The sequence below is a fragment of the Vidua chalybeata genome, chromosome 3 (assembly GCF_026979565.1).
Source record: "Vidua chalybeata isolate OUT-0048 chromosome 3, bVidCha1 merged haplotype, whole genome shotgun sequence".
Lineage (NCBI taxonomy): Eukaryota > Metazoa > Chordata > Aves > Passeriformes > Viduidae > Vidua > Vidua chalybeata.
Genome location: NC_071532.1, coordinates 93,832,002 through 93,953,606, shown reverse-complemented (window position 1 = coordinate 93,953,606; position 121,605 = coordinate 93,832,002). Strand labels below are relative to the sequence as shown.

The window sequence follows — 121,605 nt, the reverse complement described above, 5'->3', positions numbered from 1 at the left end:
TTGTGGAATGTGTTTAGAGAATTGTTTACCCAGCGTGAGCGCTTAGTTGGACCATAGTAGATTGTTTAGGCCTGATGGCCAATCAGATCCACCTGTGTCTAGACTCTAGAGAACAGGGTCATGAGTTGTGAGTTGGTAAAATATGATAGTTAGAGAAAGTAGCATGTAGTATTTAGTATCCTCTTTTATATAGCATATTAATATATTATAACATAATTATAATAAAAAAATCATTCAGCCTTCTGAAATAGAGTTAAACATCATCATTCTTCCTATCAGGTTCGCCGACATCTACAACAGACTTAGTCCCCAAAACATCCTTCTCTCTAAATTAGAGAGAAATGGGTTTGATGGATGGACTCATAGATAAATAAGGAAGTGATTGGACAGTCACATCCAGAGGATAGTGATCAAAGGCTCAGAATGCAAGTGCACATCAGTGAAAACTGTTGTCCCTCAGGGGTCCATATTTGAACCAATATTTTTATTTAATATCTTCATTGATGATGTAGACAAAGGGATTGGGTGCACCTTCATGAAATTTGCAGATGACACCAACCTGTGGTGCAGTGACACTCCTGAATGACAGGATGCCATCCAGAGGGGCCTGGACAGGCTGGAGAAGTGGCCCATGGGAATCTCTTGAGGTTTAACAAAACCAAGTGCAAGATGCTGCACCTGGGTCGGGGCATTTCCCGGTATCAACATAGCCTGGGAATGAGCAGATCCAGAGCAGCCCTGCTGAGAAGGACTTGGGGATGTGGCGGGGGTGGGGGGGTGAAGGCTGGACATGACCCAGCCATGTGCCCTCGCAGCCTGGAGAGCCAAACGTGCCCTGGGCTGCATCAGAGGCAGCGTGGGGAGGGGATTCTGCCCCTCTGCTCTGCTCTGGTGAGACCCCACCTGCAGTGCTGCACCCAGCCCTGGGGTCCCCAGCACAGAAAGGACATGGACCTGTTGGAGCAAGGCCAGAGGAGGCCACGAAGATGATCAGAGGCATGGGACACCTCTGCTGTGAGGAAAGGCTGAGAGAATTGGCTTTATTCAGCCTGGAAAAGAGATGGTTTAGAGGTGACCTAATTGCAGCCTTCCAGCATCTGAAGGGAGCCTGCGAGAAAAATGGAGTGGGACTTTTCACAAGGATGTGTTGTGGAAGGACAATGGGGAATAATTATTCAAAATAATAGCGAGGAGGTTTAATTTAGATATTAGGAAAATACTCTTTATTTTGAGGGTGGTGAGACATTGGAACAGGTTGCCCAGAGAAGCTGTGAATGCCCCATCCCTGGAGGTGTTAAAGGCCAGGTTGGATGGAGCTCTGAATAATCTGATGTAGTGGAAGGTGTCCCTCCTCAAGGCAGAGGGATTGGGGTTGGAACTCGATGATCTTTAAAGTTCCTTCCAGCTGAGGACATGGTTTGATGGATGGGAGTGTATCTATTGCACTGAGGTACCCAACCCTCTGTACATTACTAGCCCATCTCAAATGTTTTTAAAGTGCAGTAGATTAAACTTCTTTCTCTGAAACTTAAAATAATACACGTGTCTTACATCTGTGGTGAACTAAGAGAGTGTAGGTGACAGCATACAACAGATGGTTGACAATGGAGGTCTCTGCAGAGATTCTCTCTACCTGCTACCCAGCCTTGAAGGAATTCAGTTCAGAATTACGAAACCCTATATGTAACTATATACATATTATGTATATATAAATATATACATAATGTATGTAAATATATATATATTATATATATATATATATATATATAGTAAATATAATATATTTACTATATGTAAATATATACATATTATGAAACTATATGTAAAGATGCAGGTCTTTACATATACATGTCTGTAGGTATGCTGTTTCTTAAATTTTCTTTATATTCAATGGACTATTAGTCAACGGAATCAATCAAAATTACAAGTTACTCAGCTCACCATAAACTAGGTAGCTGGTGGTATAATCTGGAGTTTAATTTTGAACACTATCACTAAATATCAACAGTTGAACCACCTCCAAGAGGTGATTGTCTGTTCTGACTGCACAGTTCATAGACCAATAGATTAGCTCAGAAGCCCAATTCTTACACTGACAGAATTAAACAAGATGGTTTTGTGAGATTTCTTTTTCTTCTGTCTCACTCTCATATTCATCCTTTGGCCATAATTTTTGCAAATTTCTCTACTATATTGTGAGTAAACTTCTAACACTGTTAGCAGTGGTTGAAAAAAGAATGGGGACATATCCTGATTGTTTTAATTTATTTTCTCAAGTTTCTGTAGACAATTTTCAAAAGGAAAGAGGTAAACAGGTCTTAGCTTCTCAATGGAAAAACAATCTGATAGTGCTGTCTTCCTAACATGTATTTTTGGTTGCTCAGGACAGTCAGACTAGGGGAAAAAAAGTCTTTGAAAGCAAAATGACTTGCAATGATGAATCACAGCTGAGAAAGGGGATATACCAAATCAACTTCTTGGCTGTATTAATTTCAGTGTACAGACAGCTCAATCTCTGATGTAATGGGAAGCACTGTCCATGGCACTTCCCTAAGGACTAAGAGGCTTTATGCTATTACATGAATGTCTCTTAAATGAGGATGAGGATTAATTTTCAGAACTCTGAAACAAAAACTACAAGCAAGTTTTGCTGTCTCACACTTTGTTGGATCTGTTACATAGTAACTCCCACTACTTTATTCTCCAAATTGCAGTAAATTGGCCCTGACTTTTTGAGAGTTGGTCTTATCTCATGCAACCCATGGATAAACTATTTTATTTTGTATTGTTTTTCTAAATTAAAAGAGCAAATCATATAAATTAAAGTCCTCCCAAAGTGTTCTGTTGAATTATGCATCTAGACATGCCGAGGTGGGAAAAATATGAACTCTTGATCCTTTTCTCAAAATCTGACATAGAGACCTGAAGTCAACAAATTTTATTTTCAAGAGATACAGGGTTTAGGATTGTGTCTTTACTGTTGGAAAGTCATTGATTCAATTAAATACAGCGCAATGTGATATCTAGTCAAATCAAGCACAATACTTTTCCACAAAGAAATTGTAAGAGTACACTATTTCCTTAATGATGTTACTGTTCAAATATATACATACCATGTATAGCACCTTCATGGTAAAATTCACAATATCCATTTCCTGTCTTTGTCTTCCTTCTCATTTGTATATAGTTCAGGGAGTGGAATATAATAATACAATCTGTTGAGAGCACTGAATCTCCAAATAAAATGTTTCAAGCAGCATGATTCTTAGTGGCTAAGTACTACCAGACTCTTGAATTGGATACCCATACAAATGCAGGCAGTTAAATTATAGGTTCATGTTTGATATTGTTAATGGAAATATATTTTTGTGTATGCAAAAATATGGACCGATGGCACACAGAACAAAAGCCGTATGCTACTTAGATTAAGCCCTTATCCGAGTTACAAACATTGTGTTATCCTGAAACTTGATATTTTTTCTTTTGACTGAAACATGGAATTTTTTCTCATTATCGAATGTTTTTTGGTAGGTGTCTTGTTAGAGAGACTGTCAAGGCAGACTCACACAGAGTAAATGAAAAATAAAGAGCAGTTTTCATTTTAACAGACACAGATATTTTTAAATGAGATACCAACAGAGCTACATTACTCTGAGTCTCTCATTAATAGTGTGTGAGTTGTCTTTCAGTATTACAGAAAATACAGCTGAAATTCATTCAACATGCAACAACAGCCTGATGCTTTTATCACTCCACAGGAACCATGATACAGGTTCAGAATTACATACAGCTTCATATAATTATGTTACTGAATCATTCTTCTAAGACAGAAGTTTAATCTTGATACCCATCTTCGTGCTTAAACAGGCTGGCAAATTAAAATGAATGCTCTTTGGAGAACAGCTGAAGACTACACTAGGAAATCCCAGGTGAGTTTCTGATCATGCATGAGATACTGCATGACTGACAGGCTTGTTCTTCCTTCATGTATGATGCATATAAAAGATCATGTTGGGTGACTTCAAACAGTAGGTAAAAATCATTCAGAAGCTAGGAGACACAAATCTCTAAGAGTTTATGTATTTATGGCACTGTAATAAGACCACAATTAACCATGCTTGATATAAGCATGGAATTTATATTCTGATTAAAAATCTACCATATTAAAAATATACAATTAAGAAAATATATCTTAGTAAAGTTGCAGACTGGTAAACACCTGACAGTTGCCATTTAAACCTTAAATTGTGCCCATAACTGTCACTTTGCATACATATCACATAGGATGGAGAGATAGTGACATTCCTGTCTGACTACTGTTTAAAAATTATCTAACAAAATTCATCTTGAAATCTGGCATGGAAGACCAGATATTTACAGCAGCATGAGACCTTTTCTCCCCACATTCAGTGTGTTATGCACTTGTACTTAAAGACAGTCATAAATGCTTGCAAGGAAGTTGCTTCTTACATAAATTTTCTTAGAAAATTTAAGATAGTTACAAAAAAGGAAGGGATTCTATAGGAAGGGATGCTATTACATTCATTTTACCTTCATTTGAATGCCACAGGAATCCAGTATTACTACTTAGATTGATTTGTCTCTTAGGTACTTTGTCTTCTGCACCATCACAAAGACAAAAACTTCCAAACCTCTCTGGGCAACCTGTTGCAGTGTTTGACTCTCACTATAAAAAGTTCTTTTCTTATATTTAAACATCTTTTTTTCTGTGTGTAAAAAATAGTCTTCCGGGGGTTCCCTGGGTTCCCAGCCAGTCCGGGGAGTGATCCTCAGCTGACTGGTCCGCAGGGAGGGGTAGATGAAACCTGGATAACTCCACCAGACAAAGACGAGACGTCTCCCGAGCAGTAGGATCCGAGAGGTTTATTGTAGGAGAAAGAAGGAGCAGGAGGAGAAGGCAAGGAGCAGCAACACTCTCGGAGGGAAAACTGACTCTGGGAGCCCAGAACAAAGGCGGGACCGAGAATATAAGGGAGAGGGATAGGAGTGGCTAGGGTACAAATCAACCAATGGGTAAAGGGTAGAGGGGAGGAGACGGGATGGGGTGACATACAATGAACCAATCGGGATACAGGAGAGGAGTGGCATTCTAACAGGGTCCAATGGGATTAACAGAACAGAAGAACTTTCTAGAACCGGGGAGTGTGTTAACCTTTGACGGGCAGCCTCAACTGGGGAGGGGAGCAACATGTGATTGACAACTCTTGTCTATATTGAAGCTGCCTCCCAAGGGAGGGCGGGGACCCCTCCCACATCTGTGTTTCAAGCTGTGCCCGTTATTTCTTGTCCAGCCGGCAGGTGCCAATGAGAACGGTGTACTTCCCCTTTTCTCCATTTCCTCACATTGATAAGCTCCCCCTGAGCCTTCTTTTCCCCAAGCTGAGGAGTTCTAGTTCTCTTACACTCTTCTGTCCATCTGACAATACTCCAAGCCCTAAATCATCTTTATGGCCCTTTGCTGGGCTCTCTCTGGTATGTCTGTGTTTTCTCTTGTATTAGGGGTACCACAACTGGACACAGTACTCCAGTATGGCCTCAGCACTCAGACTCACTCATGACATTCTGCCAGGCCCATTTCTCCAGCCTGCTGAGGTCTATCTGAAGGGCAGTACAACCAGCTGGTGGAACCAACCACTCTTCTCAGTTTTGTATTGCCTGTGGACTTGCAGAGTGCAGTTTGTTACACCATTTAAATAATAAAACTAAATGTCACACAGAAGTGGGCCCAGTATCAATCTGTGGGGTATACTGCTAGTGACTGGTGTCCAGCCCAACTTTGTGTTGCTAGTCACAAGCCCTTTGAGTCCAGCAATGCAGTTTTAAGTCCTCCTTACTATCTATTTCTTTAGCCTATGTCTCATAATTTTCTGTTAGGATGTGATGGATATAGTGTCAACATCCTCATAAAGTCAAAACAGGCACCAGTCACTGCCCTCCCTTTATCTACAGACACAGTCATTTCACTCTGGAAGACTATAAGGTTGGAAAGGTATTATTTCCCCTTTGAAAATCCATGTTGACTACTCCAATTTATATTTCTGTCCTTCATATGTTTGGGAATGGTTTCCAGGATGTTTACTCCATCACCTTCTGAGGCACTGAAGAGAAACTTCCTGTCCTGAAATTCTGTGTATACTCGCTCTTGCACTTCTTGAAGATAGGAGTATTTGCTGTCCCTCAGTTGTCGTGAGCCTGCCCCACTTACCATGACCCTTTAAAGATAATTAAAAGTGGCCTACATGAGCATTGGCCAGCTCTCTTGACACTTGTAGGAATATGCCATCAGATCCAGTGGACTTGTGCATTTCCCATTTTTTGGAAAGTTGGGAGGAGACACAGCCTGGACAGCTGACCCCACCTGACCAAAGGGATATCCCACACCATGTGGCATCATGCTCAATTTATAAAGCTGGGGGAACAAGGAGGAAGGGGGTATATTTGGAGTGATGATGTTTCCCCAGTCACCATTATGCATGATGAAGCTTGGCTTTCCTTGGGATTGCTAAGCATCCACTGGTTGATGGGAAGTGATGAATTAGTTCTTCCTTTTGCTTAACCTATGTGGTGCCTGGTTGCCAGCTGGGCTTAAACCAAGATAGTGCTACTGCAATTATGTATCTTTTCCTTTGACCATTTGGAGGTAGAATTTCTAGTGACTTCTTCCCACGAGGCCATAAATATTATGTCTCAAGCCCCCTGAAGAAAACTGAGAAAGTAAACAACACTGTGTGGTTACTCAGTACTTAGTATTTCCTTATTTGAAAAAAAAATAGATTTCTTTGTTTGAATGGGCAAAATAACTAATCTCTCTATATAACTGTTAGAATATTTCCTAGATCTGTTTTGTAGTCTATGATGGAGAAGTCCAGCTGCTGGAAAGTTTTATCCCTTGCCCCCATCATGATGTCACCACCATCATCACCACTTTACTTCTATACTTACCACCTTACACTTCTGCCCATTTTTTCCAGCAAATGCAGCAGGGTTTCCTTGCAGAGGAACCTGAGGGGCTTGACTAAATTCTTAACATGACAAGGAAAAGAAATTGCGGTCTCCTTCACATTTTCTTAATTTTAGTCTTTTAGAACTTGATCCTGTCACAGGCTGCAGCATTTATGGGCCACAAAAACAACTGGCAGAGCTTCCAAAAAAAGGCAGAAACAAATATACCCAACTCAGCAACTGTGCTGAAATCAGCTCCAACTGGGTAAAAGGTAATTCTGGCAAGGGGAGATCTGCAACCACCGACTCAGGGGCCACTGACACAAGGAACCCACTGACCCAAAAGAAGAGAAACACTGAACATGGGGACTAATTAGCATGAGAGGCAAGAGAATAATTAACCAACAGAAGACAGAATACTAATTAATAAGAGAACTAAGTAACTTGTAGCCAATGAACACCAATTCCTTTGCTTGATAAAATGTATAAGTAGTAAAATGTTTTGATAGTTGGTGTACTTGATTTGAGGAAATCCACAAGCACCCAGGCTTGCACAACTCTGAAATAAATGATCAATGTCTCACATAAATGTGAATTATTGGCTTGTTGCACACCAGCTAACAAATCTAGTTTTTGCAGACAACACGTGAACTGAGATCTCTTGCCACAGGTTTACAATCTGAATAAAAATTCAACCATGAAAACATATTGGAATGTTAAAAATGCCTCAAATCCTTACATAACTTCCTTGCAACTGGGGATTAGCAGTTACCTTTACTTGCCAGCAGATGCTGGCAGAACACTTTTTCCCTGGGGAGGTTTCTCTCCATCTGCAATTTTAAATAACTTTGGATTCCTCTTTTGATCCATTTATCAACAAAGGTCAAAAGCAAAGTTTTGTTTAATGTTTCAAACCAGCATCCTAGTAGGCAAAAGGGCCATTATCACTGGGTAGTAGATATGTGTGCTTACATACCCTTACTGGTTTTTTTATACTATATTTTTGTTGCTTTTGTACAGTCATTGGCATACCTGCGGGAAGAATGAGTAAGGTTCTTACATCTGCTCAGTCTTATGGCTGGTCAATCAGGATATTCTACTAGGAAACTGATATAAGATTTTCAGTTCCCAGTAAAAATGCTGGAAGTACAGAACGTGAGTAATTCAAATTCTACAAGTGTGCACATACCTCTAAATCCTTAAGTTGTAACCTTTAGCCTAGGAAGTCTTGTGCACTTATGAGTAACTTATGTGTTACTCATAAGTAACACATGAATGGATCTCTTCCCCTCCTCACTGAGTTATCTTCCTGAAGGACAAACACTAGCAGTGTGAGTTCTGTGTTCAACTCTGGGCTGGGGATACATGCTAAATGTGAATCTTTCCCTACTGTGGAGCTAAAGACAGCCAGCCCTAGAGGATGGTTCAATTGTGTCAAGACAGAACAAGCAAGAACACTACTGTAAAAGTATTCTTCCTTTTACCTTTTAGCTGTCCACTACTTCCTCATTTAGAAGCATTGTAAATTTCCAATAAACATCAAGGTAAATTTACAGCTCTGGCATCTGTTAAATCATTTACATGTATACACTACAATGTCAGTTATGTTGTGCTTGTGATGATTGATTGTATGCTTATAACATTCCAGCTGACAGATAATACAGTTGAACAGATTGGAAAGATATTGTGCCCTTAACAGTCTGGCTTCTGTGATAAAATAATACATTAGATAAATAATATATTATATTTTGCATTGATGTCTCAGCACAGTTTTATATTTTCAGTATTACCATTAGGTAAGCAGCCTTCACAGTATGCCATTATTTACACTCAGGCAGTATCTTCAAGAGTAGCATCCAAGAGCAGATATCAGACATTCTAGCCTTGCAACAAAAGCCTCCAGCATATGATAAACATATAAAAGGAAATGTTCTTAAGAATGCTGTCAGGTCCCTGCCTTTCTGGAGCCTATGAACCACATGGCACCCAGTGGAGTCAATAGAAACCTTTCTATTAACTTCAGTGAGCTTTGGATTAGTACTTTCAGTTTCTGTAGTAGTCCTTATCTGCCACTACACAAATGTTAATGAGATTAACTGAACAACGTCCTTAGAAGCTGCGAAGACAGAAGATATTGTTTCATCCATCCATTTCTGACAAGGTGATGGAGGAATGTAAGGAGATACTACACAATATCTCAACAAGGGAAATGAAATTGCTCGTTATACTCTTTAAAAATCCTAGGAGATTTAGATGTATGAGTTTCTATTGGCTCCCTAATAATTCCTCTTAAAGATAAATCCATAAGAGGAATTAGAATGGCGATAATGACTGAGACTGATATATATTTGCTGAAATTTCTTTCCTGTCAGGAGCATGACTATAGGCTTTTGAACATTTTAGTACCACTCCTGAAGTGGAAAATAACAAATGAATACTTGGAAGTAAGTGAAGTGATCACAGATGATCACTATGAATTCTGAAAAAAAACCCTGTTTTCTCACAATGCTAACTCATTGCTACAGGAAAGTCTGGATAATAAAGAAATAAAAATTAGTTCAAATTTTTGGCATATTTTTAGAAAAAATGTTCTTCTAACAGTATTGAAAATAATGGTATGGATACTGAGCCTTGTGAAGTTTCTACAAAAAAATGTTCATGTCAGGTCATACTTCGGAATACTATTTCCTAAGCACCCACTCTTGGCTTCTTATCACAGAGTGGCTTAGAAAAACTGGATGTCTTGATTTGCAGTGCAAACCCTAAACTGTCTGCTACTGGGTCAAACAGCACATCTTAAATGTAATTTTTCAGGCAGCAAGACAGAAAATAAGGAAGATAGAACAAAGACACTTAAAGACATAAACAGAATAGTTGTGCATTAGGTGGAGATGTCTCCCTGATATACATAGTTCATGTTACTCTTTTGCAAGAAGAAAACACCATGAAAACATAGCAAAAAAAGCAGCATACTGAAAGCAATACAACTTGAATAGAATTAACATTAAGCTTAACATTAACTCATGAATAGGTAAATAGTCCCATATGTCTATACTTGGTAAGATTTCGCCCATTAGGTTGTCATTTGCCAAGATCACATATCTTGAAATAGATATATTGTTTATATCTTGGAAAACTTACAAATTGCTGTGTCCTTCCTTCAAGCAGGAAAGCCTCAGTGGAAGAAGTTTCTCACTGTTCTCATGTTAAAACTTCCTGTGTAAAAATAGAAAAATGTTATGATACCTATTAATTTTGTGAACCCTCAGATCATGTCCTAATATGAAAAGAGAGGACATTTCAGAAAACAAAAACCTTCAGACTTCAGCATTGGTAACATCATGTTTATTTATTATTGATTTCATGTGGTTTTTTGTACACTTCCAAACTGATTTTATTACAATATGTAGTATATATATTTTTAGTATACAAACAATTAAGCTATTGGAACAATCTCTGTCAAAATTGGGAGAAAGTGAAAAAATACATACATACAAGATATGATTAAAAAAATCTCTATTTAACACAGGAATGACTGGATGAAATTCTGCTATAATTACACTGAATACTAGACTGAATTAATTCTGTAATTTTGTTGGAATATGACAGATAACATACAGGAAAATTAATTTGGAAATTTTAAACATACAGAGGTTGACATGCCCTGTTGAAAGAATTAATAAAGTCATATGAAAAATTTAAGAGAACTGTTTGAGTATCAACTACTCCCTTCAGTCTTTGACAACTAGAAAGAAAAGAAATTCTTACTAAATGGAAAACTGCTAGCTTTGATGTAGCCAGAATCACACTTTATCTACACTGCAAGCCCATAAGTGAAATATTTTCACAAGAAGTTAGTATCAGCACTGAAATACATATTTTCCAAAGAAATTTCATTAAGAAATACATTATTTTTCTCCATAATAATTTATTGCCCATCTTAATATGCTTATGACCATAATTAAAAACATAACAGCTTGATAATGATGTCAGCATTTTATTTAATCTTTTATCTCTTTATGTATTAATCTTTCCTTCTTTTGTGACTTAGCATCAAGGGTTTTCCCATAATTTCAAATGAAATAATTTTCAGAGCCATATAATTTGCTCTTGGTCTTCTAGTGGACCTCAGAATAAATTGTCCTTTATGTTATTGATACCAAGTCAGACATCTCTTTGGAATGCTTTCCTCATATATCTAATCAGAGTTTCTGGTGGCCATTTGTTTACTTATTTCACTCAGAACAGCAAGAGAAAAAGGATATACTGGACCTCAAATCTACTTTAACACTGAAATGCTGCAACCTGTTGATCATCTGTCCAGGGATGACAGCTAAGTCAGCATAATCATATCATAGGAGTGTCTCTTCTCTATCCTACAACTTTATGATCATCTATCAATGACAGATAGCAAAGCCTGACAAGAAATCCTGTCTTAATCCAAGACAGAAATTCTTCCTTAGGAATGACCTTCCTATTAAAAATTTGAAGTAGCAGTAACACATCAATGCAATCAATGCAACAGTAAAATTAAAATGGTGGTTTGTTCATGTAACACATATGGTTATTTGGAAATTTTATAGGAAGTTAAGTTTTGGAAATAAATAATTTGTCCTATGTGGACAACTTTGTTTATACGTGCATCTTGCAGGAAGACAAAAGATTGTGGTGTTTTGACTTAGGCCAGCAGAGAGACCCCCACCCAGCTGCTCATTCATTCTCCCTCTTCAACTGGATGAGGGGAGAAAATAAGGTGGCAAACTCATGCATCAAAGGAAGGACATTGAGATCATTTAACAATTAACATCACAGGCAAAAGAGACTCAGCTTAGGCATAATTAATTTAATTTACTGCAAATTCAAAATATAGTGGGATGGTGAGAAGCAAAGACCTCACCACACCACAACTGAGCCTTTTCCCCAGCTCAATTTCACTACTTCATTCCCAATTCCTTTATGTCCTTCTCCCAACCCCAAGTGACATGGGAATGGAGAACGGGCACTGTGATCAGTCCATATGAGCTCCTCTCTGTCGTTCCTTTCCTCTCCCATTTTTCCTCTCTGCCAGTCTTTCAAGGTTAATATGCTCCAGCATGGTGTCCCCACTGGCTACAGGTCCTTTAAGGAGTCTGCTCCAGCATGGAACAGCATATATCCACTGCTACAGCTTCCTGCAGAACACATCCACCTGCTCCCTGTGGTGTCTTCCATGGACAGACAGCACGGTCCCCTCCACGGGCTGCAGGGGCACCACCTGTATAACCTCAGGCTCCTCCACAGGTTGCAGGGGAATCTCTGCTCCGGGGCCTGGAGCAGCTCCTCCACCTCCCTTGGGTCTCAGCTTGGTGCTCATCTGGTTTTTCCTCACCACCTTTTGTGCAGTGTTTTTGCTCTTCCTCACACACGCAGTCCCCGCGGTGCTCCCGCCCAGCCATGGCTGAACTGTGCCCTGTGGTGAGCGGCTGGATCCAGCCGGAACCGGCTGTGTCCGGCTGAAACCGGCTGTGTCCGGCTGGAACCGGCTGTGTCTGGCTAGAACTGGCTGTGTCCAGCTGGGGCAGCACCAGCCCCCCTCACGGAGCCGCCACAGTTCCCGCTGCTGCCAGGGCCTCGGTGGGGAAATTCCAAGCTTCTCTGGAGAACACGGAACCGGCAGCTCTGAGCACAGACACCCTCTTCAGACTGGCAAAGGCCATTTCATTGACTAGCAGAGCTTCTCTAAAGTATGCCTTTGAGGGTCACGTATCTTCTAGACATCTTTCTGTCGCTATGGATACAGTCTGCCTACAACTCAGTGTGGATGCAGTGTGCCCAGAGATGTGAGGCTCTGCAGTAGAAATGAGGATGGTTTTTTTGTAAGTGCACTGCCCACTGTAAGATGGAGCTTGGGATCCAAGAAGGATGTTGTCAGGAGACTGTCATGGCTTGTCCAGCCCTCAGACTGTTCCCCTGATTGCTCCATTGGCATGGACATGGTGGTCAGTAATGGCATTACCAGGGAAGATGCGGAGTGTACCAAGTATGACTACAAGACTCTCGTGGCGATGAGAAAGGGCATGATGGCTCTGAGTTCTTTCTCGGTAATCCTCCAGGGTCAGAGGGAAGAGCTCAAGGATGATTGGAAGGATCCTGTGGGCAAACAACTGTTTGCAGACCTGGTAGCATCATCAAGAATTAAGCTTTCATTACTATTTCTGAGGATTTGAGAACTCCTAGGAAGATAGAGAACCACCTCAGCAAGTGGGAAAAAATTGTCTCTGCCAGCTGGCCAACCTGCTAAGGAGGGATTTCAGCTAGAAAATATGAAGAAAAGGAGGAAATGAAATTTTCTCAACCATCAGATGAGAAAATCAGAGATGGTTGGCAAGCAAAGGATGCAGGGTGATATGGTCAGGACAGATACAGTAATCAAATCAAAATCATCATGGTAATCATGATGGCAATCATTGAAATAGGGTTGAAGACACTAATTATCATGCCATATATAAGGGAATGATGAGAGGGCTGCATTATGGAGAAGATTTCCCACTTCTAGGAAATCAGCAGAACTATGGGCTGTACACTAATTCATGTAAGCATGGGGAACAAGCAGGAGGAAATAGAGGACTGTGTGCAGTCTCTAGGCCTCTACAATGCCCATTAAAAGAAAGGCTCATTCTGATGATTCAGTTGTACTTTACAACTTTGTCTCATCCACAATACTGTTGTTTTGAAGATATATCAATGAAGTGGTGCTAAACTGAACTGTTGCAAATTCTTAGGCTCTGAACCAGCTTCTTTTGTTCTCTGATGTTTTGAATGACTTCTCTGTGGCTACAGTTAAGGATGAGCTGTATGAGTATTGTTAAGTTGGGTGGAAAAAAGAGATAGTGGGAAAGAACAGATGTCCTTAGAGACAGCATCCTTTTAAAGTTAGGAGGACTATAACTGACACAATAGAAAAGGCTTAAGTCACAAGAACCTTTCTTGTGATTTAAACTAGAATCTTTAATCAAAATGACCTCATCCCATTTGCACTGTCAAATATGTCTAAAGCTACACAAAGTTCAGTTTTAAAGACAGAGATCACATCTATAAAATATAGGGCTTTTGCAGATTAGTCCAGATTTTGAGGCAGCTTTTTAAACGAAGTTCATTCTTTATCAGTGTACAAGGAAAAAGAGATTTGTGTATTTTGTAATGAGGATATATATACATCTATGATAAGGACATAAATATAAGAAAACTCCTATTTCTCACTTTTTTTTTTTTTTTCTTAAATAGATTCCAAATGGGAGGGAACCTCACGATGCACTTCAGAAGTAAACTTACCATAGGCCACATATCAGGCAAGTCCTGTGGCTGAGAGCAGGCTTAGTGCTGCACTCCCTGGAGTAGCACTGGCAAACTCCTGACACTGATGCCAGGTTTGGTACCAGCAGAGATTTATGCTAGCACCAAAAATGCTTAAAGTGCATTTAAAATAAATTTTTCATTAGACATGAAAAAACTCTACTATTACACATTTCCAGGTCCTAGAGAGAAGAATCTGAAAAGCTAATTTATTTGCATTTGCAAGGCCTATAAAGTTGGTACAACAGTGAAGGCCAACAATAATTCTAGCTAGTTCCTTATCTTTTTGAGATATTTGCCTAAATTTGGAGTTACAGTTATAGTTGGACTGAAGATCTAGTTTTATTTTTGGATTCTGAACACAGATACCAGAGAACATGAGAAAATAGCATTAAATGAATTAGAGAAAGGAATTCAGCCTCTTAGTAAGGCTAAGGCTGGATTAGAAAGAGATTTAGCATCTCAGAAGAGAAGACTGAAGATCTAGGTTAATTTCTGGATTCTTCACTGCCTAGAGAACTAATCCAGGGGTATATAAACAGACAATGGCTTTTGCTTACTGGGGAGGCAGATGTGAACTGCTAGTTTAAGAAAAGCTGTAAGATCATCCCAGGAGGAATGCAGGAGCATAGTGTTATTGGCAGTGCTTGAAAAGCACAAGGGCTGTGAAAGACTTGGTGCTAGAGCAGCAAATTGGTTTTGGTTAATTGTCTAGATGTTACTGGGTTCTGGGTTCAGTTATCAAAAAGATAAAATTTATCTTTGAGAATATGAGCAGAATTCACCAGCATGTGAAGGGTTTATCAGTAATGCTATGTGTGAAAAGTATGAATTAAGTATATCTGAAGAAAGCTTTGATTCAACGTTGAGAACATGAGAAAGTGAAAAAGATCTTGTTTTCAGGTTTCTGCAGTTCTGCACTCCAGAATGCACAGTATCAGAGGCTTGAAGTGGGTCATGTACACAATATAGTATAGTGCACAACTGTAGAGTACAAATAAAATTTATTTTGTGTGGCAGTTTAACTTTGAAAGCAGAAACTAAATTTTTTTGTTTGTTATGTGTGACTTACAATGATATGTTAGCGAGTCAAATAGGTCAGAATGAGATGGACCGGGCTAACAAGTCTATTTTTTGGTTTATATTTCATTTCAGTTCAGAGATTCAGACCAAGACAAACTGAAAATGTGGGCTACATGTAACCCCTAAGGCTCACAGAGTCAGGGACAGAAGGGTTAAATTGCTAAGATGATTTTTGGAAGAAGCACAAAGGCAGAAAACAAGATCTGAAATCTGTAAAAACAAATTTCTTTTGATTGTCCTCCTGTCTTTAAAAATTCTAACTGCAATAAATAACCTCCTTTTTCCAACGATCAATGCCTACATCAGTATTACACAGGCTTTCCAAGGCCATCCCTCATCTTGCTTTAGAAGATCCTGAACTATATTGTTACCAGCTTAGGTCTAGAGCATCTGCTTTATAGCACCATGAAACAAGCAGAAATATAGCTTTAAATAATATATGCAACCTAAATATGCTTCAAACCTAAAGAAAACTCACCCCTATTGCTAAACATTTATTCCAGATCTAGTATAGTTCCAGTATAAACACAGATTTTGGGTATCATATCTTCTAGTTCCTGAGACATTCACCCTTACTCTAGCCTTAAAGACAGTTTTCTTTGAACACAGCTGTTTTAGTCTATACAGACTGGGCTAAATAACTTTTTCCAGCTGATGATGATCTATTATACTCCCTTACAATGATACACCCACCCTAAATTATGCAAAGCACATTTGAACAAGAAATAAAACCATTTATCCAGGCCACTTGTAGGATCACTCTAATTCTGCAAAAATTAAACCCACAAAATTCCCAAAGATTTTCAGCTCCTCCTGCACAAAAATTACATTTCGCTATGAATTGTAGCCCTTGTCTCAGCTATGCTTTAAGGACCCATAAACTCCTTTACAGAACCTCTTGGTCCTGTGTGCTCTGCTCAGTCTCACAATAGGCTTCATTTCTTTCTCTGATCTTCTCACCTATTTCTATTCCTAAACCTCACTAGAACAGTAAATTCTCCAACACAATCATCATAAAGACTCAAAAGAAATAAATCACAACATTTACCCTCATTCTGCCTCTTCCAGTTACATCTTGAAAGACTTCTGTTCTTAGCACTATCCCATACCATAAAACTAGCCCCAGACTTTACCTTTTACAGAGAACGACGCTGTCTTCCCTTGCAGAACTAAACTTCTCATTCAGACCAAACTCAGTTATAATTTGTCTGGTCCTACAAATTTCTCAGAAAAGATGAAGCCATTATCCCAACTCTGTAGTCATTGTTACTATAACCCTTCTTCTTATTTTTAAACTTGTTAACAGTAGTGTGTTCCATAGGAAGGAGTCTCTAAAGAGTACCTTCTAGGAGATAGCTCTGTGGCTACCCCAGCCTGCTACTGTGCAGTTAAGACAAAGGAAAAGATTGTGGTTATGGCAAAATTCATTCTGTTGTCAAGGAATGCTACTTGGCAAACTGGGACTTGGGCTGGCATGGGCAAGGTCTTGTATCTTACAGTTAATTCCTAGGTTACTGTAAGCTGATGATAAGTGTAAGAATAAGATTTGACTTCGGTGTTGGTAGTACTATTGGGGAGAGGAGATCATAGACATTTCGGGATATACCCACAGTGCTTCCACCTGCTCTCCTGGCACCTCTATGTTCCGCCCCCCCTCTCAGTTTTGAGATTCAATTTAAGCATAGGGGTGATTAATTTCTTGAGGTTATTGCTTGATCTTGATAAACTCACAAAAATTTGATGAAGGCTGGGTCTGAAGGCTATTGTATCCTTTTTCTTCTTAACCTGATATCAAAGTATATATCTACCTTCAACCAATCTTGGGTCTGCCTGGCTTGTAAGATGTCTTCAGCATCAAGTTCTTCAATATCTCTGCTGCCCGCATTAATTGCATCACTGTTCCTAATCTTCGGTCTCACTTTGCATCTATTAGTCATAACTGCCAGAGAATGAGCCATGACTCCCCCACTCCTGTTGGCACCAGATTTTATTCCAAGACTATGAGCCTTTTTTCTAATACTGTATTATTAAATTTTGGTCCCACTTTCTAACACTTCATAATGTGCTGGGCACTATTATCTTACCTAAAGTTTTAGGGGGGAATGAAATCTCCTGGCTAAGTGTCTATGTTTTAGGAAAAGGTGTGAGGTTCTTAAATAAGACACAGTAAAGACTTAACTTTTCTGAGCTCTCAAGGGCCAAAAAAGCAAAACTTGAAATTACAGAGGTGAATAGGTTCCATTTAGTAATTTCCAGTCTATAATTCCCATCTATTGAATTATCAGTGTTATTGATTTATTGAAAAATCTCTTCATGGTTTTAGTAAAGGTTCTGCTTAAAAGCATAACAGATATAAATTCAAAATGTGATGTGCTGGATGTGATACACATAAATGTTTTAGAGCTGTTTATCTACCTACTAGAAGTATCCTTTGGTATGGTAAAGAGGCAAGGGTCTGATAAGGACCAGGGACAAGGGCCAGCTGAGGCCTCCAACATAGCTTCTTGCAGCTCTTTCACAAATGCTTTGGCAGCAATCTGATCCCAGGTTACACAGCTGCACTGTATCAAAGCTGGCCTTAACCACAGGTGGTCAAACATCTTGGAAAGCGGAAAGGAATGAAGGAGCTGCTGTTGGCACTCAGACCCAAGACTGGGTGGGGAACACCTATCCAATTTTTTAGGAATAAACTCTTACCATGAGAACTGAATGAATGAAACGAATGCTAACAGAAAAGAGGCACCTAAGAAACCAGCCTCACAACTAATTTGTCAGTTGTATTTGCTGTCAACATTGTTGCAGTCCACACAAAAGTGAAACCCCCAGGTTAGCCTGCTGATACTATATCTAAGATAAAGACATAAAAAAGTTCCAACATACACAAAAGATAATTGTGGCACAGTCAATACACAGTCAGATCTCCTGTCACACTTTGTAACTGATATGGTTGATCTAATCTATTCCAGATCTAACTCTTCAATGTTCTTAACACCCATCTTTTGCTATTCTTTTACTCCATGCTGTAGGCTTTCTACATTCAGAAGTTCCACTTGCAAACACATGCATAGAAGTATACAAAAACATACCATGTCCTTAATCACAAAACAAATGTCTCTGAAAAATTCTGAGGCAGCTGCTTATCTTTCATCCCAAGGACAGAATCTTCATGTCTGTTAAACTGCCTCATTCCTGAAAATCAGGTGCCAGTTAAAGTATCAACAACTTCCTAATCATAATAGATCCAGGGCCTGTATATTACAGACATCCTTTAAAATAAGCCATAGAATTCTATGAAGATCAACAATTTAATTTCTCTTAAAGAAGTAAAATACATTGTGGTCCATGGATATACTAATAGCTCCTGAGAGTGCTTTTCATGTTCAGATCAAGTAACTAGTAAGATCTAGCCTTCACTTTTAGTCAGTGCTAGACCACATTTGACATGTGACCTTACATTCCCTGCATGAATTCCTGCAGCAGATCTAGGATTTTCCAAACTGTCTTCCACAAATTGGATAGTTTGACAACTTAAAGGTGTCTGGATCACATTAAGCCACTTTAAAGGTCTACAAATGCTTCCAGGTTACCCTCAGGCTGATTTTATTGGGAGACAACCATTCCCTGTGAATTTCAATGTCATTGTACTTACCCTGTGTGCTGGTTTCCTTTTTATTGCGGTCTGCTGATCAGAGCAACACCTTTTAATCCTTTTCTTTAGTTATGGAGCTTCTTGTTCTTACTGTTCCTTCTGTAGCAATTGCTCTTACTATGCCATAAGTTCTTGCAAGTGCCCACAGGTTCTCAAAGCTTCTACTGGGTTTGCTGCTGCTGCCTTTACGTGCACCTGTAGGTACATTTGCTGCAACTGTTGCTGGTGATGTGCTGCTACCTCCTGGTTTTCTTAACAAGGAACTCTGCATTTTCTACTGGAAACAGCCTTGCTGCCGACATTCTTCCTCTCAGGTGGTCTGCTTTTGTCTATGGTCATCACAGGATCACTGGTATCACTCCACTGAACAACTCTTGATCAATGGTTCAACACAAAGCAAATGCAGCAAGGCTACCCAGGGAACAACAACAAAGTCCTTCTTCCTTGACTAGACATTGTTTTTTCACTTATTACAGAAGAATCAGGACACACACAATGGCAGTCCCACACTTTTAAAATCCACAAATACTTGATAAATTGGTATGCAAGCTCTTCTACTCCTTCACCGGGGTAGGAATTGACAAGCATGTGTGTATCATTTTATTATTGAATACAGTCAATTTGCTAGATTAAAAAAAATCCACATGAACTCCATTTGAGGGAACTAACAAAATTAGTTCTTGTGACTCATCACTGTATTGCTGGTAAAGTGAAAGTATTCAGAACAGGAAGAATAGATTGATTAAATTTGAACCCTGCAAAGCTTGCATAGCTAAAGTAAAACGAGGACCAGTAGGCATTATATGGGTTTTAGTTTATTTTCTAGCAAGTATTGATAGATGGTTTATAAAGCTACCAGAACTGAGGAGCAAAGCATAGTGATCTACAAGAATATAATGAAGGTCAGAAATCATAATTGTTATGGCTCTTCAATCTAGAGTAGAATTAGTTATGCTTCCAATAAAGGTTTCTCAACAGAAACAGCTGAATTTTTTTTAAGAGGGATTTTCAAGATCTCCAGGTATGCCTGTAGGTCTGGAGCTATGACCTTTGCTTCTGAAGCAAGTATGATCATATCATATAAAAAATAGAGTTGGTTTTCAACAACTCAAAATAGATTTTAGTGCATGTGATGGCATCCTGGATTACTATTAAGCAAATAGTTTTATCTGGAAATGGGCTTGAGTTTGGGACTTTAAAGATCTCAGACAAGTGCTTTACAATTCAAATATCTGGTTGAACAGGGTAAAAGCTGGATTTAACAAGCATGGGGTTTTGGTCTTTTTTTGGTCAGGACTTCCATATGGAAAAATTGCCCTCATCTATTGGTTGCTCTTTCCAATGAAGGACCCACCATCTGTGATCACCTCATGGTGAAAACAGATCTCCATCACCTATCAAAAGTCCCTGGATCCTCCAGGAAAGACACATACCAGAAGAGAGCAGAGACCAAGAAACTACCTGGTGCAAGGAAGCAGGAGTTGAAAAGGAAAGCCACTGACATTCCTGAGGAGTCCCTTTGAAAGAGGAAGAGAGAAAAGAAGGAGGAGAATGATAGAAAATTAAATCAGAAAAAGAATCAAAATCATTACAGTGTTCAGCTAACAGACTCCAATAAACTGAAATCATCAAAAACTTAATTTGAAACCCAGAAAAAAGACCTGCTTCTCCTGCCACTGTCACATGTCTATTGCAGTCTGCACCAAAGTCAATCAAGGCGGCCCAAAAAGAGACACGTAACTGAGACTGGTAAGCTTCCTCCCATGGATAACACTGCCAGGAACAAGAACAGCCACAAGGATCCTTTGCTCACCACGCAGAGGAAAGTGAAAAGAAACAACACAGAACTGTCAAAGGGTGTCAAAGGATCTGTAGAAGATATCACAAATCATTTCTCAGTGCTTTCTTTACCAAATGGTACCTTCAAGTTAAGAAGGCCTCTAATCATTTCTGAAAAACAGCATTCAAAAAAATGCTATTTAGAAAAGAGCAAGAGGCTGAAGCACAAAGCTAACTAGGCTAACAAGGCTGGAATGTCTTTCAGCATCCAGCAGAGGCTGCCCCTTTATTCACCAAATATGGGATTGCCTTGAAACTGGATGTGCTAGAACCAAAATCAGTTTACAGCACATTTAGCAACACCATAGTTCTCATCAAATTCATTATGACCTTGAAACCATTTGCAGACTCCTCAGTATCTTCACATGGAAAAATCTTTGCCATGTTATGAATGTGCTGCCAGTCCACTTTGCAAATGGTCATGTTTGGTTACCTTATTCCAGGCTCCTGAATGACCACTTCAAGAGTAATCCACAGTAAAACAAGCACCTTCTCCAGATGCTGCAAGAACAGACTTGCCTTCTCCTCTTTATCCAATATCCTCTCCTGCTGGTTCTGTGAGTTGTGAGCTGTGATCAAATATCAACAACAGCATTGGCAAGAATGGCATTATCTAGAATGTCTTCACATCAGAATATATTTACTCTCACCATTTGGATCATCTTGTGTCAGGGTGTTTTGCAGATAACCACAGGTTAAGAAACAGTTCCTATCACCTGTTTGAATCTAAGGTCCCCAAACCTTTCATTGGAAGGCACAAGCATTCCCTGTTTAACTACTCTACCAATAGCACTCTTGATTTCATAAGCCTTTACCACATGCTATCAATCATAATTTCCATGTTGAAAGTCCTAATGCATTTAGCTGTTCCCTGTATAGAAGATATTTCAAGTATCTGATCACTTCTGTCAAACTTTTCAGAGCCTCATCCAGTGCTAATATATTTCTGCAGTGGGTAGGGAGAGGGGAACATAGCTGCAGACAGATCAGCATGCTCCATGGAGAGGGAAGGAGTGGTTTCCACCATGTTTGTCTGTTCTTTCTTAAATAGTTCTTAATATTGACTTGATTTTGAGCAACAGGATGACATTTTTAACAGAACAATCAATTTTAATTCAGAAACAACATTCAGAATAGTAATTAATTCAATCTCCTTTCTCTGTAAAATCTATACTATCTATATTGATTTATATGAATCAACTTATATTAATAATATTAATATACTATTAATAATAATATACTATTAATATTGTTTATATTATCTATATTAACCCCATCTGAACATCAGCTCTATCTGTACTGAGTTTCACCTGCCATTGCAGTGACCATGCAGTCTTACATGGCTCTTTCCTACTTTTTTTCATGGTCAGGCTTTCCTGAATATCTTAATATCAGTAAACACTGCCACATTTCCCAAGAAATGGCTCATTTATTAAAATGCTGGAAATTATCAATCTTAGCACAGATTCCTGAAGGGCTTTATGGGTAATTTTACAGAATCACAGAATTAACAAGATTGGAAAAGACCTTGGAGATCAACAAGTCCAATGTATGACCTAACACCACCTTATCGACTAAAACTATGGCACTAAGTGCCACATCCTGTCTTTTTTAAACACCTCCAGGGATGGTGACTCCACCACCTTTCTGGGCAGCCCGTTCCAGTGCCCAACCACTCTTTCTGTAAAGGATTTTTTTCTAAAGTCTAGCCTAAACTTCCCCTGGCACAGCTTAAGACTGTGTTCTCTCATTCTGTTGCTGATTGTCTGGGAGAGGAGACTGACCCTCACCTGGCTCCTTTCAGGGAGTTGAAGAGAGTAAAAATTTACTGCTCACTACAATTTATTGCACTCTGAAATTTTACTGCTTACTCCAGTTTACATTTTCTTTTGTTGACACGTCTACATGTGCAACACTTGTGTTCTTATTCAGTGGATGCTTTATTTATGTAGGAGGCTTTTGAGATGGCTTGTTGACAATATTAAGTCAGATTTCCCTGAAGTCTGCTTATTTCTCAGACAAAAGCACAATAGGGATTATATAATTTTAAGGTATGACTTTCCTCTGCAAATTTTGTGTTAATAATATTGCAACACAAAACTCACCTGAACTAAAACCACCTGACCACAGGAAAGCTAAAAACAATGGAAAAAAACCATCTGCAGCATAGCTAAGAGTGAGGAATTCTAATGCACTGAAAAAGAAATGAATCATAGCAATGAAACGGCCTTTTAACTAGACATGGATTGTTAAATTATTAATAGTGCAGAAAAGGAACATTTGTTCAATTAATACTTCTGTTCTGTCTTTAAAGGAAAGCCAGATAAGATACATGGGTCATGTAGGAATAAAGGAAAGATTCTTAATTCACTAGCAACTGAGAAAGATATTAGACAACATTACAACCAAATAAGCATCTTACAGGTGCATAAGATGTTTCAAGTAACACTTAATTGTTTGCTGAAGAAATATCTGCCCGCCTAATTTGAATTTTATTTATTTATTACTGTGACAATAAAACTGTAGAAGACTGAAAATACTGATTATTTCACTGATTATATATCCATTCCAGATGAGGAAATGGAGTGTTAATTGATTAGTCTGATTCCCATCAGAAGTAAATTAATCAAAAATTATTTCTGAATCAATAAATAAAGAATTAAAAGACAGAATTCTCATTAATCTCAGTCAACAAATATTTTTTTAAAAAACACATATTTTTCAAACAAGATTGGAATAATGTTTCTTTTCCAAAGTATGCTATGTAAAACTGCTTGCCATTCTTGTGGGATACACTGGTGACAGGGTCATCTCACCTTGAATATAGATTAAGATGAATACAATAAAAATACTGGTTTTTTTTCATGAATGTAAGACCCCAGAACTTTTTCTATTTTTTCTTCATACCTTTCTGTTCAATACATATCTGCTTGCCTACACAACGACTTGCTTGTTCAATACAGTGAGTTTTACCTTGTCTACGCAACAACAACAACAACAACAAAAAAAAAAAAAAAAAAAAAAATAAACAGTGGCAATATTTAGTGTTCTGCTACTAAGAAAAACCCTAAATGGATCATCCTCATTTAATTTTTTTCCTTTACCCAGCTTCTCAGACTGAGAACTTCCTACTACATGAAGAGAGCTAGTAGGAAGTTTTCAAACAGCAATATTTAATTTGAGGAACACTTCTTTGTTAAAGTGCTGCAGAAGTATTTTGCTTTCTATCAATCTCTGATGAATCACAAATGCTGCTTCCTAGTAGGCTGCACTACACACATCGCTTCAGAGTCCGGCAGCTGGGCACTTAACAGATGGAACAGCCAATCTCAAGTTTCTTGGCACAGTCAGGAGTTGCAGAACATTATGCAGCCAAGAACACAGCAGCCTTGGGAAACCTATATTCAAGCTTTAAAAAACCCAGAAACATCTTCAAGGCATCCTGTTCCACATGTTCGTTGTGCTAGTCCTAATTCTGGAGAATTCCCAAGAATGATCCCACTTCTGAATGAGAGGTGTGCACTGTTTAATTTTGGAAAAATCATAGGATATTCTGATTTCCTTGAAATTATTTTAATATTTATTTTCCTCTGTCAATATCTTTGAAGGTTTTTTATTTGTTTGTGAGATTGTGTCAGATCAAAACTAAAATATTTTGAAATGCTGAACTTTTTCAGATGATGGAAGTTCCATATCTTATCTAGCTTCTAATCATTATTACTGTCGTCACGATCCTTTTCCTTTGAGTATTGTCCTTTTGCTCCTCTAATGTGGGAAGAATGGACAAAGAAAAGGTGATAAATAGCTCCATCTGAAACAAGTTTTTTTTTTCTTTATTGTAAATCTCACATTTTCAAATAGAATAATTGCAGAGCTCACAGGTGCATTGGGCAACACTGCCCAGGGAACATTTTCATTCTATGACAGCCTCTAACAGAAACACCTGCCTGGAATTTGTTACTTCACTGACACTAATGAAGTGGTATTTCAACTAAATTAGCACTGCAAAATAAGATGGGCATAAATATTAGATATCTATGTGCAGTACCTGATGGCTGTGACGGAAGTCCATCTGCATTCCTTTAATCACAGAGATAAATTCTTTGGTATATCAGAAGAACATTTTACAAAATTTGCATATAAGAAAATGAATATCTTAACCAGAAGTTAACATTTTAAGACAGAAACCCTTCTCTTGTGGTATTTGCCACTAAATCTTTTTAAAAAAGGGATGAAGACTTCCCCAGATGAGTATACCAACTGGAAAAAAATTGTGCTGCATCTCTTATTCAGGCTGAGCTCAACATAAAATTTAAATCAATTACGTAAAACAGGAAATTGTCAATTCAATTTTTATCTTTTATGTTAACCGTATAGGTAATAATTCAGCAACACAAGATCTCATATCTGTATCTGTTGTTGTTCTTTGCTAAATAGAGTGAAAAGTTTCAAAAATACTTTTATAATGTGATTTTTGAATATGACACTGCAACACCAACAATAAAATAACCCATAAAGATTGGTCCCATTTTGGTATGAATGTCAGATCCAAGCCAATTTCCAGTTTCAGAACCATATGGCATTAATGTTCTGAGACAAATATTCTGGAACACACCTGACATTTAAACTTAGAATAAGATAAAAACAGAAGTGAATACTACTATTAATACTACTCCTACTATTACTACTACTACTACACTAGTACTGCTACAAAATGACCTTTCAAATGAATAAAATGTTTTGACTACCCTCCAAATGGTATTATTCTTTCATATGTGAAAATTTCTCCATTAAAGAATATATGATTAATTTTGGTGGGGACTGAGGAGGGGATGACATTAGGAAAGAGGCTGAAAGGACAGCCATAATAGCAAAACATTCAGCAGACATGTGTCATAGTTTGACATTGGCCCAACACCAGGCACCCATGAAAGCCACTCGCTCACCCTTCCCAGCCACAGCTGAGCAGAGGAGAGAAAAAAAAATTTAAAAAGTGTTCAGGAGTTGAGGTAAGGACCAAGAGAAAACACTTCAAAGGCAAAACAGGCTCAACTAAAAGCTGCAAAGTGAATGAATCACCAACAGAATCAGAGGAGGATAATGAGAAGTAAAATAAGCCCTTAAAAACACCTTTTTCTCCCCAGCCCCTCCCTCCTTCCCAACAACAGCACAGGGTGACTGGGCATGGAGGTTTGGTCAGTTCATCACCAAGATTTTCTTCTGCTGCTCCAGGAGAGGAATCCTTCCCTGTGAGACCATGGGGTTGCTCCCACGAGAGACAGTCCTCTGTGAACTTCTTTAATGTGGGTCGATTTCCATGAGCAGCAGTCCTCCAAAACTTCCGCAACGTGATTTTTCCCCTGGGCACACAGCCCTTCCAAATCTGCTGTGACCTGGGTCACTCTTCCATGGGGTGCAGTCCTCCAAGGACAGGTTGCTTCAGCCTGGAATCTAGGGCCCTCTCCCTCCACTGGGTCTCCCACTGGATCACAGCCTCTTCCAGTCATCCACCTGCTCCAGTGTGGGCACCTCCCCCATGGGCTGGGGGTGGATCTCTGCATTCCCCATGGATCCCCTTGGGCTGCAGGGGCACAGCTGCTTCACCACGGTCATCACCACGGCCTGCAGAGGAATCTCAGCTCCAGCACCTGGAGCACCTCCTCCCCCTCCTTCTCTACTGACCTTGGTGTTTCCATGTTGTTTCCTTCACATGTTCTCATCTCCTCCTCCTCTCTGGGTAGAAAAAACTGTATGGCTTTGTTTTGATTTTCTTGTTTACTGTATTATCCCAGAGGCATTACCAATCTCTCTAATTGGGCCAGCCTTGCCCAGCAGCATGTCCATCCTCAGAGCCATCAGGGATTGGCTCTGACGGACATGGGGGAAGCTTCCAGCAGCTTCTCACAGAAGCCACCTCTGTGCCCCTCCCCCGCTATCAAAAACCAGGCCATGCAAAACCTATACAGTATTTTATAGCTTTTTAAAATAATGTCATGTGAGACAAAGTCATTTTCCATTTTAGGAGAAAGACCAGATTATAATGGTCATATAAAATTATTTTTAATTTTTTTCTTTTTCTTTGGACTAAAACTAAAGATATTGATAATTCTGACCCATTGCCATACAAGATCTAAAAGATCTTGCATTTATAAAAATAGTGGATTGAGGGGGAAAAAATGATTAAGTTGTGTAACTAAGTTGAGTTCACTGTGGTTCTGCCCAACTTGCATTGATCCTTTGCTGCCTCCAGTGGAAGCTGCCTGACCATAAAGACATGGAACTATTTTTTTTAAGTGATTTCAAGTCTTGAGGGTGCTTTTTAAAACTGCTGCAGTTCTCAGATCTGGTGCTTATTTTATTCCCATTTAGGACATGATGCAAAAAAGCTCATGTCAGTTCTACCAACTGACAAGTAAGAGTCCCCAAAGCTTTTGCCTCTACCCATTGCAACACAGGTGGGACCCCACGTTGTGACTATACCAGAAGACAAATGTGAAAACTGCCAGGGAGGTTTCCTGGCACTGAAACCCAGCTGTCAATACTGTTAAATTGTGAGGGCAGTCCCTGGAACGTGGTTAATTTGTGGCAACTCTCCTGATCGATCCCTGCGTACTGTTGGGAAGCAAGGCTGCCCAGGAAGTGTTCCTAATGAGTGGTTTGCATAAGGCTGTCCTCTTGCTGGCAGTAGGATGGATGGGCAGAATGGATGTGCCCTATCCTGTGCCAGCTGGCTTGAGTGCCACAGACTTTATCAGTACTCTTGAGCGCATTATATTTATTCCTGCATATGTATCCTGTGTATTCCAGGTCCTTAGCTTCCCGCAGCTGAGCTGAACCAGGATGTTCTGTCTCCTCTAAAGGACAGCAAATTTCCATACAAGAAGAAACAACATTCACAACCCTCAGCTTGTGGATATGCAATTCAGTATATTGAATATGCAGTTTGCACTTTAATATCTTTGCATCACTTCAAGTGCAGAATCAAGAAAAATTGCAAGCTGGACTCTGAAAACTAGAGACAGCTCTTAATAGTCTTCTGCTGCCGTTGAATAAACTTTCTGCCTTTGCTGTGAAGACACTTAATCCTATTATGAAGCTGGTCACAAGGAGGCTGCCTGGGTACAGTTTGGGACTGCAGTGCTGGTTTCTGGAAGAAAAAAACCTCTGATCATCAGTGAACGTGTAGAGGGGCTCAGTGTTGCACAGTAGTTGTAGAACTGTTTTGGCCTGAAAAATAGCTGCCTAGAAGGGGATTAACCCCCCCCTTCCTTTCTCAGCAGCTTTTGTATGCACATGATCTTCCAAAGGGTCTGCTTGCCTACAAGTTGCCTACAAGAGGTCTCTGGAATACAGTCTGGCCAACGGGCCTGCTCTACATCTGATCTGTAAAAAGTCATCCAGCTCTCCACTGGATAGTCATGAGGCCTGCTCACTAAACCAGCAGTGTGCCTGCCTACTGATGACCTACAAAAGGAAAAAAGTACCTCGGCTTTTTATAGTTCTCAGTATTTGTGCTTAGCATTCATATGCTGATGGTGAGTCATATGGGATATCCTTATGTTGCCTGAGATGGCATTTGTTTTTCAGCATAAATTTTTTAAGAAGTTGAGCAAAGACAATGTGAGATAAAATTCTCAGATTTAGAGTACACTATCAAAACATGTCATCATTTATCAGCCATGGCTCTAAAAAACACATGTGATCCACTTGTCTCTTCAAGCTAAGAACCATGGCCATGATGAAAGACGACGCTACTCTGCTTCTAGAATTACTAAGTTCTTACATACACTAAAGCGATCCTCTTTCCTTTGGCACAGAAAGACCAGAGTAGGCCAGAAAATGTAATGCACTCTATCAGCTAATGAGACATCAGCTAGGGCTTTTACTTGTAATCTTAATTTGATGTAGAAAGAGTTTCTGTGGCTGCAGCTATGTAACTCTAAGTGAACAGATAGGAGTCCACAGTGAACCCACATGTAGCAGGTCCAGAGCTGCACAGTAGCTATGGAAGGTAGTTTCATAGAATGGCATTAACCCCTACCCTCACTTACCTGCTTACAAGTTTGGAGTCTGGTCTATGTTAGTGTATTCCTATAGGCAATAGTCTACAGCTGGAGATGTTTGACTTGCTTCACTGGGGCATTTATCTTTACTGTGTAAAAGAAAGTATCTCTGAAAACCAAAATACAGAATAATTCAGAGGGATGGTCTCTGGAGATTTCAGGAGGTACCCTGAAGACCATGAAAAGCATCTAAAAAAGTGAGACTATCCTCTCTAGACTTAAATTTCCTCCTGCTGGTTCAGTAGGATTCCCAAAAGAGGTTTGTTTTGGTGCAGCACTGTTGCCCTGCTGCAGCACTGCAGAGCTGATTGAATATAACTTTAAAACTGGCTCAATAACTGATGCATTCGCCAACTCAGAGCTGTCTTTAGTCTTGAATTTACAGGCAGAGAAAAGTTCTAGCCAAAAATCTGGTTTGAAATTTTTGTTGTGGTTTCTTTTTTTAACTTACTACCAAACATCAAGCTGGCTCTGGCTGCAGTTCTGATGAAACATTTGGGAACTGTATCAAAGTTCTTCGGTTTTGGTTGCAGTGATGATTAATGGGATTTTAATCTTGTTGGCATTTGCATCAGGTAGGAAGTGGGGAAAGCCCTTAAAATGCTCAATTGGCTTTAATACCCCTAACATCTGTTGAAGTTTTTGTTCTAGTTATATATGTTCTCTGGCTGATTTCAGTGCTATAGGAATTCTTACTACCTCATCTTTAGTCTCCCCAGCAGCTGTCATTGGGCATTGCCTCTGAGACTTGGAGGCTCACAGACATGACTGAGCCAGGTGCATAAATATTATTTTATACTTATGTACAATACATTATATTGAAAACATTCTGCATTTTCATTAACTTGGAACAGAGATTTTGGGAAGTATCATCTGTTGGATAAAGTGTATGCATTTTTCTATACAGATTTTAGAAGTAACTATCACACATGCAGATTCCATGTGTGTGGTCAACATTTTGTGAGTTGAATTGCCATGTCAACCAACTGATACCCACTCAACCCAGCAGAATTGCCAGCCCCATCTCATCCCATAATACTAACCTCTACTGGAATTGGTGTGTAACCTGAAGATTAAATACTGCTTTTCTATTGTGAGGAGTGAAAAGTCTGGTTTTTAAAACAAGAATTTTTTAAGTTGATGTGATGCTTAAGAGAAAAAATGTATTTCAAAATATTTTTTGAGGTTCTGAGGTCAATGAAGAGCAATGCAAAAAGCATTTTCTTAGCCCAGTCATATAAATGTCCATTGGAATTTTCTTCTAAGCGTACACTCAGTTCATGTATTGGTTATGAGCCTGATTTAGACAATCAGCTCTGCTCTGCAATCACTTCAGAAAATGTTGCACTTGCTTTTATTAAATATAGATAGGAACCCTTATGTCTGTTATAATCAGCTGAAACAAGAGCATGCTTAAAACTGTAGGGCTCTTAGCATGAAAATTTCACCAGTCTTAGACAACAGAACCAAAGAGAACACATTTTCTTGTTTTCATGTACACCACGTAAGTAAAGGAAGTCAAGATGTCTTTCCTTTTCTGTCTTAACATGGCATACTAGAATGGAATTGGTAAAAACAGTGACTAATGTGTGTTACTTAACAAAACTAGAAATTCTGCATGGAATTTGTTCTGATTCCCAAATGTAGTGCCTTTGTTTCATAACCAAGGGAACAGGGAACAACACAGTGGCTAAAACTGTCCACCAAATGCTGCATTTGATCTAATTTGTGTATGCTTACTCCATGAGGTCCTTATCCTGAGGATCACAGTGTTTACTTTAAAGACAGCACATTTTTAATACCATTGTAGATCAAGCTACTCACAGATTTTGATTGTGGAAGAGTTAACTAACTTGATGTCCTGTAAAATTAAGACAAAAACCATCCCATCACTTTTAAATGAAAACCACTCCTCCAGGACAAGCCAAAAAAACTAATTGCATAGCATTTACTCTAGGGATCTGCTCTCTCAGATACATGTTGCTTTTTGAGACTGAGTTTCATATGTCCCTCTCCACCTTCTTTCAAGGAAAGCAAGCACGTTTTTGTCCTGGCAGGGAAGGTGTGTTCATCTTTCATCTCTGCCTGAAGGGATTAAAACTTACATCTTGTAATTCCTGGAAGAATGCTTTCTTCACCATCCTGGCTGTTTAGTGTTGACAAAGTCAGGTGCTTCCCAGCAAAGGGAAGAAGTCCAAGAACCTGTGAGCAGCCATGGCAAACAGTGCACCTATTCACTTTAGAAGCCTCAGGAGTCACACTGAGGGTGGATGGAAGGCTTGGGGATTGTAGTTTTGGCAAGATATATGCAGAGCAGGGAGCTTGGTAGCATATAGGCAGTTATTATCTAGATGGCTAGCTTAGATGGAGCCCTAAGAAAATATACTTAATAAAATATAACCTGTTGGAATATTAAATTACCATCCTAAACCTATCAGTGGTAATTTCAATTTATTTCTATTGAAGTCAGGGGAGCTATTATATATCTTTTTATAATTCAATATAAACAAATCAGAATAGATCCTTGCCTCAGAGTCTGCAAGCAGAAAGACACCAAAATCTTCATCTACCTCATATCTCAGTTAATACCTTCATTGTACTGTAAGTCTATGTTTGTATTAGTAAATTTAAAAGGAGTATTCCTGAGCATTGGAATTCAATTGTTTATGACATTAACTTGTCCTTGGTGCGTCTTAGGACAGTTCCAGCTATCCCATTCTCAGAGTCATAGTACAGTTATCTTATAAGAGGGATTAATGCAGTTTCTGCTAATGTCCACTGTCTTTTCAAAAGGAAGACAGCTACATAAACCATATTATCCAACAATTTGCTGGTTGTTCCTTGACAGCTGGTCTCCATGCCAGACATAACAGACATGTCTGGATACATCTAAGATAATAGAAAAGATGCAGCCTAGCATTCCTGACTTGAATTGGTGTGTACTCAAAACACGGGCTGCTCCTTCCTTACACAATGGTGATGGAAATTGGCATGGAAATTGTAGCTGTAAGGAAGGGGAGAACCCATCCATGTGTTTAGCTGAAATCCTCTTCCTGCAGTTTTATCTACCTTCACCTTTCTTTCAGGTGAAGGAATACTTGCAATGTAATCTTAGGAACAGAACACCAGGCTGTTTTCTGCCTGCCTTGTTTTCCATCTTCCCTGTCTCAAATTGGTGACCTCAATGTGTCAATATTTGGAGTGACTAACATGTAAATACAGCCATACCAAGTTATGTCATGCAAAGGGACATTCTTTCTCACTATGGAACTGATTGTTCAATTTCTTTTTTCCCCTGAGTCTTAAGGTGACTGGAAACAAACCATGAAGCCAAGAGGAGGAAGGATTCTGGAAACCTGACAAAGCAGTCTTGCTCAGTCTTGCCTCTGCGCCTCTTCATTATGTGGTGTGTATATTTTTTATATGTTTTTGTACCTTCACTGTGATAGCACAGGCTGAGATTTTTGAAGTTAGAGACACGTGCCATTCATGTATTGTTTTTGAGGATAAATCGATTACAACGACGAAGTAGTTGGGGGATGCGGCCGGTGAACGTGTGCGCGCCCCGCCTCCGTGGGCCCGGCCGGCCCGCAGCGCTCGGGGCGCTCAGCGCCGCCTGGCGGCGGGCGGCGGCAGCGCCGGGCGCGCGCGGGGCGGCGGCCGCCGGGGGTCGCTGTTCCCGCGGCGCGCGGCCCCGGAGAGGCGCCCGCGGGGCTCGGGGAGCGCGCCCGGCGCGGGGGGAGCTCCGCGTCCGCGGCTGCCGAGGCACAGGTTCATGCACACAGGAGAGTAAACACCGAGAGTTCCGCCGGATCGGGTTTCAGCCTCCCCCCGCCGCGCCCCGAGGGGCTACGCGGGGAGGGGCGGCAGCCTGCGTGTAGTCTGGGGAAGGGCGCTCGCTGGAGGGGCTCGGCGCTCTCCGGAGACCGCCCTGCGCTTCCAGTGCCCTTCGCTCAGGCTGTCACTTCTGCCGAGGGCAGCTGTGGGAGTGGATAGGGCGCTCCCGGCGATGGCACGGTCTTCGTCGTCGTCCTCCTCTTCTTCCTCCTCCTCTCCCGGCCCCGCTGGGAGCGATTCCAGGCAGCGGCGCGCCGGGAGCCCAGGAAGCCGCCTCGCCACCCGGGACCGCCCGTGCCAAGAATCGGCGAAAGTGGCGGCACGCCCGCTCCCTCCCTCTACCCAGACCCACTCCAGCCACCTCTCTGCGGGCTTCCCGGCCGGCGGGAGCAGAAATAGCCTTCCCCGTCCCCGGCAGCTCGCCCCCGCCCCAACACCTCCCCTTCCCCGCCGCAGCCGGGCCCGAAGTTCCCGGTAAACAGGCGGCTTCCCCGCCCGCCCCCCGCGGGGCTGCGGCCGCGGGCCGGGGACCCGCCTGACGAGAGCTTGCCAGGGACATCAATATTTCAGTGGCTCCTCAGCGCGGTTCTAATTAAAGGCTCGGGCGATGTGCGCTCCCCCCCGTCCCCATCTTCCCGCCGCCCCCTCCCACTCCAAACGCACACACTTGGGACCGTCTCCTTACGTCGGAGAGCAGCGAAAGAGTGACTGAGCCCTGCCCGGGAGAACCGAGCAGGGGGAGGGACGGGGGGGACCGGGGCGGGAGGGGAGAGAGGGCGGGAAGGGGGGGCTTGTACAAGCAGCGACGCTCCCGAGGTTGCCAAGTGGACTTTTATTGTTTTCCACCCACTTCCAAGTCGATACTATCTGCCGTCTCATGTCCATCCTATAGCCTATATAAGCGGCTGCGCTGGGGCTCGCGGCGATGGAGTAGTTTGTGGATACGGCGGGAGCGCAGGGACGGGAGGGGGGCGGGCGGGCCAGCCGCGGAATACTCGGGCTCCCGGCCGTTCGCGGGCTGCTGCCGTCCGGGGAGCGGCTCCCGGGGGGAAGACACCTCGGCGTCCGGGACGAAGACACAGGTAAAGCGGCCGGCGAGCCCCAGCACCCTCCTTTCCCCTCCGTCTCCCTCCCCACGCCCCCATCCCTTCCGCCCCGCCGGGCCGAAGCGCTGCGTGCTACGAGACCGGTGACAGCCCCCGCGGGCGGGAGCGGCCGCCGCCGGACCCCGCCGGGGCTGGCAGGGCAGAGGCGCCGCACGGAGCGCCCGTGTGTGAGGGGCGGTCAGTCGTCCGAAGGCGAGCGGCTTCGGGTATGATGCTGGCCGCTGCTCCCGCAGGGAAGGGGAGCGGGGAAAGGGACAGAAAAACGGGAGACTGGCGGTGCTGTCCTCTGCCCCGGCCGGTTGCCCCCCAGCCGCGCACCTCCCGTCCCGCCGCTCCTGCCCGCAGCCCGGGCGCGGAGGCCGCAGCGAGACTGGGGACAGCTGTCGCGGCTCTGCGGCAGAAACTTCGGGGAAAGTTGTCGCCCCTCGCCCGTGCTTCTCCGCTCCGCGGCGGGGCGGGGAGAGGCGGGGCGGAACGCCCGTCCCGGCCGGGGATCTGCTCCGCCGGGGCACCCCCAGGCTGGCCCCGCTCCGGGGCTGCGCCCCTGCTCTTCCGCGGGGCCCGGCGGCGGCTGCGGGGAGGCCGTGCCGCGCTGCCCGCGGCGCTGGGCGGCTCTGCCCGCGGTGGGGCGCGGGGGCAGCGGCGGAGCCCCGCGGACCCCCCGCTCCGTCCCTCTCCGACAGCCCCCGCAGCCCGGAGCAGTCTGTGCCCCGCCTTGTGTAACCTGCCAAGCGGTCGCCGCTCTTTCCTCCGCTAGTGTTTCCGATTTCACCCCCACGAGTCTCCCCACTTCCGACCCACCCCCAATTTTCTCTTCCAGTGAAACAGGAGACCTCACATAGCAGCGGGTCCTTCCTCTTCATCCCCTCATGCACTCTTCAGGTCGGACTGCAATGAGTGGACTGAGGTCTTCTGGGCTGCTGGGGCTTGTACTCTTAATGCTCTCAGCAGGATACTGCAAAGAAAAAACAGACTCCAGAGATTTGAAGGACAAGCAAAGTCTCTTAAATCTCATCATGGAGATCATTCAGGAACTGAAAAGGTACCGCCTAGAGAAGGACAGTGGGATGCAGTACTTCTCCAAGCATGACTATAACTTGGATCGAAGGGAAGTGGCTGACTATGAAGGGTACCAGGACGAGCAGAGAGTTGGTAAGTCACAGTCCATTTTTTTTTTTCCTAGGATGCCTCGATGAATGATATAGTGCATCAGGTTACTAATTTTGTATTAAGAATTCACCACTCGAAGTACCTGCAGATTCCCTTCGGTATCAGAAACAGACACAGATGGCAAATTTGGAATAGAAAACCTCCATTCACTTCTCAGAGTCTTTTACTCTCTGGGTAATGAACTCAACTGAAAGTCCAACTTCCTGTGGCTTTGAACAAAACCTAATCATATGGGAAAAGACTTAAATGGGCTGAGATCAAAGAAACAAGGGATGAAAACTTTTCCTGGAAGGTTACCACTTATTATCATGTGCTAGGTTTAAGTGTTTCTTGGAAATGACCCTAACAAGAATTCACCTGCAGGACTGTAGTATGTCCTTAAAGATCTTACATATAGAAAGAAGTCTTCCATGCAGCTTAGCTTCACTGAACTGTTCATCCTGCTTGTTAGTTCCTTTTGTACTCCAGAGGTAGCACCTTTGAAATACTAGGGAACTGAGGCAGTACTCCTCTGTCACTGTGCAGGCTGTGACCAGTTTGGTGCACTCCTGCAATCATCCTTCTGCTCGTTTGATTGGCTCCTCTCTAACCAGCTTAGTTTGGTGATACACTTCTGTGTGCTCAGTTGAAACTTGATTTAGTTTCTCCTGCTGCCATGTCTAATTTAGTGTTCCCTGTCACTCCCAAGCCCCTGCAGCATTACTGCTGCTCATCTGACCCCTCCAACTGAAAGTGACTTTCTGAATATTTTCCAGCAAATATCTACTCAACTTTTCCCAAACTGGCTTTCATTTTGATGATAGTATGCTATTTATTTTGTCTTTGTTGATCTTTTAAAGTTTCATTGTACCTTTTTTTCATTCTCATTCATACTCAAATATCCTCATAATTTGTATTTCATGGTGGTTGTCGTGAAGATGTTGCTTCTCTATTTGGATGATTGATGAATACACAGAGGAAGACAATTCTGTTCTCCTTAAGGTCAACACAGGAGAGAACATTTTGTTTTACAAATGTTGAAGAGTCAAAGAGGCCAGACTAAGTAGGGGAACTGTGATGTGCACAACTCTAAATCTTATCTTGGAATGTGGGCATAGTTTTTGGTCACCCTGTTGGTGCGAAACATCTGGCTTGTGTAGAACAGTTATCTACAAAATTAATAATCCTGCTTCAGAGCAGAGTAGTTGGTAGTGTTGTTACTGATTTCGAAGCCGGATTTCTCATTCTATTATTATGATGGAGTTTTTCCCAGCAACTCTGAAAAGGAACTACTAGTTAGAGTCTTTCATTTCAGTTTTGGCATCACTTTCCTAGTGAGCTTGTCCCATGGGAAGTTTCTGAGTGAAGCATGTGTGTTTTTAATGCTCTTCATGACATAATTAGGTCAAATAGGATAAGGTCAATTTTACTTACACTGACTAAAGTTAGAAGTAAATGAAGAATGACTTTCGAGAAGTGTCTAAATTCACAAGTGAATCAGATCTGGATGGAAATGCTCTCTGCTTTATATCTGATAAGAGGTGCCAGGGGAATGAAAAAGGCTGCTCAGGCATTCATGGTCAAGTAAATAAAGCACCATATAGTGTATCATACACAATCAGCACTAAGCCATCAGCATAGAGTTTGTAACGGAAAGCAATCAAGGTAGCTGTAAATCAGGAAGTCACAAGCAGGGGTTAGGACTAAAATGGATTTCAGTAAACTAGTTTCATTTTGCCATCTGCTGAACACAAAACACAAGGCGGTAAACCACAAACATAGGGAGCCAGAAGAGAGCAATTTGCTTGGAATAATTTCCTGTGAATTTTATTTACTACTGGAGGAGGGAGGGAATATTCCTGTAAGTAGATCAATCAAGTTTCATGATTACAGTAGAACAGTGCTTCTACAGACATACCTGGAACAGAATAGTGGTTACATTTGCATAAGAGAATTAGAAGACACAACCCCAGACTGGAATATATCATTGAGTCTTTGTCACTTGTGTAATAGGAAAGAATTTAAATCTAGGTAAACTTGATAATGTAGTTCATAGAGAGCTGAAATCTGACTCTTAGTTAATAGTCATTGTCATTAATGATTTCTGACCTAACAGACATTGTTCCATCAGTACTGTGTTTCACAGAGCATTTTACAAGGTCTGCCTATGTAAAGTGACTGCTTGCAGTTTGGCCTACTGTATGCAAAGGACTTTCGCCCTCTGTGCACCTGTCAAGACATAGTGGTGATGTTGCTGGACAGAGTATTCCCTGTTCTCATACTTTGCTTGGCAAGCATAGGTCCAGTACAGCAGAGTAACACTATTCTTTTTTCTGTCCCACAGAAATAGTTCCCAGAGATCTGAGGATGAAAGACAAATTCTTGAAGCATTTAACAGGTATGTTTTAATTTTGCATTGGTATCCATATTTCACATACGTACCATAAGCTACACTGCTCTACTTGTGAGCTGTGCTGATTCATAACTTATTTTTTCTTTATCTTTCAGGTCCACTCTACTTTAGCCCAAAATGTAGCAAACACTTTCATCGGCTTTATCACAATACGAGGGACTGTACCATCCCAGCATGTAAGTAACAAAAGCAGGCACTTCCCTAAAACGCGAGGAAACTCTAAAATTTACTAGTTCTATCAAGTATCAGTAGTGATACAATGTCAGAATGCATTCCCTGCAAAGAAAAAATTTGGACTGCTCTAAAATGTACTAAGTATTCTCTACAGCTTTGCTAGAACAGCATCAGCATGACAGAGATGAAAATGGAAATAAAACTTTCTCATTGCAAATACACTGTATGTAAACACTGCACCCTTAGGTACTGATGTATTTGCCTCATGGGTTCCAAACCATGTGTTTGCTTTTCAAGGAACATGAGTAGTCTCACAAATAATCTCATATTTAGTTTTTAGTGCTTTGAATTCAAGACAAGATCATAAATCCATGTGGGGTTATTTACTTTTCATTGATTATTTATGTAGGACACATCTAATAGACATGTTCTATTTTGACTATTCAGCTACCACTCTACCAGTGATGTTGACAATGAATCTTTGCAACACTTGTCTTCAGTGAATTATAAAAGTATAACTTATTAGCTTAGGAAAAAAAAAGTACTGATGGACACAACAAAGCAAAAGTCGCTTATGATACCTCATCACTGTTGGCAGCACAGCAGCACAGAGAATTAAATAAAAATCCAACACTGACATTGATCAGTCAGTAGATGTGACTCCAGATTCATACTGAGATGGACCTGTTGAGTAAGCAGATGCTATTTTAGTACAGCCTTTTCAGAATGGAAGCACACTTTATTTTACTTGTCTGAGGTCAACCAGTTGGGTCAGTAGCAGAGCTGGGAATAGAAACAAGAGTTACAGATTCCAAGTTTCTAGTATTAATAAATATTTCAGCCCAGTGCATTTTAAAGGCATATTTGGTAAGAATTGTGGACATTTTCTCTATTTGTAAGGCTTCAGATCAAGAATTCCTTGGAAAGACAAGGATATCTAGATGACAGGTAAGCAGATCACACTCTGTTTACACAGGTGGAGATGTAAGTTGTTCATAACTTGTCTGTTCTGAACAAGCAATGGTCATACTATCTTTTTCATAAGGATCACAACACAAATGTCATTTGGCTCAGCACTAATGAGTACTCCAAGCTGTGAAGCTAAAAACTAGTTGGCCTTAAAGGCTCTGAATTAGCCTTTACCTCCTGACAGGTGACATATCCACCAACATAATGTCTGGATAATGGAGGATAATTTGTATGAGTGGCAGTTATACCATAACTATGCTGTGAGTTGGGATTGTTAACATTTCATCTCCAGAAAACATTCGATGTAGTTACTCATTAATGAAATAATGCCTAACAGAAGTGAACATCACCTACTGGGCTGGATTGACTAGCATCTCTTTAAAGTAACTTGCTTCTAGGAAAATGAGACAAACAGCCTGCTATAATTCTTAATGCACAGAACGATGTTACTTTTTGGTAATATCCTGACTGCAAATTATACTGTTCCTTGTGTGTAGAAATCTGAAGGCCAAACAGCAAAGAAACTCTCTAAAAGTGTCTCTAATGCTGCAGTGTGGTGGTAGCCAGTACAAAAGCATTGTGTTGGCATACTTTCTAGTACTTCGTACAGTGTGGTAGCATTAGTACCTGAAAAATAATTTACTTTCCTATCTGTCCATAACCAACTTACACAATATTTATTTTCAGTTTTTCATGTAAATGAAAATTAAAAAAACCAAACTTTTGAATAATTTATTTAGTTTTGCATTGGTTCTGTGTCTTGCTATGAATGCATCAGAAAGTTGCAGGTACCTAAAATATGAATAACTAACAACAGGACTTGTGTGGAAAAAAAACATTTTTACTAGTTTTAAGATGAAACTTAATGCTCCTATGAATGTTTATAGTGTAGTCATCTACTTGGGCTGGACTTAAGATTTGTATGAATAGAAAATATTATTTATCTAATTTAAGAGAGTTCCCAGGAAGAAAATTTATTGGAGAGTGGCATTACTTAATTTTAAGTTGACAGACTTGCTCATTGAAGGCTGAATTTCAAAGGTGGATGAGCACTATTTATTCTTTCTCTAAGATGGAAAGACTAGAATCACATGTTTAGATCCTGCACAGAAGCACAGGCACAGATGTATAAATTTTTATACATACACTTGGAGAGCCTCCAAGCACTTTCATACTGTTTGTTTACAGATAGAACACGTGCAGAAGTCAGTTGCACAGTTAGACGTGCCATTAGACATGGCTTTTAGCTATTACCCAATTTTTACACATTCCACTTTTAAGTCAAAGCAGTTGATTTTTATTCTGTTGCAAACTAAGGTATTCATTGAACTTTGCTATGACACTAATTTGCACACTGAAAACAATTTTGATTTTTAAAGGCAAATTTGATTACTTTGGTAATCTAGTCATGCTTGTTTGTTTTTTTTTTTTTTCATACAGACTATAAAAGATGTGCCAGGCTTCTTACTCGATTGGCAGTAAGCCCTATGTGCATGGAAGGATAAAGGTAAGCTTTTTCTTAGCAGAAATGACATTCCACTGCATAGCAAAGCAGCATATGTTGTGTTTCATACATGAAAATTAATGGGAGTATAATAACAGCTGTCCTTTAGATAAGGTGTTCCCCTCCCAGAGGACATGAAGTAATTGGCTTAATCTGGCAAATTTTGGCATTAAGGAAAGGGCACCCCCTACTGGAAGTCATTACATAAACGTCCATGTGCATCATCTGTGAATTATTTATAGCAGCATACAGTTAGCAGATACTGAATTTGTTGTTACAGAACAAAACACAACAGCTGTGGCTTATTTTTCAAGAGTTTACTCAGTACACAATTGCATGTATGGGCAGCAGCAGCCGCCCTTTTATGTGTGCAGCTGTAGATGTGTGCTGTACTCAGTAGTGTGAGTTAATATATACACAGCTCTACACAGCAAAGCTTTATAAATGCAGATAGGCTGCAGGTGCTTTTATAGTAATTCAGTTAAAATGTATTGATAGTAGTATTGATAAACTATCTTCAAGCTATTTGGACTTTTTGGGATTTCCTTGTGTACACCTCTCATGTCTAGAAGTTAATTCCCTCCTTCTTTGCCTAGATGGGCTTCAATTTCCCACAAATACTTGGGGAATTTCGTCATGTACCAAAATAAAAACAAAAGCCAATCAACCAAACCAAAAATGACTCACAAACTATCTTTAGAGAGCTATAACATAAGAATACAGAAGGACTAATTTACATTCTGTCCTCAACCTTTACCTGAGACAAAATATGATCTTGGACCTTTAAAGGGATAAATAATAACCATGTCGATTTGTCAGTAACAAATGCTGTCAAACCAAGATGCTTTAACTCTGTGACAAAATACATATCTTGTGGAAGGAATCAGTGAGAAAAGTAATAAATATTTAGCATTTTATTTTATTTTAAGTGTTGATACTGTTTGGTACTTCACTCTCAAAAGCAAGCTGGGGAAATAGGATCAAGATAAATCTAAAAATTACTGGGAAAAGATCCATAAGTAAGTTTTTAGTGCTTCATTGTCAAAACTGGAAAAATGTACTGGCCAATGTCACACAGCTTCATTATGGGTTTCATATTGTTCAGTATTTTCATTAATAACTTGGGATGAATACTGTATTCATGTATTTCAGTATTATAGGACAAGCAAGCATGATACAGTACAACCTTGAAATTAAAAATAATCCTAGAAAATAAGCCAAGTAGTCTAAAACCAGGATAACAGATAAAGACCAGAATTATGAAGTCCCGTAGGATTATTCAGCTGGAGAAATACATGGAATTTGGTGAACAATTAGATAGTGCTGTTGAAAACAGAGGTTGTTGTGGATTGCAAACTAAGCAAGTCAGCAGTGTTACACTTGAAGAAAAACAATACTGGAATGTATAAGTAGAATCATTGTTTATGAAATTCCTGACACAGTTACTGGAATACTGTATTTAATTAAGGGCACCTCACTTGAAGACATATAGGTCCTTGTATGAGTCCAAAGAAGAGCAACGTGGATGACCAAAGGCTTAGAAAACTCAGTATACAAGAACAGTTACAGGAATTTGGATTATTTAATCTAAAGAAAACATGACTGCAGGAAAATCTGGTGGAGCTATTCAATTTCACAAAAAGTTTCTACAAGTCATTCTCTCTATCCAGTGTGGATAAATGAGACTTAATTTGTGTAACTTTGCAAATAGGCGAATAATATTATTACCAATATTAATAAGCAGATACATCAGAGTGTGAATTTTTTTTTCCCTTTGTTTAGAAAATTTTATCTGCATCTTAACAACCTGCCATGTAAACATGAAATTGTAATATGAAGGAATAGCAACTAAAGTAGCTCACATCTCAGGCTGGGAGTCTATTTAAAAATATCCACCTCTCAAACAACTTTGCTCAACATATTTCCATGTCAGCAACAACTGTCCAATTCTTTTATTCACGTAGACAGAAATCAGTGATGGCAGACTCCTTAAGCAGCCTCACTTAGCAGAAAGGAAAGCCTATCCTCTACCACATACATCTGGAGATGCAAAGGTGTCTCTGTAAGATTAAGCCTCTTTTCTCTTCAAGGCTTTTCCACTGCATCAGTTCAATTTGTGTGAACCAAATTAGGTTTCCTGTTTTGTTCAGTATCTGATTTTTGTTTCATAGCAGGTTTATAAGTGGGCTGTACTATAGATGGACTATTACTTTGGTTAAAATAGTAGTTTTGTTGGATTTTTCAGATCTGTGGACATCAATCGATGTTTAAAGATCAATTTGGAGAGAAGAAAAAATACAAATTTATTTTTATTTGTACTTACAGTGCATTTTGGACTAGCAGAACTTTAAAGCACATTGAAACTCAGAGCTAATATCAAACAGGAAAATAATATGTGAAAACAGGAGTTAGACATATTACTGTCACAACACACACCTGTGTATGTGCCCATACCTGTGTGGGCACATGTGTGTTTATGGTGCGACATGTCTTGTGGAGCCTTAACTTTTTCTCATGTATACTATACATATGTAACTGAGCTCCATCTTCTCTTTTTTTTTTAGAGTGTATGTTCCCTTTCTGCCTGTCCTACAGACATGAGCAATGCAGGGACCCAGTAATAACCCTTCAACTTGTTGAGATTGCATGAGTGAAGCCAGAGCAGCAGATTTGTATTATCACATCTCTCAGTAGTCCTTTCAGTTTGTTTTTTTTTTACCAGTTAGGCTGTATTCCCTGGCTGCCACCAGCACCATCTCTAATTAATTTTATTCTGTAACCCCCTTCTCATGGTCAACACAGCTATACTGGAGTCCTGTCCTTGATGCTTCTTTTTGTTCTGTTCTTCAGCCTCTTTCTTCTGCCAGCTTCCTAGTAGTTCCCATGTTCCATGCTTGCTTTACTCCACTCCATGCAAATACATCCCACAACTGTTACGTTGTCCATATCTGCAGTAGGTAAGAGATGCCAGGAGCACTTGATTCCCAAAGTCTTCACCTAAATAAAGTTCACAATTCAGATCACGAGCAGTTCTGGTGACAGACAGTGATGAATTTGAAAACCCCTTTGACAGTATTTGTCACAGCCACTTTGGCTACAGTCATACACATTCTACTACTTCAGTTTGAAAAGTGCAGGTGCTACTTACTGTTGGTGCTCCATTCCTTTTCCATTACCTGTTCTATACATGTTTGCTAGAGGCCAGCACTGATCTCATAACTTACTTTGAAAACTCCCTGCACTATGACAAGAAGTTCAGGGACTAAGAACTGCATTATCACATCTTATTACATACTTCTGTTTTGAAGATATCTTCTAATTTCTGTACTGACAAATATTAATAGGGTTTTAAAAACTTTGAAAGTATCTACAGTTATTTCAAATAAACAAAGTAAAACTAATTACACACTTCCACACTAATAAATACAAGTAGTTGGAGTCTCAGGCTATGCAGAGAAAATGAGGTTTATATATTATAAAAAGTGTATTAAAGAAATCTACCAGTTGCTTGTTCCCTTAAGATGCAGATGCAAATAATTAATATTTGTACATACAGGTCAAATATTCATTGCAAGATTCATAATAAGCTTAAAACTGAAATTTCATTTGGAACTCCAAAAACCCTGTGTAAACTCCACAAGATGTATTGGTCATACTAGTAATCCATAGGACAAATGCTGAAAATAAAGTTGGAAACTTAAAATTCTCCACTAAATATCCCATTCCTATACACCATATTATATATCAATTTTTTCAAATTATTTTTAAAGCAAGATATTTGGGCACTTGAATTTTGCTTCAAATATTTTGTAACAATGGAAACTACAGCCCTGAATTGCATTTTCCCTTAGACTGCTGCTTTCTCAGAGTAACATCGAGTGCATTGAAATGTCAGACACTTGAATTCCATAAAAGTGAAGGTGAAATTAAGATGAGAGGATTGTGTATTATTCAGTGAAGGCCTGTTTTTTTCTAGAAAGTATAGCGTGATCTGTTTTAGACAGCTGCTCAAGGCATGTTCAAACACCTCTTCATGATGCCAGGAACTGGTTCCCAAGTTAACTAATTTAAGACTTTTCTCAGAACTACTGCTTTGAGTTAAAAAGGCAGCCAGTGTGCATGGTTACTAGTAATGCATCGTCCAGGTTTATTAAAGGGCAGCTCACAGTTTTCCTTGCAGTGAGATGTCTGTGACTAGCACCAGATAGAACATTCAGAGCTTCATAATCTCCAGTGCATGGATCTCTGTGATCACATTACAGCAGAATTCCACCTGGGTGTGCACACTTGGGAAAAGAATTTTTTTTTTATGTAAGCATGAGGAGGTTCTGCTACAAAATCCTACTGGCACAGTATTTTGGAAGTTTATATTGATACTTAAACCACTAAATTTTTCTCATATAGATTAGCTTTTTCTTACAGAGTTTATCATCATGCACAGGTAATAACCAGAATCAAATTTGGAAAGCTGTAATATGCCTTTACAATAGCTTTCATTTGTGCTTTTAAAAATTAGCACAATTGGCTGGGGAGTTGTATAATTACTTATGTTCTCAACAGAGGCTGTTGTCAAATTGCATTCAGGATCTCCACTAAGACTACTCATCATCCTTCAGCTAAGTTCCACCCCAATATTCCTAGACTGATGCATATAACAGACTATATGAAATAAAAAAAATTAAAAAGTAGAACAGATTTATCAATGCTAAAAACCTCTGGTCTATTCAAGGGTTTCTGAAAATGCCAGGGGTTTAGAAAACTGTGAGTTAGCTGATACAAAACTGTCAAGTTACCCATACAAAAGCAGGTGTAGATGAGATGACAAATGAGCATCCTAACCACTCTTTTTCTTCCCCAGTGAGATGCATATTTCCATTAGTAATGAAAAAAGTTCTTATTACATTTTCAGTGTTTAACTTCCAGATTGTACCACACATTGATCAAACCAAAAGCATGTTGATTTCTTCTAAACATCACTTTTTAACATCTTAATTTAAATAGGGTTCAGTAGGAGCATACATACAGAAAATAAGCTAGATGAAAATGCAAGATAAGGAAAATTTACATCAGTTTCCCCCTCTAAGGAAGGATATAAAAAAAAAAGTAATTGTCCTATCTGCAAAGCCAGAAAAAAACCCTAGATTGCATTAAGATTTTCTGTAACATTATTACATTTCCTAATAGCTTTCAAAAATTGCAAAACTAAATGTTTAAATACTACTAACAAGTATTTCTGTATGCACCAATAGCTTGATTTGCAATGGATTATGTCAAGTCCAACTGACTTTGCATACAAATGATTCAATTACAAATTATACTTAAGCAGTAGAAAATGTAGAGAAGCTCAGAGTATAAGAAAATTCACACTGATCATGAGGAAGACAGTTGCCTATGTTCAGACAGACAGTATGGAAGTTTTAACTGTGAAAAATATTATCAGCAGAATTCTAGTATCAGATTATCACTGTTTTTTATTTCTGCCACTGATTTTTGATGGCTGTAAGACACCAAAGCTTCATCTAGGTCTGTTTGCACATAAGAGTCTTTCACTGTGTAGTTCCTGCTGACTGAAAAAAACATTGCACATTTTTTATTTCTAAATAAGAACAACAAGCATAGAAACACTTGAAACTGGGTGGACAGACTTGCAACATTCAGTGCTCACCTGTCTAGAAGAGGATAGACTTCTAGATATGTGTATGTGCAGTTACACTACATTTTTCTTAGAAGCTCTAAAGGTGTGGGGGAGTAAGGCTGTGAAAATCTTCACTGCTCAGCTTTTGAATCAACATTTCTAGAATAGAGACAAAATACATACATAAGCAATGTGGAAACCTGTAATTTTGTATTGGTGATTTTAATATCAGTGTCACAGGCATGACTGTGATTTCATTCCAAGACACTCTTCTGGAAACTTCAGGCAGCAAATTGAACCACTGCAGCTCCTGCTTAGTTTGTGGTGGCTCAGTGTTGACATGTTCCAGGGGCTATAGTTAGACAACCAACTCTTAAAAAGTTACTTCTATTTGTTTCCTTGTTTATATGAATCCAAGTTTCTTCACAAAAGGGCCCAATGAAATATCAAATCCTTCCTAGAGCCTTTAAACTGGACACACCATGAACAGTTCCTGACACCAAGGCATTTAGACAACATTTTGCAATCTGTTAATGCTGTTCCTGAGGTTTATTCATTTCTTGACTTCACAGATGCAGTCATTGGAACAGATTAACTATGAGCACATTTTTGATAGGTAGAACTGGATTTACCTAGTGTCTATCAAAAATGAACCATCAGAAAAAATTATGCTTTCCAGAATTTTAGCATCAACAAAGAAAGCATTAATGTTACAGTGAGGCTGATATGAATTGAGGTTCACTACTGATCTTTCCAAAGTTATTACTGAATTCTCCAGTTTTATTTACTATTCTCACATACATTCTCACATGTATGTGAGTATAAAAATGATGAAAGGCAATTTCTTCTTTCTTTTAATCCACCAGATGTTACTACCACGACAAGGAACACCAAGAACCAAGAGAAGTGCCTTGGAAACCAACAGGGAAACAGAACTTACTACCTTTTAGCAAATTCCATTGTGAACAAGAGATTTATTTTTGCAGATTGACAGACTACTTCCCATAATTCTTTTAACATGCATTTTGTATGGCATCGACAGGTTGCAGATTGACATTCTTTACAGTAGTGTAACTGCCAGTAGTACTTAATGCTTCATACTTAAAAACACACTACAATTGATGTGTAATGCTGCCAAAAATTATGTAAACACAAATATTTCACCAAGAAAATTCATGTTCTGTTGCTTAATTCTACAGTTTTAAGGAATGTTTGTTTGTATATCTAGAACTACTAAAGATCTGCTCCACAGTAGTTGTGGTCACTTGATATCCTTCATGCTTATGCAATTTTTTAAAAGTTTGGTTAAAACAGACTAGTATTGGGGTCACATTGTACCCTGGAGTACAAACTGCATGACAAACAGGAATGTTATTCCAAGTAGACATACTTTTTGGGACAGTGGAGCATGGATTTTGTACACAAACACAAGCTGCCATTAATTTACTTTATATAATAAATGTATAAAACATTCCAGCGAACGTGCAATATGTAAATACTGTAAATAACAAGCATAAGTAAATAAAGTGTTTGGTATTAAGTTGTTCTCAGTTTGCTTTCTGATCACTGAATTCAGGTAAACAAACTACCTTCTGGCAGCTACTATCATTTATCCACACTTAAATCTCTTCCCACAAAGAGTTCACTTGTGCAAGAAGGAAAGGTGCACTCACTTCAGAGTTCAGTAACCTGGACACCCTGGGTTTATGAGGATGGATAGATCTGTGTGTTTCAAACCCACAGAATGCCCAGACTACAAGGCTGCTCAAATTCTCTACAACATTATAAAATGGAATATTTTTTAAGACTAACAGATGATCTGAGGCTTTTGTTTGGGTTTTGGCTTTGGTTTGGGGAGCGGCTTTTTGTTTGGTTTTTAATAATGTGCAGTCTGTTCATGATACTGCAAGGAAATCTAATCAGAAAATATCCAGGAAATAATTTTAGTCTTGTAGAATTTTTAAGGAGTTACTCCAAAAACTTTGACATACATTTCCCTTTCTTCCTTAAATCAGATATTAAATCCAGTTGTCACTAGATGACTCAAACAGGAAGAAAAATTTTATGTGCAACCTATAAATCTGTGTATTGGATTTGCATGGCCAGGGTTTGGTAGTGGAGGGGCTACAGGGGTGGCTTCTGGGAGCAGCTGCCAGAAGCTTCCTTCATGTCCAGCAGAGCCAATGCCAGACAGCTCCAAGATGGATGTGCTGGGCCAATCAGAAATGGCAACACCTATGGGATAACACAGTTGAGAAGGGAAAAGTTACTGCACAGTTGCAATTGCACCCAGAGAAGAGAGGAGTGAGAACATGAGAGGAAGAGCCCTGCAGACACCAAGGTCAGTGCAGAAGGAGAGGCAGGAGATGCTCCAAGCACCAGAGCTGAGATTCCCCTGCAGCCCATGGTGCAGCCCATGGTGAGGCAGCTGTGTCCCTGCAGCCCATGGGGATCCACAGGGATGCAGAGATCCCCCTGCAGCCCATGGGGATCCACAGGGATGCAGAGATCCACCTGCAGCCCATGGAGGGGACCCACACCAGAGCAGGTGGATGCCTGAGAGGAGGCTGTGACCCCGTGGGAGGCCCGTGCTGGAGCAGGGCCCTGGCAGGGACCTGCAGACCTGTGGAAAGAGGAGCCCATGCTGGAGCAGGTTTGCTGGTGGGACTTGTGACCCTGTGGGGGACCCACGCTGGAGCAGCCTGTTCCTGAGGGACTGCACTCTGTGCAAGAGTGATCCACACTGCAGCAGTCTGGGGGGACTGGTGCTTGTGGGATGGACTCACGTTGGAGAAGTTCACAGAGAACTATTTCCAGTGGGGGGACCCTACGTTGGAGTAGGAAAAGGACTCCTCTCCCTAAGCAGCAGCAGAAACAACCTGGGATCGAATGACCATAATCCCCATTCCCATCTCCCTGCACTGCTGGGGGAGGAGGAAGAGCTGGAATGAGGACTGGGGGAAAGGTATTTTTAAGGTCTTATTTTACTTCTCATCGCCCTGCTCTGACTTTGTTAGTAATAATTTCAATAAAAATCCCCAGCTTGATTCTGTTTTGCCCAGGACACTATATGGTGAGTGACCTCTCCCAGTTCTTATCTCAACCCATGAACTCATAATTTTATTTTCTGTACCCTGTCCAGCTGCAGAGGGGTGCAGGAGAGAGGCTCTGGTGCATGCCTGGCATCTAGCCAGGGCTAACCTACTACAATGAACCACTTTTATCTTAATAGTGGCATTTATAGTTTCCATTCTGTCCTCAGTTTGAAACACAAATTGTAAAACCAAAACCAAACATGACCCTCCCCAACCTGAGACCAACAGGATTTGAGATTCTGGAAACTGACACTTCAGAGCCTTCAGCATCCAACTCTTCAGAAGAAAAAACGGCAGAAGTACAAAATCCCATCCTGGAACATGGCTGTATTTAGCAGGGGAGAAGTACATATTTTTATTTGCTTTCAGTGATGACTAAATGCTGAGTTCCATGTCTCAGTGGATGCAATACATGCCTGCAGAAAACATGGTTGTTGAAGGAATCAACTTCTATGAGATTCACTAAAGTGCTCATCTGCAGTAAACGCAGGTGGAACTCTGTGCTTCGCTGTGGTTCCACTGACCAGACCACAGGCTAATACTTAACATGTGAGTTTAACATATTGTGAAGCTTTCTTTTTCTAGTAGGATACCCAAAATCTGGCTAAACAAAAACCTTGTAGAAAATCTCCTTGTAAAAGAAATAGCAACTTATTAATTATTTAATCAATTAATAAATTAATCCCCTAGAAGTTTTCTCTAGATTTAGCAGAAGTCATCATGCTCCGGCAGAAAATACACCTATACTGGACTGTAGCTAACTTTTTTTTTACTCTTAACTTTACCACTTATAACAAGCTGTGGGGGCAGGGAGGGAGAAACAGGAGTCAGTTCTGTATTTTTTCATTCAAAACTACATTTTTCACGAGTGACATTTTGGATGTGTGAGCGCTTAGTCATCTGTATAATACATGATTTGTGTCTTAATCCTATTTTCACTGTTTCTCTTTGAACCCAAAAAATGGTTCTGTGCAACTGTCCTTCCTGAATGCAATCCCTGTTCCGTATGCTGGGCTTCTACAAATTTGTATAAAACACCATAGTGGCTCCTTCCCTCTTCCATTAAAAAAAACTACTGATTATAAAAATAAATCAACCAGCTTATTCGTCCTAGTAGAGGTGGTGAATTATTAAGTCACTAGATTGCTTGCTGAAAAGTTGAAACTTTTAAAATGTGAACTGAATTTAACATGAGTTTCGACTTAGTATCACTTTACAGGAAGATTCCTAAGCCTAGTGAAGGTAAACAACCATATCCTCTTATTTCCTTTGTTACCCCAGCAGCTTAAAGATACAGATTTAAGACCTTTCAATCTCAGCCTCAATATGCAGGAAACTATAGGCTGAATTCCTACATAGCCATGAATGGGAAAGCACAAACCATCATGTTGTCAATCTTATGAGTTATTTTACTTTCACTGGGATATCTGAAATGGTCATTCTGGTGAGGAATAACACTAGATTATGCCTAAATACTTCCACCTTTGACCTTAAAGGTGCATCAAACCACATTTAGGATGTTTTGTCCCTAACTGCCCATCATTTCCCCCCATTTACTTTCTCAAAACATTAATAAAGAAATTGAAAACAATTCTTCCAGAGGCAGTACTTAATTGGATCTGAAATAGTGTATAACTCTTTGTCCCTGAAAAGTGAAACAGCTATTAGCTTGCAATTCCTCGCTTGTGTTTAGAAGTCAAAACTTCTGATGGTAATGCAATAATGCGTAAAGATTCTGATTTCTGTATTTAAGTATACCTTCTACCATCTGCCTTTTCTAAGCAAGTTCTGAAGTTTGATGTCTGATTGAAATTTTAGCACAAAACAGAAACCTCATTAACACAAACACATCTATTCTACAGCAGAAGTCCCAAGAAACTTAATCCCCATTGTGAAGTCTGCAACAAACACAGAGTGACACCAGGATTCCAACCTCCCCAAGAATAACATGATCTTCTGTTGAAATCCATCTCTCTCCCAGAAGGTTGAGCAGGTGACAAGTACAGACTACAAGTTTGGAAGACAGCAAAAGACAAAAACAAGGCTAAATAAGAAAACAAATTTTATAGAGCCAGTTTTACAGATAACATGCTAATGCTAGTTCATACCAATGCTGAGAATATTCAAAACAGAAAATCATCACAGTATCACTTATATTACTGATCTCAGTACATTTACATGTCTAAGGCAGACAGGAAGGGTGATGTTCAGAAAAGCAGGCATAGACTTTTACAAAGCATTCAAATTTTGTCCAAGAGCAGAACTGTCTACTTACTGGCCTTCTGCAAACTTAGTATTGTATTACAGATGGACTGTCTTTACACTGCACTATACTCTCAAAGAACACTTGTGATAGGCTGTACGTCCTCCTGAGTAAATCTGGAAATACTGTCTGACCCTCATGTAGGAACTGGGATTACAGCAAATTTCTCATCCATTGTATTGCATGGACTTGAGTATTTTACTATTGTGAGATAAATGTGATTTCACATTTCAGCTTTAAAGTTGGTATGTTTTCTCCTCAAAGTAAATGCTGTGTTACATGTGCTTGTGTGTCACTGTGCTAGGAACTGACCAGAAGACTAAAGGAAGACTTAGCCAGTTCTATTAGGCAGCAGATCTTTTAGTCTAGCAGGCTCCACGTGAAACAGCTTCCATCCAAAGGCTGCCTAATGATACTGGGATGACATAACCTAAGTTACAGATCAATTATTATCTCACAGACTAGCATTGAAAGTTGACTAAAATCAACTCATTGAGGACAAGAGCTCAGTTCAGTCAGCATTATATATAAAGAAGCAAGGTGTTACTTTTCCAGTGCTTGTGAGAAAGCACTGGAAGAGTTTACAGAAAAATTTATACTGAATTATATATATACTTTATAACTGCATTGATGTGTGACAAAATGGTTGATCATGCAATCCAATTAAAACCTTTCTATATTTTCTCATTAGGTGATAGAACAGCTAAAATACAAAATTAAACTGAGTAAGTATTGAATGTAGAGGCATAATTTTACAATTTAAATACATCAATCAGGTAAACTTTACATATTTCAGAAGAAGCTAATTATTTTTTTTTAGAAATTATATCATGAAGCATTAATGAGACTTCTCCAAAAATGCTTTACAGCATCTAAGACACTGCTCGTAAACAGTTTCAAAGTCCTTTTCGTTCCCCTAGAAAAGAAGAGAGGAAAAAGACTGTAAGAATAACAATACTGGCTAAAGAGCAAATACAAATTGCAGACTGGTTTGTCTGCTGTCAGTCATAGCAAACAACAGACGTTAGGAAAAAATAAAAACAGTGTAAATACTTGGTGATAGCTTTGGCATATTTCTCTCTAAATTGAGCTCAGGAATTTCCAAAGACAAACTCTGTGACTTTGTATTCAACAGTCATGCATGACTTTCCTTCATGTATTTCTTCCACTCACTTTTGAGCCTTTTAAGTCTTTTCCTTTTTTAGGTTCACACTAAACTGTCATGTTGAATTTCACAGTTTAATGAAGCACTGTGTGGAAACAAAAAGCCCAAAACAAACTCCTTTTTGTTTTGAGCCTGCTTCCCACTAATTCCATTTGCTTACCACTATACCATATTCTCTACTTCCTGGGTAATGAATAGCAATTTCTTAGTCAGCTTTCCCCATGATATCAAGATTTTAGAGAAACCTACCTCATCTTCATCCACTTCTGTTTCCTAAACTGAAGAATATTAGTCTAATTGTTTGCTCTTGGCTGGCATTATCCAACTTTTTTGACCACCTGTGTCAATGGCTATGTCTCTAACTTTCCTGATCACATCCTTTTTGTAACGAGGCTGATCAAACAGGGTTTCACCCAATATTGAAAATGTAGGTGCACTGCATTATTTTAATTTAAATACATGTTATAAGCATAGTAACATTTTCTTTTCCTATCCCAGTAATATATAGTTTTCTTAAGTCATTAAAAAACAGTTTACACTTTGTGTAACATCAGATTATATATCATATGCCAACTGATGTCTCATATCCCCATTATGATCTGGGAAGATTATACTACACACACACAATTTTTAATCAAGCCACCCAAAGAATTTCTTATACATACATAGTATGGATCTTCAATGATAAGCTGTTTCTGTGGATCATAAGTTCCAAGTAGCTCAATTTTGGCCTTGCAGTCCTTAACTTGGTTGCTTTTCCTGTTCAAATCTCTGTAGAAGAGAAAATAAAATTTTCCCCTGAATTTTCCTTCAGAATTTTGGCATCTGTATGAGATGCTCACAACCATTTCTAGACAATGCAGGAAAATAACGTGTCTGGACTTCATCAATCCTGTGGACTTTATGCTGCTCCTTATTTTTGTTTTTCTTGTTATGTGGGGTCTTTTTTAACTGAGTATGGAAGACATAAACTGAATTCAAAGCATAAAGAAGCAGTCAGGCACTTTACCCACAGCTTAAAAAAACTTTTTAACAGTAAGTTCATCAAGTTCGTCCTCAAATCAATCATTAGCGCTTTCAACACTTACCCTTAGCTTGTATTGAACAAAAAACAATTTAAATTATCCAGGTATTTTTCCAGAAGTATGAGTAAGATTCTCCTATCTGCTCAAAACCACTGTTTTAGGCTGGTATGCTCTAGCTCATGTGAAATCCTACCACATTCAGTTAACAGAAAATGGTAAATCAGTGAGCTACACCTGTTTTCCTTTTGATATACGGTAGCATTTCACCAGCTGTCACATCCTCTTCCTTCTACATTGCCTCTCATTGATAGAACATTCTAGTTTTGAAATGGCATTTTCCTTAATTGCTTAAAAATGGCCATCTGTTATCCCAAAAACGGTCATCTGTTATCCATTCTTAAAATGGACCTTTCATCATCTTCAGATTAAAGACAGCTCAGTACTATCATCTTCACAATGAACTCCCAAAACATACTAAATTATTTTAATATTACACATCTCCATACCAAATCATCATTTTACTTACTCACCATTACAAAAGGCAAAGAAATCCCTTGTGAATACTTAGTCATAACCATATCAGTTTTAAGACATTAAATTAAAATTATTAATTCTGATTAAGAAATTAATTTCACATAGTTTAGAAATAGCAGTGAGACCACAGTACTGGTTTTGCTTCAAGGAAAATCAGAGATCTTCTATCAAGCTGTTGCTTGAATTTACAGATTTTTCAATAAATTCTCTAGCTTTCTGTTATTAAAAAAATGTCAGACCATCTTCTTAAAGGTTTTTGGCATACCACTTAATGAACAGGAGAGGGTCAGATGGCTCTAGTACTAAAGAAAAGACATGTCCCAAATCTTCCCTTTCTGATATGACAGTCATTCCATCAACACCTGGAATCAGCTTGCCCTCCTTGAGCTACAAGTAAGCATTCCTAGGCAATACAGTGCAAGCTGAAGGGAAAGCTTTAGCACAGCAGCAGCAATATCCCTGTTATAGTTCTGACATTTCTTCTTCTCTAGAGCTCATATCAAATAAATTGTTAATTCAAATTTCTGTTTAAGAACTCAAGTGAAAATAGAAGGAAGCCTTGTCATGTCATTGCCTGAGACACTGCAATCAAGCCAACATACCCTTTGGTCATGAAGGCTGTGGAAGAGAGCTTATTCAAGACATTCTAGAAAATTCAACAATATCATACTTATTTCAGTTAAGTGGTGCTGCTTCTAGAAGACTTTATGTGCTACTAATAAGGTCTTCATTTAGGTTTTGTTGTTGGTTGTGGTGGTTTGGGCCTTTTTAAACTAACTTGACAAGCACTTTGTCAAGTGCTTACAAGCCCTTTGACACTTGTAGTTTATTAAATTCAGCTCCTTAATCCTCAATATGCATGTAATTGAACAGAAATTTTGCTAGTGATACCCAAAATTTTACACTAGGCAGCTACTTAACCAGATCTTTCTTAAGTACGCTTAGCTACAGCACAGCTAACAATAAGACTTCCCCAAGCTAATAACCTTGCTAATTTCAGAGTTCCCTCTCTTTTTCTATATAAAAAAGTAAAAAAAAAAAAAATCATTTAATCCCTTCCAAGTTCCCAGTTTGTCTTTTAGCTGCCATGCAATTAGAAAAAACGGATCACTTCAATCAAGACAGTAAGTACATCCTCATTCTTAATTATACAGGCATCAGCTGTATAGAGCACAAAGTAAGTAAATTTCTATGTCCTTCATCCTTGAGTGGCATGTATCACACAAATAAACCATTGAGTTCTGGCTCAATAAACTTATTAGAAGTGAAGAATCTATCCATTAGCACATCATTCACATACATGTAAAAAAAAAAAATCCAAACAAAGAAACCTCAACATAAGCTAAGCAGTAAAATGTGACACCTGTCTTCAAAGTGACTTATGAGACATAACTACAAGTAATCCATATGAATTGTTCCATTTCTTCATACATTACCTTAGATTGCTCTCATCCATACAAAGTATATGATCAAAGGTCTGGAAATCCTCTTTAGTAATCTAGAAGTAAAAATAGGTGCTTTAGCCTACAAACTGCATTTGATTAATGAAAGGGGGGGAAAAGTGTTTTCAAATTCTGCAGCTCTGATTTATTAAAAAAAGACACAGGTGGAAAGAATAGAACTGCAACTTCATTCAATTTTATAATAACTTACAAGATTTTAAATATATTCCCATGATTATTTATCCATTTCTGCAAATATTCCACAAAAAAAAAAAAAAAAAACAAACCCAAATCAGCTATTTAACAAACCTTTTCTATTTTTTCCTTTTACATTTCATGCATCAACTTCGAACATCATTAAAAACAACATTTCTAGTACTTTTCAACTACTAAAACTAAAGCAATTTCCAATTATGGGAACCATGCAATAAAATGGTTACAAATAAAATAGAAAAATTACTTTCTTGATAGGACAACAAAAATATAAGTAACCTGGAATCAATTGCAATACTTCCAATCTAGAAATCTACTACAGCACAAGAATATATACCAAGTGAAACTTAAAGCTGAAGTATGATGGTATGAGTTACAATCTCTTAAAAACAAATGCATCCACTTTAAACCATGTAAATTCACAAAATTTGTAGTATGATGTGAAAAAATCTGGGATCTATTGTACATCTTCCTACCATTATACCATCTGTTCTTTTTCTTTCTTGTAATTTATTGACTCCTGAACATGGGTATCAATTTTGTTCAGAGATCTGAGTTCAAGTCATGCAGGCAAACACAGCAGATAAACCACTAACTTAAATACTAATGTCATCTTCTTGTTTTAAGGATGGCTGCAGATGTTTGCCAGTTGTAATTTTATTTCAGTTTACATTTAAGCTTTAGTTGGGTAAAATCTTCCCAGACCATGTCCCCAACACTGGTACAGTATATCTGAACCAGGTGTCCATAAAGAGGATGAAGAAATGGAATAAAATTTTTAATATTAGAGTTCACTTGAAGATTTCTTTCATGCACAGGGCTGTGTGAAGCATCATAACCAAGAAACTTGGGAAGGTTGTTCAGAATAGGTTTTCTGGCAGGCATCCCTACAAAGGATGGTCTAGAGAAGTGAGTAAGCAAGTACACAGCCAAAAGGCAAAATACATTATCCTGTAAGCCAGTGTTTTAACTTGTAGAAAATATTTATGTATTAAAAAAAAAGGTTTAAATGGCAAAACAGCCACATTTTTTTGTGCAAACGGCAAATAGATACTGATTAAGCTTCTGTAACAGGGAGCAAGAAAAGACAGACAGAAATTAGTATCAGAATAAAGCCATAAATGAAACATTACACACAAAGAGAACTGAAGAGGAAAGGTCAGGCATGCACATGAAAAGAAAGGGTTAATGATGAAAACTAATGCAGACTTGTTTATTTTCACTGTAAAAACATTTGCTGTATTCATGCAGTGCCTCTGACCTAAGAAAATATTTTTGCAGTGGAAATAGCTCTATTTTCCTGGCAAATCTAATCAGGACTTCTACAATCTGCTTCTGATTGTTCTACACAGCTGAACACTTGCCCCTGTGAAAATAAGAGGGCACTGATTTCTTTGTACAGACAAATGGGAGAATAAACTAAGAACACCTGACAATGTGACAGTTATTACCCTATGACCAGCACTAATACAGTTGCAAATGCAGCCCTAAAATCAAGGCCACCATTTGGCTTGTGCTTTTAAGCCATAACACAGAGTCAGATTTAAAACAAAAAAAAAGTTTTAATTGAGAAAACTCCATTGAACTGAAGGTACTCCTCAAAACTACTAGACCTAGTAATTTGGGGGATGAAATTGAGGACATAAAAATTTAGATACATTTTGAGAAGTGTAGTGGAGAGTTCAAGTAGGCAACTTTGGATGAAACTACACAGATAACAATAACTTTAAATTTAAAAAATGTATGTAACAATTATTAAATTATTAGTGAAACATTTCCTTTTATTTACAGAAGGGAAATCTCTTTTTCTCTGTCTGAAACCCACAGAGAGGTAGTAATCCTCAAATTTACCCAGTTGTGAAACATATTTAATACAACCTTCTTCTAATCTCAATTTCATATTTAAGGCAAATGCATGGTATGAGTCATACCAAAATCAACTTTTGCCTCAGCATGAATAAAAGTGAAAATGATTAAAACCTTTCTGGTTTGTGCATGAAGAATAAGAGCTTAAAGAATTTCATACAGCAACCTGCGATTAACTAAAATGATAACTTTATTTTATATATAAATATATACATTTGTTTTTGTACTTCACTTTTAACTTAGAATATCACTGTACATGATGGTAGGACATGACCAATTTAATATTCTCTTTTACATAAGCCATTCTTGTAGTACTGAATTAAAAAAAAAAAAAGCTAAAATCCATGATTATCATAATTATGCAAAAAATTACATGAGAGAAGGTGCCTTTCACTGGGTGGGTAACAGTTTTCCACAGGACTGAAGAGGATAATTGTACAGTACTTCGAAGGCAACAGAAGATAAATCCCTACTCTCTATTTCTGCAGCCTCTATTATAAAATCTTCCTTAATCTGTTCTGAAACAAGTGTCACACAAAATTCTATCCTTAAGTTTGTCTCTAAAAGTGAAGCAAATACACTTCCACTTGTACCAACCTGACCACTCTGAACAGTCCTATTCTCCACTGTCAAGTACCTCTTTTTTCAGAAGTACCACAAGACCATATCAGGTCTGCAGTTCAGAGAATCAGCAGAGACCATCTGACAGAAGTTTAGGGAAAAAAAAAAATTGGAGTTACATTGTTAACATCAGTGCAAAATAAACTGTTATCTGTAGTTCAGGGATTTGAAGATTTTCTTTATAAAATAAACTATGTGTACTGGAATGATTTAGACAAATTTTCATCCTCTTAGTCTTTCATTTTATTGCCTCATTTTTTTATTTTCTCTCCCTGAATATGTAGCATTTTAAGGTCTTCTGACTGAAAAATCTCTTCATTTGCCAGAATGTATAAGCAAATGTCTTCATTTTCATTTTTTCTCTGCCAAAGGAAGATATAAAGATTTGCTTCAAGACAGAGGATCAACATGTTTTGGGTCCTTTGCTTTATTTAACTGCTCATGAACCACTCTAGGAACACCTAGAAGAACAGTTCTCAAGTTTCCAAGGTTTATCTTCTAGGAAGACAAATATGTCACACTACTGTGATGACTGAAACACTGACTGAATAACTTCAGTACTATTTAGCTTGTATATTGACAAATAATGATGTTTGTAAGAACTGATGAACAGTAAATCCAGATGTTGTAACAGGAAAAGATCACAACAGACTTTTGTAGTTATTATTCTAATAGTAAATTATTGAAAAATCTGAAATGGTGCTGTGCTTAATTCTGTTTCATATAAACAGAGATTAACATCAGGAGAGGTCAGCAGAGGGCAATTGACTAATTGAGAAAATTTATTTTTGGAAGTCAAAAAACTAAACATTTAGTCTTTGAAAAGTGAAGAAAGTAAATATGACCTCAGTGAGGTCTAGAAAAATTCTGAAGGGAACCGAAATGTACGATAATAACAAGACTACTTGATCTTTTTGTCAATATAAAAACTGGTGGCGTAAACTCAAACTAAGTAAAGGTCAAGCCCTAAAGGAATATCTTATATCCAGAGAATAGTTAACTGAAATAAATTATGTGCATTTATATGAGTGTCTGAATGATTTAAATAGATGCAGACACATTTACTTCCAATCTCTCTGGAATTCAGTATGGAAATGCATGTTCTTTTGTTAATGAAAACAGATACGAGTTTAGGTTAAACTTAGAGGATTTCACTAAGTGGCAAACCTGTCTTTGACTTAAGAATGCTTCAAGGGTATGTCTTCCTCTGAAGTTACCACCAACTGTGCTGCTAATCTTGGGTTTGAGTGCTTTCATTCTAATTTAGCACTCCAGATATTTTTAAAATATCTACATGCAAGCGCAAAAGCTTTTTGTGATGGATGAAGAGGTATTCTACTTCTTTTTGCTAAATAAATATACAATTCCTTGCTGAAGGATCCATCACACATTACTAGAGTAAGTCCATTTTTAAAAAGTATTTTAAAAATGCTCAGAATACTAAACATTTGGAGGCAGGAGTTTTCTATATTGCAGAAACTAGTTCAATGCTTTCCAGTTATACTTCCAATGAACCTTAATAACAAAAAACTCATTAAGCTCAACTAGAAGAGTTAAGCCACTCTTGAGTCCTTTAAAAAACTGCACAGAGTATTTATTTACTACTTGATGCTTAACCACGCATTGGTCCAATGACTTCTGTGATTGCAATGGTTAGGGCATGGGTATGAATAAGGAAGAAAATATACTCTCTTCTACCTGTCGTGCTTTATGTGCTGTCTCAATGCCATGATTTCTTAGACAACTTAAAGCCCTTGTATCTGGGAAGCGCCCCACATTCCAGTCTGACACAGCGGCACTGTCTGTCCTCCACTGTAACAACAAAACAAATACATACAGAGATTTTAAGAAAATTAAGGTACAGTACCTGCCTGGCAATATGATTCATGGTAATGCCATGCTTCTTCATGCAATTCTGTCCTCGATAGTCAGGAGGGCTTCCTATTTCATAGGCAGATGTTGCTGCACTGTCTATCCTCCACTACAAAAAAACAAATTCATATTTTTATGTTTCTTTCCTCACTGCTTATATTCTGACTGGCTATGAGACAGTTATTACTTGGAACAGAAATCAATAGCTTACCTTATGTTCAAGCTTCTCATCAGCTACAAGTTTTCTGAAAACTGCTTCAGCTATTGGAGAGCGACAGATGTTTCCTATGGAAACAAGAGATTCAAGTGAATTTTCAGACTCTTGAAAACAAAAAAACAGTAATTATGTGGATTTTTCAGCCCAGATCAGATTAATGATTTTTATTTACTCAGATAGAATGCAAACTGTGTATATGAGAACCCTGAGTCCTGTGCCTGGGTTGGGGCAATCTCCAATATCAGTACAGACTGTGGCATGAAGGGATTGAGAGGAGCCCTGTGGAGGACTTGGGGACACTGGTGGGTGAAAAACTGGATACGAGTCAGCAGAATGCACCTGCAGCCCAGAAAGCAAATCATATCCTTGGCTGTATCACAAGCAGCATGGCCAGCAGGTCGAGGGAGGGGATTCTGCCCCTCTGCTCAGCTCTCACGAGACCCCACCCAAACTAATGCATCCAGTTCTGGGGCAACCAGCACAAGAAAGACATGGAGCTGTTGGAATGGGTCCAAAGGAGGACCACAAAGATGATCTGAGGGCTGAGCACCTCTGAGTGACAACTGAAGTTGTGCAGTCTGAAGAAGAACAGGAGTGGGGAGATCAGATCTTACTGCAACCTTTCTATATATAAAGGGGGCTCTAGTGATAGGACAAGGGACAACGGTTTTAAACAGAAATGGAGAAGACTTGTATTGGACATAAACAAGATTTTTTTTTTTTTTTTTTTTACAGTGAGGGTAGTGAGACATTGGAACAGGTTGCCCAGAGAAACTGTGGTGCTCCATCCCTGGAAATGCTCAAGACCAGGCTGGATGGGGCTTTGAGCAACCGGTTCTAGTGAAAGGCATCTCTGCTTATGGCAAGACATTGCAATTAGATGAGATGAACCAGCTGATGGTCCCCTCCCACCCAAATCATTCTAGGATTCTGTACTATCCACTGGTCTCTTGAACAAGTCCAAAACACAGACACCACTATTGTGAAAATGTACTGAAATGGCTGAACAGCCTGTAGTAAAAACACTCTTGGTAACTGAAGTCAAGTCACTACAGGTCAAACTGAGCCCACATCAAGAGCAGCATCCAGAAACCAATTCTAACCCCCAAAAATTGAATTCAAGTACAAAAGCTTTAAAAACATCACAGGAAAAAAAATCTGAACTTTTTCTGCCCAAAATACAGAGGATTAGGAACAAAATCTAACACATGGCAAAGCTTAAATGCTGTCAACCAGCCAACAAACAGTTAAGATATTTATGCAAAAACATAAACAATCTTCCTTTCCAATGGCCTCCAATTTCCCTAGCCACTTGATCTGACCGAAAGAACCTATTTCAACAATGAATTACAGCTCCATTAAAAACTAAAAATAATGGAACTACAGCATATTTGTTCTGAAACTGTAGCTATAACTGTAACAATCTATGGCAGATCTCTTAAAAATGCATGCAAAAATTCATATTTGAAAAGAATGAAGTGTCTCAACAAAAAGAAAAAGCCTTTTCAACTATTAATTTAGCTCTTTCATCCTTAAGCAATTTTCAGTAACTAGATGGATATTCACAATATTTGATTTGTAATGCAGATTGCAGTAACTCATACACACAAATCTTCCTTTCCCGTCAAATGTAATGTGTAACTTTGCTCATCTCTGATTTTTGAGCAGATAAGTATAAAATACCAGAAATGGCAAAACTCATCTTTGTACCCTTAAATAAATCACTCTCCTACTACTGATTAAATTCTTTCCACATCTCAAACGGTAAAAAGAAAAAAATGCCAATGAACAAAGCTAAATTCCCAACAGCAAAAAGAAATTTTCACATGAGGCACTTAATCTCATTTTTAAACAAAACACCAAAGTAGATACTTCATTGCTAGAGAGCAGCTGCTATGACCTGGGCATTCAATAACTTGCTGTCACACATCAACTATAAAAATCACAAAGAAGGAAGTGAAGGTCTGAAGCAACATAAATTAGAAAAGATTTAGAAAACATCAAATCAAACTAAATGGCAAAAGGAACAGGCTAAGCACTGAAAAACTGATCTTGCCAAAACATTAAGTGAGTTCTGATGTCAGCAGATATTCCAGGAGAAAACATACTATAATTCCATTGTTTGAATTAGTTTATTTAATGCATAGAAATGAACTCAGTCTTGGAAGAAAGATAAAACAGGAAAATTTTGGGGCTATGTGGTTAAGTGAGAAAATAAATTAGTATTATTAATTATGTAAATGCTTAAAATAAAGTAAAAAAATAATCTCAGTTTTTGAGTGAGTTAATCATTAAACAGTAAAACTTCAAAGTATGGTAACATACAGCACAAGACAGAAAATAACCTTCATATCTATGAACTCAGTTCTTTGATATTGCAAGCCTATACAGCATCATTCTTCCTACAAACACATCAAGCTCCACTTTAAAAACCATCATCTACCTTAAAAGGCTATTCCACATACTAATTTCCTGTGGTAGCATAAGACCTTCCAGTTTCAACTTAGTATTTATTCCTGAAAGTCTCTGCTCATCTGATGTTGGTTAACCCCAGTCTCTGTCTTTCCTTCAACAGATAAAGAACCCTTGCCAAGCATAGCTGTGCTAAACTAAACAAACTAAGCTCTCAATCTCTTCATGAAATTAACTGACCTTATCTAATCACTCCAGTTAAGTCAGATCTGCACTTCTTCTAATATGTCAGTATTCAAGAAAAGTAAATTCAAACAAAACGACAGATTACACTACAGGAAAAGTTTGTTCCCATTTGGTTTTTAAATAAATAAAAAAAAAAAGTCTGTAATAGGGACTTAGTGTTTTTGAAAATAACCTGAGAACTTCTACAATCACCTTTGACTCATTCACGAGTATCAGATTTATAAGTTCCTACTCCTAATTTGTCCATTCCCTCTCTTTCTTTGTTACTTCAAATAGGTGATCTTTAAGTCTTTTTTCTAAACTATTACATTCTTCCATTACACCAGCTGTGGAGGCCATCCATTTCTTCCTGAACAAAATTTTTTCTCTGTATGAATGATCCCACACAACTGTGCGTGAACAGTAACTTTCATCACTACACTCAACACTTCAGTATAAAACAATGATTAATATTCTTGGATCTAGTGATTCATTAACAAGCTCAAAATTGTGGTTTTTAAATAAATCCCTCATGGCTTTTTCCATTTGTTTAGCCTTCTGCTTCACATGGATTGAACATGTTCCAAATTTTCACTCTTCTACAGTTTGCTCACTTCTTAAAATAAATGCCATAAATATAATCTTTAATGATACCATATAAAATACCATAATGAACAGCACCATGATCACCCTTGATTAAACATATTAACTACCACTTCAAGCAGTAACTAGAAACTTCAGTTGTATCATTTTTGAAACCAACACTTAACCCAGTTTGTGACTTAAAAATTCATGTCTTCCCTGATGACACACTCCAGATATTAGCAGAAGTATTAACACTGTTAGGGAACTTCAAGCAGCATTTAAATCTATTCTTGGGAACTATGGACAGAATCACAGAACTGACTTAAAAGAAGCTCTTTTCCGCACATACTCTGCAATATTATTTTCATCTTATACAATTTTTACCCATGCTACTCCTTGCAACTGTTAGCACTCATCTCAAGATTGATGTAAAGCTCTATCTTATCCCGCTAACATATGCAAACTTAATCCTTGTTTTCCAGTCACTTTCCTCACTAATTTTCTATCCATTTCAGATACAGTTTAACATCCCACATTGGTCTTTTCAGGCTGTGCATCCTCACAGATGTACAGTATTTCCTAAGTTATGGATTGACAGATGTATTTGGAGAATGGAGAAACTTCACAAAAAGAATCATAGGGCAATTACCTTCCTCCTTGGACTTGAACCATTCTTTTCCTTAAATGTTATCTACATATTATCTTCGTTACCTATCCTACTCTAGCATTCCCTTTTGCTTTGTTGTACATCCAACTGATCTGATCATGCTGGCTTGATGTAGAAGGCAGCAGTATTAAAATTCTCAAAATCTCCATCTTCTCCCTTTATTTTTTTTTTTTTTTTTTGCATATCAAGTTCTTTAAGTTGTAGTGACATTTTCAATCATAGAAAACTAGTGCCCAAGGTAGCTGGAGTCCACCTACTGAAATTAATCCTACTAACATCTCCGAATACAATGATTCAAGGACAAGAGATTTAAATCACAGAATCAGTACTGGAACCATTTGTCAATCACTTTTAAGAAGTCATATTTTCACATTAATTTTCTAAGCACAAGGCACCTAATCTTTGGAGTTCTTACTCCTATCTCTGCACTTATCCTTGACCCACTCCAGAGAGAAACTGAAGCTCTGCTTCTACTGGCAGAAGAGAGAACCTGAATCCATTTCATGCTCAGTTCCATTGCCCATCTCTGAGTATGTTGATCCAATCACTTAGTCTCTCAAATGGTTTTGGATCTTAATTGTTCCTTATTCAGCTCCCTACTTCTTTCAGAGCTTGCCCAAATGCAAACAAATGCTTTCCTCTTGTTCCCTTCTTTTGTTGTCTGCTGTTAGCAACAAAAGTTTTACTAGTTTTCACCCTCTCACAAGCAAAAACCTGATTTTTATTCTACTTATGTTTCCATGAATGGTCACTTCATCCAAGTGACTGGAGCAATACTTTCCATCATTTGCACCATTCATCAGGTCCCCTTCACGAGTGTTTAAAACTGAGCAGTCACTTTATTATGTTCTGTACTCAAATTCTTGTCAGAACTTCATCACAAGTCCTAGTTCTTTCCATCTTGTCACACTCAGCATTCAATTACTTTTGTGAGGAACCATTCAAGGCACAGATTTTAGTTCAGATTCCCCAGTCTTTGCATTTATGTGTGTGTGTCTCAAAAAACTTTCCTTGCAGTGAGAATAATTATCCTGAATTATTCAACTGCTAGTACATCAGGCTTTTCTAATAAACCTAAAGGTTCACCAGGAAAACACAAGTTTTCAACACATAAGCACCTAGATACAACAATCAGACCCTTAACATATTTTAAGCATAGATCTTGTTTTTCAATTCCAAGATTACTTTTACAACCATGCTTTCAACTCTCTAGTAATTCTGCATCATTTTGAAACAGAGATTAAATAAGACACTGTATTCTTACAGCTGTATTACCAATACTGCATAAAATAAAGGTAATTTTCCTTACATTCTTTTTATAAAAAAAAAGACATTCAACCTGCCAAGAATCATCATTACAGCAACTGTTTTTCATGACTTCTTCAATGTCTTACCCAACCTATTGCTTTCCCATTCTGCTATAAACAGCATTTTGTTCCATGAAACCTAGTATTTGGCTATATCTAAACACATACAATGAATTGTGACAACTGAATCAGGAAACTCAAATCTCTCTGTAACTGTCATCTAATGTCCTCACACCCACTAAGTTAGATGCCATTTCAGAAATTATTTTATGCAGTCTAGATCCCTGGAGACAGTACTCATTCTCAGTGATGCACAACAAGCATTAATAATCTGAAGATCTAGCCAAACCCACTTTGCTCAACAGTATACCCATCTTACAACCACTCCTCCATCTCTGGAGGAGATCAGAAAGCCAGTACCTGGTCTAAGATGCCCAGTCAGCTTGTTGTGTTATAGTGGAGAAATCATCAGAGAGAGGCAGACTTATATAATACAACATCATATTAAGCCCATTTCTGGAGCTCAACTATTAATTACATGAGCTATGTAAGTGTAAAATGAGCAAATTGCATTTTAATTCACCTTCACTTTTAATTCTTTCTCTGCTTAAATGAAAAAAAATATTTTCTGGTGCCTTTTCATATCTGTAATCAGATATGTTGCTGGATATTTCAATTATTTCTCAGTGATGAGGAACCCTTATCATTAATGTAGTTATGCACATTAACTAGATTGTATTTTGTTGTGTAATGACTATCTGCTTATTTCATTATAAACAAAGAACACAACAGATATTTCAGTAATAGGTTTCTTTCAAAACAATGTAGAAAGAAAATGTAGCTTTTCATGAAGAAGTGTCCTTTCTGGAATCCGCTCTCATTAGACGTGGCAAACTTTAGAATTAATGTACTGCATTATCCAATGCTGCAGTTAAATGCAGTTCTAGAAATCTGTTTAGTACTCTTTTCAGCAATAATCTCAGCTATTATTCCTAATAAAATTTAGGAGTAAAAAAAGGTATCACTCTTGAAGAATAACAAAAAAAATAAGCAATCTTAAAGCAGGAACAAGAAACAAGTTGCCTACAAAATTTCACTGAGAAGAGTGTATTTCACTGAAAAAAAAAGTGCTTATCATGTCAATTAGCTTTTCACACCACATATCACTAAAAAAAACTAAGGGTTTTTTTCATAACCCAGTAACACAGAAGAGGAAATTTAAAGGCTATTTACAACATCTGATTAAGACCATCCATCCTATTATCATTGGTACTGATTGGTACTTGTGCACCCTTTCCTCAGGCTTAATAATTAATTAATATCAACTATTATGTTACACTAGAGAGCTCCTGCATTAGAACCTTGTTATAGTGCAAATCACCACTGTGGGCTTACACACCCACACATATGAATTGTTTCACAAAACATAGAATAGTTTAGGTTGGAAAAGACCCTGAAGATCACATCTGACTGTTCACCTGGCACTGCCAAGTCCCCCACTAATTCATGTTCTTAAACACCATGTCTACGTGTCTATTAAATACACATGGAGCCTCAACTATTCCTCTGGGCAGCCCCTTCCAGTGCTTGACAACCCCTTTGTGATTAAATTTTTCCTAATACCCAATTTAAACCTCCCCTGGTGCAACTTAGGGCCATTTCCTCTCATCTTGTCTCTGTTAACTTAGTTCAGGTATTGTAGAGTGGTAAGGTCCCTCCTGAAGGTCCCAGCCTTCTCTCAAGGCTGAACAACCCCAGCTCCCATAGCTGCCCTTCAGACTTGTGCTCCAGACCCTTCACCAGCCTTGCTGCCCTTCTCTGGACACACTCCAGCATTTCAATGTCCTTCTTGACTGAGGGGCTCAGAACTGGACACAGCACTTGAGATGCAGCCTCACCAATGCCACGTGCAGGGGGACAATCCCTGCCCTGGTCCTGCTGCCACACTATTGATGATTCGGGCAAGGATGCCATTGGCCTTCTTGGCCACCTGGGCACACACTAGCTCATGTTCAGCTGTGGTCAATGAGCACCTTCAGCTCTTTTTCCACGGGGCAGCTTTCCAGCCACTCTGCTGTCAGCCTGCAGCCCTGCAGAGGGTGGTGTGATCCAAGGGCAAGACCCAGCACTTGGTCTTGCTGAACCTCTTATTGTTGGATTTGACACAGCTTGTAAAGCTCACTCTGCAGATCCTTTCTATTCTGCAGCAGATCAACACTCCCACCCAACTTGGTGTTGCCTGTGACCTGACTACAGCAGCCCTCAATCCCCTTGTCCAGATTACTGAATAAGATATTAAACAGGACTGATCCCAACACTGAGCTCTGGGGAACCACTACTCATGACCAGCTGTCAGCTGGCTGTAAATCCATTCATCGCAACTTTCGGCCCACGCATCCAGTGTTTTACCCAGGAAACAGTACACCCTTTTTTCCAGGAGAATGCTGTGGGAAATGGTGTTAAAGGTTGTAGTGAAGTCCGGGTAGACAACATGCCTCTTTTTCTCATCCACGAGGCAGGTCACATGGTCACAGAAGATCAGGTCGTTCAAGCAAGACCTGCCTTTCCTAAACCCATCCTGGTTGGGCCTGATGCCCTGGTTGTCCTGTGCCACATGATGGCACTCACGATCATCTGCTCTATGACCTTCCGTGGCACCAATATCAGGCTGGCAGGCCTGCAGTTCACCAGGTCATTCTTTCAAACCTTCTTGTAGATGAGTGTCACATTTGCCAACCTCCAGTCAACCACAACCTCCCAGCTGACCAGGATTGATGGCAAATGATTGAAAGTGGCTCAGTGCGCACTTCCAGCAGCTCCCTCAGTGCAGGAAACATGGGTGGAAAGCAGCCTGGCAGAAAAGGACCTGGAGGTGCTGGCTGACACCCAGATGACAGCAGTGGGCCCATGTGGCCAAGCAGGCCAGTGACATCCTAGCCTGTATCAGCAATAATGTGGCCAGCAAGACCAGAGATTGACCAATGACTGTCCCCCTGTACTCAGTACTGGTGAGGATACACCTCAAATTTTACCTTCAGCTCTGGCCCCTCACTACAAGACATTGAGGTGCTGCAGTGTGTCCAGAGAAGGACACCAAGGCTGATGAAGGGTCTGGAACACAAATCCTGTGAGAAGCAGCTGAGGGAGGTGGGGTTGTTTAAGCTGGAGGAAAGGAGGCTCAGGGAGACCTTATTGCTCTCTACAATACCTGAAAGGAGACTGCAGACAGTGGCCTCTTCCCAGGCCACTTGTAATAGAAAAAACAGACTCAAGCTGTACCAAGAGAGGTTCAGTTTGAATAGGAGGAGGAAATTTTTCACTGAAAGGGTGGTTAAGAATTGAAAGGAACTGCCCAGCAGGGTGAGGGATTCCTTGTCCCTGAAGTGCTCAAGAACCAACTGGATGTGGTACTTAGTGCTATGGTTTAGTTGGCAGATTGATGTTTGGTCAAAGGTTGGACTTGGTGATCTTGGATGTCTTTTCCAACTTTAGTGAATCTGTGATTCTATTCTGTGAATGTGTGATACTACTCCACATCTCTGTTTTCCAGCTCAGGGAGCTGGTACACAGAGACAAACTGGTCTGAGTGTTCAAGACTGAGGCAAAGAAGGCATTAAACACCTCAGCCTTCTCCTCCTCATCCTTTGTCATTGTTTCCTCCTGCATCCAATAAAGACAGAGATTCTACTTAGCCCTCATTTTGCTGCTGATGTATTTACAGAAATATTTTCTTTTGTCTTTTATGGCAGTAAACACTTTAAGTTCTAGCTGGGTTTTGGACCTTCTAATTTTTCTCCCTGCGTAACTTCATGACACCCTTTAGTCCCCTTGAGCTGTCTGCCCCTTCTTCCAAAGGTCATAATCTCTCCTTTCTTTCTTCAGTTCCAGCCAGAACTCCCTGTTTAGCCAGACCAGTCTTCTTCCCCATTGGCTCACCCTTCAGCACACAGGGATGGTGATTACCACTGTCCTTAGAACATCATGTTTGGGAAGGAAGATTCCTATTAATTAAGATGTTTTATATATAGCTGATGTTTTACAGATATCTGTTTTATCTATCAGATGTTTATATATATATCTGTATAGACCACTAGCTTCTAAACACACAGCAACTGATAATCCCTTACTAAAGGATGTTTTCTCTGGATTATTATTAGTGGTTGATTTTACTCAAAGGTAAACATCATATTTCAGAAAACTAAATTCATATTTTGTTATTCAACTAATCTGGATGTCTCCTATTACAACAACAAAAAAAGCAGATAGTGAGAAGCCAAACATCAACTAACGGTTTTGCAACAAACCTGCCACACTGCCAGGGGCTCATAGCACATAGGTAAGATTATATGGGCAAGGAAGCAGATAATGTTAACAGCCCTCCTAGATCAGAGCAGAGGGCCATCCAGCTTGTTATGCCCTGAAGAAAGCAGATGTTTAGAGAAAGCATGCACAAAATGGGGCATGGCTCTGTAATCTATATAGTCAAGTTAGCTATTTGCTGGTTGTGATTATTTTGTTTACCAGTAATTGACTGTCCTAAACTCCAGAAAAGCATTCGGGTGATTTCTGATCACGTCAAAATTCTGTTTTCTGTGACTTTGCATGACAAAATTTAAAACTTAAGCATAGAAAATATAAGTAAAAGAAAGTTTCCTATTTCTTCATTTTGGTAGCCTTTCAAGAATGTCTTATTCTTTTCACTCATTCTCATACCAGATCAAGAATTTCATTATTAGATCATAATAGATGAGCCTCTACCAAGTTCCTTTTTTTTACCTAAAATCCTACCCTTCTTTCCCGCTTTTTCCAGCAGCTCTTACATTAACTTCAGTGGCTCTTGTGGTTTTCTCTCTCTTTCCCACGTCAGGTGCTCCCAACAGCAAACCTGCAGGCAGGCTCCCCGTTCCCATCCCGCTGTTCCAGAAGCCAAGTGCTGCACAGCCCATATCAGAACGCTGCTCAAAGCCACAACCGTGCTGCCCCCAAGCAGCAGCCTTAGCTCAGAGCTGGTTTATGCCTGTTTAGGTGTTGCACTTTCCCACACACGAGTTTCGCGTTTGTCAACAGTGCATTTCACCTTCTTCACTACTTCCTACAGACTTCACAGATTCACAGAACCATTACGGTTGGACGGGACTTCTGGCAATTATCTAGTGCGATACCCCTGTCGAGGCAGGGTCACTTAGAGCAGGTTACACAGGAACGCGTCCAGGTGGGATGGGAACGTCTCCAGAGAGGGAGACTCCCCGACCATCCCGGGCAACCTGTGGCGGTGCTCTGCCGCCCTCAACGCTAAGCCCTTCCTCGTTGTTCCGATCACGAAAAGGGCGCAGGTGTATTCCGCCTTCCATCTCACTTCCTGGCTACTACTTTGGCCCTCCCGACACGGCAAACCCGCGGAACCGCCCGACGGCGGCACGCCTGCGGCACCGCGGCGGGTGCCGCACTTCCCCCGCTCCCGGCCCTCGCTTCTCCGCGCTCCCGCCCCACCGCGCCGGTGCCCCGGGCCGAGGAGCGGCGGGCGCAGAGCGGGAGCGGCGGGGGCAGAACGGGAGCGGCGCGGGAGCGGCCGTCCCTCGCCCCGCTCACCCAGGCACACGAACAGCACCGACTTCGTCTCCCCCGCCGCCATCTTCGCTCAGAGGACCTCGCGGCTGTCGCACCGCTCGCGCCTCGCTTTACGGCACCGGCTGTTATAGGCGGCTTGGGACTTGCCTGTTTTGAGGGGGGAAAAAAGGAGCGAAGTATGGAACGCGCCCGGGACAGCGGGAAGGGAGGGACGGGACAGGACAGGACGGAACCGGGCAGTACCGGTACCGCCGAGGAGCCGCTGCCGGGAAGGGGAGCGGGCGCTTCGCAATCGCCCCTGCCCCGCCCGCCTCACCTGCGGCAGGTGCGCGGCTCGGCGGGGCCGCCTCGGCGCCGCCCAGTGAGGCTGCGGCGGCAGCGGCGGCAGGAGGAGAGGAAGCGAGGGGGAGCGGGGGCGCCCCGGCCCGGGCAGGAGTGAGTATCCCGCGGGGGCAGGAGTGAGTATCCCGCGGGGGCAGGAGAGAGGATCCCGCGGGGGCTGGAGTGAGGATCCCGCGGGGGCAGGTGGGCTCCTCAGCGGGGCAGTCGCGGCGGGCACGGAGCCGCCCCCGCAGCCCGCGGGCGGAGCGGACGCGCTCGTACACCGCGGGCAGGGCAGCGCTGGCACATCGCAGCCCCTTGTCGCCCGGGGTCGCGGCGTGTGCTGTGTCCTCCACGTAAAAATCTTAGAAGCGTCGAATGCGGCTTTGGCCTCGCCAGGCTGCTGGTGAAATTGAGCACAGGGGCGCTTCGCTTTCCAGGGCAGCTCGAGAGTCTGGTTTTTAGTTTATTTAGTTGTATTTTATATCTATGTATAATATAGATAGGTTATATATACCTACAATGTATTGTAAGATATATATGTATATATATATATGCACATATATTTTTATATTTTGTTTATATTTTTAATTATATAATTTTTTTTTTAACTTTTGGACGTATTTATTTCTATTTTTTCTGCTGGGCTGTTTTGTATGCTGTATCTCTGTACCTGGCTGGGTTTTGTAACACCAGCTGACGCAGCCCCACCACGGCCGGGTGTGGCCAGGACTGGATTCCGCTGCTGCTTTTTAAATACCTGCTTGGCTGGTCGTCTGGTCAAAATGCAGCAGTTTGGAGGTTGAATAAAAAATGCCAGAATCTTAATTTTGTGCCAGATCTGTGACTTGCAAATGAAAGCTGAAGAGCTTATATAACATTTGCTGTGGAGTGGAGCAAACTGCACACTTCCTTTTATGCAGCTTGCAATGCTATCCTGCATACACAGCTTCTTTTGTAAATACAGTTGTACAACCACTTTTGAAAAATTATCTAGTTATTTGACTTTGCAGTGGAAGTGACTGGTAATCAGCAATGTGGTTTTTCTCCCCGGTGCCTGCAGCATCCTGCTGTTGTCAGGCCAGCTCGCAGGTGTCGGGGTGTGAGGTGGTGGAGCCAGGCGGGGGCAAGGGCTCTCCTTACTTGTCAGACAAGGCCTTGGTGAAGGAGGCTGAGATGAGTCAGCTGTGGCATTCTCACATGTGGCTCTGCCATACTACATGGCTGAGCAGTGCAGAGTGCCTTCAGTCCTGCTTTCTGTCACATGCAGTCCCTTGCGGTGTCAACTTTGGGAGTGGATTTTCCCCCCCCACCCCCCGCACACCCATTCCTGTGTTTGTGGGCTGGGGAGGGTGAGGCTCTCTATAGAAGTGAGTACTTTGAAAGGCCATCCTGGAGTTCCTATAAAACCCAGTGTTTTATAGGTTTGTAGCTGTGTATGTCACATGTGGGCACATGCCTAGCTGTAATTTTGAGACAAAGTCTTTCATGTTTCCCTGTCTTTGGGAGGGAACTGGGGAGGATCCTTAAGTGTTATTCCACAGTCTTAATTGAAGGGATTATCATTGGAACAGGCTGCCCAAGGAGGCAGTGGAGTCACCATCCCTGAAGGTGTTCAAGGAACAACTGGATGTGACACTTATGGCTGTGGTCTAGCTGACACGGTAGTGGTTGGTCAAAGGTTGGACTTGATCTCAGAGGTGTTTTCCAATCTAAATGATTCTGTAATTTTCAGCCCTCAGCAGTGGAAGAGAGACAAATTTTTGCCTTCTTCAGCTAATGGCAACTTCATACCTTTGAAATGGACTGTGACATAATTCGCTATCCATTATGTCATGGTTTCTCACCATTCAGAATTATTCTTTCTGGTGTAATAAGCTCTCAATATTTTGGGGGCTTTTGAAACAGTTATTTTGTTGTTGTAAAAGATCCTCTAATGCAGGGCTGTTATGAAGGATTACCTGTATGACTTAGTGGAGAAGAAACACTCTTGTGAACAAGATAATTTAAGAACTTAGGAAGAACTAGGGTTCTTCTAATTATTGATTAATAAATATCAAATACCTTCACTTTTTAAAGGTTTATTCCTTTTAGCTTGAAGAAATGTTTCTTGTGTGATTAATTGTAGGAATTAATTAGTTGTGGGAATTGGTGACTTCTGAGATTTGATTCATGCACATAGTGAATTGGGACATCTGTAAAGTGTGGAAATGAGAGAATCAGAATGATGGTGACAGTTTTCTTGACAGAAGTGTTAAGTATTCATTGGGAAATAAGCAGAGTCTGTATTTTTTTTAGGTAATTAATGTTTTTTCATGGTAGTGTAGAGGGCTATTGTGTACTGTATGTCTGGGTTTCATCTTAGATTTTTATTCTCTCTGTACTTCTGGCCTTGGTGAGAAGATAAACAAGATGTTTGTTTAGGATTTTTGTATAAAAACAGCCTTGTTTTAGTTAAAGCTTTCATGTGCAAAGGGTAATAATGTTAATCTGCTTGGGTTGCCTTGAAGTTTATTCTTCATTATTAAAATACAGTTAACAAGTTGAAATTAAGATTCCTTTTGGCATTTTCCCCTTACCCTGCTGTCTCAATTTCACACATCATACCTACTCCTGTATTAAGATGACACAAGACAGGTAGAACTGACTATGTAGCTCTGACTTAGCTTCAGTCATGCTACTTATCTTACTTGTTGGGTAGGACCTCTTTGGTGCCAGTTGTTTACACTTCCAACATATTATAATAAGTGTAATAATAATAATAATAATAATAATAATAATAATATGAAAGACTTGCTAGAAGGGTTTCGAGTGGACAGCATCCTAGGGCATGGGTGTAGGGTGGATAGGTGTGGTGGCATGTTTTGAGCCAAAGCCTGCAATTCTTGTGGTACAAATTCTTGCTAGAGTTCACACATGAGTCTCAGACAACCCCCAGCACAACTCTGCCTTTTATGCATGTTTTAGAACACAGCACTGTCATCTCTGTATTCTTGAAGATGATGTTTTATGATTCTTTTTGCACAAATGGAGTGATTTCTTCCTCATGCCACTTGTGTTTATTCTTTATTCTAGTGCAAAGGCTACAACTTGGTTATAGAACTGTGGGCTTGGGATTTTAGTATTCTTGCAATTGCTAAAAGTTATAAGAATTTTTGAAGACTTTTAGCTACAGGTATTCCACTAGTCTGCCTCCTGTGCAGCCAAACAGATGTCTAATGTACTTTTTGGAGCAAATCCTCTGTGCCTCAGGCAGGTATCAACTCTCTTCACACACCACAGTTCCTTAGAAATAAGGAACATTACCTAGTTGAAACATCTTGCATCTACAAGGGAAACACATTTTTCTTTAAAGTACATTTTTCAGCTTTGTCACTCTCATTTTACCCTCATGTATTCCAGCTTTCATCAGAATAGGAGATGAGAGAAAATTCTGCATCTCTAATTAGCATTTTCTCTAAGATGACTTCAGTACAAAAACTGCTGGGAACCCAACTTGTCAAATGCTTTTGATAAGGCAGGAGAATGTGTTACAGAGCTTTTTTTCCTTAGCTTTTCTCAAGGAAAATTCAGCGTGGGACTGAGGTCTGATACCACATAAAGTTACAAAGTGATCAACTTTGTGTTTGAATTAGTTAAGTTCTTTCTTCTCAGTGGAGAAAAGTTATAAAAATTATGCCACAACCAACAGGACATGGGTTTTTTACCTGTTGTAGGATTATTTTAGCATTAACAAAATGAATATTTCATGTGAAAAATATTGAGCTCCCATGGTCTAGAAGTGCATACATAATTGGTTACAAGATTTGAAAAGGCAGCTTGTAAACACTAGAGCTGACCAAAAATCTTTCATGCTTTTCAACACTTCATGACAATAGTCATACAGCTAACAAGCATTATTACTTTTAATACATTTCATACCGTATAATTTCTATCAGATAGCCTGTGCAAAGCCTAAGCTTATTTTGGATATGTTATTATGGCATTTCAAATAAATTTTGCTTTGCTTTCCAAAAAGTCGTCAGCTAACATCTCAATTTGTATCTCTGTAAGCCTGAGTTTACAAAACACCTGTGCTTAGAGGACACCAGCCTCAAAACTTGACCATGAAGTTTACTTACTCCTTTAAAAAAGTCATAGCCAAAAGCCTTAAACCTATATTCAGTGTTTATCCTCAGCAAGCTTGCTGATGACATGAAGCTGAGCAGTGCCATTGATACAACAGAAGGATGGGATGCCATCGAGAGGGACCTCGACAAGCTGGAGAAGTGGTACCATGAGAACCTCATGAAGTTCAGCAAACCCCAAGTAAAAGGTGCTGCACCTGGGTCAAGGCAATCCCAGATACAGGTACAGACTGAGAGAGGAACTCACTGAGAGAAGCACTGCTGAAAAGGACTTGGAGGTTCTGGCAGACAAATGCTGGGCATGAGCTGGCAATATGGCAGCGTGCCCCTGCAGCCCAGAAATCCCAACTGCACCTTGGGCTGCATCCAGAGCAGCGTGGGCAGCAGGGCAAGGGATGGGATTCTGTCTCTCTACTCTGCTCTCATGAGAACCCACCCGGAGTGCTGCTTCCAGCTCTGGAGTTCTTAGCACTAGGCAAATATGGACCTGTTGGAGCAAATTCAGAGGAGGGCAACAGAGATGATGAAAGAGATAAAGCACCTCTCCTGTAGAGACAGGCTGAGAAAGCTGGGTTTGTTCAGCATGGAGAAGAGACAACTCCAGGGAGAGAGGTGATGCCTAAAAGATGACTTTTTACACACACAGACAGTGACAGAACAAGGGGTAGTAGCAATTTTAAACTAAAAGAGGGAAAATTTACATTAGATGTTAAGAATACATTCTTTACTGTGACGGGGGTGAGGCACTGGGAACAGGATGCCCAGAGGAGCTGTGGATGCCTCGTCTGTGGAAGTGTTCATGGCCACATTGGGTGGGACTTTGAGCAATCTGGTCTAGGAGAAGGTGTCCCTGCCCATTACAGAGGGCTGGAACTGGATGATCTTTCAGATCCCTTCCAACAGAAACCATTCAATGACTCTCTAATAAAGGCTGTGAAGAGTTACTCATCTTAGAGTACTAGCTAATGGTAGACATAGTGCACATGCAAGTTGGGGTGAGGCAGCTTGCCTCTCCAGGTTTAGAGTTACAACAGAAGTCTTTTAATTTCCATAACTCATAGTAATATATTTTAAAGACCTCTAAGAACACACACACACACAAAACCCCAAAAAACTCAAACCTACAGACTTCTAGAGATAAGGAAAAAGAAATCTGCTCATCTATCTCCATTACTTCATTTCTATCAATGAAAGGCCTTCTGTGCTTGAAATACTTCTTTTTCCAGTAAAGACTGGGGATTCTTTGTATTTTGGGTTAATTTCATATTGTGTATTTGCATGCCAAAGTCCAAACATAGATGTCTGTGTTACTACTCATTGTCTGACTTCTTAGCTGTCTTGCAGTAAACCATACAGATGTAATGCAAGTTTATGTAAAGGTTTTCGGAAGTATTAATGGCATTTGTTATTCCTCCCTCCCCACAAATTGCTGTGATTTAAATGTATGAATATATGTAATTGTGGAAATATAATCTTCACAAATTCTATTATAATTTCTTATTATAATGTTCTTCATTAAAAAGTTCTTCAAAATACTGTAAATATCTCAGCTTTCTATATTGATAGCAAGGTCTATGAGATTCTCCTCTTTGAAATATAGACTTGCTGGGCTGTTTTCCTTTTAGAGAAGGTGCTATCTTCTGTTATGTGTCATTTCTTTTGCATATTTGAATTCTTGAAGGCTGAATTTAGTCGTAACTTCAGTATGCTCATGAGGTTTTTCCTGGGCACAGGCTGTCGTCAGCAGCTAACTTTAGCAGTTTATTGCAGGTAAAACAAGGAAAAACATGGGTAAGAGTGGGTTTGGGTTCTTTTTTCATTTTCAGCTTTATTTTTAAGCACTTTTTTACTTCCTCTCACCAGAGTGTTTGGACAGAATATATTTCCATCTGTCTTAGGTAAACCTTAAAATACTTCCAACTCCTTGATTTCTGTATGTGTCAGCTGTAGGTTCTGCAGACCTTTCTGGTCTGTTCTGCTTCTCTCACCACTACCAGCGCCAGTTTAATGCAATGCTATCCAGCAAACAACTTGTAATCCAGGGTGGGGAAGGAGGAAAGTGTAGTTACATTAATTCACAGTATAAAAACCATTAGGGTTGTGAAAGCACACATTAGAGTCTTCCAGTGCAGCTCAGCTGACACTCTGCAAGGCCATGTAGTACTTGAACCCTGCTGTAGTACTTGTACCCTGTAATTACTCATACTGTCACTGACACATCACTGATTTCTCACAACAGTGTTGTTGACAAGCAGTGAAGTATGGAAGCTGGTAAAACTTCAGGAATCCAAGTGATAAAGATCATGGTAGAAATACATGAGCATAGTGCAGAACTTCACTGTAGAGAGACCCTGTTTTCCTACTTTTCAGCTCTGCTTCCATTGCCTTACACTGATGGATTATCTGTTGTCTCCTGTCCCCCTAGCTGTTCTCAAGGTGTGTATGTCAGAATTGTACAGCCTTGCCCATTGGCTAACCAGTGTGTCAGTAATGCTTTCCCATTCCCTGCCACTGCTTTCATAGACTCCTTGCCTATACCATAAGCAGGATGTTCAAAGTGTACATTCTGAGCCTTTCCTTGTTCATGGTCCTTGGAATCTAGAAGAAACAGTATCTGCTTGTTGGTTCCAAATCAGGAGTAAGGAGCTCAGGCTCTGACAATTGTAGTCTGCTGGATTTCAACTAAAGAGGGTCGTTACTGCCTTTATTTTTTAACATCATTTTCCTGTAGGTTCCTTTTCAGCTTATTCTGCTATTTCCTTGAACTTCACAGATCTTTTCTTGACATTTCATTAGCCTGGATTCTTTGCTTTCAATCACTGACTTCAAGTGTTGGAAGTCGTAAATGGAGAGAGACTCACAGAGACATGTTTAGCATAGGCTCTTGCTTGTCATCCACATCTCTGTATTGCATCACATTTTCTTGGGTTGGGCAAAATGCTTATGATGCACATCTGGCATGCTTTTTGAGGAATTCCAAGTACCAGATGAATCCCAAGGCTGAAGCTGGCTACCACAGTATCATGTTGTTACACATTTGTGAAGCCAAAATTGCATTAACCTCTTTAATTGTAGTGCCAAATTGAAATGTCTTGTTTAGGCCCTTTTCCAGTGCTGCACAGTCTTGTTTTTCGGGTTTCTCCTTCCCATTAAAATGTTATTCTTTAATGTTTCTTGACTATGCGAATTTTCATGTTCATGAATGTACATAATTTTGAATGTTCTATGTTCATATAAGCCTTTTAGCACTGATGTTCCTGATGTAACCATGGGTATTTGCAAATCAGCTATGCCTTAATATATCCTTGTGCTGTTTCTGTACTTTTTAGTGAAGTGAAAGCAAAGACGGTATGGGGCTCACAGAGGTATTTGTCATTGTTTTTCTTCTTTTTGTAGCCAAAAAAACCCACAAAACCACTTTTCACCAAATACTTCAAAGCTCAAACATACATGGGCAACATATGTGTGAAATCTGCATGCAAGTCTTTGTCTCCCCTTTGTCATCTGCTCTTTGAAAATGTACTTTTGATGTTTGGGTTCTCGTAATGCCACTAGGCTTTATTTCATCTGTTCATATTCAGCATAATTTTGATTGTATCAGAATTAGTTATAGCTTTTAAGTAAAAAGGCTTTATTTATTCTTTAATGCACCTTGCTCAGATAATTTCACCAAATGTTCAGCCAGCAAATTATTACTGTTAGTCAGAATGTAAATTAGAGGCTGACGCACTTGCCTCATCAGCTTACAAATTAAGCAGTTAATCAATTTTGGTGTGATATTCCCCCACAGGGTTTGTGTTGCTGACTCACATATGCTCAATATCTTCCCCTTTCAACAACAAGCAGGAGTGCAAATGAAGCTTGCTCCCAGCTGAGCATTCGCTGGTCATGGCATTCCAAATCCATCAGTCAGTGTATCCTCCTGATAGATATTATTGTCTTATTGCTCCTGGTTGCCTCTTTCCTGAGCAGTGCTTGAATACAAAACAGACAATTAGATATGCATACTTAAAAGCTAATAGTGAAGACAGTGCTACAGGGTTATTACGTATGTTATTGATGGGGTAAATGGAACACGGAAATTCTGCTTATGTCAAAATATTTCATACAGTATTTTTATTAAAAAGCAGATGTGTCTATATGATTTTTTCAATAGACTTGCAATATTAAATTAATTTCTAAGGAACTAATTTTACAAACAAAATCCTAAGGCAAGCTTGAGGGAGAAGAGAATAATTTGATAGATGAACAAAAGCTGAAATAATTTTTGAGGTCACAGACCTCCCACTTACAATTCGGTCTGTTTACAGAGTGATTAAAATAAATAGAAGCAAGAATTTCCTCCTCTGCCTTCACTCTAATATTTTATTTCTATTGTATTTTGGGACAGATGCCACCATTGCATCACACTGCAAATCTCTGTGTCCTTTTTTTTTTAAGGTGAATAGTTTTGAATTATCTGACATATTTGTGCTATTTTTGATTTACTATTTTTTTTTTTTTTACTAAAAAACCAATAATTTTCTTTGCCTTTGGACAAAGTTTTATGAAATTGATTGATCTAAAATTAAATGTAAGAGTCAGGCCTCGGCCATACGATATATGCACTATATGTCAAACCATTAAACTTTGCCTTTTTCGTGTTGATTGTTGACTCTGTCCTTATATAATCCTGAACTCTATCAACAAAATCCTTAGTGTGGCATAGGCCAAGAGGGAGAGCCAAGCTTCCCCCTTTCCTCAGTGATAAAAATACTGTATTTCTGCTGTGGTTCTAGCATTCACCAAAATGGGAGTCCAGCGAGACCTTATCAGGCATCATATTATACATAATTGAGGTCAGGGTGGGGATTTGTTTGGGGTTTTTTTTTGTTTTTTTTTAAACAGGTCATCAGTTCCTCAAGGCTCCTGTCCTGTAGGCATCCTGCCAGTTCCTTAGTATCTACACAATGTTATGGAAGTAAGTAAAGGAACTCAAAGTGTGCCACTGGGGAAAGAATCATGTGGTTACCACTTTGAGTAACTGTGTTGGTTTGCAGTGTGAAAGTGTTTAATCAGTGTCCTATTCATCTTGCCTGTTGTTAAAACCTCTCTCTGCCATTTTTGCTTGCCAATTAATGTCACTTTAATTTTCATACTTGCTACTGTCTAAATTAAAATCTTACTTGCAGCCCTTCTCTACAAGGTGTAGCTTTGAGCTCTTCAGTTCATAGCATGTTCAACCTCTTTCTTTTTTTCTTTCCTGTTTTCCCCTCTCTGTACTTCTTTTGTGCTTTAGAGATATCACCCATTTCTCAGCTTCTGAAAGGGCACAAGTCTAGCTACATACAAAGTAACTGGCAGAATGCTGTTGTCATATCCACCTGCTGTGTCTTAGTCCAGAAAAATAATCCTGCATTACTTTAGTCTGTGACAGGAAGGGAAAAAGCAAAGGATAATGGAGGAGTGAATTCCTGTAACTACCTAAAGAATGCAGAAGAAACAGCTACCCAAGGAAAGCAGAAGAAATAATGATGCAGGGAACAAGCAATGCAGGGAGAAAGTGAAGTTTCTGATGTTGGTTTGAGGATGAGAAATTAAGCTTTCCTGTGCTTGCTGTTGTAGAGTACAGCTAGATGAATGTCTCTCCAGTTTCTCCATTCCCTGGTGATAAAGGTACCCCACACTATGTGGCACAAAAAAAAAAAAAAACACCCAAAAAAACAGACAAAACCAAACAAAACAAAAAACCAAAAAGGACAACAGAAACCCGAAACAAAACAAAAACACAAAAAAAGGGAAAAAACCAAAAAAAAACCTTTTAAGGCTGGAGTGGAAATACCTAATTTTTAATTTGCTTAACTAACGCTATTTTTCTGTGCAAAATTTGTATTTTAAAATACAGTTTTTGGAATCATAGTGCAGAAAAGTCATAGAATGGTTTGGGCTGAAAGGAAAAAGGACATCTAATCCAACTCCTCCTGCAATAGGCAGGAACACCTTTGACTAGAGCAGGTTGCTCTGAGCAACCAGTTATGTATTGAGAGGGGAAGGAACAGTGAGGTAGTAACAGTATTATTTTTGCTGACTCCTGAAGTTCAGCTTTGAAGTGTCTTCAATTAAATAGTAGCTCCTGTGTGCACAGTGGCATGCGCGCAGTGTTTGCTTGCAACTATCAAATCTTTCTGAAGCAATTCTGAATCTGAAATCTGAAAATGCTTACAAAAACTGTATTGTGATTTTATTTTTTTTCCCCACTCTGTTATTCCTGTTTGCAGACTTCAGGTCTGAAAACACCTCATCTTTTCAATGGATTTAGCTAAGGGATTTCTCTTCTAATCTGTATGAAATATGAACTTTTTTTTTTTTTTTTTTTTTTTTTTACTTTCTAGTAGTAGGAAGAATAATTGGAGATGTTTTTTCCAAATTCTGAGATTAGCCAAAGAGAAGCAAAGGGGAGGAAGGAATGCATGGGTAAACAAAGAAGAAGAGTTTGAGAAGAGCACAGAAGTTTATTTTATGTCTCTAATCTAGAAGCTGGATAATGCTTGCTTTTGATTAGTAATGTTTTTTAACTCCCCGATGTTTTCATCTCCCCAGTGTTTTTTATCTCCAGTGTACAGGTCTTATTTTCATTGTCTTGATCACTTTGCTAGAACTCCTGCATGGTCAGGCAATAACTGTCCATTTTACCAGTCTAATCTTACTGAACCATGTGAAAAATTAAGTTCCATGAAATGTGTGTTTCGGGTAGACTGGGTAGGTGACCCTTCCCAAACTTGAGACATCTACACTTGCAAAGTATCTTAAGTGAAAACCTACATATAGAAGTGTTCACCTGGTTTTGCAAATGGACATGCACTGTGTATTACAATGTTAATTATTAGTTACAAATTATATATATAATATATATAATATATATATAATATGCTATTATATTTTTTATTCTTTGTGCCTTCTTGAGCAGAATGGTGTTGCAATATGCTTTTTGGGACTGCCTCAATTTATCTCCATACAAAAACATAAATCTTATTTTTCTCTTACAACATGCTGGTCATGTTTGCCCTCTGACCTTGAAAATGCAGTGTGAAGTACAAACAACAGAAGTAATGGAGACATTTGCTCCATCCCACTTTGTTAATCTAGCAAAAGCAATTGTGAGTTCATGTTTTATTTGAGCTACACTGGCCTCTCCTCTTTCCATGTGGCCAGGTTCCAGCTTGGGGAAGCCTTCCAACCACAGAAGAAATGGATGTTCAAAACTCCTGCAAGCAGTTTGACAATTTTAGTACTGTAACAGTCAGAGAAAGTTCACATGCCAGGAACTTTTCAGAATATCCTGAGCTCTTAGAGCTTCACCTTCTCCTGTCCTTTCACACTCAGGGTCTTGACTATCATCTTAATTTTCTGAAAAGAGAAGGGATTATTAGGAGATAGAATTAATATTTCTACTCTGATAACTGCAGTGTGGTTTAGAGTCTGTTGTGTTCTATATATTTCCTTTTGTTCCCAGAGAGGCTGATGTTTCTGCACAGCCTTCTGATGGCTGATGTCACTTCAAACTCTCCAACCGCCGCATCTTCACCAAAGCAAAATGTTGCTGCAAGCTGCCTCACGGGACACTAATCCAGACATTCAGCATTCAGAATCTCTCTTGTTCTTGGAATCTTCCTTCTTGCCTGGAGAACATACCAGAGGAATATTCTTCTCTTTGAAAAATGGAGGTGTATCGTATTCTAGCCAAGGGAGCCTGGACAGAAACCTGGCTGACTTGCTGCCAGGCACTTCACTTGGTCTGAGCTGAATTGCTCTCTAAGCTTCATTGATGTAACCTCAAAAAGTATTTAGTCCTCACCTTCTTGGTTTTGGGTGGGAATGTTGCCCAGAGTGAAGAGGTGAATGAATGTTCAGGGAATGCCAATTTAAAAAATAGTCCACTTTTGACTGAATGTTGTTTTGACTGAATGTTGTTTCTCAATGCACTTTTTTATACATTTGTATATAAAAAAGTCTTTTTTATACATTTGTGAATTTAGGAACAATAGAATTTTATGGAAATGCTGTCACTAATATTTGCAGAGATGTGATGTGAGACTAGATGCATCTTTGGTCTAGAAATATATTTATGTGTTAGCTGGATGGTTTGGTTCTGATAAACTTGGAAATAGTGAGTGTTGTTATGTCCAAATAGGAAATCAAGAATAACTTAGGTAACTCTGAGAGATTTTAGTAGATGTAACAATCAAGACTAACTCCTATCTCTTTAACTGCACTAAGGCTTCATTTTGCAAATCTACAGGTGAAACATTACTATTCATACATAAAATGGTATTTATTATGTTGCAGAATACTAATAATTTATAATACTTGATTCTGTCTAGTCGTTGACTAGTGACAACAGATCTGGTGGATCAAAATGGAATAAACACACTTCTGTGGACTTTATGATCTTGTCAGTTTGGAGGGTAGATGTCAAGATTTTGTGTGTTTGCTACTGTACTCTGCAGCTTTATAAAGTAAACATAACTTATCACTAATCTGTGCTTTTTCCTCGGTTGAAATACATGAGGGGCTTATGTTAGATCACATTGGAAAGAAAATACTGGTAAGACCTTCAATAGGAAGTAGATCTCTAAAGAAAATTTCTTGGTCTGAAACTGAATTTTGTTCACTTTCAGAACATGCCACATGTTTAGCTTTGTAAGAGAAGCATCCTGAAGAGGTGTGAAACTTTTAGGGTTCATGAGTCAGCAGTTGCCTGTTGTTCCGCTGTTTGAAGGACAGCAGAGTTGCTGGTGGTATAGAGAACAGCAGTTGGAGTGGTCAGGGATGGAGCAACTACCCTGAGGAGAGACTAAGAAGGCTGAGACTCCTGAAAGAGTGGAGAAGGCTGGGGCCTTTGACTATATGTAAAAGCATGAAGGTGGTAGGTAAGTTGAATGCATTAGGTATCCACTAGAACTTGTAATACTTGAGCTAGCAGGCATTCACTGTAGCTAGTAGATTAATTTAAAATAGAGCACCTATTTCTTTAAGTAGGAGGTAAACTGCTGCTGCAGGAATTCCAATGGCAGAGTATCAGCAGTTTTGAAAAGGCATTAGACAAATTTTTGTGCAATAAACCTATAAATAAATAGTGACAGAAACAACTAAGGATGTGTCTCAAACACCCTTGCTGTTACCAGTGTGGATTCTGAACACGTGCAAAAGAAAGAAATTGCATAAAAGAATCAGGCTTGTGTGTTTTATTAAGTGGTGTCTTCAGTTAAAACTGTCAGAAACAAAATGTGGATCTGATGCAGAAGATGACTTCTTATATTTGCTTGTTCTGTGTTTGTTTGATTTACTCTCTATTTGTAAAGAACCACTTTTCCCATACAAATAATACTGTTTTTTTTCATATGAGATATCCTAAACTGACTATAATTTATTTCTTTCATGTTTTACAGTGAACAACCCTATACCTTCCAACCTGAAGTCAGAAGCTAAAAAGGCTGCTAAAATACTGCGAGAATTTACAGAAATAACTTCCAGAAATGGACCAGATAAAATCATACCACGTGAGTAAAGAAAATGCTTTGATTCAGCTAAAACCTTCAGCACTCCCTGTGTTGCAGTCAGGTTGTCTTTACCAATTCCCTCTGTTTCCACTGACCACAACTTAGAGATGAATGAAAATTTCGGGCGCCATAACTTCTTTGAAAATATTTTGGAAGTAAAGAGTTTCAGTTTGCTGTATTCTTGGCAGCTGCTACTTACTGGGAGAGATCTTTTGAATGTTTACTGCTACAAGATACCTGCACTGGAAGGCTTCCCCCAGGATGGACAGACTGTCCCATGCTAAACCCTGTAAATGTATTTTCTTAAGAGAGAACCTGGACTAGTAGCTCTAGCTCTTGAATATCTGTGTTGATTAAAATTAGCTAGATGAAAATAAGTTGAAGCAAAGAAATCAGGGTGATTTTCCTTTTGATACTGGTTCAGCACTCTTATATGCTGCTGTCCTCTTTATTTTTGCAGTTGTTACTCTGTGTTTCTCCTAGTATCTTCCTTCACCTCTTTCTGCTAGTTGTGATTTTGAATCCTTAACTGTTATATTCTAGAAGGTCTGCAACAAGATTTGCAGGATGCTGACACATCAGTATTTGCCACTAACACTGTCTAATGATGCAAGCTTGTTAGGCTGCTCTGTGTTGCTGCAATTTAAATTTGGACTCCTCCAAAAATTTGTGGAGACATGGTTGTCAGCTATTCACTGCCTGTTTTCTGTTTATCTTGTCAAGGATACTCACACACAAAGTGGGTGGCACTAAACAAACTAATTCTATACAAGCTAATCAGGACAGGTGGAGCAGGTGTGGCAGTGTATAGATTGTCACAGTGTATAGATAGGCTAATGTGACCTGCAGCTGGGTTTACAGTTCTCTGTGGTGGAGGTGTCATTATTAGTTCAGCTTTTTTTTTAAGTTTTCTTTAAGCTTTTGCTTCGATTATTTGTCTCTTGTGTTCCTTTTTTTTAAGTATTGAGTTTTGTTTTCCCCTTCTCTTAGAACTTCTCTTACAAGGTCTTGAATAAATGATTTTGCTGTTGCAGCTCACGTAATAGCTAAAGCCAAAGGCCTTGCAGTCTTGTCTGTTATCAAAGCTGGATTTTTGGTGACTGCTCGAGGTGGAAGTGGAATTGTATTAGCTCGTCTTCCTAATGGAAGTAAGTGGATATTCTCCTTTTGTACTTCACTAAGTTCATTAAAAGAGATAAAAATACTTTTTTCTTGATTCTTTTCACAGCATAAAACAGGAGATTTGTGATGAGTCAGTCAAGTAGGTGACAGGTGACAGTGTTTGGTGTGAAAGCTGTTTTCAAATCTTTGTACCTTTGTTTGACCAAATTTAAATCTTTCAGTATCTATGTGGAAAATAATAAAATATAAAATTCATTAGAAAAATTTATTATATCTGATTATGAAGAAGTATATGATAAATATTTTTTAACAAGGAATTGTTTAGATTGTGAGGGATTGTATTTCTTAAATTCTTTCTTGTAGGATAAAGCATTATAGTTATGATTCTATTGTAGTGGTTTTGAACATAGTTTTAAATAGAGAATTTGTTAGCATTTTTAACTATTAAAATGAAGTAAGTATTTCTTGTAATATATGATTAAAATTTTGTAAATTTATCTTGTTTTACACAACAGCCTGGTCTGCTCCCTCTGCAATAGGAATTGCTGGTCTTGGTGGTGGATTTGAAATTGGAATTGAGGTATGGTTTTGCATTTGCAATACTTGTTGGTAACTTTTTTTGCAAGAAATTAAAATACATTCACAAGGATCTAAATGTTAGTGAGGTAGTAGAATCTACTTTTATGTACAAAAATATTATTATGAAATCCATTTATTCAAGACAAACAAAAGAGGGGTTTTGATCCCATCAGTCAAATTGTTAGAAGACATTTAGATGAAAAAAAGTGACATGACACTAGTTTCCTTGATTTCTCGCTTCTATCAGACTGAATTTTTCACTTATGGAGAGCTTCCTGTCAGTGTTTCCATATAAGGCAATTGAAGTTAATTGAAAAAGCATCCTATACTTAATAGTGTGTCAAATGCTTTGCTAAAGGGCACAGGGACTCCATCTGGCAAGAAACAGTGTAAAGAACTGGAGTAAAATGGACTGCACTTAGTGTATTTCACACATTTCCCACTCACACGTGTGGTTACTGACATGACCCTTCAGTTTGAAAGCACCAAAACTGGCAATGCCTCTCCTGAAGGAATACTACAGAAAAAGAGCCAGTTCAAACCAGTAGAAATGCTTAAGTAAAGAACTCCCAACACATTCAGAGAAACCCTGGTGAGCTGAACCCTAATAATGCTCTGCCTCTGCTTCCCATTTCTTCTTCCTCACAGCTCCTTCACACTTGTATGTTTTCATCCTTTCTCTGCTTCCCCACACTAGCCTCAAGACTCATCCTTCTCTTTGTTTAGCTTCTGTTCTGCTGATTCCCAAAGAAAATCAGAGTAACAATACGCTGCCAACAAGATCTCTTGCAACGGGCATTCTGCTCATCAGGAGAATCCATGTATAGATGATCTGGGTGATCCATGCCAGCCAGTACATCTATGGCTATCCCTGTCCTGGCAGCCAGTCAGCTAGCACTCACATACTGAGCAATAGATCAATATTTTATTCGCTTCTCAGTGTTTACTGTGTGATCTCAGGCATTATTGCATGCACTTTTTAAAGGATGATGTGAATACGAAATCATTAATTTTATAAGAGATTTTAATTGGCTTTCATGAATACAGAATCTGAATGTATTATAAAGTGTACAGTTTGAGCCCCAGAGTTTGTTTTGTTGTAGGGTTCGTTTATTTTTTTCTTTCCTTTTAAGCCTCTTCATGTGTTTTGATTAATCTATGAAAATTTTCTTTTAATTATCCCCACCTGATATTTTAGATCATGTAGACATTTCCTATTGATACTGAATTAAATAATTTCAGTACAGACGCTATTTGATAGAGGGGTTTTTCTCTGAGCAATACTGTGCCCTTCATTTGAAATTTGAGTCAGCTTACAAAATGCTCTTTCCTTACTGCTGTTATTATAACACAATCTTTTTTATTTCTTCTAGAAAATATATGTTACTCAGAAGTACCTGAGTCACTTAGGAGCCTACAGTCCCATTTCAGCATTCTTCTAGTCCTATATAAACTTAGATGTTTTAGAAACTAGGTGAAATTTATTCCTGTAGGAAAGATTATAGTTGACATAGTTGTAGTGATACTTATGGATGTTTTTTAAAAACAAGATGGAGATCACACTCAGAAGTCACAGTAACTTGGTACTTCAAATTAAGAACCAGTTTTAAAATTTATATAAATGCTTTCTCAGTATGGATTAACTTATCTTTAACAATGAGTTCATGCTCTTAATGAGTAAGAGGAGGAAGTGGTATCCTGACAGATGTTCCCCCTCCATCCCTGGATGATTCACAAACTGCTCCTGTAGCCATCTTTTGTTTGGGATGGGGTGGAGGTTACCAGGGGACTAATAACAAAGACCTCTCTTATGCTGTGTGTAATACTTCTAGGCCAGCCTTGTTTTGCAAATAATCTGGTATTTCCTCTTGTATTCCCTGCTGTCACTGTTTGGAATTTGGGGTAAGTTGAAAGTTTTTTTCTGAACCTGGCTTTCAGTCAAGTCCATCAGATGAAAGATCAGGTGCAGTAGTCCTTGGGTATGTTGCTACCTCTTCAATTATTAGGTTTAATAGGTTATTGAAGCAACTGACTACATCTCATATCCAAGTCTTAAAAAGTTAATAATTCATATACACACACAGATATATAAAACTCCTGTCATGAAAATAAAGTTTTATCAATAGCACCTGTATCCTTTTTGCTTTTTATTCTTTGGACAGGAAATTTTGTTTACTAAGTTCTGTCTTGCCTTTATTAGTTTAATTATTGAAAGATCAAAATGATTCACATCTGAAAATGTGCCTTCATAATTGTATAAGCCATGGAAAATAAGAAATTGTCAATTAGGAATTTTGAATTAACATAGAGTTTCTCTTACAGCTTTTGTTTATCACATACTGACCATATCAGCACTTTGAAAAAAAATCAGTCAAATTTGATTAAAAAAGTAGCTGAAAGGATTTTTCATTCAAAATACCTTGCAGAAAAAGAATCAACTTTGTCATGAAAGCTGTTTCAAAATAATCCTTTACAAGAAATGAAGCTCATCTCCTGTGCTGTTCTTTCTTCTTAAAAAGTGTAGTACTTTTATTTGATATTTTATAGGTCTCAGACTTAGTGATAATACTGAATCATGAAAGAGCAGTAGAAGCTTTTGCCAAAGGAGGAAATCTTACACTTGGAGGAAATCTTACTGTGGCAATTGGACCTCTGGGGAGGTGGGTAATATGTTTTCCTAATAAGGCATATATGGAAGATAATTTTTAAAAGCCACATTGATGTGGCATTTTTTTAATATGTTACAGCACAACCTGGGCAACCTGTATGTTGACTGGACCATATTGTTCTTGCCAATCACTTATTTTTTTCTTTTTTTCTTTTTTCTTGATTAAGTCATTTATTGGTAGAAGGAAAGTGTTTGAGATTTGCTCTCTTTTTGCAGGAGACTGTTTGGTTAGGCTCAATGAGGAGCACAGGTGCTTCTGTGCCTTATGGAACTATGATTTTTAGTAACATCTGGGTCTATGCTTTCTGTCACCACAGATCTGCCCAACAGTAAATAAAAACTACACCAAATAATTTTTTTTAAACCTTTAAGTCGTTAAGCTGTTTACTTTGAAGGATGAGGTGAAATAATCACTGAATAATTTTACTTGGAAATGAGCCTTGCAAGACTGCTATTCCAAGCTCCTGCTCAAACCAAGGTCTGTTACTTCAGATCAGGTTGCTCAGTCCTTTTTTTCCAGTTGGATCTTGAAAATCCCCAGTGCGGGAGACTGCTTGGTTCTCTGGGCAACCTGCTCTACTGTTCAGCTCTCCTGCCTTACATCCAGTCAAAGTATTTCTTCATTCTATTTATGTCAATAGTATTTTATTCTTTCTCCATACACTGCTATAAAGAGCCTGGCTTCACACTCTTAATTACCTCTCCCCAGGTATTTGAAGCTTGCTGTTAGGTTTGCCCCAAGTCTTCTCCAGGCTTACCAAGCCCAGCTACCTCAGGCTCTGCTTATGGAATATGTGCCTCCTTATGGCTACTCTTTTTACGATGATGAAGTTTTTACTGCTGGTTTTTAATCTTTTCTAACAAAATAAAAGGATGATACTTATTGCACAGAAGAGAGAGCGAGAGATCTGTGGATCAGGGAAGGGCAGTGAATATCATCTACCCTACAAAGCCATTCAGTACACTGTCTTGCAACATGTCCAAGCTGGAACATAGGTGTCAGGGAGAGAAGATGAGCAAACAAGTTAAGAACTGGATCATCACGTTAGAAGAGCAGTGGTAAATTGTTTATGTTGAAGTCTGAAGCCAGATTTCTTTAGAATTTCTCTGGAGACTCTTCCAAGACCTTTCCTGCTTGGTATTTTTATCTATGAACTAGAGGAGCAGTTGCAAAATATCCTCTTTAAGTTTGTGGATGACTCCAAACCAGGGTTTGCAGCCAAGGCACTTCAGGGTAGGGCCACCATACAGACCAATGGACCTAGAGAGTGTAAAAATCCAACATGAAACCCCATGAAATTAAACAAGGACAAGTGCAAAGTTCTGCACTCCTAGTTGGATGAACCCCCTGTCAGGCTGAGCAACTTCCCTACAGTGGGATCCTGGTGGGCAGTGGGGCTAAGCCAGCAGTTGATTCCTGACAGAAAAGGCAGTGAACTGTGTAGGGGGTTGCATCAACAGGACTGTAACCAGTAGATATGGGAAGTGATTGTTCCCCTTCACTTGACATTTTGTAGACTGTGCCTAAAATATTGTGTTGAGTTTTAGACCTGCAGAAAGTTGTTTATAAGCCTGAGTGTGTGCAGTGAACCACTACCTAAATGGCCAGGTAAATGTAGCATATGAATGATGAGGCTGGGGGAGCTCAGCTTATTGAACCTGGATGAGAGAAGACCTTCTGAGGCTACATTCCCAACAGGGCATCACCAAGAAGACAGACCACAGTTCTTTACAGGGGTGCATGGCAAGACAATGAGAGGTGGTAGTCACATATTGAAACAAGGAAGGTTCTGACTGGATATGAGAAAAAGAAATTTGACATGAATAAAATTGAGTGTTATACAGGTTGCTCAGAGTGTCCGTGGAATTATATCCTTAAAATTCTTCAAAAACTGGCTGAACAAAGTCCAGAGCAACCTTCTTTCAGTTTGATGTTGTATCCATTTTGAGATGACTGTCTTTATACCTAAAATATTTTGTGATCCTGTGAAGGACAAATACTGTAATCTTCCAAATCTGTTGAGGTTCAATAAGGCCTTACTTGTAAGTGTTTGTGCTGACCAACCATAAAGCCTAGGAGGATTTGGAAATATTGAATAGACGGAGTTTCAGTCAGCAGTCCAAACATAATCAGATCATTTTAGAATGTGATTAAAGTGTGGCTTAATAGTTTTCAGGGGAGGCTGTTAAGATCCAGTTATTAAAATTATTACAGAGATGCCCCTGCCCAAATAAGATGCAAGTGAGACCATATGCTGAAGTCAATAGTATGGATTTTATTTAACAGTAAATGTGAGTGGGGGAGGGAGAGAGAAAAAAAATTTAAAAAAAAAAGGGGAGAAAAAAAGTGACAGAAAGACAGATTGAGTAGAAAATATCACCCCTCTCTGGATCCCTACAGTGTCCTGTTGATCCTTTTCTTCTGATCTTCTCGGTGGTGAGGGTTCCACAAAGCTTAGAGTTCAATGGATATGTTCAGGCTAGTTGGGAACACCCAGGTACCTCCCCTGGTTGGGAAGCTTGACAATGTCTCTTGCCATAGGGTCTGATCTGTTGCATCCCTTTGCATCACATTCAGTCCTTTGGTGTAAAGCCTCAGGAATCAGTCTGAGGGTGCTTATGGGATCTTTGATGGTTTATGATCCCTTCTCAGACATGACAGCTGCCTCTCTTGTCAGTGCATTGAGTCAGTTATGTCCCATTAGACCTTCCCGGGGGGAAGGGGTTGGGAGTTGTGTAAGGGAGAGCAATTACGATGATAAAAGGTGCCGTCCCACCTTGCAGGATTTGCCTCATCAGCCTGGCTTGCAGCCTCCCCCTCTGTCTTGTGTGAATCTCACTGCACACCCAAACTCACCTCTCCTCAAAGGATGTAAACCTGGCCTCAGCAAATCACCCTGGAGCCTCCTTGATTTTTTTGAGTCATAAGCCATGAACAGTCCAGTCTCTCAGAAACCTAACAGGGAATTCATATGAGGCAACATTTTTCTGTGCTTCTGTCTGGAAATAGGGTAAAAATAAAATGAAGGAATAAAAGAAAAAGACAATTGCTGTTCACGCTAGAAAACTGTATTGAAGAATATCAACCAAAACCTTTTCCTTCTAGAAACTTAGAAGGGGATGTTGCCCTGAGAAGCTCTGCTGCTGTCTATACATACTGCAAATCTCGAGGGCTGTTCGCAGGCGTATCTCTGGAAGGAACCTGTTTGATTGAAAGGAAAGAAACAAATCGCAAGTAAGCTCTCTTTATATCTAAAAGGTTCAGTGAAAGTAGTGACAGAATTAACTAGGACACATTCACATTGGAAAAAGTGTTTTTTGTGAAAACATACTATATTCAGTTTAGAATTTCTTGAGGGACAAGGGTTTCTTCAATTTGGACATCTTGCAATGGGTATTGAGATGATGCTAAATGTTTAGGGATTATTTATGTGTGGCAGGTTGACCTTAGCTAGCCACCACACGCCAGCCCAGTTGCTTTGTCATTCTCCCTCCTCAACAGAATGAGAGGAGAAAAAGTATGATGATGAACTCATAAGTTAAGATAAAAGCAGTGAGATCACTTACCAATTGCTATTTCAGTTAAAAAAACTCCAACCTCATCAAGGGGAAATTAGTTTAATTTATTTTCAGTAAATAAGAGAATAGGATAATGAGAAATAAGAACAAATCTAGAAAGCAACACCTTCCCCCCCACACACCTTCCATCTTACTGGGCTCCACTTCAATCACAGCTTCCCTACCCCCTTCTCCCAAGTGGTGCAGGAAAATGGGGGCTGTGGTCAGTTTTCCAAATTTACAGCTTTGAAATAGTTCTGTCATTTTTCAGCTTATGATCAGTAGGAAAAATGCAGGGCTAGGGATGGAGACGGGGAGCATTTACACGAAATTAATTTATCCAGAAATTGAAATATAATAATAATCAAATACCTGCAATCTTTTTTTTTTTTTTTTTTGTATCAGGTTTTATGGGCAGGACATCCGTGCTAGTGCCATCCTGCTTGGTGACGTGCCTTTCCCTGCTCAAGCAGATGATCTTTATGAAACTCTAGCATCCTTCACTGAAGTGTATGAAAATGAAGAGCAAAAAAATAATCCAGGAAAATCTGTAAGGGGACAAGGAAGGGTTTCTGCGCTTCTTTTTCACATAGGCTTTCCCTGTTCCTAAGCTGTTCCTAGTCAGTGTCAATGGTGATGTTCTTGTGTCATTTCTAACTTCTCTGTTTGGATGACTGAAGGCATTGCACTTGTCAGTTACTTCATGTGGAACATTTGTTCAAGTATTTCCCTACTAGGCTCTTGAGGGCACGAATGTTGCTGGGTTTGCTTTGCATCTTCCAGAATAACAAAGTTTATCCTTGTTTTGTAATTGTGCATTATCAAACTCGAGATGATGATTAGGAATATTTGACCAAGTGTTTTTAGTCAAGTTAGTTGCAAATTGGCTACTCTTAGTTTTCCTACTTTTTCTGTCTTTCATTCCAACAATCACATTTATAATGTAATACTGGGACTGTAGAAGATACTTTGTTACAGATGTTGATGTTACTGAGAGACAAGCATTTGCTTACAGCTTTGTTAAACCCATGGTGATTTACGTCAGTGTCATGTGTGTCACTAGTGTTTAGTATGCTTTTTGAATTCCTGTAAGTTCAGTGGAGAAAGAGTAATTTTAATTTTTTTTCAGTGTAATTTGACATACTTCTAGGCTCTGAAGTGACAATCTGTGTCCAGATATGATGCTATGTTTTTAAAAAAATTGTGTGCTTTAGGTAAATGACCGACCTGCTAGACCATCAACCAGACCAGAGCTGCCTAAACCCACTGTTAGACCTACACCACCAGGTAAAAATTTCTGATAATGGCAAATTAATTATCTTAATAAAATTAGAGCATTAAGGTAATTAATACTATGCAGTTATTATAGCAGCTGCCTCTATAAAAACATTTTTTAAATACTCTTCCTTGGACAAACATTGAAAACATGTTGATGTAGCGCCATGGCTGATAAAGGCTAAAGGATTTGGTTTTTTGTTTTATATTAGCAAACCTTTTCTCTCTGACATATTTGCTATAGAAACAGTGTTTTTATAGTTACAGAAGCATGTAATAATTCAAAGGAAATATTCATAGATACTGGATACATAGGAACCTCACAGTACAATGAAACTTCTTGGTAAAAATAACAGTCCTAGAAACTGCTGGTCCAAGTTCTAGAAACTTCTGGTTTCTAGAAATCATAGTTTCTCTTTAGGTTGTCATTGTCTTTTAATCATTAGAGGTTTTACAGTACAGCAGGAGAGGCAGAATTTTGACTCATTAACAGTTTGTCTTAACAAAGTGTTTTCATTCAAAGTGAGGCTTTACTGTGCAGCTCCTCTTGTTAACTTAATTCTCTGGTTAAGGATGTGAGGCAGAGTCTGTATTTCTTTCTTCTGCACTGGTTCTTAGTTAACTGCAATCATTTAATAACTATTGAACTTGTATCAGAAGAGCAGTATACAAAATATAACAATATATGTTAACCTGTCATATAAGTCACTACTTTATTTTCTATTTCAGCTAAAAAGAATACCAACAAACTTTATCCTGAACTTCCCAATGATTATGCATCTGGAGGTAAGTACTAAGCTTATACTTATTCTATTATTACAGTGTAGAATCTGAGAAGTCCTAAAAGTACTTGGAAATATATGCAAAAATATCTGTCCATTGATATTTTTCTTTGTTGTCCATGTGTTCAAAAGAGATTCAGATCTTGTATGATCTCCTGAAAATATTTCATAAACTTTAATCTTATTCCCTGGCTTTACATTCTAATGATGATGTTCTTTTTCTGAGCAGCCCAAGTTCTTTTGTTTTATTCTGTGAGCTTGAAAAATGCACTTGAAGTAGTAAAATTGTTTTATGTTACCACCTAACTGAAATGGAAAAGGAAGCTGATATAACAAGCTTCTGTCCAAGTCCTTATTCAATGTACTATAATTCCTGTTTTAATTTTAAAAGTGCTTCCATAGATGATACCTGATTATGCTGGCATAAACACCAATTTACATGGCTTCTTTGGGTTTTTATACTGAAATAACTCTGTGTTACACTAAAGATATTACTATTGATTCTCTTATGTTTAAAGCACTTTCAGCTCTTAACAGGAGACTCTTACTCTGCAGTATTTGCATTCCATATTACATAAATATATATCTATATATAATATGAATATGTACTTATATTTTCATGTATTGCATGCTCACTTGAAAATAAAATTAAACAAAATACCTCTTTTTTACTTCTGCAAATAGAGCTAAAATTGAGTTTGATAATAGATCACAATGAAAAGTCTATTTCAGGCAAAGTATAATTAGAGCTTTTCACTAAAAATTAAGATAAATTATGTGCCTTTGTCTTTGCATTCTTTTTCATACCTTCTCTTCATACATGTTCTCGATACATGTGTCTGTTGAAGGGGCCAACATAGGAGTATCTTAAGCTGAGCTGTCGATGTGACTTCTGCAGATTAGAGACTTCCTGAGAATCAAGATTTGTTATTGTGTTGTAGGACTTTTACGAGGAAAAGAAGGATGACGCTAATGGTCTGTACTCAATAGCTGTCATCCAAGAGAGAAGAACTGGTCTTCTGGCCATAAAACTAAGCTCTCCCAGTCTTACAAAAGCCCTGACCAACTGAGAACAGGATTCTAAAGTTTGCACATATTTGCTATATTGAAGGGAGTGTTCTTCTATTCAGGTGCAAGTGACAAGTTAAAAATATTCCAGAGCCATCTGTTGAATGGCTTACAAGTTTCTTTGAAATCAAGATATAGACTCAGTCTGCTACTGGGAATTTCTAGCAATTTCTCAAAATATACAAGTTTTTCTTTAGGAATGTGGTGGAGCAATAGGATCTGGTCTAAATGACAGCATGGTATATTTGGCTTTCTGTTGCAGATTACATTTCCATAGGTGACAGTTCAAATGCTTTCTGAATCCACAGACATATTCTATGTTTCTAAAGGCTAAAGCTTTTTTCCTTCTCGCAGGGGGCAATTAAGGTTGAAGTCAAGAGTCACAGTCCCTTTCACAAAGAGTGTATTAATGCTGGGGGATGAAATAAAGAGCCATAAGGCCGTATCTCCTGTCCATAATCTGTTTCTGCCTATTTAGAGTCCAAAATATTTCAACAGAGCTGCCTAGCAGCTAGCAGCCCTAGCATATACATGTCAATCTTTATTGCAGGAGTAGCTGCTGCATCAGATGTTCTTCTACAGTTATCTGTAAAAAACATATTCAAAAATTTAAGTTTAAAAAATACATATAGATAAGCAATAGAAGAGTGAATGCATCTTATCTTTAGGAAGCTACATGTTAGGTAAAATGGCTGGGGTGGAGGTGGGTTTTGATATTGAGCAACAAGCTTAACTGGCTTGCAAGTAATAAGGACTTGGTCAGGGAAGGGGCAACTTGGCATTATGTTACCAGCATTTGGTTTTGCAACAGTTATACAAGTGGTAGAAAGGTTGAAATATTAACTCTTCTTATTAGATGAAAGAGAGATAGACTTGTGGCTGAAACATTTTTAATTATTTTCTGTGTACTTGAATTATACAGATAAGTAATGTAATATAATCTTTTTCAAATGCAAGAAGAACAATAAACGAAAAACATTATTTTCTAAACTGGTAAGGTGATACTTGAACTCAGATGCAAGGGGATTGTTTTCATGTAACTGAATAATACTTAAGGTAATGCATTTAGTTGTAAAATGAGCTTCAGTAGTGTTTTAAATGTTTCCAGAAACTTGGGAATACCACACATTTTATTTAGATGCAGTTAAAAATTGCACAATCCTTTTACAATTCTGGGAAATAAAACCCCAAAACAACCACAACAAAAAACCACAACAAACTAGCAGCTGCTACAGTTACTGTGATTCAGTGACGTATGATTTTTTTACACTGGTAGACATTTTTCTGAAGACTCACTAAATAAAGAAATTTGCTTATGAGCATGAAAGTTCATGCCTTCTCCTTTACTAGATTTAGGCATTTGCATTTCATTTTTCTACTTGTCCCCTCTTTGTTGTAAAATCTACTAGAAGGGCTTACTGGCCCTTCCAAGATTTATTACCACAACATAGCTTTTCTTTTTCTGGATGGATGATTCTTTGGACTTCTGTATCACATCTGTAATACAAACAACCTATGATTCTTTAATGACTACTTGGACATTGTAGACTCAGGAGTTTATTTCATTAGGACCATTTTTTTTAGATACATTAGGTTCATAGTTTGTCACACTGGAATACCTAATCCTAGATATTAAATTTTTATTAGTGTTATGATTTGTAGTTTTCTTTGCTTGGGGTTCTGCCATGGAGCAGCAAGTAACTAAAAATGTAGCTAAATGATTACTTCCTGCCTACCCTCCTAACAGTGTGCTGAATAGTATACAATTCTGAAAATGTTACAGTGATGTGGTTTCCCAGCTGAACTGGTAGCAGCAGGAGTAGTGATCTGCTAGAAAAAGTTGGGCCTGGGTTGAGGTGAATGTTGGTGAGAACTGAATCAATAACAGGCAGTTTGTTCAAATCAGAAGTCAGATCTTTTTCTCTTTTCCTTCAGCTCAGCTAATCAGAAAAGGGCTATTTCATATGTTTGGAAAAGAATCACTTGAAATTGCCAAGGTGCTGAAACAATCAGGAAACAGACTTGAGACAGGAGTGGGGATGAAAATGGAAGAAATGTCTTCCTTCTAAGCAGTGTGCCTTCACTATTAATTCACAATTATCAAATGTCACCATGGGCTTAAATTCTTACAATACTGTAAGATAAAATACTCATGCTGAACACAAAAGCAGTTCTTTTGATATCAATGTAAGTATTATATGATAATTTGGAGAAAGTAATGATGCTGTCTGCATTTTTTTAAGGGGTCATGTGATTTGCTCAAGAAACCCATGGGAACTTGTAGCTGTGAAGCTTGAATATTTCAGGATTTTTTTTTTTTGTTTGCTTTCAGAAACACTGTCTTTCTTCTCTTCCAGAATTACTAAACTAAATATTTTAAAATTTTATCTTGAGAAAAATATTTGCCCTCTTTGGATTTTTGACTGCAGTAAATTATCTGCAGCCATTGAACTTTTTATCTATTGTGCATAAAATCAACACACCCCAACCTGATTACAGTAAAACTAAGAAAAAAACCCAAAATATGAATTTTGACTAGGTTTTTCTCAACAGAAACCTTTCACTTTGAAAATAAAATAAAATATTAATAAATTGGTTTTGTCCCAATAGGCATATATTTATGTTCTTGCATACTGAAAGAAGTGCTATATCAAACCTACTGATGAGGATATGGAGGCAGATGAGAAAATTGTCACTGTTTTTAAGAAGCTAAAAAAAGCCCCTTCTTCCTTCAGTGATGATTTGAGTGTTTTGTCAGCCTCATTATTAAAAATTCATGCCTTCCTACGTGAATTTGTCTGCAGTTTTTAGACAATATTTGTTGTGGCTTTCTTCACTGTATTAAAGAGCCCTTTGCTACACAGAGGACCTTTTCTTTTGTTCCCCTCTTGTTCTCTTTGAGACACTTGTGCTGTAATCAAATCACTTTTTGGTCTTCCTTCATCTTTCTTTTGATTACCAAACAGATTGATGAGCTCTTTGTCAAAGGTCATTTTCTCTTTCCTCTCAAATTTTAAATAATAATACAAATACCAAATTCTGAGCTGTGAGCTCACTGAGATCAGTAAGATTTGGGCTTGTAAAAGCTCTAATGAATTTGCACTAAACACCAGTCCTTATATTTTCTATTATTTATTTATATATTTATTTATTTATTTCAACCTTCTTGAGTGTTCTTTGTCTATGTTTAAAACAATTGAGGCAATATCAACCCTTTTTCATTAGATGGTACCATGAAGTGGTAAATTCAGTTTGTGTTAACTAAACACATCAGAGCTGCTGCTTTTCATGGTTACAGTTCTCCAGGAATCACGCCTGGCCCACTTCTCTTAATTTCAGAGATGATCTCAGTGTTTCTTTTGGTAATCTATGAATGGCAGATGGTTCAGTAGATCTGTGAAAATCTGCTTCCCAAGAGAATTCCAAGACAGATTTTTATGCCTCTTGAAGTGAATTTTGTCAAGGAAAATTGAGGGTCTGTATGTGAATTTGCCTTTGTTAGTATATTATGGATTTTTTTTTGTGGCCAGTTGCAAATGTTTTAACTAAGCCAACATAATTATATGGACTAAGAATTCATAGACCTCTTCTGAGGTAAAAAGCTTTAATTTTTTTTTTTTTTTTGCTTGTGATTTCACCTCCTGTTTCACTTATTTTATTTGCATACCTGTTCTACAGTTCAGTTTACATCTGACTTGTTATCTTGTTATTTTGAAAGCTACTTCTCTCTAAGATGATATTGATCAAACTTGGGAAAGAAAATATAAGCTGGAACATGGACACCACTCTAGCAGACTTTGCATTAATTAGTACCTCTACTTATGTGTGGTGCTGAGGTTTTTTAACACAGTATAATGAAAAAATGGAATTTTTAGTTAGAACTGCTGAAAGAGAGCATCACTCTATGTTCTTGCAACTTCAAAATAGCCTTGCTTTGGTAAATATGTATTGAAGCAATCACTTTGTTTTTTTATATATGTATTTCTCAACTTAAGTTTAACAAAACCAGTACTATTTTGGAACAACTCAGATTTAATTGGAAATCTAACATGCAATTATTTATATTCACTGTGCAGTTCCATGTTTAGATATGCCCACTGACAAAAAAAATCTGACAGGTGTGCTGCAGGAGAAATGGAAGTGTGCCCAAATCTCCTCTTGATGAGTGACTTTTGACTTGGGCATTTTTATTTTAATTAAGACTAAGCACCACAACAGAAAAGTAAAATTATTCCATGAGTTTTCAAACAACCAAAATCAGCTATGTGGTCTCAGACTAACTTTTTCTCAGTGTAATACCTGAATTTTTGCTTTTCCTTTGTTGTTAGAAAGCATATACATCAAGTCTGCCTTTCTAGGATATTGTCAATATTTCATTATGTGCTTCTTTCTGTCTGTTCTGGATCAAGATGATTTAAAATGGTTTCATCGTTCTGAAGTTTTCTTTGCCAACTTGAACTGTAGTAAAATAGAATCAAAAGCTTTTAAATTTTAGTTAAGTAAGATTATAAAATATTGTGGGTTTTTTTTGTTTTTTTTTTTTTTGTATCTGATATCTGCATAGACCTGGAATGGAGAAGGAGTCCAGAACCTCTTGTTTTTAAGGATGGAGAAAGACTCTGTGGTTCATAGTGAGGGGAAAAATGCATTTTGCTTTTGAACTGGAAATTAAATCATCCATGAAAACACGATAAAATCAGATGTGTACATACTCCTTTAGGTATTGTGGAGATGTGCTGTGTATCTGAAACTGGAAAAAAAGCTACTTTTTTATTCTTCAGTTTATGAATTACTCCTTTTCCAAGAAAGGAAGAGATTTGCTGAAGGATCATGTAGAACTATAGTAAGGAAGAATCCTCATTAAGCTGTGCAGTAATCTGTTCCTTCAATGCTATAATATAATGAGAAACTCTTAGCAGATTATAAATTATAAAATCAATAAACTCAGTGTGATAAATAGGTATTTCTTTTGGAAAAATGTTACAAAGTGAGACATATAATGTTTCTGCCATAATCCTTCATAACATTGTCTATTAATTTGGTAAACTAAAGTATGGGTGTTTTTGTTTTGTTTTAAGAGTTTTAGCTCAGCTTGGTCTATTTTTGTGTTTTTCATGGCAAGACTTGTGACATGTTTATATTTAGTTACTAGAAAAATAAAACATCCATCTGGTGGTCCCCCACAGTATTAATTTTCTTGCTATTATGAACTCTTTCTTAATACTAACGAAACCCAGGAAATCCCAGGAAATTATTTTTGAGACTATTTTTATCCCTGATTCACTTTTACTAGGATTGTACTATTACTATCATGAATGTGATAAGTCAGATAATCAAGCTGCTTATGGCTTATATTGTGGCAAGCTGAAAGGAAAATATGCAGCATGCAGGCCTTCACTGGTCATACTGAAACAAATAACTTGATGCATATAATCAGCTAACTCAGAATACAAGAAGGCACAGAGAGATTGAGGTCAGACATGCTAGAATGAAATTGGGGTCTTTCTGATATGTGTGTGCATGCGTGGGCAGAGAGCTGTTGTGCTAAGTATGAACCAGCTACTCTGGCATGGATAACAATATTTTTTTTTCTTGGCATTTTTTAATGGCTTGGAATAAAAATTGGAAAATTAGAGCTAAAGTACAGAAAAACTTCAGTGCAATCTATGTGTATTTTTTTAGGTGTAAAGCACCACTATGATCATAATTCTGATTCACAGAACATGAAATTATTCACAGGAGCATATAAATGTTAAATAGAATAGGTTGAAGTCTTGTCTGAAGCCATTGTAACAGATACAGATTAATGCTTTAGCATCTGGAATGCATGCTTTAAATGTTGTTTCAAAGCTGTGTACTGCTTCAGATAGTATTTTCTTCTGTATTGTTCAAGCAGTAGGACTAAAGCAAGCTTAAATTGCTTTCCTGTCTATTATCCAGAAAAGCCTTTGGGAGTTTGGGAGCTTCTGCTTCATTTCTAGTACTTGAAGCCAAACAGAAATTTTGACTACGTCAAGGAAGTGATAGATATACAGGATTTCTCTCCAGAGTGCAGTGAAATGCCCTGTGCTTGACTGACTTAAGACAAAAGCTAACACTACTGCAAGAAATGCAGGTCTTTTTGCAGTAATGGTGGCCTGATACTTTTCAGATCCATCCTTATAGCAAGGATGAGAACATCTACTTTATACTAAATGCTAAGGGAATGTAGCATTCACATTCTCTGAACAGAGAGACAATTCTCTCTCTCTCAGGGCTTTTTTCCTGGAGAAGCACAGAGAGAAGAAGAGAAAACAATTCTTATCTGTGCCAGTTTTTGTGCCCATGTGGAATGTGGTATGGAGATTATTTACCCAAGGCGGTTGCTTGATTGGATTCTGGTGATGATTGTTTGGATTCATGGACCAATTGGATCCAACAGCTGTGTTGGGACTCTCAGGAGAGAGTCATGGGTTTTCTAGTTAGTTAGTGATAGTTCTTATTAGTGTAATATAGTTATAGTATAATATAGTATAATAAAGTAATTAATTAGCCTTCTAAAATCATTGGAGTTCAGTGCTCATTCTTCCCAGGCATTGGGGGTCGCTTTTACAATAAGGGAAGGTTTTCTTTTCTCTGGGAAATTATTATTTTTCACCCTGCAAATGTATTTTCCCATGAGCAGTAAAATTAGGTGCCATGGTTCTCCAGAATGTGATATAGTCTCTGTCATGGGGGGACCTGGAGTCCTGCATCTACCTTGGCTGTGCTGGTTCAGTGTTACATCATGCAGATCAACCAACTGGATATTGCTAATTGAACCAAGAAGGTCATTCACCTTTTGTGGAAACACTGTCAGTCCCTGAATAAGAAATAGGGGTCCATGGAAAAAAAAAAAAAAAAAAAAAAAACAGAAAAAACCCCAAAAAACAGACACTAATATAAGCTAAACTAGTATGACAAATAACTGTTCTAGAAATGGTGCAATTATGCTTTTCACTTCTACAAAAAGACAAGATTTCAAGAAACTTCTTACCTTTTCATGGAGAGGTCTGACAAGGTTTGCATTGAGACTTCCCTAGTTATATTTCATTTGGTTTATCTTTCTCATTAACAATTATTTTGCCATATTAGGTAACCTTCAAATATTCTTCTTCCAGTTGTTTTTTTTTCTTGAAGAAGCTTAGCTAGAAGTGACCTCTACTCTTGTGGAAAGGAAGTGTTAATTTTTTCATACACAGTGAGACTTCCACCCCTCTTCCCACTTTTCTCTCAGTGGTGCATGTTTGTGGTTTTAGCAGCTCCTTTGCTATGTAGCAAGGAAGGTGTCAAAAGAAGATTAAAAACAGGGAAATAGAAAACTCCTCTGTAAGGAAAAATATAATGGGAAAACTTACTTTGGTCCACAATTTCAAGTATTGGTCTCTGCCAGAAGGTTCAGATTGTGTCTTTACTACTACTGACATTTCTGCCTTTTGTCAGCAACTACAGAAGGATAGAAGAGAATCTGAGGTTGAGAAAGCAGAGATACTGTTTGGAGATACTGTTGAGGGAAAAACCTGCCTTCACATATGTTGTACATTGGACAGATTTGAGCCAGTGGTTGAATCCCATCTGCAAGCCTGAATTTCCTCATGCTTGAACCAAGGGATGTGATTAATGTTAGTTTTTTCTTTCTAGAGAGCATCTATACAGCCAATATTTTACTTGATTTAAAAGCATATGTATGAAGAATATTGTTAATACCACTCTTAAATTTCAACTGAAAATTGTGATACTTTTCGCTTTTTCATTTCAAGAACTTTATCATAACTAGGCTGATGTAGTGAGTATTCTGTAAAGTTTGGTTGTGCTTAGCTGGGAAGTATAATATCAGCACACCATGGGTGATAATAGCTGTCCCAGATGCTTCATCCATTGAGATGGTGGATGTGGCAGGTTGCAGAGTTTCCAGTGATCAGATTAGGCTCTAGTTTATGGTTCTGTGTCATTTCAAGCTCTTGCTGAAGCTGTTCTGTAATGAATAGGGCTATCTATCTTTCTCCTACCAGTTTAAACTGTGGTCAAATGATTACAGGATTGTGCCATGGGATACTGTAAGTGGAAGTACAATTGCTTGAGTCACCAGTTGGCATGGGAAGGGAACATTGATTGAATAACTTTTGAAATGATAAGTTGATGAAGCCTGTGGTGTAAGTAGAATTAATAATGGCTGTACTGCTGCTGAAGGAACATTAAAGCAATGAGAATTAGTAATTGTGGCAAGAAGTAATCCTAGCATTGATTTCAACAGCCCCTTAGTGCAGCTAAAGTTAACAAGTTTTCTATATATTGCAGGTGTTCAAGTAATATAAATATTATCATGAGAGTGCTAGACTTTGTATCAAAACAGGAGATACTCACTTGTTCCCATTACAGAAAGCAGTTTCCGAATCTTTCACAATGACTTGAAACACTTTCTCCTTTTCATGTATATTTTTTTCTTATGAAGATCAATTATTCTTTTCTCAGGCTTTCTAGTTCTCTAGAAAAACTTTTCTGTCTGATTCCTTTGCATGGTAGTAGTAACATCTTTAATTTGTTTTATTCTGCAAAGCTCATTTTCATTTTGCCTTGAAAACAGGCTTTCTGTTCTTGGTCTGCTATTTTCTCAACCAGTTTTAAACATTGATGATAAGGATTGTGAACAGAACTTCAAATGAGGCCTTGTACAGTATTATTGTATTATTATTTAGTGTGTTTCCATATGAGATACTCTTTGTCTCATAAAATTTTATTTTAACCATTTTTATAGCCAGTGCAGAGAAATATTTCTCCATGCAAAGCAAAAAAAAAAAAAAAAAAAAAAAAAATCAGTATTTCACAAAGCATTTTCCTAAGAAACTGGCAGAAACTGTATAGAATTGTTGTTTTTACTACTCTTTGTTTTTTTTTCTAGAGGCTGTAGATTGTTTCCCAGACCTTTGTAAAAGCTAAGACTGCTATCAAGTGAACCAGGTTATGTGCCAATAATACCCTTGGCAGAAATTTTAAAGCTGACTGTAAAGAGATTTGAGAATCAAAATGCAGAGACAGTGTATTGAGATTGAGATGCTAACTCAGTGTGTGTAGAGGAAACGTTAAGGTGTTCCAGATCATTCCTAAATCATCAGTTTGATCTGAATAAAACAGAGCTCAGTTCTTGTCACTGTACTTTGCTTTTCAGAATATGAAGGCTATGCTTAGGATTGCATCTCAGCAGAGGCATTATTTGCATTAATGTCATTTTGAGCACGATAAAGCCCTTGACATTGATATGGTTTATTTGACCTTTTCACTTTGAATGAAAATCTAATTGTTTTTTGAAATGTCAGAAAAATCCAAAAAGTAATCAGCAAAAGTACTGCTATGGAATTGGCTCTTGCAAACAGGAGGTAGGGTTTTTTTTATATCCTAAATATCAAATACATCCACAGATGCTTAACAAAAAAGGCACTTCTTTAATGCAAAAGCTGAGTGTGCTGAAACAAAGATAGAAAGCATTCCATCAGCAGATGAAGATGATGAGCCAGCATGTTCCCCAGTAGGCCAGAAACTCAAAACCAGCGAAATACGTTTCATACTGAATGAGCTAAATTTGCACAGTGACTTAAACTTTAAATATAGTCAGGTCTGTTTCAAGCACCACTTTTGTTTGCTAGACATGACACTGTTCAGTAACAACTCAAGTTGGTAATATGGAATCTGCTTTGAAGTGATCCATTTCTAGCTTATATAGAAGAGGTCAAAAATACATAAGCCTTCTCCTGGGTTTTGTGAGTCTCTTACAAAAGTGTGTGTATAATATCTTAATTCTGTGCATACAGATTTGCAGCTGATGATGAACTTTTTATCTGTTGAGGCCTTGCTGCAAAATTGAGGGTCTTGTACCTTATATGGAATATCTGTGGCTAACTTTGCCTTTAATATTTTTTTTCCAGCCACCATTTCTTTGCTAATGGAGAATGTAGTTATTAAGTTATTTTGAAAATCAACTGGAGGGCTTTGTAACACTGGAAACCTGGACAAAGTACCCAGTTAAAGTAATACATAACATCTAGTACTGCAACTAAATCAAAAAATAGGGTTCGCTGAGGCAGTCCTCGTGGAAGTGGAAGAGGGTTTAACATCTGGTTTTGCTTTCCTTTCAAGAACTTGGGTGTACATTTAGTACTGAAATATATTAAAGAGAGTAGTTCCTGGAATGATGCAGGCCTTCCTTGATATTATCAATATACCTTGAATACATTTTCTAGCTTACTGGAAAAAGGAAAACATTGTACACCTCTTTAGAAAGTGTGGAAAGGAGGGCCCCAGGAGCTACACACCTGTCAAGCTTCACCTCTGTGCCTGGGAAAGTCATGGAACAGATCCTCCTACAAGCTATACTAAAGTACAGGGAGTCAGGAGGGTGATTTGAGACAGCCAGAACAGCTTCACCAGAGGCAAGTCCTGCCTGACCAACCCAATCAACTTCCATGATGGAGTGGACAAGGGAAGAGCTACAAATGCCTTGTATCTGGATTTCAGGTCCCTTCCCAGCCAAGCCATTCTTTGATTTTGAAATTGCCTTAAATCTATAGCTACTGCAACAAAACAGCCTTCAGGTGTTCTAGGTATAGAACAATTCTTTGCCCATAAGTGAATGTGGAATAGAGTAATGCAACTTATGCCTTCTCTCCCTCTTCAGACCAGGTTTCTTTAACTGAGCAAAAATAGGCATTTGTGGGGTATTTAAAGAGTAGTTTTACCCCAATGACAGTGAAGCTCACTTAATGCAAAAAGTCCACCCTCATTTTCTTAGTCATGAAGAACTGATTATTTGCAGCCTTCAATATTGAATTTAAACACTTGAGTGTCTTAAGAAGCCTTTATTCAGAAAGTGGAGAAAGACAGGTAATTTTGTTTACTTGCCCAAAACAAGCCATAATTATTGGCGAAGAAACAGCTAAGCAAGATATTATTTATTCTGAGTGTGATTTGCTGAATATCATGTCTCCTGACTTTTGATCAGATGAGCATTATTGGAGATTATTTGGATCAATGGTGGCATATGACATACTTCAAGCGTCTGTACAGAATATATCTGATTATAACAGATTAGTACCTGTAGATGTAAAATGTCAAATCTACTGTGCATATTTAGGTCTTCCCAAACATCTGTTCAGTGAGATCGGAGGTTGTTGTTTTGTATATGCAGAGGGTTTTTTGAGGTGAGTCTACATTTAAAAAACAAAATTAAAGAGGCCATTAAGGAAATTAGTAGTTTAATGTGAATAGGACATTTGAGATTTCACTTTTAAGGCTTGGTTAAACAAACACTTGATTTGTTATTTGTCTGGAAACAACTAAAATTAAATTTGTAAGTAAGTGTACGTCTATTCTGCTCTAGAAGCTGAAATAAACCCTTTTTTTTCTTAAGCTGAAAGCTGAGGAATGAGAGCTAAGAATATGGAAAATGAGCACATTGGGTAGAAAAAAGAACTAATCAGTATACTGGTGTGATTCAAGAACTGAAATTTTTTTCATTGTTTTTAGTATTTAGGATACAGTTAGGCTACTATTTTTCTTTCTAAATGGGAGTTGCTTGAAGACTTTTTCTAAGTAGCCATTAGAATGCATAATATTTTGTTGCCATATAGGAGTTGAAAAGTTAATTTCTGCAGGGTCACAGTGTATAATACACTACAATATGGTTCTTCTTTAGTCCATTTTCCCCAGTCCTCTCTGGCTGATGTTTTATCTTGTCATGATAGAAGAAAGCCATAAAATCTTTTAATTTACTGACCTCTTATTCTCTTTGTAATAATTCATATGGCACTTTCTTTCATCCTTTTTCTGACTTTCCTTATTTAATTTCCTTCGTAAGTTTTTAAACAGATCATTTGCCACTTTCCCAAGATGCTGCTCTTTTAGGCCTATTCAGACCTTTAGACATAGTAAATGGTAAAGCCTGAGAATGGACATTGCCCAATAAGGGCCCAATAAGTGAATCTCAACATTGTAATGTGTTTTATTTCTGCTTATCATTACATTGTAACTTAGATAATGCAGTAATTTGACTTAACTTACGTGCATCCTAGCTGTGGACATGAATTCAACATCACATTTGTGGCTCTGAGCTGCAACTTTGAGCCAAACCTGACGTTACCTAAATTTGTTAGAAACCACTTACAAATGGTAAAGCCTTGAAATTCAGACATCATCAGAATGTGGACTATTATTTGCATTAAACTTCTTCAACCATAAAATATTAAAAGTATACGTATTCAGTGAACTATACTTAATGACATCTTAATTTCCAAGATGCCAGTTTTTGAAAAGTCATATGGAATGAGATACTGCCTCTGTCATGTTTTCATCATTGTATGTGGTCATAAAGGGGACATTTTGAGGTAGTGTTGTTTAAATATTTCATTACTATGGAATTTTTCTTTCTTTGTTTACATTCCAGGAAGTAAATGACCCAGTCCTTTTTCATAAAAGTATTATGTAATATATGCAAGAGGTTTTTAAATTTAAGAAGATATTCAAAATAGTAGTCACACATTCAAAATAGTCACTCCCGTTGCAAACTATGTATTTTCTATTTAAATAAGAGAATACTATTTTCAGTTGCAGTTTTCATCATTTTGATTGCTTTCTAAAGTCATGAGTGGAAAAATGAGTTGTAAAAAGAGATTAATTTTTTATATGTACATGTAGTAATAAATGTACAACTCTGTACTTTTTAACCTTTCTTTCTCTCTTTACATATGAGAGTATCTTTTTCAGTGTTTTCAGAGTGATTCTGTGAAAATTTGACTGTTATAACATTAATGAAATTGTTTGCATTGCTTTGTTTCTAAGGAGACAAGTTTAGTTGCATACATGTATTCTTTCAGATACTGACACAACTTTGCTTTCAGATTATCAGCAGATGTAGATTGGTTTTAGAATATCAACAAAGTATCTTCAATTTTTTCTTTGTTATAACTCAGAGTGTGATTTATCAGATTTATTATGATCAAGACTAATATAATTCATATATTTTGAATTTAAAACTAGTATTCTTTCCTGTTTTAAAATTTTAAAAAGCAATTATAAAATGTAATAGTGAGATAAGGCATGAGATCCTTAGCATTAAGGGACTGAACAGCTTTCAGGGAAACAGGTATGTTAGAATAATTATTGGTTTCCTCAAAAACCCAGCACTAAACCTTACATATTTCTGCCACACCTCCTTCTCAGTTCCCTTCCAATGTTTCTTTGACTGTCCCTGATGCAATTCACCTAAGAAATCAAATCTCTTTCTTAGCTGCTCTTCTACATAATGGTTCAGAAATAGACTTCAAATATAAAGAAAACCAAGGGGGTAAGTTTAGCTACAGTAAAAGGTAGATACTCCCCAGTATAACTGATCAAATGTAGCCAAGATGTTGGATTTTTCTCATTCTTGAAAAAGGTACTGTATCACTGAGGATTTGGTAGTTTCAGCTTCATAATTCTTTGGTGAAAAGATCGACGCAGGATTAGCGTTGTATCAGATAACGTGCTGTCCAATTTCTCACTCTGTATCACTGGTCTGGTACATAGTTAATGCTTTGGCTTCCACCTGATTAATGCTGTTCTTAAGTATTTTCTAAATTAATATTGACAGGTCAGTTTTAGGCTTGTTTCCTTAGTCTCTTTGAAACAGCTGCACCATTTACTTCATGTACTAGTATTTCTTATAGTCAGGGAACAGATCAAGGCACTAATCACAAAGACATCTTCATCTTCCTTCTTAACTTTGCATCCCTCTAGTCTTCTGTTTGCTATCTGCTTTTTTGGTTTGTTCTTTTTTTACCTTTTTGTAACCTTAAAATAGGTTCCATTATTTTACAAATAGACTTCCCTCCTTTGAAAACCCACTAATATTAAAGCAGTTTATGGAACCAATGACTTTGTTCCAATGATGACTGTCAAACTAGAGAGTATTATCTGTATTCTGTACTGTATTATGTTGAATTCTAATTTGACTCTGGGTTTAGAGTTCTGGGATATAGAATACATCCATTCATTTTCAAAATCTCTCTTTATATATATTTAAGTTTCTTTAAATTATGTATACATTCCCTTAATTTCTTGATCTTTGTTATTAGTTTCTGTAACTTCATTAAGATTCTTCTCAATGGATTTGACTCCTTAGCTCTGTGTTGTCTAGCTTTATCACATATTTTACTCTTAGCTCAGCTGTCAGCTACAAGAGTGACTCTGCTACATCACCAATACTTCTCCTGCTCTTGTACTTCACCTTTCTGTGGCTTCCAGTTCCTCCAGTGTTCTCTGCTCTCCTTTCCCTTCCATTTTTCATTTGCTGATTTCTTCATTTGTGGTTATCTCCTCATTAGAAAAAACTGTTCTGACAGTCTCATGTGCTGATTCATTACATTTTTTTTTAATTACAATTTTCACATTCACATATGAATCTGTGATCTCCACAAAGTAAGTTCCCTGTTCCTTCTGTTCTTTCACTCTTCCATTTAAACAGTTCTTTGTTTAATGGTAATGTGAAAGGTCAATTACTACAGGCCTTTTACCTGATGAGAATATTCTGTTTATTCATTTGCAAGAAGAAATAGGTTAAACTGAATAGAAGTTTAATGAGTGAATGAGTGGAGTAAGGAGTCCCTGAAATGTGGTAGCTGTCTTATTTTTAGTGTAAAAGTCTGAAGGTGTGAAAAAATGGGGTTTGACTATAAAAGCATAAGCCAAGCATATAATTGTCAAGAAAGGTTTCAACCAAAGGCTAATATTGAAAAAAAAAAAATTATGCCAGTACTGAATTACTTGGAGCTAAACATTAAGAAAGTTATCTTAGCAACCAGGGGAATACAACATGTGAAATAACCTTCCCAGATGACTAATGGGGTGAAAAGAGAAGTGGCAAAAAAAGTTGGTTTATTGTCTGGCAAAATACCAGACTCTGACTTAGGTCTCAGAGAATGTGCTTCATTTAGTTATGAGCTGCTGGTCTCACCTGTATGGAGGCCTTGCATTACTAGACCATGTTTCAGGTCCTAGCCAGTGTCTGTCGCCTTTTACCAGTTCATACTGTTTATCTTTCAGGAGGATACTGATGCAGATATGATGGTTTTACTCAGTTCATATCTTCTCTAAACTTGAACTCTTTCACAGATGCAGAATATTGTCATTGTTTTATCTCCCTCCCTCTCTGTCCCATCTGATCTAGTTGCTTCTTTTTAACCCCCCAACTCACAATATCTCTTTGCAGTATTATCATCTCATCCTTCATCTTATGAAATCCAAGTCTGATCATATTGCTGTTACCTAATCTTCTTTTTTCTTGTTTGGAATAGTGTGCTTCACCTTCTTTAAAAGAGTTTCTCTTGCTTCCTGTTCAAGCCATTGGGTCTATCTATGCTGATAAATTAGTCTTTGCTAATTTATCAGCATCAATAATGCCAATGTGATTGGGCACTGGAACCTGGACTCTGATTTGGAGACATCAAGTTCAATAACTTGGAAAGGAGCCATTTACTGATGTAAATGTAACTCTTATCTCCAAGTCTCTGCTGACCTGTGTACAACCACATATTAGTAATTGCATTCCATCCTTCTGTATGTAACCTGATAGATTAATATTCATCTTCTGTTTTCCTTGGTAATACTTTTGATCCCTGAATTCTATTGCTGGATTACATCTGTAATCAACTTTACATTTATATTTTGGGGTCTCACTGAGAAGTCTTCTTTATTCAGCCCTCTATTTTTCTGCTAAGTTTTCCCAGCTAACTGTCCTTTGTTGCTTTTAATTTGCTAGATAATATTTTCTGCAAATAACTATTTCTATTTCTCCTTTACTCAGGTATTCTTTTGTTAACTAATTAAGAATTCAAGATATAAATTGTCAAATAGAATCTTAAACTTCATCTTGGTGATCACTGCAGAGCACATGTGTTCTTCTGCTTGAATTTCTTTAGAAGTTCTCACTTTCACTATAGGAGCAATGAGATCTATAGATGTTCTCTGGATACCACTTTAAAGATACAACCTTTTCTTTCTGTCTCTGCTTTTGTCCATGCCTTTGTCCTGTTATGATTCAATTGTTACAACATCCGTCTCTCTGACCTTTGCAAATTCAATATTTCTTTACTGTCATCTAGATTCAGTTCCTGCTTCAAAGTTAATTTCCTGCCCTATCATTTTGTCCATCTTTTACATTCCCCCACTGGCTCTTATGTTAAGTATGCCTTTGAGCTCAGACAGAACCTAAATCACCCTCTGACAGATCTAGCTTTCATCTCAATCTTGTTAGTATTACAGATTTAACTTAGTGGTTCACCTACCTACTTCAAAGTTGAACTTTAAGCATTTCTCTGCCTGCCTTTAGACATCATCAGGGCCCAATTCTGGAGCATTTCTCAAGTCAGAAATGTAGATCTTTAGTTTCTCCTATCATGAGCCCCAACACTCCTTCAGAAAGCTATCCTTGTCATTAGTAGTTACCCTGATGCCCTCAGAATTTACTGCATGCCATTTCCTTTGCCAACCCCTTGCCTTTCATATTCTAATGTATAATATGCTGCATCCAGCATAAAATGTATCTCTCTGGGTTTTGTCGTCCCTACCCAAATCCTAGCTGAAATAAAATTCAATAAACCTGGAGGCATCTTGAGCTCAAACAGACCGAAAAGCACTCCCTGACAGATCCACCCTTCATCTCAAGGTTTATTGAAGGCATTATAAAGGAGAAAGGGACTGTAAGACCTCTAGAAACAGTGAGTACAGAAGCTGAGTAACTGTTAATTTCTGGATTCCATACTATGAGTTTAATTCTTCCCTTAAGCTGGCTTTGACTGTAATGCAGTAACTCACATAGGTCAAAATAAGCCATAAGACAGTTTTTTCTGTCCTTCACTTGTCCTCCAAGGAGCCACTGTTACCTTTTAGTTTTTACATCTTTACATCTAGCTCTGTTGAGGAACACAGAAAATGCTGACATACCTGTAATATAATATTTACTCTTGTCATTTACTGTCTTGTTTCTCATATTGCTCATCCACCAATGAATCTTTCTATTCAGCCCTTTATTTTACTAAACTCTGATCTAAGAATTGCTCTGTCAGTCCTAAGCTAAACTGATTTGTTTGTGTGCCAGTGCAACTCCTTACAACACACTGATCCATGTATTGACAAGACAGCCCTGCCAGGAGGTCACATTCTCAGAGAGATGGGGGTCTCTACTAGGTGTGCTCCATGCTGGCACTCCCTTAGCTGGATACAGGCTAGTCAGTGTCTGTTAAGAAGTCTGCTCTGTCTGGCCTGACCATCAGATGATGCTGACAGTGTGAGTTTCATTAATATCAAATTGGGTTTTGATTACAGCTGTTCCAGTCCAAACTCCCTACAATTAAAAATTTTCAGGCTGCTTTTATGCTTTCAGGTAACTTTATTCAAAAGTCTCTTTGAAGTTTTTCACCAAATTGCAGAATGACTGAGGTTGAAAAGGGCCTCTAGATATCATCTGGTCCAACCCCCTTGCTCAAGTAGGATCAGATCTATATGGCTTTTGAATACCTCCAAGAATGAAACTCCACCACATCTCTGGGAAACCTGTTCAGTCACCCTTAGAGTAAAAAAGCATTTCCTGATGTTCAGTCAGCACCTCCTGTGTTACAATATGTGCCCATTGCCCGTGTCGCTGGGCATCACTGGCAAGAGCCTGGCTCCGCCCTGTTTTTACTGTCCCTTCAGATAGCTACAGACACTGATAAGCCTTTTCTTCCCTAGGCTCTCTCAGCCTTTCCACATAGGAGAGATGCTCCAATGGCAGCTTCCATATGGCTCTTTGCTGGATTGTCTCCTACATGTCCATGTTTCTCTTGTACTGAAAAGCTCAGAACTGGACTGCACTCCTGGTGTGGCCACGCCAGTGCTGAGTAAAGGAGATCACCTCCCTTGATGCCTAATGCAGCTTAGGATACAGTTTGCCTTCTTTGCTCAGGCTCATCTATAGCTGTTGGATTAAGCTAGTGGTTGTCTTCCACTTTAACATGTTTGGTTGGGACCTAATAATAGTCATCCTTTTAATATGATCATTTGGGGCAAACATCCTTCAGGCATATATACATACAGTGTTTACACTCACAGTGTTATCTTAGCAGGTGGTGTTGTCCAGACCATTTTCTAAGGTTGGCATTAAAATTTTCTGTTAAGTCTTCATTGTTAATGGCACCAACAATCATTTTTTACTCAGATTTGCAATGGGCCCAGTAATTGGCATAGTTCTTTATCCTACTTTGGATTCTTTCCTGAACTCTGATTATAAACTCAATATTAACCCTTTCCAAGCAACAGCCTATAATGGGTAAAGAACCAATATTTGCCTGTTCACTGTTAGTTACATCTCTCATACTAAACCTATGAGCAATACCGGATCCTTTCAGTGCCTCTCAACAGTGTACTAGTATACTAAACCTTTCTGATACTTGATATGTTTGTTTTCAAAAGCACAGATTTTTGCATCTGACTAATCTGTTAGTTGTTTTCCATCATGTGGTCTGTTTGTTGGTTTTATCCTACTTCTGCACAAACAGGGTCCATGTGGTTGCTTAGTTTTCTAGGTCTGCATTTAAGCAATAAGAATTCTATTACATCTTGGACAGCTGACCCCTGCTGGGTAAAGGGATACCCCACAGTCATACTCAGTATATAAACCTGGGGGAAACCTGCCTAGGGGGCCACTGCTTGGGAGCAGGATGAGCATCATTTGGTTAGTGGTGAGCAATTGCTGGTCATTTGCACCGCCTGCTTTTCTTAGGTTTTATTTCTCTCTTTTCTTGCTATTTTCCTTTTCATTACATTTTAATAAAAAAAACTATTATTTTATTTAAATCATTTTAATGTTCTTATCTCAACCCATGAGTCCATGAGTTTTCTTACTTTTAGCCCTCCAGTTCTGTTTCACATCCCACTGAGGGGGCAGAGAGTGAAGTGTGTGTGGCACTTAGTTGCCATTTGACATCAAACCCTTACATCAGTGCACAGATGACCCACAAAATCATGCTAGCTCTCAAATTACCAACAATTAGCAAAATTTGCAAAGTGGACGTTTAGCAATCTCACCACTAATCTCAAGTACGTGAAACTTACTTCAGTTTTATTGCTGGGTCCATGGCCAAAAGCAGCACATCTTCTGCAAGATATTAAGCATCCAGCTGATGGCTGGGGGATATATGCATCTATGCCAGTAAAATTAAATTTGGGGCCCACAGCTGAACTGTGTTCCAACTATTCTGTGTTCCAACTTAGAGCTGGGTTTTGAAAGTATAATAAGCTCAAGCCAAAATGATTACAAATGCCTGTTCTTCTCTAAAAACCAGTCTCAAAAACAGCCTATGGCTTTACTAATATTTTGTAAGCTCACATTAGAATGTGAAATTAGTGGCTACTATACTAGTAAATTAAACAGTGTGAAGGCATGGGCCCAAGCACTGTAACTGATTTACTTATGTGGTTGTGTTGTTAGAAAATGCCTTGGCATTATTCTTACCTTGCACTTTCCCAAATAATTCCAAGATGTGGTTTAGTTGTTACTCCAGTATAGGAACCAGTAGGCAGTTTGCACATGGCTCGTCTCTCTGATCAGTGTTTACTGGTATGTATGTGGCCAGTCTGTGCCAGCTGGCCTTGTAGTTAAAAACTGGCACTCTTAACTGAGTCACAGAAGTGTAGACAATGTATCTGTTCTACAGCAACTTCATAGAAAATGCTTTTATCATGTGATAAATATGCCATAATTAAAAATAGTTTTATTGCTCTTTCATTCACTCTGGGGCTGTAATGTAGCACACCCAAGAGGCCATAAATTCACTCTAGTTTATGCCACACCAAGTCTTTTATCCATAGCAGTGGTCCTTCACAAAATCTTCAAATCATTATGGTATGTAAAGATAAATAAAACGGAAGGATATTGTGGTCAGAGAAGTTTGTTATCAAACACATGCCATACCTGTGTATGCTGGAGCATTAAAGATATATGCCAGCGACTGTATGAATTTGCCTTCAACCAAAATTTCTGTATTTCTGTTTTGACCACTGTGTTTGTGGAAGTGTGTATTCAAATAGCGATAACAAATAAGGATTTTTCACAATGTAGTTTGTTTTTCTTGCAGTGTGCATACTCATGAATCTCAGTGATTTTAGTATCATATGCTGTATGTAGCACTGTAGCACCATCTTGTGTGAGCTGCAAAAGTAATTTCTGTCTATGCATTCAGTGATCTTCATGTGGAATATAACAATTTTATTTAAAACCCTTTTCTGTAAAACTGAAATTGGGAAATGAGAACACAGAATAGATCCTCCTTATAAACTATGTGGTAGATTTTGTAACAGTGCATTAAGGTACCTTATTGTTAAGATGATTCATATAAATATGAAGCATGGGATGCTGAACTCTGGAGGCAAGAAATACGCATTCTGTCTGCATTGTGCTACAAAACTACAGAATTAAAGCAGAGAAATTGGAATCTTTATGAGAAATAAAATGAAACAAAACTATAGTATGGGAAAAGGCTGCTAGGGAAAATTAAGCAGAAATGGCTATGAAAGAGCTGACAGGAATAAAGCTGAAAATGCTTTTAAATTATTGCAGGTAGCAAATACGGGGGCAAGGACACAGAACTGAGCCTTCAAATTCAGCTGTAGTGCTTTGAGCTTTCTCTGTGTTTGGAAAGATGAACATGTAGTAGGGACAAAAAATGAGAAGAGAAACACATTAAACAATTTTGTTCATATGACAGAGCAAACAATAATTGGAGGCATGGTTATGGTGCACTTAATACACTGCTACCCTTTGATATCTCATATATGGATTTTTTTTCCACCTTTTCAAGCTTTAATTTGTGTTGTGTTTCCTTTCATTTCTCCTCCTACTTTTACAGAGTTAATTACTCAGCAGTTTGTGTAAGAGGAATTATAGTCTTAATGCAGGTTCAGCCATGGAGATGGTAACTGTTAGTTACTTACCATTTCTATGAGTCCAGCACATCATAGTGGTCTTGACAGCTCTTTTTGGAATGTAATGAAAAGAAGCTCTCACCTCACTTTTAGCACTTTCAGTCTTTTCTTTTGCTCTGTCAAATATATACTTTTTCCATATATATTTTGGGCAGTTTTAAATATATAGTAACTCCAATTCTCTTTGAGTGATTATTCATTTACATGATAGAAACACATAGGTTTAATAACTCAAAGCATAGGAATTTTTTGCCTTCACTGTAGCATTTAAATTCACTCAACACATGTGTGCTCCCTGAATGTGGCACAGGGGTAAAACACACCCCTTCTTCCTTTTTATATGGAACTGAGTCATAACTGTTTTCATGCCATAGCACCTGAAGAGTCCTGGGCCACAGTATTTTCTGACTATTCTTCAGTTAATGCTAGGAGTAAAAAGTTGATGTTTTAATTCATACTTTTTCTATGATTTCCTCAATCAAAATATCTAGCTTGAAACTACACTGTGCATGAGAGCACATCATATCATCCCAACTGCTTCAAATGCTTAAATTCTTGGAGGAAAATTGTGTAATTGCTGAATATTCAGTCTGTCAGGGTTTCAGATGTGACAGTAAAAGAGCTATTTAAAAAAATCTGCAATCTTCCTTTTTGGTAGGAGTAACTAGTGGAGATATGGACCTGATAAATTTGGTGGTTTTTTCACAGTAAAAGAAATAGTGTTGTATGACTTTAGATCATGACTATAGATATCAGGATACTGTGTGACCAAGAAAGATGGCATTTGACTTCTCTGCAATCAAATCTCTCCCAGCTCATAGACAAATAATTTTCTATTGTTCTTTGGTGATTGCTAAAAATGTAGATCATGAAGAGAAAGCACTCATCTGTAGAATGAACATATATATTGACGGGTGTGGGGGGAAAAATCCCTGTGCTCTTTATGCATATATTTGTGGTCCATTGTTCTTCTCTGTCCTCTTTGGCTACAGTTTGTGTTTGTGAGCCTTAGGGAAAAAAATTTCCTCTTTCTTTTGAAATGATAAAAGCTACCAGAAGAAAAAAAAAAGAATCTGTGTCAGTTGCTGAAGACAGACTGCAAAAAAAAACCACAAAAAAAGTTGTATCAATGCTTCTCTCACCACACTTTCTAGCTCTCCACTGTCAGTGTGTAAACTAGTGAGAGGCTGGGTTTCCCCTTCTGCAACAGTTTTGACAGCAAGAAGGTGAAACTAATTCTAAAAGCCTTTAATCTAGCATGCTTGGGCATTTATGCAGCCATCATGTCCATATGAGCAATATATCCTGAAATCTCTCTACCTGACTGTGTAAACATTATTTCCTCTTGACTAATCTTCCATTGCACCTTCCATGTTTCACTTTTAGATTCACTCATGTGAGATTTAACTGTTTTCTAAATCAACATTAATCTAAAGCAACTACCTCCTATAGCTCAGACAGTAACATACTGTTAAATTGAAGATAGATGAAAAGTTCAGTGCTAATAAACATTGGCTAAATAATAAATATTGGCTAAAATTTTTCTACAGGAATGGAGGGTGGATAATAGTATCCAAGATTTTGATAGTTTTAAAACTAGTTTAGAAGCCTCATGGCATGATTCCAACCCCAACTGAGGGCTGAAATAGTGATGTAAGAGACTGGTGTAAAGAGAATAAAAGCCATTTGTATATGTGGTTGAAAATACCACTATACAAACCAAGTCACCTCCAGTACATCAAACCATAATTAGTTCTTTCCACTGGCACATTTTGTGTGTTCTGTTTAATGCCTGAGATACACCAAAATCCCAGGCAAAACCTATGGTACAAGAAGGGAAGGGCTATGGATATTTTGCATTTTGCCATCCTATGTCTTGAGTTTTGATTAAAAAATCAAATTCTCTCCTTTGGGTTTTGCAGTTTCCATGAAGAAGCTGTCACAGAGAACACAAACCAAAACTCAAACCTGAGCAGTGGCTCTGATAGCAGTCATTCAGGAAACATTTGTGCTTTCCTCAAGACACCACCTTTGTTCCCACTGTCTCTGACCATATCAGGCATATAGAAAAATGGCTGATCTTTACTTTATATAGAGTATTATTGTATTAAGTAGACTGTGCTGATAGGCTGGAATTCAAATTTCACTTACCTAAGATTATAGTGGAAATGGAGGGGATTTTTCATCAGTGGTTTATATGCTCATATAGATTATTTTAGTGTTTTTGTCACCCTTTTCTACTGTCATTTAAGAACATTCTGTTTAAGAACTTAGTGTGTGTGCTGACACTAGTAATTTCCTGTTTGTAATTCCATTTTATTATTTTCTTTAATTTCAGATAACTCTCAGAGTGATCCAGTAGAAGTGACAGCACTTTATTCATTTGAAGGACAACAGCCAGGTGACTTGACTTTCAAAGCTGGAGACAGAATCACAGTGACAACTAAAACAAATTCCCAGTTTGATTGGTGGGAAGGAAGAATAGGAGGAAAAACTGGCATCTTTCCAGCCAATTATGTTGCCATAAGTAACAACTAAATTTGTACAGAATAAAATGTTGAGGCGGTAATATATGTACACTGAAAAATATATTTTAACTTTTCAGATTTTATTAAAATGAGATTTTAGATCAATACTATTCTAACAAAAAAAAAAATTAAATGCTTTGTATGACCATAACTTTCCCCTACATTTATTTCTTAAGTAAACAGTAGGTGATAGTCAATTTATGAGAGTTTTATTTTTGAGCAAGTTGCCCCAAAAAGTAATCCAATTTGTGTATAGTTTCAATTCTGTCTTGCTATATGGATTAATTTTTTACATGAGGGAAAAATTTGGAACAGTTTAGAATTAAATATGCAGGAAAAAAAAGTTGATTTCTATTAAATTGTAATTTATGGTCTCGTTCCTTAATAAATGCTCTTAAATTTGCTTCAGACCATGTCTGAGTTCTTTACTCAGTAAATGCAGATGTTTTTCCACAGTTATGGTAGTTAAAAGTGCCTTCCTACTTGGTTTTAAAAATCACTCTAGATATTGCAGATTTTTTAGTAACTACTTTAGGTCTGGTCTGTAATTTTTCTTATTATGAGGCATATAAAGACCTTTTTGAAAACAACTGTGTGACAGTTAAGCAGTTCAGCTTCTCTGATAGTTTGTCTTATATTGCCCTCACCTTTGGAGAATTTAAGCACTTCTGAAAGTTTGTTTAGTAAAATGCATGCATAGTCCCTCAGAAAACAGATAGGCTTATCCTTGATTCTTGTAGGAACTTGTTCCACAGATTTCTCTATCCACAAGATAGAGAAATTTCTTGTTCACAGGTGAGCTTCAATTCTTCCTGCGTCTTCCCATTTAAAACTTTTTGAATGTTTAATCTTTAGGCAAGGAGCAATCTAAAGTAAACTAGAGAGTAAATAGTGTATATTTATGATAATAAGATAGAGACAATATTTCTGTGGGATAGATGTGATAGTAATGTATAGCACTATACTATGTATCTCATACTATGAGATAGTATGATTCTCAGATTTCAATTTTGAGTATATAATTTTTTCATTTTGAGTATATTTCTAAATCAACTTCATTTTAAGATACAGATGCTGCCTTTAAAGTTGATGTGACAAATCAGAGCAGAGGTGAGAATGAGGCTTTGAGTTTTTTAGAACCAGTTTAGTTCCCTTCTCAATGCTGAATCTGCTGGATTTGCCTCTTATTTGGAGTTAATGCCAAGATGATAATTATGCTCCATCAGCTTTTCCCCACTTGACAATATCCTTGTTTCTTCTATGAGGACCAGAAATTTATTACATGTGATCTTTCCAGCAACCAAGTTATAGTTGCTCTGTTATGATGCACTTATCTATCAGGTAATCTTTACCTTTAAGTTATCCCATCAGAATGCTAAGGCTAAGCCTAGTGTAGATGAAGATTTTGCATTATTTATTTCTATTTATTTCTACTCATCAGCAAAAGTTTCTGGATTTCTTTCAGACAAAAATATATTTTGATAAACTCAAAATGACACAGAAGAGACTGAAACCATAATCATATGTGTTTACAACCTTTCAGTGAAAATCCTTTATATGCTTTGCCTCATAATTTAGACAGAAATCTGTCTTCAAATAGATACCACCACCAAACAGATCCATACTGCTTGCACGTGTTTTTTTAGTAAATATTTTCCAGCTAGTGGGAAAGAGTTATACAACCTCAAGTAGCTACAGTGGAGATATATGCTGCCAATATATGCCTTTAGAAGGACTGTTGTAGCATCTGCCAATTTCAGTTGAGAAAGCAGGTTCTGTGCTTACCTATCTTTGACAGACTGTATCTATTGCTTCTTAAGCCAAAAAACACCAAATAAGCCAGGACTCTGTGAACAGGACTTATAATAGTGTTATAGTCCCAGAAGCTAGATATTGTCACATATTCACAAATAATAACTCCTGCATTTATGATATCCTGTTGCTGCACTTTAGTTATACAGTATAAGCTGAAGCATCCACTAGCAGAATTTTCCTGTAATACTTCATTAGTCATTTCCAGAGTGCTGGCTGCTTTTTCAGCCAGTGTACTTTAGTAGAGTTGTTAAAGCTTCTTAACTCATCTCAAGTGTCTTCTTTCATGAAACTGTCAGAATTTATGAACTTGCACAGCAAAATCTTTCTATTGTTTATGTAAATTCGGTTTCCTGGATTGTGTTAGCTGAGTTTGGGGAAAACTGAGGATTGTCTAATCTCAGTGTTCATGATAGACTGTAGACTCAGC

General features: G+C 38.5%; 3 protein-coding genes across 10 annotated transcripts; 2 read left to right on the top strand and 1 right to left on the bottom strand.

Annotated features, from left to right (window-relative positions):
• The first annotated feature begins 33,628 nt into the window (after positions 1-33,628).
• On the top strand, positions 33,629-47,256 carry ALKAL2 (ALK and LTK ligand 2). 2 transcript variants are annotated; one of them, XM_053937272.1, is made up of 6 exons: positions 33,629-33,848; positions 34,693-35,024; positions 37,366-37,419; positions 37,530-37,610; positions 40,018-40,084; positions 46,583-47,256. In XM_053937272.1, the coding sequence occupies exons 2-5, from the start codon at positions 34,742-34,744 to the stop codon at positions 40,080-40,082; spliced, it is 483 nt and encodes a 160-aa protein (XP_053793247.1). In that variant the 5' UTR covers positions 33,629-33,848; positions 34,693-34,741; the 3' UTR covers positions 40,083-40,084; positions 46,583-47,256. The 2 variants fall into 2 exon arrangements, with proteins under 2 accessions (XP_053793247.1, XP_053793248.1); XM_053937273.1 differs by lacking the exon at positions 33,629-33,848 and adding an exon at positions 33,977-34,078.
• Positions 47,257-50,856: 3,600 nt separating this feature from the next.
• On the bottom strand, positions 50,857-70,901 carry ACP1 (acid phosphatase 1). 2 transcript variants are annotated; one of them, XM_053937274.1, is made up of 6 exons: positions 70,815-70,901; positions 60,024-60,097; positions 59,808-59,921; positions 55,235-55,296; positions 52,905-53,010; positions 50,857-51,990 (listed from the first exon to the last, which is right to left on the bottom strand). In XM_053937274.1, exons 1-6 carry the CDS (start codon positions 70,855-70,857, stop codon positions 51,913-51,915), a joined length of 477 nt encoding a protein of 158 aa, XP_053793249.1. In that variant the 5' UTR covers positions 70,858-70,901; the 3' UTR covers positions 50,857-51,912. The 2 variants fall into 2 exon arrangements, with proteins under 2 accessions (XP_053793249.1, XP_053793250.1); XM_053937275.1 differs by lacking the exon at positions 59,808-59,921 and adding an exon at positions 59,639-59,752.
• A 14-nt stretch (positions 70,902-70,915) lies between these two features.
• On the top strand, positions 70,916-119,773 carry SH3YL1 (SH3 and SYLF domain containing 1). Of its 6 annotated transcripts, none has more exons than XM_053937267.1 (11): positions 70,916-70,969; positions 83,899-84,150; positions 84,670-84,780; positions 85,815-85,928; positions 86,418-86,482; positions 89,029-89,141; positions 92,256-92,384; positions 93,113-93,257; positions 93,922-93,994; positions 94,712-94,768; positions 119,174-119,773. In XM_053937267.1, exons 2-11 carry the CDS (start codon positions 84,138-84,140, stop codon positions 119,371-119,373), a joined length of 1,020 nt encoding a protein of 339 aa, XP_053793242.1. In that variant the 5' UTR covers positions 70,916-70,969; positions 83,899-84,137; the 3' UTR covers positions 119,374-119,773. The 6 variants fall into 6 exon arrangements, with proteins under 6 accessions (XP_053793242.1, XP_053793246.1, XP_053793243.1 ...); XM_053937266.1 differs by lacking the exon at positions 70,916-70,969 and adding an exon at positions 71,141-71,228; XM_053937271.1 differs by lacking the exon at positions 83,899-84,150 and having other exon boundaries at positions 70,934-70,969.
• Positions 119,774-121,605: the final 1,832 nt, after the last annotated feature.

Excerpts from the sequence above, each read along its gene's own strand:
- ALKAL2 (XM_053937272.1), top strand. The coding sequence starts at position 34,742 with ATGCACTCTTCAGGTCGGACTGCAATGAGTGGACTGAGGTCTTCTGGG. Across the intron at positions 35,025-37,365 it reads CCAGGACGAGCAGAGAGTTG|AAATAGTTCCCAGAGATCTG; the intron begins GTAAGTCACAGT and ends TCTGTCCCACAG. Across the intron at positions 37,611-40,017 it reads GGACTGTACCATCCCAGCAT|ACTATAAAAGATGTGCCAGG; the intron begins GTAAGTAACAAA and ends TTTTTCATACAG.
- ACP1 (XM_053937274.1), bottom strand. The coding sequence starts at position 70,857 with ATGGCGGCGGGGGAGACGAAGTCGGTGCTGTTCGTGTGCCTGG. Across the intron at positions 55,297-59,807 it reads TGAATCATATTGCCAGGCAG|ATTACTAAAGAGGATTTCCA; the intron begins GTACTGTACCTT and ends TTTTACTTCTAG. Across the intron at positions 53,011-55,234 it reads ATGGATGAGAGCAATCTAAG|AGATTTGAACAGGAAAAGCA; the intron begins GTAATGTATGAA and ends TCTCTTCTACAG.
- SH3YL1 (XM_053937267.1), top strand. Across the intron at positions 92,385-93,112 it reads AGGAAAGAAACAAATCGCAA|GTTTTATGGGCAGGACATCC; the intron begins GTAAGCTCTCTT and ends TTTTTGTATCAG. Across the intron at positions 93,995-94,711 it reads TGTTAGACCTACACCACCAG|CTAAAAAGAATACCAACAAA; the intron begins GTAAAAATTTCT and ends TTTCTATTTCAG.